The sequence below is a fragment of the Rhinoderma darwinii genome, chromosome 3 (genome assembly GCF_050947455.1).
Source record: "Rhinoderma darwinii isolate aRhiDar2 chromosome 3, aRhiDar2.hap1, whole genome shotgun sequence".
In the NCBI taxonomy this organism is placed as follows: Eukaryota; Metazoa; Chordata; class Amphibia; order Anura; family Rhinodermatidae; genus Rhinoderma; species Rhinoderma darwinii.
The window spans coordinates 260,589,883-260,709,212 of record NC_134689.1 but is presented as its reverse complement, the minus strand read 5'-3'; the positions used below and the strand labels follow the sequence as shown (position 1 = coordinate 260,709,212).

Sequence of the window (119,330 nt, the reverse complement as noted above, 5' to 3'; positions counted from 1 at the left end):
CTTTCAGTACATTATATGGTACATTAAATGCTGCCATTAAAAACAAGAACTTGTCTCGCTAAAAACAAGCCCTTATATGACTATGAGGACGGAAAAATAATAAAGTTATGACTATCGGAATACAAAGAGGCAAAATCAAGATATTATTTTTGTCCTTAAGGTTGAAATTGAACCTCTAAGATGATTTCATGCAACAAACTCTGCATTTCTATAAATCACCGGTTACACCATACATGGAATATTGTGTACAGTTTTGAGCACCTGTGTATGAGAAGGACATTGCTGAACTAGAATGCGTGCAAAGAAGGGAAAGCAAGGTAATTAAAGGACCTCATCACAGACGGGGATTCTTTACTGTAAGAGCAGTTTGACGATTGAACTCTCTGCCACATTGAAAAGTGTTTTTTTGAAAAATATAAAATTTCATCATATTTGTACCAGATTCTGGAGATGGAACTTTGATCCAGGAATTTATTCTAATAGCCATATTTGGAGTAAGGGAGGAATTTTTCCCCTAATGACAACATTGGAATGCACTCCAAGACAGTTTTTGCCTTCCTCTGGATCAACACGGCAGGTTTATAGGTTGAATTTGATGGACCTTTTTTCAATATTATCAACTATTCAACTCTGTAACAAAAGTGAGCTTCCATGGCCCGTACGGGGATCGAACCCGTGACCTTGGCGTTATTAGCACCACGCGCTAACAAACTGAGCTAACCGGCCACTTTTACACCAAAGATTCACGTCACGTCAGTAGAAAATACATGCAAACGTGTATTCATATTGATATCCTATTAACCTGAATAATAAAATAAACTTGCAATTTTTACTACTCAAAAAGCATTGGACAAATTGCTTTTGTGTTTTCCATTCCACCCCACAAAGAGTTTTCTTCAGTACATTATATGGTACATTAAATGCTGCCATTAAAAACAAGAACTTGTCTCGCTAAAAACAAGCCCTTATATGACTATGAGGACGGAAAAATAATAAAGTTATGACTATCGGAATACAAAGAGGCAAAATCAAGATATTATTTTTGTCCTTAAGGTTGAAATTGGACCTCTAAGATGATTTCATGCAACAAACTCTGCATTTCTATAAATCACCGGTTAGACCATACATGGAATATTGTGTACAGTTTCAAGCACCTGGGGCGGAGCTTGACCGCGAGCAGAGAAGGTGGATTGAGACAGAGCTCCGGCGGCAACCCGGCTAACCTAAGCTTTTAGCAAGACAAGACACAGCAGAATGGTGCGGACCGGGAAAGACAAGATCAGGGAACACTCAGGCACCCCAAAACCGGGGAAAAATCAAGCAGACCTGGATAGGTTTTTAAAGAAAACTATGGAGCGCTCTCCGGCGCGAAAATCAAAGATGGCGCCGGATGCAGCATGCAGCCATGAGGCTACAGAAGATTCTGATGTCGGCAGCACAGGAGAGCAATCGGAGGCTGGGGGTGAGTCCTCATATGTCCCTGTGTCGAGGGGATTTATAAAGCGGGTTCTCTTTAAAGCCCTGGGCCCCATAGCACAAGACCTGGCAGAAATAAAAGCCGATCTGAGAAATATTGGAGACAGGGTGGACACGCTAGAAACCGCTCAGGCTGAAGTGACCCGGTTTGGAGCAGCAGTACAAGAGACTTTACATGTTCAGCATGATCACATAAATATGGCTTTATTGCATGCGGAAGACCAGGAGAACCGCAGTCGCCGCAAAAATATCAGGATACGGGGCCTTCCTGAGTCTATTCCACATGAAGCGCTTCCTAAAGTAGCACGGGAGATTTTTGCATCCATTTTGGGAGGAGAGAAAGCAGGGCCTATCCAAATTGAGCGTATTCACAGGGCACTGAGAGCCAAACCACGCGCTCAGGATCCACCTAGAGATGTAATTTGTGGCCTGCTTAGCTATGTGGACACTGCTGCACTATTAAAACAAGCAAGATCTTCAGACGGAGTTAATTATGAGGGAACCCCTGTCCTTCTTTTTCAAGATTTGGCTGCTTCAACACTCACGAAACGCCGGATACTAAAACCGCTACTGGATAAGCTAAGATCTAACAACATCCCCTTTCGCTGGTTATACCCTTTTGGAATAGCGATACACAAACAGGATAAACATATCGTGATACGGAATCCTGAAGATCTACATGCGGCCTGGGACTTGCTTGGATTCCAGCCTATGGATATTCCTTCATGGCTCCCGTTGGCATATCCGCCGAAGATACCGTCCCTGTTGGAAGCAGACCCCTGGACAAAGGTTTCTGGCTTTCGATCAACGCCAGGGAAGAAAAATATCCATACAACCCAAGGACGAGACCCTATCTGAAGTTGCTGGGATGTAACTATGATTATGTATTAGCATAATTCTCTGCACTAACATATGGTGTTATGTTAAGGGTTCCTGAGATATATATTTCAGATTTAAATGGTGACAAAGCTATGTTTGCACAGTTAGCAACTAATCACAACCAGTGAACAGGTCCCCACTTTAATGGAGATTATGCCTTAAAATAAGCACTTGAAGTGTCTTGTCGGTTTTATACCAAAAAATTTGGAAAAAGCTGCTGAGGTAGGCCTGGGTTGGAGGTCATTCTCATTTGTTCTAATATGACCCCCCTAGTTTGTACTTATAGGGAGACCCCTCCTTATACTAAGGTGAAGCTACAGGTTGTTGTAGCTGATAATGTTTCACTCTTACCTCGTGTCAGAAGTTTACTCCAATACAGAGTATGGTTAAAAAAGGCTAAATGGTTTTTATGTTCTTTTGGTTGTATCATGTGGTATGCGCAGAGAAGGGAATGGTCACATGTCACATATGGCAGAAATTAAGATTGTATCTCACAACGTGAGGGGTCTGAATGTCCCACAGAAGCGCAGTCAAGTTATTAGATTGTGGAAAAAACAGGCGGCACAGGTAGTCCTAATACAGGAGACGCACTTTAAAAGGTTAAAAATTCCTAATGTCCCCTCAAGAGATTTTAATTTATGGTTCCATTGCCCATATGAGTCTGCGGCTAGGGGAGTCAGCATAGCTATACATAATAGTATTCCATTTTCATTCCTAATGAAAAAAGAAGATGCAGAGGGCAGATATCTGTTTATAAAAGGGAAAATTGGTAACACTGTATATACCTTTGCTAACCTATACGCACCCAATGCTGGGCAGTCTTCCTGGCTCATTCGGGTCTTGAACGTTCTGAGTAATTTTTCTGAGGGGATTTTGGTAATGGGGGGAGATTTGAATATACCGCTTAATCCGATATTAGACACCACAGGGTCACAACATACCTCATACAAAAGGCTGGCACAACTGAATAAGGTTCTTCATTCCCTACACCTAACAGATATCTGGAGATTATTACACCCTCTAGATAAGGACTACTCATATTTTTCACCTACTCACAATACGTATCACAGGCTGGACTATATTTTCTTGTCACAGAAATACACATCACTGGTCAGAGCAGCGGACATAGGACATATTTTACTATCAGATCATGCGCCAATTTCAGTGACTCTCAGTTTGACGGGAGTCCCTAAGGGGAACTGGTGTTGGAAATTAAACGACACTCTTATTGCAGACAAGAGTAATATTCAGATAGTAGAAAACCATCTATCTCAATACTTTCAACATAACGCATCAGATTCTATCTCTGACCCAATTATATGGGAAGCCCACAAAGCAGTGTTGAGAGGGGAATTAATTTCATTGGGAACACATGTCAAGAAAAAGACAAATGCAATATTAAATGACCTATTCTCCCAGATTGCACTTTTAGAAAGAGTTCATAAGAAAACTGTAGCTATTTCCTCACTAGAAGAATTAACCAGTCTCAGAGAAAAAGTAAAAGATGTACTTAATGTTAAATCTGCGCACCTCCTTCAAATATCAAAATATAAGCAATATGCCCATGGGGACAGGGGAAACAAGATGATGACGGCATTAATCCGTAAACAACAAACAAGAACTTTTATACCAGAGATTAAACAGGAGAAGGGGGGAGTGGCTACAGACACTGCTCAAATAGCAGAGGCCTTTCAGGCCTTTTATCACAACCTATATAATTTACAGCATACATTGGGGACATCAACACCAGAACTTGACAGGACTTCCCTGATAACTAAATTTCTAGACACTATTGACCTTCCCATAATAGAGGGGGAAGACCTAGATATTCTGACAGATCCATTTACGGAAATGGAATTAGAAAAGATATTGATGTCTATCCCGTCGGGAAAAAGCCCAGGCCCAGATGGGTTCACAGTGGGATACTATAAAAAGTTTAAAGCTACATTATTGCCCCACTTCACCAAATTATGCAATTCCTTACTCAGGGGGGAACACTTTCCAAAACAAGCTCTTGAAGCTCACATCACAATCCTACCTAAAGAGGGGAAAGATCCCACATGTTGCGGCAATTATAGACCCATATCCCTCTTGAATACGGACATAAAGTGGTGGGCCAAGGCGTTAGCAGCTAGGTTGGGTGAACTACTACCTAAACTCATAGGACAAGAACAAACTGGCTTTGTTAGAGAACGACAAGGTAAAGACAACACATGTAGAGTATTAAGACTAATTGAATACGCCAAGTCACATGGAGTTCCCCTTGTCCTCATGGGTACAGATGCCGAAAAGGCTTTTGATAGGGTTGACTGGGAGTATTTAGAGGCGACCCTACGGAAATTTGGGATCCCTCAATTGTTTATTCAGGCGATATTTTCCTTATATAAAGAACCTAGTGCTAGAATTAGGGTAAATGGGACTCTTTCCAAGCCTTTTAATATTAATAATGGCACACGTCAGGGTTGCCCATTATCGCCGTCTCTGTTCATTATGGTCATGGAAACCTTGATTCAAAAAATAAGGCAGGACCCACAAATACAAGGCATTCAGGTCGGAACTTACACACATACTACAGCAGCATTTGCTGACGATTTGTTAGTGATGACTTCCAATCCTGAGACTTCGATTCCTCACCTTACGAACCTGTTCACAGAGTTTGGGGAAGTTTCCAATTTTAAAATAAATTTTGGGAAATCTGAAATATTAAATATTTCTATACCAGATCCGGTCATAGATCTAATTAAAATTAATTCTCTATTTAAATGGCCTGACAGTACTCTGACATACCTGGGCATTCAGATCGCGAAAGACCCAACACATCTGTATCAGTATAACTACATACCTATGCTAGAGGCTATACAAAAGCAATTAAAAGAACTCAAAGTACCCTTTCTGTCATGGATGGGACGCAAGAATTTATTAAAAACCTATATTGTACCTAAACTGTTATATTTGATACAAGCATTACCGATATGGCTACCTAGAAAGTTCTTTGATAGGGTTCGGAAGATGTTCTCTTCATTTTTATGGAATAATGCTAGGCCACGCCTTAAATACAGGCTACTGATACAGAAACCGCGATTTGGGGGCTTAGGGGTACCAGACGTATTCATGTACTACAAAGCTAACCAGTTGAATAGATGGCATTCTTTGATGAATACAACACAGTCCAATATATATGTGGAATTAGAGCGAGAGCTACTAGAGTTATCAGACAGACTTTCGCTATGGGGCTTGAGGCCCTTCTCACCAAATTCCACATGCTCTAGCACCTTAGTGAAGGGCACTATAAGGGTGTGGCAGGAGGTAAATGGAAGGGACCCGCTTTTGTCGGAAAACATTCCGCTACTACCTATGAGCCTTCTTCCTTACCTGGTAGATAAGAAGAGAATCCCAGTAAGCTCCTTTTGGAAACATATGGATGATATCACAGTGTCCCAATTCTTTGAGTCGGAGTCTCGAGATTGGACAGCCCTATTACTTAGACATACAGGTCTAATTCTTTCTGATTTCATTAAGAGGCAAGATTTTCAGACAGTATGTGATAAATACACAGCTTGTTTTGTTAATTCTCTACATCTGTCCCCACTTGAAAAAGCATTACAGCAACCTACAATTCAAAAAGGTGCTTTAGCTAGATCGTATGATAGGCTATTGTTGGGAGAAAAAGAGGATAAGCTGGAATTAATCACTAGGTGGGAACAGGACCTCCAGACTAACTTTTCAGTGGAGGAACAACGAATTATACTGAAGCGCTCACAGGGGTTCTCGCAATGCATTAGAATCAGAGAAAATTCTTACAAACTTATCACCAGGTGGTACAAAACCCCAGTATGGTTCCACAAAATAAATCCAGATGTTCCGGAGGCATGTTGGAGGTGCTCACTGAAAAAGGGTTCTTTAGTGCATATATGGTGGGACTGTACCTTGATACAGGGATTTTGGAAAGCGGTTATCTCAGAAATTAACTCGATTTGTTTAACATCAATTCCTGTGTCCCCACAAGTGATACTTCTATGGTTATCGTCTGATTCATTTACGCCCAAGAAACAAGATCTGGCGACTAATTTACTTACTGCAGCTAAATTGTTGATTCCGTTATTGTGGAAATCCACCAAGTCACCCACTATAGAAGATTGGATTAGGAAGGTGCAAGAGATACGTAGGTTCGAAGAACTCCTACACTGGGAAAGGCAAACGAGGGTGGGCTTTCTATATACCTGGTCACCATGGATGACCTATCTGGATAAACCCAGATCCGTCTAGAGAAGGTACTAAAGAGAGTCATACCAAGAGGGACATTGACTTCTCCTGGGGCAGGTAGACTGTGACTGTTACTCGTTTCACGTGATCCATAAGAAGCTCCATGATATACCACATGAATGTTTAAAATTATGGTTAATTTATCTTGTTAAGTTTATGTATTAAAGAATTGATTTCATAGTACATTCCTCATGGTTAAAGTCGATTAACATAAACAGTTGAATGATTGTACTATGTTTTTTATGTAAAACCAAGAATGTGAAAAGCATAATACTTGAATTGTTATATGACTCTGTGACATTCTTAATAAAAACAGTTTGAAAACAAAACAGTTTCAAGCACCTGTGTATGAGAAGGACATTGCTGAACTAGAATGCGTGCAAAGAAGGGAAAGCAAGGTAATTAAAGGACCTCATCACAGACGAGGATTCTTTACTGTAAGAGCAGTTCGACGATTGAACTCTCTGCCACATTGAAAAGTGTTTTTTTGAAAAATATAAAATTTCATCATATTTGTACCAGATTCTGGAGATGGAACTTTGATCCAGGAATTTATTCTAATAGCCATATTTGGAGTAAGGGAGGAATTTTTCCCCTAATGACAACATTGGAATGCACTCCAAGACAGTTTTTGCCTTCCTCTGGATCAACACGGCAGGTTTATAGGTTGAATTTGATGGACTTTTTTTCAATATTATCAACTATTCAACTCTGTAACAAAAGTGAGCTTCCATGGCCCGTACGGGGATCGAACCCGTGACCTTGGCGTTATTAGCACCACGCTCTAACCAACTGAGCTAACCAGCCACTTTTAAAACAAAGATTCACGTCACGTCAGTAGAAAATACATGCAAACGTGTATTCATATTGATATCCTATTAACCTGAATAATAAAATAAACTTGCAATTTTTACTACTCAAAAAGCATTGGACAAATTGCTTTTGTGTTTTCCATTCCACCCCACAAAGAGTTTTCTTCAGTACATTATATGGTACATTAAATGCTGCCATTAAAAACAAGAACTTGTCTCGCTAAAAACAAGCCCTTATATGACTATGAGGACGGAAAAATAATAAAGTTATGACTATCGGAATACAAAGAGGCAAAATCAAGATATTATTTTTCCATTCCACCCCACAAAGAGTTTTCTTTCAGTACATTATATGGTACATTAAATGCTGCCATTAAAAACAAGAACTTGTCTCGCTAAAAACAAGCCCTTATATGACTATGAGGACGGAAAAATAATAAAGTTATGACTATCAGAATACAAAGAGGCAAAATCAAGATATTATTTTTGTCCTTAAGGTTGAAATTGAACCTCTAAGATGATTTCATGCAACAAACTCTGCATTTCTATAAATCACCGGTTAGACCATACATGGAATATTGTGTACAGTTTTAAGCACCTGTGTATGAGAAGGACATTGCTGAACTAGAATGCGTGCAAAGAAGGGAAAGCAAGGTAATTAAAGGACCTCATCACAGACTGGGATTCTTTACTGTAAGAGCAGTTCGACGATTGAACTCTCTGCCACATTGAAAAGTGTTTTTTTGAAAAATATAAAATTTCATCATATTTGTACCAGATTCTGGAGATGGAACTTTGATCCAGGAATTTATTCTAATAGCCATATTTGGAGTAAGGGAGGAATTTTTCCCCTAATGAGAAAATTGGAATGCACTCCAAGACAGTTTTTGCCTTCCTCTGGATCAACACGGCAGGTTTATAGGTTGAATTTGATGGACCTTTTTTCAATATTATCAACTATTCAACTCTGTAACAAGCATGTAACAAAAGTGAACTTCCATGGCCCGTACGGGGATCGAACCCGTGACCTTGGCGTTATTAGCACCACGCTCTAACCAACTGAGCTAACCGGCCACTTTTCCACCAAAGATTCACGTCACGTCAGTAGAAAATACATGCAAACGTGTATTCATATTGATATCCTATTAACCTGAATAATAAAATAAACTTGCAATTTTTACTACTCAAAAAGCATTGGACAAATTGCTTTTGTGTTTTCCATTCCACCCCACAAAGAGTTTTCTTTCAGTACATTATATGGTACATTAAATGCTGCCATTAAAAACAAGAACTTGTCTCGCTAAAAACAAGCCCTTATATGACTATGAGGACGGAAAAATAATAAAGTTATGACTATCGGAATACAAAGAGGCAAAATCAAGATATTATTTTTATCCTTAAGGTTGAAATTGAACCTCTAAGATGATTTCATGCAACAAACTCTGCATTTCTATAAATCACCGGTTAGACCATACATGGAATATTGTGTACAGTTTCAAGCACCTGTGTATGAGAAGGACATTGCTGAACTAGAATGCGTGCAAAGAAGGGAAAGCAAGGTAATTAAAGGACCTCATCACAGACGGGGATTCTTTACTGTAAGAGCAGTTCGACGATTGAACTCTCTGCCACATTGAAAAGTGTTTTTTTGAAAAATATAAAATTTCATCATATTTGTACCAGATTCTGGAGATGGAACTTTGATCCAGGAATTTATTCTAATAGCCATATTTGGAGTAAGGGAGGAATTTTTCCCCTAATGACAACATTGGAATGCACTCCAAGACAGTTTTTGCCTTCCTCTGGATCAACACGGCAGGTTTATAGGTTGAATTTGATGGACCTTTTTTCAATATTATCAACTATTCAACTCTGTAACAAAAACGAGCTTACATTGCCCGTATGGGGATCGAACCCGTGCCCTTGGCGTTATTAGCACCACGCTCTAACCAACTGAGCTAACCGGCCACTTTTACACCAAAGATTCACGTCACGTCAGTAGAAAATACATGCAAACGTGTATTCATATTGATATCCTATTAACCTGAATAATAAAATAAACTTGCAATTTTTACTACTCAAAAAGCATTGGACAAATTGCTTTTGTGTTTTCCATTCCACCCCACAAAGAGTTTTCTTTCAGTACATTATATGGTACATTAAATGCTGCCATTAAAAACAAGAACTTGTCTCGCTAAAAACAAGCCCTTATATGACTATGAGGACGGAAAAATAATAAAGTTATGACTATCGGAATACAAAGAGGCAAAATCAAGATATTATTTTTGTCCTTAAGGTTGAAATTGAACCTCTAAGATGATTTCATGCAACAAACTCTGCATTTCTATAAATCACCGGTTACACCATACATCGAATATTGTGTACAGTTTTGAGCACCTGTGTATGAGAAGGACATTGCTGAACTAGAATGCGTGCAAAGAAGGGAAAGCAAGGTAATTAAAGGACCTCATCACAGACGGGGATTCTTTACTGTAAGAGCAGTTTGACGATTGAACTCTCTGCCACATTGAAAAGTGTTTTTTTGAAAAATATAAAATTTCATCATATTTGTACCAGATTCTGGAGATGGAACTTTGATCCAGGAATTTATTCTAATAGCCATATTTGGAGTAAGGGAGGAATTTTTCCCCTAATGACAACATTGGAATGCACTCCAAGACAGTTTTTGCCTTCCTCTGGATCAACACGGCAGGTTTATAGGTTGAATTTGATGGACCTTTTTTCAATATTATCAACTATTCAACTCTGTAACAAGCATGTAACAAAAGTGAGCTTCCATGGCCCGTACAGGGATCGAACCCGTGACCTTGGCGTTATTAGCACCACGCGCTAACCAACTGAGCTAACCGGCCACTTTTACACCAAAGATTCACATCACGTCAGTAGAAAATACATGCAAACGTGTATTCATATTGATATCCTATTAACCTGAATAATAAAATAAACTTGCAATTTTTACTACTCAAAAAGCATTGGACAAATTGCTTTTGTGTTTTCCATTCCACTCCACAAAGAGTTTTCTTTCAGTACATTATATGGTACATTAAATGCTGCCATTAAAAACAAGAACTTGTCTCGCTAAATACAAGCCCTTATATGACTATGAGGACGGAAAAATAATAAAGTTATGACTATCGGAATACAAAGAGGCAAAATCAAGATATTATTTTTGTCCTTAAGGTTGAAATTGAACCTCTAAGATGATTTCATGCAACAAACTCTGCATTTCTATAAATCACCGGTTACACCATACATCGAATATTGTGTACAGTTTTGAGCACCTGTGTATGAGAAGGACATTGCTGAACTAGAATGCGTGCAAAGAAGGGAAAGCAAGGTAATTAAAGGACCTCATCACAGACGGGGATTCTTTACTGTAAGAGCAGTTCGACGATTGAACTCTCTGCCACATTGAAAAGTGTTTTTTTGAAAAATATAAAATTTCATCATATTTGTACCAGATTCTGGAGATGGAACTTTGATCCAGGAATTTATTCTAATAGCCATATTTGGAGTAAGGGAGGAATTTTTCCCCTAATGACAACATTGGAATGCACTCCAAGACAGTTTTTGCCTTCCTCTGGATCAACACGGCAGGTTTATAGGTTGAATTTGATGGACCTTTTTTCAATATTATCACCTATTCAACTCTGTAACAAGCATGTAACAAGCATGTAACAAAAGTGAGCTTCCATGGCCCGTACGTGGATCGAACCCGTGACCTTGGCGTTATTAGCACCACGCTCTAACCAACTGAGCTAACGGGCCACTTTTACACCAAAGATTCACGTCACGTCAGTAGAAAATACATGCAAACGTGTATTCATATTGATATCCTATTAACCTGAATAATAAAATAAACTTGCAATTTTTACTACTCAAAAAGCATTGGACAAATTGCTTTTGTGTTTTCCATTCCACCCCACAAAGAGTTTTATTTCAGTACATTATATGGTACATTAAATGCTGCCATTAAAAACAAGAACTTGTCTCGCTAAAAACAAGCCCTTATATGACTATGAGGACGGAAAAATAATAAAGTTATGACTATCGGAATACAAAGAGGCAAAATCAAGATATTATTTTTGTCCTTAAGGTTGAAATTGGACCTCTAAGATGATTTCATGCAACAAACTCTGCATTTCTATAAATCACCGGTTAGACCATACATGGAATATTGTGTACAGTTTTGAGCACCTGTGTATGAGAAGGACATTGCTGAACTAGAATGTGTGCAAAGAAGGGAAAGCAAGGTAATTAAAGGACCTCATCACAGACGGGGATTCTTTACTGTAAGAGCAGTTCGACGATTGAACTCTCTGCCACATTGAAAAGTGTTTTTTTGAAAAATATAAAATGTCATCATATTTGTACCAGATTCTGGAGATGGAACTTTGATCCAGGAATTTATTCTAATAGCCATATTTGGAGTAAGGGAGGAATTTTTCCCCTAATGACAACATTGGAATGCACTCCAAGACAGTTTTTGCCTTCCTCTGGATCAACACGGCAGGTTTATAGGTTGAATTTGATGGACCTTTTTTCAATATTATCACCTATTCAACTCTGTAACAAGCATGTAACAAGCATGTAACAAGCATGTAACAAGCATGTAACAAGCATGTAACAAGCATGTAACAAGCATGTAACAAGCATGTAACAAAAGTGAGCTTCCATGGCCCGTACGTGGATCGAACCCGTGACCTTGGCATTATTAGCACCACGCTCTAACCAACTGAGCTAACTGGCCACTTTTACACCAAAGATTCACGTCACGTCACGTCACGTCAGTAGAAAATACATGCAAACGTGTATTCATATTGATATCCTATTAACCTGAATAATAAAATAAACTTGCAATTTTTACTACTCAAAAAGCATTGGACAAATTGCTTTTGTGTTTTCCATTCCACCCCACAAAGAGTTTTATTTCAGTACATTATATGGTACATTAAATGCTGCCATTAAAAACAAGAACTTGTCTCGCTAAAAACAAGCCCTTATATGACTATGAGGACGGAAAAATAATAAAGTTATGACTATCGGAATACAAAGAGGCAAAATCAAGATATTATTTTTGTCCTTAAGGTTGAAATTGGACCTCTAAGATGATTTCATGCAACAAACTCTGCATTTCTATAAATCACCGGTTAGACCATACATGGAATATTGTGTACAGTTTTGAGCACCTGTGTATGAGAAGGACATTGCTGAACTAGAATGCGTGCAAAGAAGGGAAAGCAAGGTAATTAAAGGACCTCATCACAGACGGGGATTCTTTACTGTAAGAGCAGTTCGACGATTGAACTCTCTGCCACATTGAAAAGTGTTTTTTTTAAAAATATAAAATGTCATCATATTTGTACCAGATTCTGGAGATGGAACTTTGATCCAGGAATTTATTCTAATAGCCATATTTGGAGTAAGGGAGGAATTTTTCCCCTAATGACAACATTGGAATGCACTCCAAGACAGTTTTTGCCTTCCTCTGGATCAACACGGCAGGTTTATAGGTTGAATTTGATGGACCTTTTTTCAATATTATCAACTATTCAACTCTGTAACAAGCATGTAACAAAAGTGAGCTTCCATGGCCCGTACGGGGATCGACCCCGTGACCCTGGCGTTATTAGCACCACGCTCTAACCAACTGAGCTAACCGGCCACTTTTACACCAAAGATTCACGTCACGTCAGTAGAAAATACATGCAAACGTGTATTCATATTGATATCCTATTAACCTGAATAATAAAATAAACTTGCAATTTTTACTACTCAAAAAGCATTGGACAAATTGCTTTTGTGTTTTCCATTCCACCCCACAAAGAGTTTTATTTCAGTACATTATATGGTACATTAAATGCTGCCATTAAAAACAAGAACTTGTCTCGCTAAAAACAAGCCCTTATATGAATATGAGGACGGAAAAATAATAAAGTTATGACTATCGGAATACAAAGAGGCAAAATCAAGATATTATTTTTGTCCTTAAGGTTGAAATTGGACCTCTAAGATGATTTCATGCAACAAACTCTGCATTTCTATAAATCACCGGTTAGACCATACATGGAATATTGTGTACAGTTTTGAGCACCTGTGTATGAGAAGGACATTGCTGAACTAGAATGCGTGCAAAGAAGGGAAAGCAAGGTAATTAAAGGACCTCATCACAGACGGGGATTCTTTACTGTAAGAGCAGTTCGACGATTGAACTCTCTGCCACATTGAAAAGTGTTTTTTTGAAAAATATAAAATGTCATCATATTTGTACCAGATTCTGGAGATGGAACTTTGATCCAGGAATTTATTCTAATAGCCATATTTGGAGTAATGGAGGAATTTTTCCCCTAATGACAACATTGGAATGCACTCCAAGACAGTTTTTGCCTTCCTCTGGATCAACACGGCAGGTTTATAGGTTGAATTTGATGGACATTTTTTCAATATTATCAACTATTCAACTCTGTAACAAGCATGTAACAAAAGTGAGCATCCATGGCCCGTACGGGGATCGAACCCGTGACCTTGGCGTTATTAGCACCACGCTCTAACCAACTGAGCTAACCGGCCACTTTTACACCAACGATTCACGTCACGTCAGTAGAAAATACATGCAAACGTGTATTCATATTGATATCCTATTAACCTGAATAATAAAATAAACTTGCAATTTTTACTACTCAAAAAGCATTGGACAAATTGCTTTTGTGTTTTCCATTCCACCCCACAAAGAGTTTTATTTCAGTACATTATATGGTACATTAAATGCTGCCATTAAAAACAAGAACTTGTCTCGCTAAAAACAAGCCCTTATATGACTATGAGGACGGAAAAATAATAAAGATATGACTATCGGAATACAAAGAGGCAAAATCAAGATATTATTTTTGTCCTTAAGGTTGAAATTGGACCTCTAAGATGATTTCATGCAACAAACTCTGCATTTCTATAAATCACCGGTTAGACCATACATGGAATATTGTGTACAGTTTTGAGCACCTGTGTATGAGAAGGACATTGCTGAACTAGAATGCGTGCAAAGAAGGGAAAGCAAGGTAATTAAAGGACCTCATCACAGACGGGGATTCTTTACTGTAAGAGCAGTTCGACGATTGAACTCTCTGCCACATTGAAAAGTGTTTTTTTGAAAAATATAAAATTTCATCATATTTGTACCAGATTCTGGAGATGGAACTTTGATCCAGGAATTTATTCTAATAGCCATATTTGGAGTAAGGGAGGAATTTTTCCCCTAATGACAACATTGGAATGCACTCCAAGACAGTTTTTGCCTTCCTCTGGATCAACACGGCAGGTTTATAGGTTGAATTTGATGGACCTTTTTTCAATATTATCAACTATTCAACTCTGTAACAAAAACGAGCTTACATTGCCCGTATGGGGATCGAACCCGTGCCCTTGGCGTTATTAGCACCACGCTCTAACCAACTGAGCTAACCGGCCACTTTTACACCAAAGATTCACGTCACGTCAGTAGAAAATACATGCAAACGTGTATTCATATTGATATCCTATTAACCTGAATAATAAAATAAACTTGCAATTTTTACTACTCAAAAAGCATTGGACAAATTGCTTTTGTGTTTTCCATTCCACTCCACAAAGAGTTTTCTTTCAGTACATTATATGGTACATTAAATGCTGCCATTAAAAACAAGAACTTGTCTCGCTAAAAACAAGCCCTTATATGACTATGAGGACGGAAAAATAATAAAGTTATGACTATCGGAATACAAAGAGGCAAAATCAAGATATTATTTTTGTCCTTAAGGTTGAAATTGAACCTCTAAGATGATTTCATGCAACAAACTCTGCATTTCTATAAATCACCGGTTACACCATACATCGAATATTGTGTACAGTTTTGAGCACCTGTGTATGAGAAGGACATTGCTGAACTAGAATGCGTGCAAAGAAGGGAAAGCAAGGTAATTAAAGGACCTCATCACAGACGGGGATTCTTTACTGTAAGAGCAGTTCGACGATTGAACTCTCTGCCACATTGAAAAGTGTTTTTTTGAAAAATATAAAATTTCATCATATTTGTACCAGATTCTGGAGATGGAACTTTGATCCAGGAATTTATTCTAATAGCCATATTTGGAGTAAGGGAGGAATTTTTCCCCTAATGACAACATTGGAATGCACTCCAAGACAGTTTTTGCCTTCCTCTGGATCAACACGGCAGGTTTATAGGTTGAATTTGATGGACCTTTTTTCAATATTATCACCTATTCAACTCTGTAACAAGCATGTAACAAGCATGTAACAAGCATGTAACAAAAGTGAGCTTCCATGGCCCGTACGTGGATCGAACCCGTGACCTTGGCGTTATTAGCACCACGCTCTAACCAACTGAGCTAACCGGCCACTTTTACACCAAAGATTCACGTCACGTCAGTAGAAAATACATGCAAACGTGTATTCATATTGATATCCTATTAACCTGAATAATAAAATAAACTTGCAATTTTTACTACTCAAAAAGCATTGGACAAATTGCTTTTGTGTTTTCCATTCCACCCCACAAAGAGTTTTATTTCAGTACATTATATGGTACATTAAATGCTGCCATTAAAAACAAGAACTTGTCTCGCTAAAAACAAGCCCTTATATGACTATGAGGACGGAAAAATAATAAAGTTATGACTATCGGAATACAAAGAGGCAAAATCAAGATATTATTTTTGTCCTTAAGGTTGAAATTGGACCTCTAAGATGATTTCATGCAACAAACTCTGCATTTCTATAAATCACCGGTTAGACCATACATGGAATATTGTGTACAGTTTTGAGCACCTGTGTATGAGAAGGACATTGCTGAACTAGAATGTGTGCAAAGAAGGGAAAGCAAGGTAATTAAAGGACCTCATCACAGACGGGGATTCTTTACTGTAAGAGCAGTTCGACGATTGAACTCTCTGCCACATTGAAAAGTGTTTTTTTGAAAAATATAAAATGTCATCATATTTGTACCAGATTCTGGAGATGGAACTTTGATCCAGGAATTTATTCTAATAGCCATATTTGGAGTAAGGGAGGAATTTTTCCCCTAATGACAACATTGGAATGCACTCCAAGACAGTTTTTGCCTTCCTCTGGATCAACACGGCAGGTTTATAGGTTGAATTTGATGGACCTTTTTTCAATATTATCACCTATTCAACTCTGTAACAAGCATGTAACAAGCATGTAACAAGCATGTAACAAGCGTGAGCTTCCATGGCCCGTACGTGGATCGAACCCATGACCTTGGCGTTATTAGCACCACGCTCTAACCAACTGAGCTAACGGGCCACTTTTACACCAAAGATTCACGTCACGTCAGTAGAAAATACATGCAAACGTGTATTCATATTGATATCCTATTAACCTGAATAATAAAATAAACTTGCAATTTTTACTACTCAAAAAGCATTGGACAAATTGCTTTTGTGTTTTCCATTCCACCCCACAAAGAGTTTTATTTCAGTACATTATATGGTACATTAAATGCTGCCATTAAAAACAAGAACTTGTCTCGCTAAAAACAAGCCCTTATATGACTATGAGGACGGAAAAATAATAAAGTTATGACTATCGGAATACAAAGAGGCAAAATCAAGATATTATTTTTGTCCTTAAGGTTGAAATTGGACCTCTAAGATGATTTCATGCAACAAACTCTGCATTTCTATAAATCACCGGTTAGACCATACATGGAATATTGTGTACAGTTTTGAGCACCTGTGTATGAGAAGGACATTGCTGAACTAGAATGTGTGCAAAGAAGGGAAAGCAAGGTAATTAAAGGACCTCATCACAGACGGGGATTCTTTACTGTAAGAGCAGTTCGACGATTGAACTCTCTGCCACATTGAAAAGTGTTTTTTTGAAAAATATAAAATGTCATCATATTTGTACCAGATTCTGGAGATGGAACTTTGATCCAGGAATTTATTCTAATAGCCATATTTGGAGTAAGGGAGGAATTTTTCCCCTAATGACAACATTGGAATGCACTCCAAGACAGTTTTTGCCTTCCTCTGGATCAACACGGCAGGTTTATAGGTTGAATTTGATGGACCTTTTTTCAATATTATCACCTATTCAACTCTGTAACAAGCATGTAACAAGCATGTAACAAGCATGTAACAAAAGTGAGCTTCCATGGCCCGTACGTGGATCGAACCCGTGACCTTGGCATTATTAGCACCACGCTCTAACCAACTGAGCTAACTGGCCACTTTTACACCAAAGATTCACGTCACGTCACGTCACGTCACGTCACGTCAGTAGAAAATACATGCAAACGTGTATTCATATTGATATCCTATTAACCTGAATAATAAAATAAACTTGCAATTTTTACTACTCAAAAAGCATTGGACAAATTGCTTTTGTGTTTTCCATTCCACCCCACAAAGAGTTTTATTTCAGTACATTATATGGTACATTAAATGCTGCCATTAAAAACAAGAACTTGTCTCGCTAAAAACAAGCCCTTATATGACTATGAGGACGGAAAAATAATAAAGTTATGACTATCGGAATACAAAGAGGCAAAATCAAGATATTATTTTTGTCCTTAAGGTTGAAATTGGACCTCTAAGATGATTTCATGCAACAAACGCTGCATTTCTATAAATCACCGGTTAGACCATACATGGAATATTGTGTACAGTTTTGAGCACCTGTGTATGAGAAGGACATTGCTGAACTAGAATGCGTGCAAAGAAGGGAACGCAAGGTAATTAAAGGACCTCATCACAGACGGGGATTCTTTACTGTAAGAGCAGTTCGACGATTGAACTCTCTGCCACATTGAAAAGTGTTTTTTTAAAAATATAAAATGTCATCATATTTGTACCAGATTCTGGAGATGGAACTTTGATCCAGGAATTTATTCTAATAGCCATATTTGGAGTAAGGGAGGAATTTTTCCCCTAATGACAACATTGGAATGCACTCCAAGACAGTTTTTGCCTTCCTCTGGATCAACACGGCAGGTTTATAGGTTGAATTTGATGGACCTTTTTTCAATATTATCAACTATTCAACTCTGTAACAAGCATGTAACAAAAGTGAGCTTCCATGGCCCGTACGGGGATCGAACCCATGACCCTGGCGTTATTAGCACCACGCTCTAACCAACTGAGCTAACCGGCCACTTTTACACCAAAGATTCACGTCACGTCAGTAGAAAATACATGCAAACGTGTATTCATATTGATATCCTATTAACCTGAATAATAAAATAAACTTGCAATTTTTACTACTCAAAAAGCATTGGACAAATTGCTTTTGTGTTTTCCATTCCACCCCACAAAGAGTTTTATTTCAGTACATTATATGGTACATTAAATGCTGCCATTAAAAACAAGAACTTGTCTCGCTAAAAACAAGCCCTTATATGAATATGAGGATGGAAAAATAATAAAGTTATGACTATCGGAATACAAAGAGGCAAAATCAAGATATTATTTTTGTCCTTAAGGTTGAAATTGGACCTCTAAGATGATTTCATGCAACAAACTCTGCATTTCTATAAATCACCGGTTAGACCATACATGGAATATTGTGTACAGTTTTGAGCACCTGTGTATGAGAAGGACATTGCTGAACTAGAATGCGTGCAAAGAAGGGAAAGCAAGGTAATTAAAGGACCTCATCACAGACGGGGATTCTTTACTGTAAGAGCAGTTCGACGATTGAACTCTCTGCCACATTGAAAAGTGTTTTTTTGAAAAATATAAAATGTCATCATATTTGTACCAGATTCTGGAGATGGAACTTTGATCCAGGAATTTATTCTAATAGCCATATTTGGAGTAATGGAGGAATTTTTCCCCTAATGACAACATTGGAATGCACTCCAAGACAGTTTTTGCCTTCCTCTGGATCAACACGGCAGGTTTATAGGTTGAATTTGATGGACATTTTTTCAATACTATCAACTATTCAACTCTGTAACAAGCATGTAACAAAAGTGAGCATCCATGGCCCGTACGGGGATCGAACCCGTGACCTTGGCGTTATTAGCACCACGCTCTAACCAACTGAGCTAACCGGCCACTTTTACACCAACGATTCACGTCACGTAAGTAGAAAATACATGCAAACGTGTATTCATATTGATATCCTATTAACCTGAATAATAAAATAAACTTGCAATTTTTACTACTCAAAAAGCATTGGACAAATTGCTTTTGTGTTTTCCATTCCACCCCACAAAGAGTTTTATTTCAGTACATTATATGGTACATTAAATGCTGCCATTAAAAACAAGAACTTGTCTCGCTAAAAACAAGCCCTTATATGACTATGAGGACGGAAAAATAATAAAGATATGACTATCGGAATACAAAGAGGCAAAATCAAGATATTATTTTTGTCCTTAAGGTTGAAATTGGACCTCTAAGATGATTTCATGCAACAAACTCTGCATTTCTATAAATCACCGGTTAGACCATACATGGAATATTGTGTACAGTTTTGAGCACCTGTGTATGAGAAGGACATTGCTGAACTAGAATGCGTGCAAAGAAGGGAAAGCAAGGTAATTAAAGGACCTCATCACAGACGGGGATTCTTTACTGTAAGAGCAGTTCGACGATTGAACTCTCTGCCACATTGAAAAGTGTTTTTTTGAAAAATATAAAATGTCATCATATTTGTACCATAAATTTGATCCAGGAATTTATTCTAATAGCCATATTTGGAGTAAGGGAGGAATTTTTCCCCTAATGACAACATTGGAATGCACTCCAAGACAGTTTTTGCCTTACTCTGGATCAACACGTCAGGTTTATAGGTTGAATTTGATGGACCTTTTTTCAATATTATCAACTATTCAACTCTGTAACAAGCATGTAACAAAAGTGAGCTTCCATGGCCCGTACGGGGATCGAACCGGTGACCTTGGCGTTATTAGCACCACGCTCTAACCAACTGAGCTAACCGGCCACTTTTACACCAAAGATTCACGTCTTTGGTCAGTAGAAAATACATGCAAACGTGTATTCATATTGATATCCTATTAACCTGAATAATAAAATAAACTTGCAATTTTTACTACTCAAAAAGCATTGGACAAATTGCTTTTGTGTTTTCCATTCCACCCCACAAAGAGTTTTATTTCAGTACATTATATGGTACATTAAATGCTGCCATTAAAAACAAGAACTTGTCTCGCTAAAAACAAGCCCTTATATGACTATGAGGACGGAAAAATAATAAAGTTATGACTATCGGAATACAAAGAGGCAAAATCAAGATATTATTTTTGTCCTTAAGGTTGAAATTGGACCTCTAAGATGATTTCATGCAACAAACTCTGCATTTCTATAAATCACCGGTTAGACCATACATGGAATATTGTGTACAGTTTTGAGCACCTGTGTATGAGAAGGACATTGCTGAACTAGAATGCGTGCAAAGAAGGGAACGCAAGGTAATTAAAGGACCTCATCACAGACGGGGATTCTTTACTGTAAGAGCAGTTCGACGATTGAACTCTCTGCCACATTGAAAAGTGTTTTTTTGAAAAATATAAAATGTCATCATATTTGTACCAGATTCTGGAGATGGAACTTTGATCCAGGAATTTATTCTAATAGCCATATTTGGAGTAAGGGAGGAATTTTTCCCCTAATGACAACATTGGAATGCACTCCAAGACAGTTTTTGCCTTCCTCTGGATCAACACGGCAGGTTTATAGGTTGAATTTGATGGACCTTTTTTCAATATTATCAACTATTCAACTCTGTAACAAGCATGTAACAAGCATGTAACAAGCATGTAACAAAAGTGAGCTTCCATGGCCCGTACGGGGATCGAACCCGTGACCCTGGCGTTATTAGCACCACGCTCTAACCAACTGAGCTAACCGGCCACTTTTACACCAAAGATTCACGTCACGTCAGTAGAAAATACATGCAAACGTGTATTCATATTGATATCCTATTAACCTGAATAATAAAATAAACTTGCAATTTTTACTACTCAAAAAGCATTGGACAAATTGCTTTTGTGTTTTCCATTCCACCCCACAAAGAGTTTTATTTCAGTACATTATATGGTACATTAAATGCTGCCATTAAAAACAAGAACTTGTCTCGCTAAAAACAAGCCCTTATATGACTATGAGGACGGAAAAATAATAAAGTTATGACTATCGGAATACAAAGAGGCAAAATCAAGATATTATTTTTGTCCTTAAGGTTGAAATTGGACCTCTAAGATGATTTCATGCAACAAACTCTGCATTTCTATAAATCACCGGTTAGACCATACATGGAATATTGTGTACAGTTTTGAGCACCTGTGTATGAGAAGGACATTGCTGAACTAGAATGCGTGCAAAGAAGGGAAAGCAAGGTAATTAAAGGACCTCATCACAGACGGGGATTCTTTACTGTAAGAGCAGTTCGACGATTGAACTCTCTGCCACATTGAAAAGTGTTTTTTTGAAAAATATAAAATGTCATCATATTTGTACCAGATTCTGGAGATGGAACTTTGATCCAGGAATTTATTCTAATAGCCATATTTGGAGTAAGGGAGGAATTTTTCCCCTAATGACAACATTGGAATGCACTCCAAGACAGTTTTTGCCTTCCTCTGGATCAACACGGCAGGTTTATAGGTTGAATTTGATGGACCTTTTTTCAATATTATCAACTATTCAACTCTGTAACAAGCATGTAACAAAAGTGAGCTTCCATGGCCCGTACGGGGATCGAACCCGTGACCTTGGTGTTATTAGCACCACGCTCTAAACAACTGAGCTAACCGGCCACTTTTACACCAAAGATTCACGTCACGTCAGTAGAAAATACATGCAAACGTGTATTCATATTGATATCCTATTAACCTGAATAATAAAATAAACTTGCAATTTTTACTACTCAAAAAGCATTGGACAAATTGCTTTTGTGTTTTCCATTCCACCCCACAAAGAGTTTTATTTCAGTACATTATATGGTACATTAAATGCTGCCATTAAAAACAAGAACTTGTCTCGCTAAAAACAAGCCCTTATATGACTATGAGGACGGAAAAATAATAAAGTTATGACTATCGGAATACAAAGAGGCAAAATCAAGATATTATTTTTGTCCTTAAGGTTGAAATTGGACCTCTAAGATGATTTCATGCAACAAACTCTGCATTTCTATAAATCACCGGTTAGACCATACATGGAATATTGTGTACAGTTTTGAGCACCTGTGTATGAGAAGGACATTGCTGAACTAGAATGCGTGCAAAGAAGGGAAAGCAAGGTAATTAAAGGACCTCATCACAGACGGGGATTCTTTACTGTAAGAGCAGTTCGACGATTGAACTCTCTGCCACATTGAAAAGTGTTTTTTTGAAAAATATAAAATGTCATCATATTTGTACCATAAATTTGATCCAGGAATTTATTCTAATAGCCATATTTGGAGTAAGGGAGGAATTTTTCCCCTAATGACAACATTGGAATGCACTCCAAGACAGTTTTTGCCTTCCTCTAGATCAACACGGCAGGTTTATAGGTTGAATTTGATGGACCTTTTTTCAATATTATCAACTATTCAACTCTGTAACAAGCATGTAACAAAAGTGAGCTAACCGGCCACTTTTACACCAAAGATTCACGTCACGTCAGTAGAAAATACATGCAAACGTGTATTCATATTGATATCCTATTAACCTGAATAATAAAATAAACTTGCAATTTTTACTACTCAAAAAGCATTGGACAAATTGCTTTTGTGTTTTCCATTCCACCCCACAAAGAGTTTTATTTCAGTACATTATATGGTACATTAAATGCTGCCATTAAAAACAAGAACTTGTCTCGCTAAAAACAAGCTCTTATATGACTATGAGGACGGAAAAATAATAAAGTTATGACTATCGGAATACAAAGAGGCAAAATCAAGATATTATTTTTGTCCTTAAGGTTGAAATTGGACCTCTAAGATGATTTTATGCAACAAACTCTGCATTTCTTTAAATCACCGGTTAGACCATACATGGAATATTGTGTACAGTTTTGAGCACCTGTGTATGAGAAGGACATTGCTGAACTAGAATGCGTGCAAAGAAGGGAAAGCAAGGTAATTAAAGGACCTCATCACAGACGGGGATTCTTTACTGTAAGAGCAGTTCGACGATTGAACTCTCTGCCACATTGAAAAGTGTTTTTTTGAAAAATATAAAATTTCATCATATTTGTACCAGATTCTGGAGATGGAACTTTGATCCAGGAATTTATTCTAATAGCCATATTTGGAGTAAGGGAGGAATTTTTCCCCTAATGACAACATTGGAATGCACTCCAAGACAGTTTTTGCCTTCCTCTGGATCAACACGGCAGGTTTATAGGTTGAATTTGATGGACCTTTTTTCAATATTATCAACTATTCAACTCTGTAACAAAAATGAGCTTACATTGCCCGTATGGGGATAGAACCCGTGACCTTGGCGTTATTAGCACCACGCTCTAACCAACTGAGCTAACCGGCCACTTTTACACCAAAGATTCACGTCACGTCAGTAGAAAATACATGCAAACGTGTATTCATATTGATATCCTATTAACCTGAATAATAAAATAAACTTGCAATTTTTACTACTCAAAAAGCATTGGACAAATTGCTTTTGTGTTTTCCATTCCACCCCACAAAGAGTTTTCTTCAGTAAATTATATGGTACATTAAATGCTGCCATTAAAAACAAGAACTTGTCTCGCTAAAAACAAGCCCTTATATGACTATGAGGACGGAAAAATAAAGTTATGACTATCGGAATACAAAGAGGCAAAATCAAGATATTATTTTTGTCCTTAACCCCTTGAGTACCCAGCTCATTTTGGCCTTGAGGACCAGACCCATTTTTTCAAATCTGACATGTATCACTTTATGTGGTAATAACTCCGGAATGCTTTTACCTATCCAATTGATTCTGAGATTGTTTTCTCGTGACACATTGGACTTTAGTTTAGTGCAAAAATTTGGTCGATAAATTCATTCCTTATTTGTGAAAAACACCAACATTTAGCGAAAATATGAAGAAATTATGATTTTTCCCATTTTAAATGTATCTGCTTGTAAAACAGATGGTAATACCACATAAAATAGTTACCAATTAACATATCCCATATGTCTACTTTATGTTTGCATCGTTTTTTGAACATTCTTTTATTTTTCTATGACCTCACAAGGCTTAGAACTTTAGCAGCAATTTCTCATATTTTTAAGAAAATTTCAAAAAGCGATTTTTTCAGGGACGAGTTCAGTTCTGAAGTGGTTTTGAGTGCCCTATATATTAGAAACCCCCATAAAACACCCCATTTTGAAAACTGCACCCCTCAAAGTATCTAAAACAGCATTCAGAAAGTGTTTCAACTCTTTAGGCGTTTTACAGGAATTGAAGGAAAGTAGAGCTGAAATTTTCAAATTTCATTTTTTTTTACAAAATTCATATGTAATACATTTTCTTCTGTACCACAGAAGGTTTTACCTGAGAAACGCAACTCAATATTTATTGCCCAGATTCTGCAGTTTTTAGAAATATCCCACATGTGGCCCTAGTGCGCTAATGGACTGAAACACAGGCCTCAGAAGCAAAGGAGCACCTCTTGGATTTTGGGGCCTCCTTTTTTCAGAATATATTTTAGGCACCATGTCAGGTTTGAAGAGGTCTTGTGGTGCCAAAACAGTGGAAACCCCCGAAAGTGACCCCCATTTTTTAAACTACACACCTCAGGGAATTTATCTAGGGGTATAGTTAGCATTTTGACCCCACAGGTATTTTGCTATATTTTCTGGAGTTAGTCTGTGAAAATGAAAATCTACTTTTTTTCTGGAAAAACGTAAAAATTTCAAATTTTTGCAAGAAATAAAGGAGAGAAAGCACCCCAACATTTGTAAAGCAATTTCTCGCGATTACGGAAATACCCCATATGTGGTAATAAACTGCTGTTTGGACCCACAGCAGGGCTCAGAAGGGAGGGAGCGCCATTTGGATTTTGGAGCTCTGATTTTACTGGAATGGTTTTCAGTGCCGTGTCACGTTTGCAACGCCCTGGAGGGACCTAAACAGTGGAATCCCCCCAAAAGTGACCCCATTTTGGAAACTATACCCCTCAAGGAATTTTTCTAGTGGTATAGTTATCATTTTGACCCCACAGGTTTTTTGCTGAATTTATTGGAATTAGTCTGTGAAGATGAAAAGAGACTTTTTTTTGGAAAAAACACAGAATTTTCTAATTTTTATAAGGAATAAAGGAGAAAAAGCACCTCAACATTTGTAAAGCAATTTCTCCTGATTACGGAAATACCCCATATGTGGTAATAAACTGCTGTTTGGACCCATGGCAGGGCTCAGAAGGGACGGAGCACCATTTGGATTTTGCAGCTCAGATTTTGCTGAATTGGTTTCTGGGGGCCATGTCGCGAGTCCCTGAAGTACCAGTACAGTAGAAATTCCCCAGATGTGATCCCAATTTGGAGACTATACCCCTGAAAGAATTAAATTAGAGGTGTAGTGAGCATTTTGAGCCCTCAGGTGTTTTATAGATTTTATTAGAATTGGTCCGTGAAATATAAACTGTAGCTTTAGCTCAGAATTTTTCATTTCCACAAGGAATACAGGAGAAAAGACACCCCAAAATGTGTTACACAATTTCTCCTGATTACGGAAATACCCCATATGTGGTTGTAAACGGCTATTTGGACATACGGCAAGGGTCTAAACGGAAAAAGTGAAATTTCATTTTTGGAGTGGAGATTTTACAAAATTTGTTTTTGACGCCATGTTGCATTGCGCTGAGGTACCAGTACAGTGAAAACTCCCGAGAAGTGACCCCATTTAGGAAACTACACCCCTCAAGGAATTCATCTAGAAGTGTAGTGAGCATTTTGACCCCCAAAGGTTTTGCAGAAATTAGTGCACAGTGGATGTTGCAGATTGAAAATTGACATTTTCCACATATATGCTATTTCAGTGCCCAATGCGTTGGGCCCAGCTTGTACCACTGGAGACATACGCCCCATAAATTGTTAAACTGTTCTCCAGAGTACGGTAATACCCCATATGTGGTCATAAACCGCTGTTTGGGCACACTGCCAGGCCCAGAAGGAGCGCCATTTGGCTTTTGGAGCGCAGATTTTGCTTGGTAGTAGTTTTGTTTAGTGTTTTACTGGTGTTTCAGTTTATAATGTGGGGGCATATGTAATCTGTGCGGAGTACATACATTTTTTGCGTGACACACTGTCGTTTTTATTGGTACCATGTTTGGCTACGCGCGACTTTTTGATCACTTTTTATTCCATTTTTTTGGAAACAACGTGACCAAAAAAGGAAATTCTGCCATTGTTTTTTATGGTATTTTTTTTACGGTGTTCACCGTGCGGGATAAATAATATGATATTTTTTTAGGTCAGGCCGATACGAACGCGGCGATACCTATTATGTCTAGTTTTTGTCTTTTTTTTCATTTTTTTTCTAATTATAAAGGGCTTGATCAGGGAAACAAGGCGATTATTGTTTTTATTACGTAAAACTTGTATTTATTTATTTATCTAAAACTTTTTTTTTAACTTTTTTTTAACTTTTTATTTTACACATACTAGGGGACTGGAAGATCTGATCTTCTGATCCCCTGCACAATACACTGCACTACTTCTGTATGTACTGATGTAGTGCAGTGTATTGTAACTGTCACTTTACAACTGACAGTTGAGCCTATTACGTCCTGCCTTGGGCAGGACCTAATAGGCTCCCGTACCTGGCAACCAGGAAGCCGTTGCTAGGCTTCCTGGTTGCCATTGCAACCATCAGAACCCCGCGATTTTTCGCGGGGGGGGCAATGGGGTGCAGAGGGAGCCCCCTCCCTCTGTATCAATCACTTAAATGCCGCTGTCGCTATTGACAGCGGCATTTAAGGGGTTAAACTACAGCGATCGGAGAGGACAGTGATCGCTGTAGTTGCAGTGGGATGTCGGCTGTATATTACAGCCGACATCCGATGAAGATGGAGCGAGCACAGCTCCTGTGCCCGCTTCATCCTCAGGGCGTTACTATACGCCCATTTTCGGGAAGGGGTTAATAAAAAGTGTTTTTTTTTTTTTTTACACTGCTTTCTCTGATCTCCTCACGGATCTCACAGAAATGAGGAGATCAGAGAAAGTGACAGGAGCTTTCTCCTGCAGACGACGTCACAGACGGCTGTGATTGGTCAGTCTTCAGAGACTGACCAATCACAGCAATCGCCGGCATTGGGGACTGCTAATTGGTCCCCAGGCCGGTAGCAGAGACGGTTAGCTGTCAATGACAGCTGCCGCCGCTGTTCTGTCACTATGTGATTTCACATAGTGACAGTTTATTCCTGCGCCGTAATAGTACGTCGAAGGTACGCTGGCATAAGTGGCCAGCGACGTACTATTACGTCAAAGGTACGCAAGGGGTTAAGGTTGAAATTGGACCTCTAAGATGATTTCATGCAACAAACTCTGCATTTCTATAAATCACCGGTTAGACCATACATGGAATATTGTGTACAGTTTTGAGCACCTGTGTATGAGAAGGACATTGCTGAACTAGAATGCATGCAAAGAAGGGAAAGCAAGGTAATTAAAGGACCTCATCACAGACGGGGATTCTTTACTGTAAGAGCAGTTCGACGATTGAACTCTCTGCCACATTGAAAAGTGTTTTTATGAAAAATATAAAATTTCATCATATTTGTACCAGATTCTGGAGATGGAACTTTGATCCAGGAATTTATTCTAATAGCCATATTTTGAGTAAGGGAGGAATTTTTCCCCTAATGACAACATTGGAATGCACTCCAAGACAGTTTTTGCCTTCCTCTGGATCAACACGGCAGGTTTATAGGTTGAATTTGATGGACCTTTTTTCAATATTATCAACTATTCAACTCTGTAACAAGCATGTAACAAAAGGGAGCTTCTATGGCCCGTACGGGGATCGAACCCGAGACCTTGGCGTTATTAGCACCACGCTCTAACCAACTGAGCTAACCGGCCACTTTTACACCAAAGATTCACGTCACGTCAGTAGAAAATACATGCAAACGTGTATTCATATTGATATCCTATTAACCTGAATAATAAAATAAACTTGCAATTTTTACTACTCAAAAAGCATTGGACAAATTGCTTTTGTGTTTTCCATTCCACCCCACAAAGAGTTTTCTTTCAGTACATTATATGGTACATTAAATGCTGCCATTAAAAACAAGAACTTGTCTCGCTAAAAACAAGCCCTTATATGACTATGAGGACGGAAAAATAATAAAGTTATGACTATCGGAATACAAAGAGGCAAAATCAAGATATTATTTTTATCCTTAAGGTTGAAATTGAACCTCTAAGATGATTTCATGCAACAAACTCTGCATTTCTATAAATCACCGGTTAGACCATACATGGAATATTGTGTACAGTTTCAAGCACCTGTGTATGAGAAGGACATTGCTGAACTAGAATGCGTGCAAAGAAGGGAAAGCAAGGTAATTAAAGGACCTCATCACAGACGGGGATTCTTTACTGTAAGAGCAGTTCGACGATTGAACTCTCTGCCACATTGAAAAGTGTTTTTTTGAAAAATATAAAATTTCATCATATTTGTACCAGATTCTGGAGATGGAACTTTGATCCAGGAATTTATTCTAATAGCCATATTTGGAGTAAGGGAGGAATTTTTCCCCTAATGACAACATTGGAATGCACTCCAAGACAGTTTTTGCCTTCCTCTGGATCAACACGGCAGGTTTATAGGTTGAATTTGATGGACCTTTTTTCAATATTATCAACTATTCAACTCTGTAACAAAAGTGAGCTTCCATGGCCCATACCGGGATCGAACACGTGACCTTGGCGTTATTAGCACCCCGCTCTAACCAACTGAGCTAACCAGCCACATTTACACCAAAGATTCACGTCACGTCAGTAGAAAATACATGCAAACGTGTATTCATATTGATATCCTATTAACCTGAATAATAAAATAAACTTGCAATTTTTACTACTCAAAAAGCATTGGACAAATTGCTTTTGTGTTTTCCATTCCACCCCACAAAGAGTTTTCTTCAGTACATTATATGGTACATTAAATGCAGCCATTAAAAACAAGAACTTGTCTCGCTAAAAACAAGCCCTTATATGACTATGAGGACGGAAAAATAATAAAGTTATGACTATCGGAATACATAGAGGCAAAATCAAGATATTATTTTTCCATTCCACCCCACAAAGAGTTTTCTTTCAGTACATTATATGGTACATTAAATGCTGCCATTAAAAACAAGAACTTGTCTCGCTAAAAACAAGCCCTTATATGACTATGAGGACGGAAAAATAATAAAGTTATGACTATCAGAATACAAAGAGGCAAAATCAAGATATTATTTTTGTCCTTAAAGGCATGGTGTCGCCCCAAAAACATGTTTTTTTTTTAAAATTTAAACATTTAGTGTGTGGGTGATTAAACATTGTTCAAATTTTTTTTATTTTTTTCGCGAGTCAGGAAATATTATAAATTTTTTCAAATTTTTCAAAATTTATAATACTACCCATTTTTGGTCACTAGATGGAGCTGTTTGGAGCTAGTTCCCAAAATTGCAGCATTGCAACATTGGGTTAAAAGCTATCGCTCTAGTGAGCGCTCAGCATCCCCCCCTCCTTTATCCTGGCTAGTGCCGGGATAAACGAGGGGTTTGAAAGGTTTAACCTGCTACACTGTGTGTCGCCATTTTTTGAGGTAACTCACAGTGTAGTAGGTTTGCATGCAGTAGTAAACACACACAAACACTAACATACATTGAAATCGCTTACCTGCTCCTGCCGCCGCGGCCCGTCCGCTCCCTTTGCTGCCGCTGTCCCATGTGCACTTGTCCGGAAGCCGCGACCGGAAGTAGTAATATCACTGTCCGGCCGCGACTTCCGGTCCACAGGAAAATGGCGCCGGACGGCGCCAATTTCGAATAGGACTGTGTGGGAGCGGCGCATGCGCAGTTCCCACACAGACGCCGTACACGGCAGTCAATGGGACGGGAGCCGTTCGCAGTCCCTATGGGACTGTGGCTTCCGTATTCCATGTCTGTGTGTGTCGTTAATCGACACACACAGAAATGGAACAAAAAATGGCAGCCCCCATAGGGAAGAAAAAGTGTGAAAAAAAGAAACAGTAAAACACAAACACACAAATGAAAATAAACGTTTATATTAAGGCACTAACATCTTTAACATATAAATAAAATATTTGTGATGACACTGTTCCTTTAAGGTTGAAATTGAACCTCTAAGATGATTTCATGCAACAAACTGCATTTCTATAAATCACCGGTTAGACCATACATGGAATATTGTGTACAGTTTTAAGCACCTGTGTATGAGAAGGACATTGCTGAACTAGAATGCGTGCAAAGAAGGGAAAGCAAGGTAATTAAAGGACCTCATCACAGACGGGGATTCTTTACTGTAAGAGCAGTTCGACGATTGAACTCTCTGCCACATTGAAAAGTGTTTTTTTGAAAAATATAAAATTTCATCATATTTGTACCAGATTCTGGAGATGGAACTTTGATCCAGGAATTTATTCTAATAGCCATATTTGGAGTAAGGGAGGAATTTTTCCCCTAATGACAACATTGGAATGCACTCCAAGACAGTTTTTGCCTTCCTCTGGATCAACACGGCAGGTTTATAGGTTGAATTTGATGGACCTTTTTTCAATATTATCAACTATTCAACTCTGTAACAAGCATGTAACAAAAGTGAGCTTCCATGGCCCGTACGGGATCGAACCCGTGACCTTGGCGTTATTAGCACCACGCTCTAACCAACTGAGCTAACCGGCCACTTTTACACCAAAGATTCACGTCACGTCAGTAGAAAATACATGCAAACGTGTATTCATATTGATATCCTATTAACCTGAATAATAAAATAAACTTGCAATTTTTACTACTCAAAAAGCATTGGACAAATTGCTTTTGTGTTTTCCATTCCACCCCACAAAGAGTTTTCTTTCAGTACATTATATGGTACATTAAATGCTGCCATTAAAAACAAGAACTTGTCTCGCTAAAAACAAGCCCTTATATGACTATGAGGACGGAAAAATAATAAAGTTATGACTATCAGAATACAAAGAGGCAAAATCAAGATATTATTTGTGTCCTTAAGGTTGAAATTGAACCTCTAAGATGATTTCATGCAACAAACTCTGCATTTCTATAAATCACCGGTTAGACCATACATGGAATATTGTGTACAGTTTTAAGCACCTGTGTATGAGAAGGACATTGCTGAACTAGAATGCGTGCAAAGACGGGAAAGCAAGGTAATTAAAGGACCTCATCACAGACGGGGATTCTTTACTGTAAGAGCAGTTCGACGATTGAACTCTCTGCCACATTGAAAAGTGTTTTTTTGAAAAATATAAAATTTCATCATATTTGTACCAGATTCTGGAGATGGAACTTTGATCCAGGAATTTATTCTAATAGCCATATTTGGAGTAAGGGAGGAATTTTTCCCCTAATGACAACATTGGAATGCACTCCAAGACAGTTTTTGCCTTCCTCTGGATCAACACGGCAGGTTTATAGGTTGAATTTGATGGACCTTTTTTCAATATTATCAACTATTCAACTCTGTAACAAAAGTGAGCTTCCATGGCCCATACGGGGATCGAACCCGTGACCTTGGCGTTATTAGCACCACGCTCTAACCAACTGAGCTAATCGGCCACTTTTACACCAAAGATTCACGTCACGCAGTAGAAAATACATGCAAACGTGTATTCATATTGATATCCTATTAACCTGAATAATAAAATAAACTTGCAATTTTTACTACTCAAAAAGCATTGGACAAATTGCTTTTGTGTTTTCCATTCCACCCCACAAAGAGTTTTCTTCAGTACATTATATGGTACATTAAATGCTGCCATTAAAAACAAGAACTTGTCTCGCTAAAAACAAGCCCTTATATGACTATGAGGACGGAAAAATAATAAAGTTATGACTATCGGAATACAAAGAGGCAAAATCAAGATATTATTTTTGTCCTTAAGGTTGAAATTGGACCTCTAAGATGATTTCATGCAACAAACTCTGCATTTCTATAAATCACCGGTTAGACCATACATGGAATATTGTGTACAGTTTCAAGCACCTGTGTATGAGAAGGACATTGCTGAACTAGAATGCGTGCAAAGAAGGGAAAGCAAGGTAATTAAAGGACCTCATCACAGACGAGGATTCTTTACTGTAAGAGCAGTTCGACGATTGAACTCTCTGCCACATTGAAAAGTGTTTTTTTGAAAAATATAAAATTTCATCATATTTGTACCAGATTCTGGAGATGGAACTTTGATCCAGGAATTTATTCTAATAGCCATATTTGGAGTAAGGGAGGAATTTTTCCCCTAATGACAACATTGGAATGCACTCCAAGACAGTTTTTGCCTTCCTCTGGATCAACACGGCAGGTTTATAGGTTGAATTTGATGGACCTTTTTTCAATATTATCAACTATTCAACTCTGTAACAAAAGTGAGCTTTCATGGCCCGTACGGGGATCGAACCCGTGACCTTGGCGTTATTAGCACCACGCTCTAACCAACTGAGCTAACCAGCCACTTTTACACCAAAGATTCACGTCACGTCAGTAGAAAATACATGCAAACGTGTATTCATATTGATATCCTATTAACCTGAATAATAAAATAAACTTGCAATTTTTACTACTCAAAAAGCATTGGACAAATTGCTTTTGTGTTTTCCATTCCACCCCACAAAGAGTTTTCTTCAGTACATTATATGGTACATTAAATGCTGCCATTAAAAACAAGAACTTGTCTCGCTAAAAACAAGCCCTTATATGACTATGAGGACGGAAAAATAATAAAGTTATGACTATCGGAATACAAAGAGGCAAAATCAAGATATTATTTTTCCATTCCACCCCACAAAGAGTTTTCTTTCAGTACATTATATGGTACATTAAATGCTGCCATTAAAAACAAGAACTTGTCTCGCTAAAAACAAGCCCTTATATGACTATGAGGACGGAAAAATAATAAAGTTATGACTATCGGAATACAAAGAGGCAAAATCAAGATATTATTTTTGTCCTTAAGGTTGAAATTGGACCTCTAAGATGATTTCATGCAACAAACTCTGCATTTCTATAAATCACCGGTTAGACCATACATGGAATATTGTGTACAGTTTTGAGCACCTGTGTATGAGAAGGACATTGCTGAACTAGAATGCATGCAAAGAAGGGAAAGCAAGGTAATTAAAGGACCTCATCACAGACGGGGATTCTTTACTGTAAGAGCAGTTCGACGATTGAACTCTCTGCCACATTGAAAAATGTTTTTTTGAAAAATATAAAATTTCATCATATTTGTACCAGATTCTGGAGATGGAACTTTGATCCAGGAATTTATTCTAATAGCCATATTTTGAGTAAGGGAGGAATTTTTCCCCTAATGACAACATTGGAATGCACTCCAAGACAGTTTTTGCCTTCCTCTGGATCAACACGGCAGGTTTATAGGTTGAATTTGATGGACCTTTTTTCAATATTATCAACTATTCAACTCTGTAACAAGCATGTAACAAAAGTGAGCTTCCATGGCCCGTACGGGGATCGAACCCGAGACCTTGGCGTTATTAGCACCACGCTCTAACCAACTGAGCTAACCGGCCACTTTTACACCAAAGATTCACGTCACGTCAGTAGAAAATACATGCAAACGTGTATTCATATTGATATCCTATTAACCTGAATAATAAAATAAACTTGCAATTTTTACTACTCAAAAAGCATTGGACAAATTGCTTTTGTGTTTTCCATTCCACCCCACAAAGAGTTTTCTTTCAGTACATTATATGGTACATTAAATGCTGCCATTAAAAACAAGAACTTGTCTCGCTAAAAACAAGCCCTTATATGACTATGAGGACGGAAAAATAATAAAGTTATGACTATCGGAATACAAAGAGGCAAAATCAAGATATTATTTTTATCCTTAAGGTTGAAATTGAACCTCTAAGATGATTTCATGCAACAAACTCTGCATTTCTATAAATCACCGGTTAGACCATACATGGAATATTGTGTACAGTTTCAAGCACCTGTGTATGAGAAGGACATTGCTGAACTAGAATGCGTGCAAAGAAGGGAAAGCAAGGTAATTAAAGGACCTCATCACAGACGGGGATTCTTTACTGTAAGAGCAGTTTGACGATTGAACTCTCTGCCACATTGAAAAGTGTTTTTTTGAAAAATATAAAATTTCATCATATTTGTACCAGATTCTGGAGATGGAACTTTGATCCAGGAATTTATTCTAATAGCCATATTTGGAGTAAGGGAGGAATTTTTCCCCTAATGACAACATTGGAATGCACTCCAAGACAGTTTTTGCCTTCCTCTGGATCAACACGGCAGGTTTATAGGTTGAATTTGATGGACCTTTTTTCAATATTATCAACTATTCAACTCTGTAACAAACGTGAGCTTCCATGGCCCATACGGGGATCGAACCCGTGACCTTGGCGTTATTAGCACCACGCTCTAACCAACTGAGCTAATCGGCCACTTTTACACCAAAGATTCACGTCACGTCAGTAGAAAATACATGCAAACGTGTATTCATATTGATATCCTATTAACCTGAATAATAAAATAAACTTGCAATTTTTACTACTCAAAAAGCATTGGACAAATTGCTTTTGTGTTTTCCATTCCACCCCACAAAGAGTTTTCTTCAGTACATTATATGGTACATTAAATGCTGCCATTAAAAACAAGAACTTGTCTCGCTAAAATCAAGCCCTTATATGACTATGAGGACGGAAAAATAATAAAGTTATGACTATCGGAATACAAAGAGGCAAAATCAAGATATTATTTTTGTCCTTAAGGTTGAAATTGGACCTCTAAGATGATTTCATGCAACAAACTCTGCATTTCTATAAATCACCGGTTAGACCATACATGGAATATTGTGTACAGTTTCAAGCACCTGTGTATGAGAAGGACATTGCTGAACTAGAATGCGTGCAAAGAAGGGAAAGCAAGGTAATTAAAGGACCTCATCACAGACGAGGATTCTTTACTGTAAGAGCAGTTCGACGATTGAACTCTCTGCCACATTGAAAAGTGTTTTTTTGAAAAATATAAAATTTCATCATATTTGTACCAGATTCTGGAGATGGAACTTTGATCCAGGAATTTATTCTAATAGCCATATTTGGAGTAAGGGAGGAATTTTTCCCCTAATGACAACATTGGAATGCACTCCAAGACAGTTTTTGCCTTCCTCTGGATCAACACGGCAGGTTTATAGGTTGAATTTGATGGACCTTTTTTCAATATTATCAACTATTCAACTCTGTAACAAAAGTGAGCTTCCATGGCCCGTACGGGGATCGAACCCGTGACCTTGGCGTTATTAGCACCACGCTCTAACCAACTGAGCTAACCAGCCACTTTTACACCAAAGATTCACGTCACGTCAGTAGAAAATACATGCAAACGTGTATTCATATTGATATCCTATTAACCTGAATAATAAAATAAACTTGCAATTTTTACTACTCAAAAAGCATTGGACAAATTGCTTTTGTGTTTTCCATTCCACCCCACAAAGAGTTTTCTTCAGTACATTATATGGTACATTAAATGCAGCCATTAAAAACAAGAACTTGTCTCGCTAAAAACAAGCCCTTATATGACTATGAGGACGGAAAAATAATAAAGTTATGACTATCGGAATACATAGAGGCAAAATCAAGATATTATTTTTCCATTCCACCCCACAAAGAGTTTTCTTTCAGTACATTATATGGTACATTAAATGCTGCCATTAAAAACAAGAACTTGTCTCGCTAAAAACAAGCCCTTATATGACTATGAGGACGGAAAAATAATAAAGTTATGACTATCAGAATACAAAGAGGCAAAATCAAGATATTATTTGTGTCCTTAAGGTTGAAATTGAACCTCTAAGATGATTTCATGCAACAAACTCTGCATTTCTATAAATCACCGGTTAGACCATACATGGAATATTGTGTACAGTTTTAAGCACCTGTGTATGAGAAGGACATTGCTGAACTAGAATGCGTGCAAAGACGGGAAAGCAAGGTAATTAAAGGACCTCATCACAGACGGGGATTCTTTACTGTAAGAGCAGTTCGACGATTGAACTCTCTGCCACATTGAAAAGTGTTTTTTTGAAAAATATAAAATTTCATCATATTTGTACCAGATTCTGGAGATGGAACTTTGATCCAGGAATTTATTCTAATAGCCATATTTGGAGTAAGGGAGGAATTTTTCCCCTAATGACAACATTGGAATGCACTCCAAGACAGTTTTTGCCTTCCTCTGGATCAACACGGCAGGTTTATAGGTTGAATTTGATGGACCTTTTTTCAATATTATCATCTATTCAACTCTGTAACAAAAGTGAGCTTCCATGGCCCATACGGGGATCGAACCCGTGACCTTGGCGTTATTAGCACCACGCTCTAACCAACTGAGCTAATCGGCCACTTTTACACCAAAGATTCACGTCACGTCAGTAGAAAATACATGCAAACGTGTATTCATAATGATATCCTATTAACCTGAATTATAAAATAAACTTGCAATTTTTACTACTCAAAAAGCATTGGACAAATTGCTTTTGTGTTTTCCATTCCACCCCACAAAGAGTTTTCTTCAGTACATTATATGGTACATTAAATGCTGCCATTAAAAACAAGAACTTGTCTCGCTAAAAACAAGCCCTTATATGACTATGAGGACGGAAAAATAATAAAGTTATGACTATCGGAATACAAAGAGGCAAAATCAAGATATTATTTTTATCCTTAAGGTTGAAATTGAACCTCTAAGATGATTTCATGCAACAAACTCTGCATTTCTATAAATCACCGGTTAGACCATACATGGAATATTGTGTACAGTTTCAAGCACCTGTGTATGAGAAGGACATTGCTGAACTAGAATGTGTGCAAAGAAGGGAAAGCAAGGTAATTAAAGGACCTCATCACAGACGGGGATTCTTTACTGTAAGAGCAGTTCGACGATTGAACTCTCTGCCACATTGAAAAGTGTTTTTTTGAAAAATATAAAATTTCATCATATTTGTACCAGATTCTGGAGATGGAACTTTGATCCAGGAATTTATTCTAATAGCCATATTTGGAGTAAGGGAGGAATTTTTCCCCTAATGACAACATTGGAATGCACTCCAAGACAGTTTTTGCCTTCCTCTGGATCAACACGGCAGGTTTATAGGTTGAATTTGATGGACCTTTTTTCAATATTATCAACTATTCAACTCTGTAACAAAAATGAGCTTACATTGCCCGTATGGGGATCGAACCCGTGACCTTGGCGTTATTAGCACCACGCTCTAACCAACTGAGCTAACCGGCCACTTTTACACCAAAGATTCACGTCACGTCAGTAGAAAATACATGCAAACGTGTATTCATATTGATATCCTATTAACCTGAATAATAAAATAAACTTGCAATTTTTACTACTCAAAAAGCATTGGACAAATTGCTTTTGTGTTTTCCATTCCACCCCACAAAGAGTTTTCTTCAGTAAATTATATGGTACATTAAATGCTGCCATTAAAAACAAGAACTTGTCTCGCTAAAAACAAGCCCTTATATGACTATGAGGACGGAAAAATAATAAAGTTATGACTATCGGAATACAAAGAGGCAAAATCAAGATATTATTTTTGTCCTTAAGGTTGAAATTGGACCTCTAAGATGATTTCATGCAACAAACTCTGCATTTCTATAAATCACCGGTTAGACCATACATGGAATATTGTGTACAGTTTTGAGCACCTGTGTATGAGAAGGACATTGCTGAACTAGAATGCATGCAAAGAAGGGAAAGCAAGGTAATTAAAGGACCTCATCACAGACGGGGATTCTTTACTGTAAGAGCAGTTCGACGATTGAACTCTCTGCCACATTGAAAAGTGTTTTTTTGAAAAATATAAAATTTCATCATATTTGTACCAGATTCTGGAGATGGAACTTTGATCCAGGAATTTATTCTAATAGCCATATTTGGAGTAAGGGAGGAATTTTTCCCCTAATGACAACATTGGAATGCACTCCAAGACAGTTTTTGCCTTCCTCTGGATCAACACGGCAGGTTTATAGGTTGAATTTGATGGACCTTTTTTCAATATTCAACTATTCAACTCTGTAACAAGCATGTAACAAAAGTGAGCTTCCATGGCCCGTACGGGGATCGAACCCGAGACCTTGGCGTTAGTAGCACCACGCTCTAACCAACTGAGCTAACCGGCCACTTTTACACCAAAGATTCACGTCACGTCAGTAGAAAATACATGCAAACGTGTATTCATATTGATATCCTATTAACCTGAATAATAAAATAAACTTGCAATTTTTACTACTCAAAAAGCATTGGACAAATTGCTTTTGTGTTTTCCATTCCACCCCACAAAGAGTTTTCTTTCAGTACATTATATGGTACATTAAATGCTGCCATTAAAAACAAGAACTTGTCTCGCTAAAAACAAGCCCTTATATGACTATGAGGACGGAAAAATAATAAAGTTATGACTATCGGAATACAAAGAGGCAAAATCAAGATATTATTTTTATCCTTAAGGTTGAAATTGAACCTCTAAGATGATTTCATGCAACAAACTCTGCATTTCTATAAATCACCGGTTAGACCATACATGGAATATTGTGTACAGTTTTAAGCACCTGTGTATGAGAAGGACATTGCTGAACTAGAATGCGTGCAAAGACGGGAAAGCAAGGTAATTAAAGGACCTCATCACAGACGGGGATTCTTTACTGTAAGAGCAGTTCGACGATTGAACTCTCTGCCACATTGAAAAGTGTTTTTTTGAAAAATATAAAATTTCATCATATTTGTACCAGATTCTGGAGATGGAACTTTGATCCAGGAATTTATTCTAATAGCCATATTTGGAGTAAGGGAGGAATTTTTCCCCTAATGACAACATTGGAATGCACTCCAAGACAGTTTTTGCCTTCCTCTGGATCAACACGGCAGATTTATAGGTTGAATTTGATGGACCTTTTTTCAATATTATCAACTTTTCAACTCTGTAACAAAAGCGAGCTTACATTGCCCGTATGGGGATCGAACCCGTGACCTTAGCGTTATTAGCACCACACTCTAACCAACTGAGCTAACCGGCCACTTTTACACCAAAGATTCACGTCACGTCAGTAGAAAATACATGCAAACGTGTATTCATATTGATATCCTATTAACCTGAATAATAAAATAAACTTGCAATTTTTACTACTCAAAAAGCATTGGACAAATTGCTTTTGTGTTTTCCATTCCACCCCACAAAGAGTTTTCTTCAGTACATTATATGGTACATTAAATGCTGCCATTAAAAACAAGAACTTGTCTCGCTAAAAACAAGCCCTTATATGACTATGAGGACGGAAAAATAATAAAGTTATGACTATCGGAATACAAAGAGGCAAAATCAAGATATTATTTTTGTCCTTAAGGTTGAAATTGGACCTCTAAGATGATTTCATGCAACAAACTCTGCATTTCTATAAATCACCGGTTAGACCATACATGGAATATTGTGTACAGTTTTGAGCACCTGTGTATGAGAAGGACATTGCTGAACTAGAATGCGTGCAAAGAAGGGAAAGCAAGGTAATTAAAGGACCTCATCACAGACGGGGATTCTTTACTGTAAGAGCAGTTCGACGATTGAACTCTCTGCCACATTGAAAAGTGTTTTTTTGAAAAATATAAAATTTCAACATATTTGTACCAGATTCTGGAGATGGAACTTTGATCCAGGAATTTATTCTAATAGCCATATTTGGAGTAAGGGAGGAATTTTTCCCCTAATGACAACATTGGAATGCACTCCAAGACAGTTTTTGCCTTCCTCTGGATCAACACGGCAGGTTTATAGGTTGAATTTGATGGACCTTTTTTCAATATTATCAACTATTCAACTCTGTAACAAAAGTGAGCTTCCATGGCCCGTACGGGGATCGAACCCATGACCTTGGTGTTATTAGCACCACGCTCTAAACAACTGAGCTAACCAGCCACATTTACACCAAAGATTCACGTCACGTCAGTAGAAAATACATGCAAACGTGTATTCATATTGATATCCTATTAACCTGAATAATAAAATAAACTTGCAATTTTTACTACTCAAAAAGCATTGGACAAATTGCTTTTGTGTTTTCCATTCCACCCCACAAAGAGTTTTCTTCAGTAAATTATATGGTACATTAAATGCTGCCATTAAAAACAAGAACTTGTCTCGCTAAAAACAAGCCCTTATATGACTATGAGGACGGAAAAATAATAAAGTTATGACTATCGGAATACAAAGAGGCAAAATCAAGATATTATTTTTGTCCTTAAGGTTGAAATTGGACCTCTAAGATGATTTCATGCAACAAACTCTGCATTTCTATAAATCACCGGTTAGACCATACATGGAATATTGTGTACAGTTTTGAGCACCTGTGTATGAGAAGGACATTGCTGAACTAGAATGCATGCAAAGAAGGGAAAGCAAGGTAATTAAAGGACCTCATCACAGACGGGGATTCTTTACTGTAAGAGCAGTTCGACGATTGAACTCTCTGCCACATTGAAAAGTGTTTTTTTGAAAAATATAAAATTTCATCATATTTGTACCAGATTCTGGAGATGGAACTTTGATCCAGGAATTTATTCTAATAGCCATATTTTGAGTAAGGGAGGAATTTTTCCCCTAATGACAACATTGGAATGCACTCCAAGACAGTTTTTGCCTTCCTCTGGATCAACACGGCAGGTTTATAAGTTGTTTTTGATGGACCTTTTTTCAATATTATCAACTATTCAACTCTGTAACAAGCATGTAACAAAAGTGAGCTTCCATGGCCCGTACGGGGATCGAACCCGTGACCTTGGCGTTATTAGCACCACGTTCTAACCAACTGAGCTAACCGGCCACTTTTACACCAAAGATTCACGTCACGTCAGTAGAAAATACATGCAAACGTGTATTCATATTGATATCCTATTAACCTGAATAATAAAATAAACTTGCAATTTTTACTACTCAAAAAGCATTGGACAAATTGCTTTTGTGTTTTCCATTCCACCCCACAAAGAGTTTTCTTTCAGTACATTATATGGTACATTAAATGCTGCCATTAAAAACAAGAACTTGTCTCGCTAAAAACAAGCCCTTATATGACTATGAGGACGGAAAAATAATAAAGTTATGACTATCGGAATACAAAGAGGCAAAATCAAGATATTATTTTTATCCTTAAGGTTGAAATTGAACCTCTAAGATGATTTCATGCAACAAACTCTGCATTTCTATAAATCACCGGTTAGACCATACATGGAATATTGTGTACAGTTTCAAGCACCTGTGTATGAGAAGGACATTGCTGAACTAGAATGCGTGCAAAGAAGGGAAAGCAAGGTAATTAAAGGACCTCATCACAGACGGGGATTCTTTACTGTAAGAGCAGTTCGACGATTGAACTCTCTGCCACATTGAAAAGTGTTTTTTTGAAAAATATAAAATTTCATCATATTTGTACCAGATTCTGGAGATGGAACTTTGATCCAGGAATTTATTCTAATAGCCATATTTGGAGTAAGGGAGGAATTTTTCCCCTAATGACAACATTGGAATGCACTCCAAGACAGTTTTTGCCTTTCTCTGGATCAACACGGCAGGTTTATAGGTTGAATTTGATGGACCTTTTTTCAATATTATCAACTATTCAACTCTGTAACAAAAGTGAGCTTCCATGGCCCATACGGGGATCGAACCTGTGACCTTGGCGTTATTAGCACCACGCTCTAACCAACTGAGCTAATCGGCCACTTTTACACCAAAGATTCACGTCACGTCAGTAGAAAATACATGCAAACGTGTATTCATATTGATATCCTATTAACCTGAATAATAAAATAAACTTGCAATTTTTACTACTCAAAAAGCATTGGACAAATTGCTTTTGTGTTTTCCATTCCACCCCACAAAGAGTTTTCTTCAGTACATTATATGGTACATTAAATGCTGCCATTAAAAACAAGAACTTGTCTCGCTAAAAACAAGCCCTTATATGACTATGAGGACGGAAAAATAATAAAGTTATGACTATCGGAATACAAAGAGGCAAAATCAAGATATTATTTTTGTCCTTAAGGTTGAAATTGGACCTCTAAGATGATTTCATGCAACAAACTCTGCATTTCTATAAATCACCGGTTAGACCATACATGGAATATTGTGTACAGTTTCAAGCACCTGTGTATGAGAAGGACATTGCTGAACTAGAATGCGTGCAAAGAAGGGAAAGCAAGGTAATTAAAGGACCTCATCACAGACGAGGATTCTTTACTGTAAGAGCAGTTCGACGATTGAACTCTCTGCCACATTGAAAAGTGTTTTTTTGAAAAATATAAAATTTCATCATATTTGTACCAGATTCTGGAGATGGAACTTTGATCCAGGAATTTATTCTAATAGCCATATTTGGAGTAAGGGAGGAATTTTTCCCCTAATGACAACATTGGAATGCACTCCAAGACAGTTTTTGCCTTCCTCTGGATCAACACGGCAGGTTTATAGGTTGAATTTGATGGACTTTTTTTCAATATTATCAACTATTCAACTCTGTAACAAAAGTGAGCTTCCATGGCCCGTACGGGGATCGAACCCGTGACCTTGGCGTTATTAGCACCACGCTCTAACCAACTGAGCTAACCAGCCACTTTTAAAACAAAGATTCACGTCACGTCAGTAGAAAATACATGCAAACGTGTATTCATATTGATATCCTATTAACCTGAATAATAAAATAAACTTGCAATTTTTACTACTCAAAAAGCATTGGACAAATTGCTTTTGTGTTTTCCATTCCACCCCACAAAGAGTTTTCTTCAGTACATTATATGGTACATTAAATGCTGCCATTAAAAACAAGAACTTGTCTCGCTAAAAACAAGCCCTTATATGACTATGAGGACGGAAAAATAATAAAGTTATGACTATCGGAATACAAAGAGGCAAAATCAAGATATTATTTTTGTCCTTAAGGTTGAAATTGGACCTCTAAGATGATTTCATGCAACAAACTCTGCATTTCTATAAATCACCGGTTAGACCATACATGGAATATTGTGTACAGTTTCAAGCACCTGTGTATGAGAAGGACATTGCTGAACTAGAATGCGTGCAAAGAAGGGAAAGCAAGGTAATTAAAGGACCTCATCACAGACGAGGATTCTTTACTGTAAGAGCAGTTCGACGATTGAACTCTCTGCCACATTGAAAAGTGTTTTTTTGAAAAATATAAAATTTCATCATATTTGTACCAGATTCTGGAGATGGAACTTTGATCCAGGAATTTATTCTAATAGCCATATTTGGAGTAAGGGAGGAATTTTTCCCCTAATGACAACATTGGAATGCACTCCAAGACAGTTTTTGCCTTCCTCTGGATCAACACGGCAGGTTTATAGGTTGAATTTGATGGACTTTTTTTCAATATTATCAACTATTCAACTCTGTAACAAAAGTGAGCTTCCATGGCCCGTACGGGGATCGAACCCGTGACCTTGGCGTTATTAGCACCACGCTCTAACCAACTGAGCTAACCAGCCACTTTTAAAACAAAGATTCACGTCACGTCAGTAGAAAATACATGCAAACGTGTATTCATATTGATATCCTATTAACCTGAATAATAAAATAAACTTGCAATTTTTACTACTCAAAAAGCATTGGACAAATTGCTTTTGTGTTTTCCATTCCACCCCACAAAGAGTTTTCTTCAGTACATTATATGGTACATTAAATGCTGCCATTAAAAACAAGAACTTGTCTCGCTAAAAACAAGCCCTTATATGACTATGAGGACGGAAAAATAATAAAGTTATGACTATCGGAATACAAAGAGGCAAAATCAAGATATTATTTTTCCATTCCACCCCACAAAGAGTTTTCTTTCAGTACATTATATGGTACATTAAATGCTGCCATTAAAAACAAGAACTTGTCTCGCTAAAAACAAGCCCTTATATGACTATGAGGACGGAAAAATAATAAAGTTATGACTATCAGAATACAAAGAGGCAAAATCAAGATATTATTTTTGTCCTTAAGGTTGAAATTGAACCTCTAAGATGATTTCATGCAACAAACTCTGCATTTCTATAAATCACCGGTTAGACCATACATGGAATATTGTGTACAGTTTTAAGCACCTGTGTATGAGAAGGACATTGCTGAACTAGAATGCGTGCAAAGAAGGGAAAGCAAGGTAATTAAAGGACCTCATCACAGACGGGGATTCTTTACTGTAAGAGCAGTTCGACGATTGAACTCTCTGCCACATTGAAAAGTGTTTTTTTGAAAAATATAAAATTTCATCATATTTGTACCAGATTCTGGAGATGGAACTTTGATCCAGGAATTTATTCTAATAGCCATATTTGGAGTAAGGGAGGAATTTTTCCCCTAATGAGAAAATTGGAATGCACTCCAAGACAGTTTTTGCCTTCCTCTGGATCAACACGGCAGGTTTATAGGTTGAATTTGATGGACCTTTTTTCAATATTATCAACTATTCAACTCTGTAACAAGCATGTAACAAAAGTGAGCTTCCATGGCCCGTACGGGGATCGAACCCGTGACCTTGGCGTTATTAGCACCACGCTCTAACCAACTGAGCTAACCGGCCACTTTTACACCAAAGATTCACGTCACGTCAGTAGAAAATACATGCAAACGTGTATTCATATTGATATCCTATTAACCTGAATAATAAAATAAACTTGCAATTTTTACTACTCAAAAAGCATTGGACAAATTGCTTTTGTGTTTTCCATTCCACCCCACAAAGAGTTTTCTTCAGTACATTATATGGTACATTAAATGCTGCCATTAAAAACAAGAACTTGTCTCGCTAAAAACAAGCCCTTATATGACTATGAGGACGGAAAAATAATAAAGTTATGACTATCGGAATACAAAGAGGCAAAATCAAGATATTATTTTTCCATTCCACCCCACAAAGAGTTTTCTTTCAGTACATTATATGGTACATTAAATGCTGCCATTAAAAACAAGAACTTGTCTCGCTAAAAACAAGCCCTTATATGACTATGAGGACGGAAAAATAATAAAGTTATGACTATCAGAATACAAAGAGGCAAAATCAAGATATTATTTTTGTCCTTAAGGTTGAAATTGAACCTCTAAGATGATTTCATGCAACAAACTCTGCATTTCTATAAATCACCGGTTAGACCATACATGGAATATTGTGTACAGTTTTAAGCACCTGTGTATGAGAAGGACATTGCTGAACTAGAATGCGTGCAAAGAAGGGAAAGCAAGGTAATTAAAGGACCTCATCACAGACGGGGATTCTTTACTGTAAGAGCAGTTCGACGATTGAACTCTCTGCCACATTGAAAAGTGTTTTTTTGAAAAATATAAAATTTCATCATATTTGTACCAGATTCTGGAGATGGAACTTTGATCCAGGAATTTATTCTAATAGCCATATTTGGAGTAAGGGAGGAATTTTTCCCCTAATGAGAAAATTGGAATGCACTCCAAGACAGTTTTTGCCTTCCTCTGGATCAACACGGCAGGTTTATAGGTTGAATTTGATGGACCTTTTTTCAATATTATCAACTATTCAACTCTGTAACAAGCATGTAACAAAAGTGAGCTTCCATGGCCCGTACGGGGATCGAACCCGTGACCTTGGCGTTATTAGCACCACGCTCTAACCAACTGAGCTAACCGGCCACTTTTACACCAAAGATTCACGTCACGTCAGTAGAAAATACATGCAAACGTGTATTCATATTGATATCCTATTAACCTGAATAATAAAATAAACTTGCAATTTTTACTACTCAAAAAGCATTGGACAAATTGCTTTTGTGTTTTCCATTCCACCCCACAAAGAGTTTTCTTTCAGTACATTATATGGTACATTAAATGCTGCCATTAAAAACAAGAACTTGTCTCGCTAAAAACAAGCCCTTATATGACTATGAGGACGGAAAAATAATAAAGTTATGACTATCGGAATACAAAGAGGCAAAATCAAGATATTATTTTTATCCTTAAGGTTGAAATTGAACCTCTAAGATGATTTCATGCAACAAACTCTGCATTTCTATAAATCACCGGTTAGACCATACATGGAATATTGTGTACAGTTTCAAGCACCTGTGTATGAGAAGGACATTGCTGAACTAGAATGCGTGCAAAGAAGGGAAAGCAAGGTAATTAAAGGACCTCATCACAGACGGGGATTCTTTACTGTAAGAGCAGTTCGACGATTGAACTCTCTGCCACATTGAAAAGTGTTTTTTTGAAAAATATAAAATTTCATCATATTTGTACCAGATTCTGGAGATGGAACTTTGATCCAGGAATTTATTCTAATAGCCATATTTGGAGTAAGGGAGGAATTTTTCCCCTAATGACAACATTGGAATGCACTCCAAGACAGTTTTTGCCTTCCTCTGGATCAACACGGCAGGTTTATAGGTTGAATTTGATGGACCTTTTTTCAATATTATCAACTATTCAACTCTGTAACAAAAACGAGCTTACATTGCCCGTATGGGGATCGAACCCGTGACCTTGGCGTTATTAGCACCATGCTCTAACCAACTGAGCTAACCGGCCACTTTTACACCAAAGATTCACGTCACGTCAGTAGAAAATACATGCAAACGTGTATTCATATTGATATCCTATTAACCTGAATAATAAAATAAACTTGCAATTTTTACTACTCAAAAAGCATTGGACAAATTGCTTTTGTGTTTTCCATTCCACCCCACAAAGAGTTTTCTTTCAGTACATTATATGGTACATTAAATGCTGCCATTAAAAACAAGAACTTGTCTCGCTAAAAACAAGCCCTTATATGACTATGAGGACGGAAAAATAATAAAGTTATGACTATCAGAATACAAAGAGGCAAAATCAAGATATTATTTGTGTCCTTAAGGTTGAAATTGAACCTCTAAGATGATTTCATGCAACAAACTCTGCATTTCTATAAATCACCGGTTAGACCATACATGGAATATTGTGTACAGTTTTAAGCACCTGTGTATGAGAAGGACATTGCTGAACTAGAATGCGTGCAAAGACGGGAAAGCAAGGTAATTAAAGGACCTCATCACAGACGGGGATTCTTTACTGTAAGAGCAGTTCGACGATTGAACTCTCTGCCACATTGAAAAGTGTTTTTTTGAAAAATATAAAATTTCATCATATTTGTACCAGATTCTGGAGATGGAACTTTGATCCAGGAATTTATTCTAATAGCCATATTTGGAGTAAGGGAGGAATTTTTCCCCTAATGACAACATTGGAATGCACTCCAAGACAGTTTTTGCCTTCCTCTGGATCAACACGGCAGGTTTATAGGTTGAATTTGATGGACCTTTTTTCAATATTATCAACTATTCAGCTCTGTAACAAGCATGTAACAAAAGTGAGCTTCCATGGCCCATACGGGGATCGAACCCGTGACATTGGCGTTATTAGCACCACGCTCTAACCAACTGTGCTAACCGGCCACTTTTACACCAAAGATTCACGTCACGTCAGTAGAAAATACATGCAAACGTGTATTCATATTGATATCCTATTAACCTGAATAATAAAATAAACTTGCAATTTTTACTACTCAAAAAGCATTGGACAAATTGCTTTTGTGTTTTCCATTCCACCCCACAAAGAGTTTTCTTTCAGTACATTATATGGTACATTAAATGCTGCCATTAAAAACAAGAACTTGTCTCGCTAAAAACAAGCCCTTATATGACTATGAGGACGGAAAAATAATAAAGTTATGACTATCGGAATACAAAGAGGCAAAATCAAGATATTATTTTTGCCCTTAAGGTTGAAATTGAACCTCTAAGATGATTTCATGCAACAAACTCTGCATTTCTATAAATCACCGGTTACACCATACATGGAATATTGTGTACAGTTTTGAGCACCTGTGTATGAGAAGGACATTGCTGAACTAGAATGCGTGCAAAGAAGGGAAAGCAAGGTAATTAAAGGACCTCATCACAGACGGGGATTCTTTACTGTAAGAGCAGTTTGACGATTGAACTCTCTGCCACATTGAAAAGTGTTTTTTTGAAAAATATAAAATTTCATCATATTTGTACCAGATTCTGGAGATGGAACTTTGATCCAGGAATTTATTCTAATAGCCATATTTGGAGTAAGGGAGGAATTTTTCCCCTAATGACAACATTGGAATGCACTCCAAGACAGTTTTTGCCTTCCTCTGGATCAACACGGCAGGTTTATAGGTTGAATTTGATGGACCTTTTTTCAATATTATCAACTATTCAACTCTGTAACAAAAGTGAGCTTCCATGGCCCGTACGGGGATCGAACCCGTGACCTTGGCGTTATTAGCACCACACGCTAACAAACTGAGCTAACCGGCCACTTTTACACCAAAGATTCACGTCACGTCAGTAGAAAATACATGCAAACGTGTATTCATATTGATATCCTATTAACCTGAATAATAAAATAAACTTGCAATTTTTACTACTCAAAAAGCATTGGACAAATTGCTTTTGTGTTTTCCATTCCACCCCACAAAGAGTTTTCTTCAGTACATTATATGGTACATTAAATGCTGCCATTAAAAACAAGAACTTGTCTCGCTAAAAACAAGCCCTTATATGACTATGAGGACGGAAAAATAATAAAGTTATGACTATCGGAATACAAAGAGGCAAAATCAAGATATTATTTTTGTCCTTAAGGTTGAAATTGGACCTCTAAGATGATTTCATGCAACAAACTCTGCATTTCTATAAATCACCGGTTAGACCATACATGGAATATTGTGTACAGTTTCAAGCACCTGTGTATGAGAAGGACATTGCTGAACTAGAATGCGTGCAAAGAAGGGAAAGCAAGGTAATTAAAGGACCTCATCACAGACGAGGATTCTTTACTGTAAGAGCAGTTCGACGATTGAACTCTCTGCCACATTGAAAAGTGTTTTTTTGAAAAATATAAAATTTCATCATATTTGTACCAGATTCTGGAGATGGAACTTTGATCCAGGAATTTATTCTAATAGCCATATTTGGAGTAAGGGAGGAATTTTTCCCCTAATGACAACATTGGAATGCACTCCAAGACAGTTTTTGCCTTCCTCTGGATCAACACGGCAGGTTTATAGGTTGAATTTGATGGACTTTTTTTCAATATTATCAACTATTCAACTCTGTAACAAAAGTGAGCTTCCATGGCCCGTACGGGGATCGAACCCGTGACCTTGGCGTTATTAGCACCACGCTCTAACCAACTGAGCTAACCAGCCACTTTTAAAGCAAAGATTCACGTCACGTCAGTAGAAAATACATGCAAACGTGTATTCATATTGATATCCTATTAACCTGAATAATAAAATAAACTTGCAATTTTTACTACTCAAAAAGCATTGGACAAATTGCTTTTGTGTTTTCCATTCCACCCCACAAAGAGTTTTCTTCAGTACATTATATGGTACATTAAATGCTGCCATTAAAAACAAGAACTTGTCTCGCTAAAAACAAGCCCTTATATGACTATGAGGACGGAAAAATAATAAAGTTATGACTATCGGAATACAAAGAGGCAAAATCAAGATATTATTTTTCCATTCCACCCCACAAAGAGTTTTCTTTCAGTACATTATATGGTACATTAAATGCTGCCATTAAAAACAAGAACTTGTCTCGCTAAAAACAAGCCCTTATATGACTATGAGGACGGAAAAATAATAAAGTTATGACTATCAGAATACAAAGAGGCAAAATCAAGATATTATTTTTGTCCTTAAGGTTGAAATTGAACCTCTAAGATGATTTCATGCAACAAACTCTGCATTTCTATAAATCACCGGTTAGACCATACATGGAATATTGTGTACAGTTTTAAGCACCTGTGTATGAGAAGGACATTGCTGAACTAGAATGCGTGCAAAGAAGGGAAAGCAAGGTAATTAAAGGACCTCATCACAGACGGGGATTCTTTACTGTAAGAGCAGTTCGACGATTGAACTCTCTGCCACATTGAAAAGTGTTTTTTTGAAAAATATAAAATTTCATCATATTTGTACCAGATTCTGGAGATGGAACTTTGATCCAGGAATTTATTCTAATAGCCATATTTGGAGTAAGGGAGGAATTTTTCCCCTAATGAGAAAATTGGAATGCACTCCAAGACAGTTTTTGCCTTCCTCTGGATCAACACGGCAGGTTTATAGGTTGAATTTGATGGACCTTTTTTCAATATTATCAACTATTCAACTCTGTAACAAGCATGTAACAAAAGTGAGCTTCCATGGCACGTACGGGGATCGAACCCGTGACCTTGGCGTTATTAGCACCACGCTCTAACCAACTGAGCTAACCGGTCACTTTTACACCAAAGATTCACGTCACGTCAGTAGAAAATACATGCAAACGTGTATTCATATTGATATCCTATTAACCTGAATAATAAAATAAACTTGCAATTTTTACTACTCAAAAAGCATTGGACAAATTGCTTTTGTGTTTTCCATTCCACCCCACAAAGAGTTTTCTTTCAGTACATTATATGGTACATTAAATGCTGCCATTAAAAACAAGAACTTGTCTCGCTAAAAACAAGCCCTTATATGACTATGAGGACGGAAAAATAATAAAGTTATGACTATCAGAATACAAAGAGGCAAAATCAAGATATTATTTGTGTCCTTAAGGTTGAAATTGAACCTCTAAGATGATTTCATGCAACAAACTCTGCATTTCTATAAATCACCGGTTAGACCATACATGGAATATTGTGTACAGTTTTAAGCACCTGTGTATGAGAAGGACATTGCTGAACTAGAATGCGTGCAAAGACGGGAAAGCAAGGTAATTAAAGGACCTCATCACAGACGGGGATTCTTTACTGTAAGAGCAGTTTGACGATTGAACTCTCTGCCACATTGAAAAGTGTTTTTTTGAAAAATATAAAATTTCATCATATTTGTACCAGATTCTGGAGATGGAACTTTGATCCAGGAATTTATTCTAATAGCCATATTTGGAGTAAGGGAGGAATTTTTCCCCTAATGACAACATTGGAATGCACTCCAAGACAGTTTTTGCCTTCCTCTGGATCAACACGGCAGGTTTATAGGTTGAATTTGATGGACCTTTTTTCAATATTATCAACTATTCAACTCTGTAACAAAAGTGAGCTTCCATGGCCCGTACGGGGATCGAACCCGTGACCTTGGCGTTATTAGCACCACGCGCTAACAAACTGAGCTAACCGGCCACTTTTACACCAAAGATTCACGTCACGTCAGTAGAAAATACATGCAAACGTGTATTCATATTGATATCCTATTAACCTGAATAATAAAATAAACTTGCAATTTTTACTACTCAAAAAGCATTGGACAAATTGCTTTTGTGTTTTCCATTCCACCCCACAAAGAGTTTTCTTTCAGTACATTATATGGTACATTAAATGCTGCCATTAAAAACAAGAACTTGTCTCGCTAAAAACAAGCCCTTATATGACTATGAGGACGGAAAAATAATAAAGTTATGACTATCGGAATACAAAGAGGCAAAATCAAGATATTATTTTTGTCCTTAAGGTTGAAATTGGACCTCTAAGATGATTTCATGCAACAAACTCTGCATTTCTATAAATCACCGGTTAGACCATACATGGAATATTGTGTACAGTTTTAAGCACCTGTGTATGAGAAGGACATTGCTGAACTAGAATGCGTGCAAAGACGGGAAAGCAAGGTAATTAAAGGACCTCATCACAGACGGGGATTCTTTACTGTAAGAGCAGTTTGACGATTGAACTCTCTGCCACATTGAAAAGTGTTTTTTTGAAAAATATAAAATTTCATCATATTTGTACCAGATTCTGGAGATGGAACTTTGATCCAGGAATTTATTCTAATAGCCATATTTGGAGTAAGGGAGGAATTTTTCCCCTAATGACAACATTGGAATGCACTCCAAGACAGTTTTTGCCTTCCTCTGGATCAACACGGCAGGTTTATAGGTTGAATTTGATGGACCTTTTTTCAATATTATCAACTATTCAACTCTGTAACAAAAGTGAGCTTCCATGGCCCGTACGGGGATCGAACCCGTGACCTTGGCGTTATTAGCACCACGCGCTAACAAACTGAGCTAACCGGCCACTTTTACACCAAAGATTCACGTCACGTCAGTAGAAAATACATGCAAACGTGTATTCATATTGATATCCTATTAACCTGAATAATAAAATAAACTTGCAATTTTTACTACTCAAAAAGCATTGGACAAATTGCTTTTGTGTTTTCCATTCCACCCCACAAAGAGTTTTCTTCAGTACATTATATGGTACATTAAATGCTGCCATTAAAAACAAGAACTTGTCTCGCTAAAAACAAGCCCTTATATGACTATGAGGACGGAAAAATAATAAAGTTATGACTATCGGAATACAAAGAGGCAAAATCAAGATATTATTTTTCCATTCCACCCCACAAAGAGTTTTCTTTCAGTACATTATATGGTACATTAAATGCTGCCATTAAAAACAAGAACTTGTCTCGCTAAAAACAAGCCCTTATATGACTATGAGGACGGAAAAATAATAAAGTTATGACTATCAGAATACAAAGAGGCAAAATCAAGATATTATTTTTGTCCTTAAGGTTGAAATTGAACCTCTAAGATGATTTCATGCAACAAACTCTGCATTTCTATAAATCACCGGTTAGACCATACATGGAATATTGTGTACAGTTTTAAGCACCTGTGTATGAGAAGGACATTGCTGAACTAGAATGCGTGCAAAGAAGGGAAAGCAAGGTAATTAAAGGACCTCATCACAGACGGGGATTCTTTACTGTAAGAGCAGTTCGACGATTGAACTCTCTGCCACATTGAAAAGTGTTTTTTTGAAAAATATAAAATTTCATCATATTTGTACCAGATTCTGGAGATGGAACTTTGATCCAGGAATTTATTCTAATAGCCATATTTGGAGTAAGGGAGGAATTTTTCCCCTAATGAGAAAATTGGAATGCACTCCAAGACAGTTTTTGCCTTCCTCTGGATCAACACGGCAGGTTTATAGGTTGAATTTGATGGACCTTTTTTCAATATTATCAACTATTCAACTCTGTAACAAGCATGTAACAAAAGTGAGCTTCCATGGCACGTACGGGGATCGAACCCGTGACCTTGGCGTTATTAGCACCACGCTCTAACCAACTGAGCTAACCGGTCACTTTTACACCAAAGATTCACGTCACGTCAGTAGAAAATACATGCAAACGTGTATTCATATTGATATCCTATTAACCTGAATAATAAAATAAACTTGCAATTTTTACTACTCAAAAAGCATTGGACAAATTGCTTTTGTGTTTTCCATTCCACCCCACAAAGAGTTTTCTTTCAGTACATTATATGGTACATTAAATGCTGCCATTAAAAACAAGAACTTGTCTCGCTAAAAACAAGCCCTTATATGACTATGAGGACGGAAAAATAATAAAGTTATGACTATCAGAATACAAAGAGGCAAAATCAAGATATTATTTGTGTCCTTAAGGTTGAAATTGAACCTCTAAGATGATTTCATGCAACAAACTCTGCATTTCTATAAATCACCGGTTAGACCATACATGGAATATTGTGTACAGTTTTAAGCACCTGTGTATGAGAAGGACATTGCTGAACTAGAATGCGTGCAAAGACGGGAAAGCAAGGTAATTAAAGGACCTCATCACAGACGGGGATTCTTTACTGTAAGAGCAGTTTGACGATTGAACTCTCTGCCACATTGAAAAGTGTTTTTTTGAAAAATATAAAATTTCATCATATTTGTACCAGATTCTGGAGATGGAACTTTGATCCAGGAATTTATTCTAATAGCCATATTTGGAGTAAGGGAGGAATTTTTCCCCTAATGACAACATTGGAATGCACTCCAAGACAGTTTTTGCCTTCCTCTGGATCAACACGGCAGGTTTATAGGTTGAATTTGATGGACCTTTTTTCAATATTATCAACTATTCAACTCTGTAACAAAAGTGAGCTTCCATGGCCCGTACGGGGATCGAACCCGTGACCTTGGCGTTATTAGCACCACGCGCTAACAAACTGAGCTAACCGGCCACTTTTACACCAAAGATTCACGTCACGTCAGTAGAAAATACATGCAAACGTGTATTCATATTGATATCCTATTAACCTGAATAATAAAATAAACTTGCAATTTTTACTACTCAAAAAGCATTGGACAAATTGCTTTTGTGTTTTCCATTCCACCCCACAAAGAGTTTTCTTTCAGTACATTATATGGTACATTAAATGCTGCCATTAAAAACAAGAACTTGTCTCGCTAAAAACAAGCCCTTATATGACTATGAGGACGGAAAAATAATAAAGTTATGACTATCGGAATACAAAGAGGCAAAATCAAGATATTATTTTTGTCCTTAAGGTTGAAATTGGACCTCTAAGATGATTTCATGCAACAAACTCTGCATTTCTATAAATCACCGGTTAGACCATACATGGAATATTGTGTACAGTTTTAAGCACCTGTGTATGAGAAGGACATTGCTGAACTAGAATGCGTGCAAAGACGGGAAAGCAAGGTAATTAAAGGACCTCATCACAGACGGGGATTCTTTACTGTAAGAGCAGTTTGACGATTGAACTCTCTGCCACATTGAAAAGTGTTTTTTTGAAAAATATAAAATTTCATCATATTTGTACCAGATTCTGGAGATGGAACTTTGATCCAGGAATTTATTCTAATAGCCATATTTGGAGTAAGGGAGGAATTTTTCCCCTAATGACAACATTGGAATGCACTCCAAGACAGTTTTTGCCTTCCTCTGGATCAACACGGCAGGTTTATAGGTTGAATTTGATGGACCTTTTTTCAATATTATCAACTATTCAACTCTGTAACAAAAGTGAGCTTCCATGGCCCGTACGGGGATCGAACCCGTGACCTTGGCGTTATTAGCACCACGCGCTAACAAACTGAGCTAACCGGCCACTTTTACACCAAAGATTCACGTCACGTCAGTAGAAAATACATGCAAACGTGTATTCATATTGATATCCTATTAACCTGAATAATAAAATAAACTTGCAATTTTTACTACTCAAAAAGCATTGGACAAATTGCTTTTGTGTTTTCCATTCCACCCCACAAAGAGTTTTCTTTCAGTACATTATATGGTACATTAAATGCTGCCATTAAAAACAAGAACTTGTCTCGCTAAAAACAAGCCCTTATATGACTATGAGGACGGAAAAATAATAAAGTTATGACTATCGGAATACAAAGAGGCAAAATCAAGATATTATTTTTGTCCTTAAGGTTGAAATTGAACCTCTAAGATGATTTCATGCAACAAACTCTGCATTTCTATAAATCACCGGTTACACCATACATCGAATATTGTGTACAGTTTTGAGCACCTGTGTATGAGAAGGACATTGCTGAACTAGAATGCGTGCAAAGAAGGGAAAGCAAGGTAATTAAAGGACCTCATCACAGACGGGGATTCTTTACTGTAAGAGCAGTTTGACGATTGAACTCTCTGCCACATTGAAAAGTGTTTTTTTGAAAAATATAAAATTTCATCATATTTGTACCAGATTCTGGAGATGGAACTTTGATCCAGGAATTTATTCTAATAGCCATATTTGGAGTAAGGGAGGAATTTTTCCCCTAATGACAACATTGGAATGCACTCCAAGACAGTTTTTGCCTTCCTCTGGATCAACACGGCAGGTTTATAGGTTGAATTTGATGGACCTTTTTTCAATATTATCAACTATTCAACTCTGTAACAAAAGTGAGCTTCCATGGCCCGTACGGGGATCGAACCCGTGACCTTGGCGTTATTAGCACCACGCGCTAACAAACTGAGCTAACCGGCCACTTTTACACCAAAGATTCACGTCACGTCAGTAGAAAATACATGCAAACGTGTATTCATATTGATATCCTATTAACCTGAATAATAAAATAAACTTGCAATTTTTACTACTCAAAAAGCATTGGACAAATTGCTTTTGTGTTTTCCATTCCACCCCACAAAGAGTTTTCTTTCAGTACATTATATGGTACATTAAATGCTGCCATTAAAAACAAGAACTTGTCTCGCTAAAAACAAGCCCTTATATGACTATGAGGACGGAAAAATAATAAAGTTATGACTATCGGAATACAAAGAGGCAAAATCAAGATATTATTTTTGTCCTTAAGGTTGAAATTGGACCTCTAAGATGATTTCATGCAACAAACTCTGCATTTCTATAAATCACCGGTTAGACCATACATGGAATATTGTGTACAGTTTTAAGCACCTGTGTATGAGAAGGACATTGCTGAACTAGAATGCGTGCAAAGACGGGAAAGCAAGGTAATTAAAGGACCTCATCACAGACGGGGATTCTTTACTGTAAGAGCAGTTTGACGATTGAACTCTCTGCCACATTGAAAAGTGTTTTTTTGAAAAATATAAAATTTCATCATATTTGTACCAGATTCTGGAGATGGAACTTTGATCCAGGAATTTATTCTAATAGCCATATTTGGAGTAAGGGAGGAATTTTTCCCCTAATGACAACATTGGAATGCACTCCAAGACAGTTTTTGCCTTCCTCTGGATCAACACGGCAGGTTTATAGGTTGAATTTGATGGACCTTTTTTCAATATTATCAACTATTCAACTCTGTAACAAAAGTGAGCTTCCATGGCCCGTACGGGGATCGAACCCGTGACCTTGGCGTTATTAGCACCACGCGCTAACAAACTGAGCTAACCGGCCACTTTTACACCAAAGATTCACGTCACGTCAGTAGAAAATACATGCAAACGTGTATTCATATTGATATCCTATTAACCTGAATAATAAAATAAACTTGCAATTTTTACTACTCAAAAAGCATTGGACAAATTGCTTTTGTGTTTTCCATTCCACCCCACAAAGAGTTTTCTTTCAGTACATTATATGGTACATTAAATGCTGCCATTAAAAACAAGAACTTGTCTCGCTAAAAACAAGCCCTTATATGACTATGAGGACGGAAAAATAATAAAGTTATGACTATCGGAATACAAAGAGGCAAAATCAAGATATTATTTTTGTCCTTAAGGTTGAAATTGAACCTCTAAGATGATTTCATGCAACAAACTCTGCATTTCTATAAATCACCGGTTACACCATACATCGAATATTGTGTACAGTTTTGAGCACCTGTGTATGAGAAGGACATTGCTGAACTAGAATGCGTGCAAAGAAGGGAAAGCAAGGTAATTAAAGGACCTCATCACAGACGGGGATTCTTTACTGTAAGAGCAGTTTGACGATTGAACTCTCTGCCACATTGAAAAGTGTTTTTTTGAAAAATATAAAATTTCATCATATTTGTACCAGATTCTGGAGATGGAACTTTGATCCAGGAATTTATTCTAATAGCCATATTTGGAGTAAGGGAGGAATTTTTCCCCTAATGACAACATTGGAATGCACTCCAAGACAGTTTTTGCCTTCCTCTGGATCAACACGGCAGGTTTATAGGTTGAATTTGATGGACCTTTTTTCAATATTATCAACTATTCAACTCTGTAACAAGCATGTAACAAAAGTGAGCTTCCATGGCCCGTACGGGGATCGAACCCGTGACCTTGGCGTTATTAGCACCACGCGCTAACCAACTGAGCTAACCGGCCACTTTTACACCAAAGATTCACATCACGTCAGTAGAAAATACATGCAAACGTGTATTCATATTGATATCCTATTAACCTGAATAATAAAATAAACTTGCAATTTTTACTACTCAAAAAGCATTGGACAAATTGCTTTTGTGTTTTCCATTCCACCCCACAAAGAGTTTTCTTTCAGTACATTATATGGTACATTAAATGCTGCCATTAAAAACAAGAACTTGTCTCGCTAAAAACAAGCCCTTATATGACTATGAGGACGGAAAAATAATAAAGTTATGACTATCGGAATACAAAGAGGCAAAATCAAGATATTATTTTTGTCCTTAAGGTTGAAATTGGACCTCTAAGATGATTTCATGCAACAAACTCTGCATTTCTATAAATCACCGGTTAGACCATACATGGAATATTGTGTACAGTTTTGAGCACCTGTGTATGAGAAGGACATTGCTGAACTAGAATGCGTGCAAAGAAGGGAAAGCAAGGTAATTAAAGGACCTCATCACAGACGGGGATTCTTTACTGTAAGAGCAGTTCGACGATTGAACTCTCTGCCACATTGAAAAGTGTTTTTTTGAAAAATATAAAATTTCATCATATTTGTACCAGATTCTGGAGATGGAACTTTGATCCAGGAATTTATTCTAATAGCCATATTTGGAGTAAGGGAGGAATTTTTCCCCTAATGACAACATTGGAATGCACTCCAAGACAGTTTTTGCCTTCCTCTGGATCAACACGGCAGGTTTATAGGTTGAATTTGATGGACCTTTTTTCAATATTATCAACTATTCAACTCTGTAACAAGCATGTAACAAAAGTGAGCTTCCATGGCCCGTACGGGGATCGAACCCGTGACCTTGGCGTTATTAGCACCACGCTCTAACCAACTGAGCTAACCGGCCACTTTTACACCAAAGATTCACGTCACGTCAGTAGAAAATACATGCAAACGTGTATTCATATTGATATCCTATTAACCTGAATAATAAAATAAACTTGCAATTTTTACTACTCAAAAAGCATTGGACAAATTGCTTTTGTGTTTTCCATTCCACCCCACAAAGAGTTTTATTTCAGTACATTATATGGTACATTAAATGCTGCCATTAAAAACAAGAACTTGTCTCGCTAAAAACAAGCCCTTATATGACTATGAGGACGGAAAAATAATAAAGTTATGACTATCGGAATACAAAGAGGCAAAATCAAGATATTATTTTTGTCCTTAAGGTTGAAATTGGACCTCTAAGATGATTTCATGCAACAAACTCTGCATTTCTATAAATCACCGGTTACACCATACATCGAATATTGTGTACAGTTTTGAGCACCTGTGTATGAGAAGGACATTGCTGAACTAGAATGCGTGCAAAGAAGGGAAAGCAAGGTAATTAAAGGACCTCATCACAGATGGGGATTCTTTACTGTAAGAGCAGTTTGACGATTGAACTCTCTGCCACATTGAAAAGTGTTTTTTTGAAAAATATAAAATTTCATGATATTTGTACCAGATTCTGGAGATGGAACTTTGATCCAGGAATTTATTCTAATAGCCATATTTGGAGTAAGGGAGGAATTTTTCCCCTAATGACAACATTGGAATGCACTCCAAGACAGTTTTTGCCTTCCTCTGGATCAACACAGCAGGTTTATAGGTTGAATTTGATGGACCTTTTTTCAATATTATCAACTATTCAACTCTGTAACAAGCATGTAACAAAAGTGAGCTTCCATGGCCCGTATGGGGATCGAACCCGTGACCTTGGCGTTATTAGCACCACGCTCTAACCAACTGAGCTAACCGGCCACTTTTACACCAAAGATTCACGTCACGTCAGTAGAAAATACATGCAAACGTGTATTCATATTGATATCCTATTAACCTGAATAATAAAATAAACTTGCAATTTTTACTACTCAAAAAGCATTGGACAAATTGCTTTTGTGTTTTCCATTCCACCCCACAAAGAGTTTTCTTTCAGTACATTATATGGTACATTAAATGCTTCCATTAAAAACAAGAACTTGTCTCGCTAAAAACAAGCCCTTATATGACTATGAGGACGGAAAAATAATAAAGTTATGACTATCGGAATACAAAGAGGCAAAATCAAGATATTATTTTTGTCCTTAAGGTTGAAATTGGACCTCTAAGATGATTTCATGCAACAAACTCTGCATTTCTATAAATCACCGGTTAGACCATACATGGAATATTGTGTACAGTTTTGAGCACCTGTGTATGAGAAGGACATTGCTGAACTAGAATGCGTGCAAAGAAGGGAAAGCAAGGTAATTAAAGGACCTCATCACAGACGGGGATTCTTTACTGTAAGAGCAGTTCGACGATTGAACTCTCTGCCACATTGAAAAGTGTTTTTTTGAAAAATATAAAATTTCATCATATTTGTACCAGATTCTGGAGATGGAACTTTGATCCAGGAATTTATTCTAATAGCCATATTTGGAGTAAGGGAGGAATTTTTCCCCTAATGACAACATTGGAATGCACTCCAAGACAGTTTTTGCCTTCCTCTGGATCAACACGGCAGGTTTATAGGTTGAATTTGATGGACCTTTTTTCAATATTATCAACTATTCAACTCTGTAACAAGCATGTAACAAAAGTGAGCTTCCATGGCCCGTACGGGGATCGAACCCTTGACCTTGGCGTTATTAGCACCACGCTCTAACCAACTGAGCTAACCGGCCACTTTTACACCAAAGATTCACGTCACGTCAGTAGAAAATACATGCAAACGTGTATTCATATCCTATTAACCTGAATAATAAAATAAACTTGCAATTTTTACTACTCAAAAAGCATTGGACAAATTGCTTTTGTGTTTTCCATTCCACCCCACAAAGAGTTTTCTTCAGTACATTATATGGTACATTAAATGCTGCCATTAAAAACAAGAACTTGTCTCGCTAAAAACAAGCCCTTATATGACTATGAGGACGGAAAAATAATAAAGTTATGACTATCGGAATACAAAGAGGCAAAATCAAGATATTATTTTTGTCCTTAAGGTTGAAATTGGACCTCTAAGATGATTTCATGCAACAAACTCTGCATTTCTATAAATCACCGGTTAGACCATACATGGAATATTGTGTACAGTTTTGAGCACCTGTGTATGAGAAGGACATTGCTGAACTAGAATGCGTGCAAAGAAGGGAAAGCAAGGTAATTAAAGGACCTCATCACAGACGGGGATTCTTTACTGTAAGAGCAGTTCGACGATTGAACTCTCTGCCACATTGAAAAGTGTTTTTTTGAAAAATATAAAATTTCATCATATTTGTACCAGATTCTGGAGATGGAACTTTGATCCAGGAACTTATTCTAATAGCCATATTTGGAGTAAGGGAGGAATTTTTCCCCTAATGACAACATTGGAATGCACTCCAAGACAGTTTTTGCCTTCCTCTGGATCAACACGGCAGGTTTATAGGTTGAATTTGATGGACCTTTTTTCAATATTATCAACTATTCAACTCTGTAACAAGCATGTAACAAAGGTGAGCTTCCATGGCCCATACGGGGATCGAACCCGTGACCTTGGCGTTATTAGCACCACGCTCTAACCAACTGAGCTAACCGGCCACTTTTACACCAAAGATTCACGTCACGTCAGTAGAAAATACATGCAAACGTGTATTCATATTGATATCCTATTAACCTGAATAATAAAATAAACTTGCAATTTTTACTACTCAAAAAGCATTGGACAAATTGCTTTTGTGTTTTCCATTCCACCCCACAAAGAGTTTTATTTCAGTACATTATATGGTACATTAAATGCTGCCATTAAAAACAAGAACTTGTCTCGCTAAAAACAAGCCCTTATATGACTATGAGGACGGAAAAATAATAAAGTTATGACTATCGGAATACAAAGAGGCAAAATCAAGATATTATTTTTGTCCTTAAGGTTGAAATTGGACCTCTAAGATGATTTCATGCAACAAACTCTGCATTTCTATAAATCACCGGTTACACCATACATCGAATATTGTGTACAGTTTTGAGCACCTGTGTATGAGAAGGACATTGCTGAACTAGAATGCGTGCAAAGAAGGGAAAGCAAGGTAATTAAAGGACCTCATCACAGATGGGGATTCTTTACTGTAAGAGCAGTTTGACGATTGAACTCTCTGCCACATTGAAAAGTGTTTTTTTGAAAAATATAAAATGTCATCATATTTGTACCAGATTCTGGAGATGGAACTTTGATCCAGGAATTTATTCTAATAGCCATATTTGGAGTAAGGGAGGAATTTTTCCCCTAATGACAACATTGGAATGCACTCCAAGACAGTTTTTGCCTTCCTCTGGATCAACACAGCAGGTTTATAGGTTGAATTTGATGGACCTTTTTTCAATATTATCAACTATTCAACTCTGTAACAAGCATGTAACAAAAGTGAGCTTCCATGGCCCGTATGGGGATCGAACCCGTGACCTTGGCGTTATTAGCACCACGCTCTAACCAACTGAGCTAACCGGCCACTTTTACACCAAAGATTCACGTCACGTCAGTAGAAAATACATGCAAACGTGTATTCATATTGATATCCTATTAACCTGAATAATAAAATAAACTTGCAATTTTTACTACTCAAAAAGCATTGGACAAATTGCTTTTGTGTTTTCCATTCCACCCCACAAAGAGTTTTCTTTCAGTACATTATATGGTACATTAAATGCTTCCATTAAAAACAAGAACTTGTCTCGCTAAAAACAAGCCCTTATATGACTATGAGGACGGAAAAATAATAAAGTTATGACTATCGGAATACAAAGAGGCAAAATCAAGATATTATTTTTGTCCTTAAGGTTGAAATTGGACCTCTAAGATGATTTCATGCAACAAACTCTGCATTTCTATAAATCACCGGTTAGACCATACATGGAATATTGTGTACAGTTTTGAGCACCTGTGTATGAGAAGGACATTGCTGAACTAGAATGCGTGCAAAGAAGGGAAAGCAAGGTAATTAAAGGACCTCATCACAGACGGGGATTCTTTACTGTAAGAGCAGTTCGACGATTGAACTCTCTGCCACATTGAAAAGTGTTTTTTTGAAAAATATAAAATTTCATCATATTTGTACCAGATTCTGGAGATGGAACTTTGATCCAGGAATTTATTCTAATAGCCATATTTGGAGTAAGGGAGGAATTTTTCCCCTAATGACAACATTGGAATGCACTCCAAGACAGTTTTTGCCTTCCTCTGGATCAACACGGCAGGTTTATAGGTTGAATTTGATGGACCTTTTTTCAATATTATCAACTATTCAACTCTGTAACAAGCATGTAACAAAAGTGAGCTTCCATGGCCCGTACGGGGATCGAACCTGTGACCTTGGCGTTATTAGCACCACGCTCTAACCAACTGAGCTAACCGGCCACTTTTACACCAAAGATTCACGTCACGTCAGTAGAAAATACATGCAAACGTGTATTCATATTGATATCCTATTAACCTGAATAATAAAATAAACTTGCAATTTTTACTACTCAAAAAGCATTGGACAAATTGCTTTTGTGTTTTCCATTCCACCCCACAAAGAGTTTTATTTCAGTACATTATATGGTACATTAAATGCTGCCATTAAAAACAAGAACTTGTCTCGCTAAAAACAAGCCCTTATATGACTATGAGGACGGAAAAATAATAAAGTTATGACTATCGGAATACAAAGAGGCAAAATCAAGATATTATTTTTGTCCTTAAGGTTGAAATTGGACCTCTAAGATGATTTCATGCAACAAACTCTGCATTTCTATAAATCACCGGTTACACCATACATCGAATATTGTGTACAGTTTTGAGCACCTGTGTATGAGAAGGACATTGCTGAACTAGAATGCGTGCAAAGAAGGGAAAGCAAGGTAATTAAAGGACCTCATCACAGATGGGGATTCTTTACTGTAAGAGCAGTTTGACGATTGAACTCTCTGCCACATTGAAAAGTGTTTTTTTGAAAAATATAAAATTTCATCATATTTGTACCAGATTCTGGAGATGGAACTTTGATCCAGGAATTTATTCTAATAGCCATATTTGGAGTAAGGGAGGAATTTTTCCCCTAATGACAACATTGGAATGCACTCCAAGACAGTTTTTGCCTTCCTCTGGATCAACACAGCAGGTTTATAGGTTGAATTTGATGGACCTTTTTTCAATATTATCAACTATTCAACTCTGTAACAAGCATGTAACAAAAGTGAGCTTCCATGGCCCGTATGGGGATCGAACCCGTGACCTTGGCGTTATTAGCACCACGCTCTAACCAACTGAGCTAACCGGCCACTTTTACACCAAAGATTCACGTCACGTCAGTAGAAAATACATGCAAACGTGTATTCATATTGATATCCTATTAATCTGAATAATAAAATAAACTTGCAATTTTTACTACTCAAAAAGCATTGGACAAATTGCTTTTGTGTTTTCCATTCCACCCCACAAAGAGTTTTATTTCAGTACATTATATGGTACATTAAATGCTGCCATTAAAAACAAGAACTTGTCTCGCTAAAAACAAGCCCTTATATGACTATGAGGACGGAAAAATAATAAAGTTATGACTATCGGAATACAAAGAGGCAAAATCAAGATATTATTTTTGTCCTTAAGGTTGAAATTGGACCTCTAAGATGATTTCATGCAACAAACTCTGCATTTCTATAAATCACCGGTTAGACCATACATGGAATATTGTGTACAGTTTTGAGCACCTGTGTATGAGAAGGACATTGCTGAACTAGAATGCGTGCAAAGAAGGGAAAGCAAGGTAATTAAAGGACCTCATCACAGATGGGGATTCTTTACTGTAAGAGCAGTTTGACGATTGAACTCTCTGCCACATTGAAAAGTGTTTTTTTGAAAAATATAAAATGTCATCATATTTGTACCAGATTCTGGAGATGGAACTTTGATCCAGGAATTTATTCTAATAGCCATATTTGGAGTAAGGGAGGAATTTTTCCCCTAATGACAACATTGGAATGCACTCCAAGACAGTTTTTGCCTTCCTCTGGATCAACACAGCAGGTTTATAGGTTGAATTTGATGGACCTTTTTTCAATATTATCAACTATTCAACTCTGTAACAAGCATGTAACAAAAGTGAGCTTCCATGGCCCGTATGGGGATCGAACCCGTGACCTTGGCATTATTAGCACCACGCTCTAACCAACTGAGCTAACCGGCCACTTTTACACCAAAGATTCACGTCACGTCAGTAGAAAATACATGCAAACGTGTATTCATATTGATATCCTATTAATCTGAATAATAAAATAAACTTGCAATTTTTACTACTCAAAAAGCATTGGACAAATTGCTTTTGTGTTTTCCATTCCACCCCACAAAGAGTTTTATTTCAGTACATTATATGGTACATTAAATGCTGCCATTAAAAACAAGAACTTGTCTCGCTAAAAACAAGCCCTTATATGACTATGAGGACGGAAAAATAATAAAGTTATGACTATCGGAATACAAAGAGGCAAAATCAAGATATTATTTTTGTCCTTAAGGTTGAAATTGGACCTCTAAGATGATTTCATGCAACAAACTCTGCATTTCTATAAATCACCGGTTAGACCATACATGGAATATTGTGTACAGTTTTGAGCACCTGTGTATGAGAAGGACATTGCTGAACTAGAATGCGTGCAAAGAAGGGAAAGCAAGGTAATTAAAGGACCTCAACACAGACGGGGATTCTTTACTGTAAGAGCAGTTCGACGATTGAACTCTCTGCCACATTGAAAAGTGTTTTTTTGAAAAATATAAAATGTCATCATATTTGTACCAGATTCTGGAGATGGAACTTTGATCCAGGAATTTATTCTAATAGCCATATTTGGAGTAAGGGAGGAATTTTTCCCCTAATGACAACATTGGAATGCACTCCAAGACAGTTTTTGCCTTCCTCTGGATCAACACGGCAGGTTTATAGGTTGAATTTGATGGACCTTTTTTCAATATTATCAACTATTCAGCTCTGTAACAAGCATGTAACAAAAGTGAGCTGCCATGGCCCGTACGGGTATCGAACCCGTGACCTTGGCGTTATTAGCACCACACTCTAACCAACTGAGCTAACCGGCCACTTTTACACCAAACATTCACGTCACGTCAGTAGAAAATACATGCAAACGTGTATTCATATTGATATCCTATTAACCTGAATAATAAAATAAACTTGCAATTTTTACTACTCAAAAAGCATTGGACAAATTGCTTTTGTGTTTTCCATTCCACTCCACAAAGAGTTTTCTTTCAGTACATTATATGGTACATTAAATGCTGCCATTAAAAACAAGAACTTGTCTCGCTAAAAACAAGCCCTTATATGACTATGAGGACGGAAAAATAATAAAGTTATGACTATCGGAATACAAAGAGGCAAAATCAAGATATTATTTTTGTCCTTAAGGTTGAAATTGGACCTCTAAGATGATTTCATGCAACAAACTCTGCATTTCTATAAATCACCGGTTAGACCATACATGGAATATTGTGTACAGTTTTGAGCACCTGTGTATGAGAAGGACATTGCTGAACTAGAATGCGTGCAAAGAAGGGAAAGCAAGGTAATTAAAGGACCTCATCACAGACGGGGATTCTTTACTGTAAGAGCAGTTCGACGATTGAACTCTCTGCCACATTGAAAAGTGTTTTTTTGAAAAATATAACATTTCATCATATTTGTACCAGATTCTGGAGATGGAACTTTGATCCAGGAATTTATTCTAATAGCCATATTTGGAGTAAGGGAGGAATTTTTCCCCTAATGACAACATTGGAATGCACTCCAAGACAGTTTTTGCCTTCCTCTGGATCAACACGGCAGGTTTATAGGTTGAATTTGATGGACCTTTTTTCAATATTATCAACTATTCAGCTCTGTAACAAGCATGTAACAAAAGTGAGCTTCCATGGCCCGTACGGGGATCGAACCCGTGACCTTGGCGTTATTAGCACCACGCTCTAACCAACTGAGCTAACCGGCCACTTTTACACCAAAGATTCACGTCACGTCAGTAGAAAATACATGCAAACGTGTATTCATATTGATATCCTATTAACCTGAATAATAAAATAAACTTGCAATTTTTACTACTCAAAAAGAATTGGACAAATTGCTTTTGTGTTTTCCATTCCACCCCACAAAGAGTTTTATTTCAGTACATTATATGGTACATTAAATGCTGCCATTAAAAACAAGAACTTGTCTCGCTAAAAACAAGCCCTTATATGACTATGAGGACGGAAAAATAATAAAGTTATGACTATCGGAATACAAAGAGGCAAAATCAAGATATTATTTTTGTCCTTAAGGTTGAAATTGGACCTCTAAGATGATTTCATGCAACAAACTCTGCATTTCTATAAATCACCGGTTACACCATACATCGAATATTGTGTACAGTTTTGAGCACCTGTGTATGAGAAGGACATTGCTGAACTAGAATGCGTGCAAAGAAGGGAAAGCAAGGTAATTAAAGGACCTCATCACAGATGGGGATTCTTTACTGTAAGAGCAGTTTGACGATTGAACTCTCTGCCACATTGAAAAGTGTTTTTTTGAAAAATATAAAATTTCATCATATTTGTACCAGATTCTGGAGATGGAACTTTGATCCAGGAATTTATTCTAATAGCCATATTTGGAGTAAGGGAGGAATTTTTCCCCTAATGACAACATTGGAATGCACTCCAAGACAGTTTTTGCCTTCCTCTGGATCAACACAGCAGGTTTATAGGTTGAATTTGATGGACCTTTTTTCAATATTATCAACTATTCAACTCTGTAACAAGCATGTAACAAAAGTGAGCTTCCATGGCCCGTATGGGGATCGAACCCGTGACCTTGGCGTTATTAGCACCACGCTCTAACCAACTGAGCTAACCGGCCACTTTTACACCAAAGATTCACGTCACGTCAGTAGAAAATACATGCAAACGTGTATTCATATTGATATCCTATTAACCTGAATAATAAAATAAACTTGCAATTTTTACTACTCAAAAAGCATTGGACAAATTGCTTTTGTGTTTTCCATTCCACCCCACAAAGAGTTTTATTTCAGTACATTATATGGTACATTAAATGCTGCCATTAAAAACAAGAACTTGTCTCGCTAAAAACAAGCCCTTATATGACTATGAGGACGGAAAAATAATAAAGTTATGACTATCGGAATACAAAGAGGCAAAATCAAGATATTATTTTTGTCCTTAAGGTTGAAATTGGACCTCTAAGATGATTTCATGCAACAAACTCTGCATTTCTATAAATCACCGGTTAGACCATACATGGAATATTGTGTACAGTTTTGAGCACCTGTGTATGAGAAGGACATTGCTGAACTAGAATGCGTGCAAAGAAGGGAAAGCAAGGTAATTAAAGGACCTCATCACAGATGGGGATTCTTTACTGTAAGAGCAGTTTGACGATTGAACTCTCTGCCACATTGAAAAGTGTTTTTTTGAAAAATATAAAATGTCATCATATTTGTACCAGATTCTGGAGATGGAACTTTGATCCAGGAATTTATTCTAATAGCCATATTTGGAGTAAGGGAGGAATTTTTCCCCTAATGACAACATTGGAATGCACTCCAAGACAGTTTTTGCCTTCCTCTGGATCAACACAGCAGGTTTATAGGTTGAATTTGATGGACCTTTTTTCAATATTATCAACTATTCAACTCTGTAACAAGCATGTAACAAAAGTGAGCTTCCATGGCCCGTATGGGGATCGAACCCGTGACCTTGGCGTTATTAGCACCACGCTCTAACCAACTGAGCTAACCGGCCACTTTTACACCAAAGATTCACGTCACGTCAGTAGAAAATACATGCAAACGTGTATTCATATTGATATCCTATTAACCTGAATAATAAAATAAACTTGCAATTTTTACTACTCAAAAAGCATTGGACAAATTGCTTTTGTGTTTTCCATTCCACCCCACAAAGAGTTTTCTTTCAGTACATTATATGGTACATTAAATGCTTCCATTAAAAACAAGAACTTGTCTCGCTAAAAACAAGCCCTTATATGACTATGAGGACGGAAAAATAATAAAGTTATGACTATCGGAATACAAAGAGGCAAAATCAAGATATTATTTTTGTCCTTAAGGTTGAAATTGGACCTCTAAGATGATTTCATGCAACAAACTCTGCATTTCTATAAATCACCGGTTAGACCATACATGGAATATTGTGTACAGTTTTGAGCACCTGTGTATGAGAAGGACATTGCTGAACTAGAATGCGTGCAAAGAAGGGAAAGCAAGGTAATTAAAGGACCTCATCACAGACGGGGATTCTTTACTGTAAGAGCAGTTCGACGATTGAACTCTCTGCCACATTGAAAAGTGTTTTTTTGAAAAATATAAAATTTCATCATATTTGTACCAGATTCTGGAGATGGAACTTTGATCCAGGAATTTATTCTAATAGCCATATTTGGAGTAAGGGAGGAATTTTTCCCCTAATGACAACATTGGAATGCACTCCAAGACAGTTTTTGCCTTCCTCTGGATCAACACGGCAGGTTTATAGGTTGAATTTGATGGACCTTTTTTCAATATTATCAACTATTCAACTCTGTAACAAGCATGTAACAAAAGTGAGCTTCCATGGCCCGTACGGGGATCGAACCCGTGACCTTGGCGTTATTAGCACCACGCTCTAACCAACTGAGCTAACCGGCCACTTTTACACCAAAGATTCACGTCACGTCAGTAGAAAATACATGCAAACGTGTATTCATATTGATATCCTATTAATCTGAATAATAAAATAAACTTGCAATTTTTACTACTCAAAAAGCATTGGACAAATTGCTTTTGTGTTTTCCATTCCACCCCACAAAGAGTTTTATTTCAGTACATTATATGGTACATTAAATGCTGCCATTAAAAACAAGAACTTGTCTCGCTAAAAACAAGCCCTTATATGACTATGAGGACGGAAAAATAATAAAGTTATGACTATCGGAATACAAAGAGGCAAAATCAAGATATTATTTTTGTCCTTAAGGTTGAAATTGGACCTCTAAGATGATTTCATGCAACAAACTCTGCATTTCTATAAATCACCGGTTAGACCATACATGGAATATTGTGTACAGTTTTGAGCACCTGTGTATGAGAAGGACATTGCTGAACTAGAATGCGTGCAAAGAAGGGAAAGCAAGGTAATTAAAGGACCTCATCACAGATGGGGATTCTTTACTGTAAGAGCAGTTTGACGATTGAACTCTCTGCCACATTGAAAAGTGTTTTTTTGAAAAATATAAAATGTCATCATATTTGTACCAGATTCTGGAGATGGAACTTTGATCCAGGAATTTATTCTAATAGCCATATTTGGAGTAAGGGAGGAATTTTTCCCCTAATGACAACATTGGAATGCACTCCAAGACAGTTTTTGCCTTCCTCTGGATCAACACAGCAGGTTTATAGGTTGAATTTGATGGACCTTTTTTCAATATTATCAACTATTCAACTCTGTAACAAGCATGTAACAAAAGTGAGCTTCCATGGCCCGTATGGGGATCGAACCCGTGACCTTGGCGTTATTAGCACCACGCTCTAACCAACTGAGCTAACCGGCCACTTTTACACCAAAGATTCACGTCACGTCAGTAGAAAATACATGCAAACGTGTATTCATATTGATATCCTATTAATCTGAATAATAAAATAAACTTGCAATTTTTACTACTCAAAAAGCATTGGACAAATTGCTTTTGTGTTTTCCATTCCACCCCACAAAGAGTTTTATTTCAGTACATTATATGGTACATTAAATGCTGCCATTAAAAACAAGAACTTGTCTCGCTAAAAACAAGCCCTTATATGACTATGAGGACGGAAAAATAATAAAGTTATGACTATCGGAATACAAAGAGGCAAAATCAAGATATTATTTTTGTCCTTAAGGTTGAAATTGGACCTCTAAGATGATTTCATGCAACAAACTCTGCATTTCTATAAATCACCGGTTAGACCATACATGGAATATTGTGTACAGTTTTGAGCACCTGTGTATGAGAAGGACATTGCTGAACTAGAATGCGTGCAAAGAAGGGAAAGCAAGGTAATTAAAGGACCTCAACACAGACGGGGATTCTTTACTGTAAGAGCAGTTCGACGATTGAACTCTCTGCCACATTGAAAAGTGTTTTTTTGAAAAATATAAAATTTCATCATATTTGTACCAGATTCTGGAGATGGAACTTTGATCCAGGAATTTATTCTAATAGCCATATTTGGAGTAAGGGAGGAATTTTTCCCCTAATGACAACATTGGAATGCACTCCAAGACAGTTTTTGCCTTCCTCTGGATCAACACGGCAGGTTTATAGGTTGAATTTGATGGACCTTTTTTCAATATTATCAACTATTCAGCTCTGTAACAAGCATGTAACAAAAGTGAGCTGCCATGGCCCGTACGGGTATCGAACCCGTGACCTTGGCGTTATTAGCACCACACTCTAACCAACTGAGCTAACCGGCCACTTTTACACCAAAGATTCACGTCACGTCAGTAGAAAATACATGCAAACGTGTATTCATATTGATATCCTATTAACCTGAATAATAAAATAAACTTGCAATTTTTACTACTCAAAAAGCATTGGACAAATTGCTTTTGTGTTTTCCATTCCACTCCACAAAGAGTTTTCTTTCAGTACATTATATGGTACATTAAATGCTGCCATTAAAAACAAGAACTTGTCTCGCTAAAAACAAGCCCTTATATGACTATGAGGACGGAAAAATAATAAAGTTATGACTATCGGAATACAAAGAGGCAAAATCAAGATATTATTTTTGTCCTTAAGGTTGAAATTGGACCTCTAAGATGATTTCATGCAACAAACTCTGCATTTCTATAAATCACCGGTTAGACCATACATGGAATATTGTGTACAGTTTTGAGCACCTGTGTATGAGAAGGACATTGCTGAACTAGAATGCGTGCAAAGAAGGGAAAGCAAGGTAATTAAAGGACCTCATCACAGACGGGGATTCTTTACTGTAAGAGCAGTTCGACGATTGAACTCTCTGCCACATTGAAAAGTGTTTTTTTGAAAAATATAACATTTCATCATATTTGTACCAGATTCTGGAGATGGAACTTTGATCCAGGAATTTATTCTAATAGCCATATTTGGAGTAAGGGAGGAATTTTTCCCCTAATGACAACATTGGAATGCACTCCAAGACAGTTTTTGCCTTCCTCTGGATCAACACGGTAGGTTTATAGGTTGAATTTGATGGACCTTTTTTCAATATTATCACCTATTCAACTCTGTAACAAGCATGTAACAAGCATGTAACAAGCATGTAACAAAAGTGAGCTTACATGGCCCGTACGTGGATCAAACCCGTGACCTTGGCGTTATTAGCACCACGCTCTAACCAACTGAGCTAACTGGCCACTTTTACACCAAAGATTCACGTCACGTCACGTCACGTCAGTAGAAAATACATGCAAACGTGTATTCATATTGATATCCTATTAACCTGAATAATAAAATAAACTTGCAATTTTTACTACTCAAAAAGCATTGGACAAATTGCTTTTGTGTTTTCCATTCCACCCCACAAAGAGTTTTATTTCAGTACATTATATGGTACATTAAATGCTGCCATTAAAAACAAGAACTTGTCTCGCTAAAAACAAGCCCTTATATGACTATGAGGACGGAAAAATAATAAAGTTATGACTATCGGAATACAAAGAGGCAAAATCAAGATATTATTTTTGTCCTTAAGGTTGAAATTGGACCTCTAAGATGATTTCATGCAACAAACTCTGCATTTCTATAAATCACCGGTTAGACCATACATGGAATATTGTGTACAGTTTTGAGCACCTGTGTATGAGAAGGACATTGCTGAACTAGAATGCGTGCAAAGAAGGGAAAGCAAGGTAATTAAAGGACCTCATCACAGACGGGGATTCTTTACTGTAAGAGCAGTTCGACGATTGAACTCTCTGCCACATTGAAAAGTGTTTTTTTGAAAAATATAAAATTTCATCATATTTGTACCAGATTCTGGAGATGGAACTTTGATCCAGGAATTTATTCTAATAGCCATATTTGGAGTAAGGGAGGAATTTTTCCCCTAATGACAACATTGGAATGCACTCCAAGACAGTTTTTGCCTTCCTCTGGATCAACACGGCAGGTTTATAGGTTGAATTTGATGGACCTTTTTTCAATATTATCAACTATTCAACTCTGTAACAAGCATGTAACAAAAGTGAGCTTCCATGGCCCGTACGGGGATCGAACCCGTGACCTTGGCGTTATTAGCACCACGCTCTAACCAACTGAGCTAACCGGCCACTTTTACACCAAAGATTCACGTCACGTCAGTAGAAAATACATGCAAACGTGTATTCATATTGATATCCTATTAATCTGAATAATAAAATAGACTTGCAATTTTTACTACTCAAAAAGCATTGGACAAATTGCTTTTGTGTTTTCCATTCCACCCCACAAAGAGTTTTATTTCAGTACATTATATGGTACATTAAATGCTGCCATTAAAAACAAGAACTTGTCTCGCTAAAAACAAGCCCTTATATGACTATGAGGACGGAAAAATAATAAAGTTATGACTATCGGAATACAAAGAGGCAAAATCAAGATATTATTTTTGTCCTTAAGGTTGAAATTGGACCTCTAAGATGATTTCATGCAACAAACTCTGCATTTCTATAAATCACCGGTTAGACCATACATGGAATATTGTGTACAGTTTTGAGCACCTGTGTATGAGAAGGACATTGCTGAACTAGAATGCGTGCAAAGAAGGGAAAGCAAGGTAATTAAAGGACCTCATCACAGATGGGGATTCTTTACTGTAAGAGCAGTTTGACGATTGAACTCTCTGCCACATTGAAAAGTGTTTTTTTGAAAAATATAAAATGTCATCATATTTGTACCAGATTCTGGAGATGGAACTTTGATCCAGGAATTTATTCTAATAGCCATATTTGGAGTAAGGGAGGAATTTTTCCCCTAATGACAACATTGGAATGCACTCCAAGACAGTTTTTGCCTTCCTCTGGATCAACACAGCAGGTTTATAGGTTGAATTTGATGGACCTTTTTTCAATATTATCAACTATTCAACTCTGTAACAAGCATGTAACAAAAGTGAGCTTCCATGGCCCGTATGGGGATCGAACCCGTGACCTTGGCGTTATTAGCACCACGCTCTAACCAACTGAGCTAACCGGCCACTTTTACACCAAAGATTCACGTCACGTCAGTAGAAAATACATGCAAACGTGTATTCATATTGATATCCTATTAATCTGAATAATAAAATAAACTTGCAATTTTTACTACTCAAAAAGCATTGGACAAATTGCTTTTGTGTTTTCCATTCCACCCCACAAAGAGTTTTATTTCAGTACATTATATGGTACATTAAATGCTGCCATTAAAAACAAGAACTTGTCTCGCTAAAAACAAGCCCTTATATGACTATGAGGACGGAAAAATAATAAAGTTATGACTATCGGAATACAAAGAGGCAAAATCAAGATATTATTTTTGTCCTTAAGGTTGAAATTGGACCTCTAAGATGATTTCATGCAACAAACTCTGCATTTCTATAAATCACCGGTTAGACCATACATGGAATATTGTGTACAGTTTTGAGCACCTGTGTATGAGAAGGACATTGCTGAACTAGAATGCGTGCAAAGAAGGGAAAGCAAGGTAATTAAAGGACCTCAACACAGACGGGGATTCTTTACTGTAAGAGCAGTTCGACGATTGAACTCTCTGCCACATTGAAAAGTGTTTTTTTGAAAAATATAAAATTTCATCATATTTGTACCAGATTCTGGAGATGGAACTTTGATCCAGGAATTTATTCTAATAGCCATATTTGGAGTAAGGGAGGAATTTTTCCCCTAATGACAACATTGGAATGCACTCCAAGACAGTTTTTGCCTTCCTCTGGATCAACACGGCAGGTTTATAGGTTGAATTTGATGGACCTTTTTTCAATATTATCAACTATTCAGCTCTGTAACAAGCATGTAACAAAAGTGAGCTTCCATGGCCCGTATGGGGATCGAACCCGTGACCTTGGCGTTATTAGCACCACGCTCTAACCAACTGAGCTAACCGGCCACTTTTACACCAAAGATTCACGTCACGTCAGTAGAAAATACATGCAAACGTGTATTCATATTGATATCCTATTAATCTGAATAATAAAATAAACTTGCAATTTTTACTACTCAAAAAGCATTGGACAAATTGCTTTTGTGTTTTCCATTCCACCCCACAAAGAGTTTTATTTCAGTACATTATATGGTACATTAAATGCTGCCATTAAAAACAAGAACTTGTCTCGCTAAAAACAAGCCCTTATATGACTATGAGGACGGAAAAATAATAAAGTTATGACTATCGGAATACAAAGAGGCAAAATCAAGATATTATTTTTGTCCTTAAGGTTGAAATTGGACCTCTAAGATGATTTCATGCAACAAACTCTGCATTTCTATAAATCACCGGTTAGACCATACATGGAATATTGTGTACAGTTTTGAGCACCTGTGTATGAGAAGGACATTGCTGAACTAGAATGCGTGCAAAGAAGGGAAAGCAAGGTAATTAAAGGACCTCAACACAGACGGGGATTCTTTACTGTAAGAGCAGTTCGACGATTGAACTCTCTGCCACATTGAAAAGTGTTTTTTTGAAAAATATAAAATTTCATCATATTTGTACCAGATTCTGGAGATGGAACTTTGATCCAGGAATTTATTCTAATAGCCATATTTGGAGTAAGGGAGGAATTTTTCCCCTAATGACAACATTGGAATGCACTCCAAGACAGTTTTTGCCTTCCTCTGGATCAACACGGCAGGTTTATAGGTTGAATTTGATGGACCTTTTTTCAATATTATCAACTATTCAGCTCTGTAACAAGCATGTAACAAAAGTGAGCTTCCATGGCCCGTATGGGGATCGAACCCGTGACCTTGGCGTTATTAGCACAACGCTCTAACCAACTGAGCTAACCGGCCACTTTTACACCAAAGATTCACGTCACGTCAGTAGAAAATACATGCAAACGTGTATTCATATTGATATCCTATTAACCTGAATAATAAAATAAACTTGCAATTTTTACTACTCAAAAAGCATTGGACAAATTGCTTTTGTGTTTTCCATTCCACCCCACAAAGAGTTTTATTTCAGTACATTATATGGTACATTAAATGCTGCCATTAAAAACAAGAACTTGTCTCGCTAAAAACAAGCCCTTATATGACTATGAGGACGGAAAAATAATAAAGTTATGACTATCGGAATACAAAGAGGCAAAATCAAGATATTATTTTTGTCCTTAAGGTTGAAATTGGACCTCTAAGATGATTTCATGCAACAAACTCTGCATTTCTATAAATCACCGGTTAGACCATACATGGAATATTGTGTACAGTTTTGAGCACCTGTGTATGAGAAGGACATTGCTGAACTAGAATGCGTGCAAAGAAGGGAACGCAAGGTAATTAAAGGACCTCATCACAGACGGGGATTCTTTACTGTAAGAGCAGTTCGACGATTGAACTCTCTGCCACATTGAAAAGTGTTTTTTTGAAAAATATAAAATGTCATCATATTTGTACCATAAATTTGATCCAGGAATTTATTCTAATAGCCATATTTGGAGTAAGGGAGGAATTTTTCCCCTAATGACAACATTGGAATGCACTCCAAGACAGTTTTTGCCTTACTCTGGATCAACACGTCAGGTTTATAGGTTGAATTTGATGGACCTTTTTTCAATATTATCAACTATTCAACTCTGTAACAAGCATGTAACAAAAGTGAGCTTCCATGGCCCGTACGGGGATCGAACCGGTGACCTTGGCGTTATTAGCACCACGCTCTAACCAACTGAGCTAACCGGCCACTTTTACACCAAAGATTCACGTCTTTGGTCAGTAGAAAATACATGCAAACGTGTATTCATATTGATATCCTATTAACCTGAATAATAAAATAAACTTGCAATTTTTACTACTCAAAAAGCATTGGACAAATTGCTTTTGTGTTTTCCATTCCACCCCACAAAGAGTTTTATTTCAGTACATTATATGGTACATTAAATGCTGCCATTAAAAACAAGAACTTGTCTCGCTAAAAACAAGCCCTTATATGACTATGAGGACGGAAAAATAATAAAGTTATGACTATCGGAATACAAAGAGGCAAAATCAAGATATTATTTTTGTCCTTAAGGTTGAAATTGGACCTCTAAGATGATTTCATGCAACAAACTCTGCATTTCTATAAATCACCGGTTAGACCATACATGGAATATTGTGTACAGTTTTGAGCACCTGTGTATGAGAAGGACATTGCTGAACTAGAATGCGTGCAAAGAAGGGAAAGCAAGGTAATTAAAGGACCTCATCACAGACGGGGATTCTTTACTGTAAGAGCAGTTCGACGATTGAACTCTCTGCCACATTGAAAAGTGTTTTTTTGAAAAATATAAAACGTCATCATATTTGTACCAGATTCTGGAGATGGAACTTTGATCCAGGAATTTATTCTAATAGCCATATTTGGAGTAAGGGAGGAATTTTTCCCCTAATGACAACATTGGAATGCACTCCAAGACAGTTTTTGCCTTCCTCTGGATCAACACGGCAGGTTTATAGGTTGAATTTGATGGACCTTTTTTCAATATTATCAACTATTCAACTCTGCATGTAACAAGCGTGAGCTTCCATGGCCCGTACGAGGATCGAACCCGTGACCTTGGCGTTATTAGCACCACGCTCTAACTAACTGAGCTAACCGGCCACTTTTACGCCAAAGATTCACGTCACGTCAGTAGAAAATACATGCAAACGTGTATTCATATTGATATCCTATTAACCTGAATAATAAAATAAACTTGCAATTTTTACTACTCAAAAAGCATTGGACAAATTGCTTTTGTGTTTTCCATTCCACCCCACAAAGAGTTTTATTTCAGTACATTATATGGTACATTAAATGCTGCCATTAAAAACAAGAACTTGTCTCGCTAAAAACAAGCCCTTATATGACTATGAGGACGGAAAAATAATAAAGTTATGACTATCGGAATACAAAGAGGCAAAATCAAGATATTATTTTTGTCCTTAAGGTTGAAATTGGACCTCTAAGATGATTTCATGCAACAAACTCTGCATTTCTATAAATCACCGGTTAGACCATACATGGAATATTGTGTACAGTTTTGAGCACCTGTGTATGAGAAGGACATTGCTGAACTAGAATGCGTGCAAAGAAGGGAAAGCAAGGTAATTAAAGGACCTCATCACAGACGGGGATTCTTTACTGTAAGAGCAGTTCGACGATTGAACTCTCTGCCACATTGAAAAGTGTTTTTTTGAAAAATATAAAATATAAAATGTCATCATACTGAACTAGAATGCGTGCAAAGAAGGGAAAGCAAGGTAATTAAAGGACCTCATCACAGATGGGGATTCTTTACTGTAAGAGCAGTTCGACGATTGAACTCTCTGCCACATTGAAAAGTGTTTTTTTGAAAAATATAAAACGTCATCATATTTGTACCAGATTCTGGAGATGGAACTTTGATCCAGGAATTTATTCTAATAGCCATATTTGGAGTAAGGGAGGAATTTTTCCCCTAATGACAACATTGGAATGCACTCCAAGACAGTTTTTGCCTTCCTCTGGATCAACACGGCAGGTTTATAGGTTGAATTTGATGGACCTTTTTTCAATATTATCAACTATTCAACTCTGCATGTAACAAGCGTGAGCTTCCATGGCCCGTACGAGGATCGAACCCGTGACCTTGGCGTTATTAGCACCACGCTCTAACTAACTGAGCTAACCGGCCACTTTTACGCCAAAGATTCACGTCACGTCAGTAGAAAATACATGCAAACGTGTATTCATATTGATATCCTATTAACCTGAATAATAAAATAAACTTGCAATTTTTACTACTCAAAAAGCATTGGACAAATTGCTTTTGTGTTTTCCATTCCACCCCACAAAGAGTTTTATTTCAGTACATTATATGGTACATTAAATGCTGCCATTAAAAACAAGAACTTGTCTCGCTAAAAACAAGCCCTTATATGACTATGAGGACGGAAAAATAATAAAGTTATGACTATCGGAATACAAAGAGGCAAAATCAAGATATTATTTTTGTCCTTAAGGTTGAAATTGGACCTCTAAGATGATTTCATGCAACAAACTCTGCATTTCTATAAATCACCGGTTAGACCATACATGGAATATTGTGTACAGTTTTGAGCACCTGTGTATGAGAAGGACATTGCTGAACTAGAATGCGTGCAAAGAAGGGAAAGCAAGGTAATTAAAGGACCTCATCACAGACGGGGATTCTTTACTGTAAGAGCAGTTCGACGATTGAACTCTCTGCCACATTGAAAAGTGTTTTTTTGAAAAATATAAAATATAAAATGTCATCATACTGAACTAGAATGCGTGCAAAGAAGGGAAAGCAAGGTAATTAAAGGACCTCATCACAGATGGGGATTCTTTACTGTAAGAGCAGTTCGACGATTGAACTCTCTGCCACATTGAAAAGTGTTTTTTTGAAAAATATAAAATGTCATCATATTTGTACCAGATTCTGGAGATGGAACTTTGATCCAGGAATTTATTCTAATAGCCATATTTGGAGTAAGGGAGGAATTTTTCCCCTAATGACAACATTGGAATGCACTCCAAGACAGTTTTTGCCTTCCTCTGGATCAACACGGCAGGTTTATAGGTTGAATTTGATGGACCTTTTTTCAATATTATCAACTATTCAACTCTGCATGTAACAAGCGTGAGCTTCCATGGCCCGTACGAGGATCGAACTCGTGACCTTGGCGTTATTAGCACCACGCTCTAACTAACTGAGCTAACCGGCCACTTTTACGCCAAAGATTCACGTCACGTCAGTAGAAAATACATGCAAACGTGTATTCATATTGATATCCTATTAACCTGAATAATAAAATAAACTTGCAATTTTTACTACTCAAAAAGCATTGGACAAATTGCTTTTGTGTTTTCCATTCCACCCCACAAAGAGTTTTATTTCAGTACATTATATGGTACATTAAATGCTGCCATTAAAAACAAGAACTTGTCTCGCTAAAAACAAGCCCTTATATGACTATGAGGACGGAAAAATAATAAAGTTATGACTATCGGAATACAAAGAGGCAAAATCAAGATATTATTTTTGTCCTTAAGGTTGAAATTGGACCTCTAAGATGATTTCATGCAACAAACTCTGCATTTCTATAAATCACCGGTTAGACCATACATGGAATATTGTGTACAGTTTTGAGCACCTGTGTATGAGAAGGACATTGCTGAACTAGAATGCGTGCAAAGAAGGGAAAGCAAGGTAATTAAAGGACCTCATCACAGACGGGGATTCTTTACTGTAAGAGCAGTTCGACGATTGAACTCTCTGCCACATTGAAAAGTGTTTTTTTGAAAAATATAAAATTTCATCATATTTGTACCAGATTCTGGAGATGGAACTTTGATCCAGGAATTTATTCTAATAGCCATATTTGGAGTAAGGGAGGAATTTTTCCCCTAATGACAACATTGGAATGCACTCCAAGACAGTTTTTGCCTTCCTCTGGATCAACACGGCAGGTTTATAGGTTGAATTTGATGGACCTTTTTTCAATATTATCAACTATTCAACTCTGTAACAAGCATGTAACAAAAGTGAGCTTCCATGGCCCGTACGGGGATCGAACCCGTGACCTTGGCGTTATTAGCACCACGCTCTAACCAACTGAGCTAACCGGCCACTTTTACACCAAAGATTCACGTCACGTCAGTAGAAAATACATGCAAACGTGTATTCATATTGATATCCTATTAACCTGAATAATAAAATAAACTTGCAATTTTTACTACTCAAAAAGCATTGGACAAATTGCTTTTGTGTTTTCCATTCCACCCCACAAAGAGTTTTATTTCAGTACATTATATGGTACATTAAATGCTGCCATTAAAAACAAGAACTTGTCTCACTAAAAACAAGCCCTTATATGACTATGAGGACGGAAAAATAATAAAGTTATGACTATCGGAATACAAAGAGGCAAAATCAAGATATTATTTTTGTCCTTAAGGTTGAAATTGGACCTCTAAGATGATTTCATGCAACAAACTCTGCATTTCTATAAATCACCGGTTAGACCATACATGGAATATTGTGTACAGTTTTGAGCACCTGTGTATGAGAAGGACATTGCTGAACTAGAATGCGTGCAAAGAAGGGAAAGCAAGGTAATTAAAGGACCTCATCACAGACGGGGATTCTTTACTGTAAGAGCAGTTCGACGATTGAACTCTCTGCCACATTGAAAAGTGTTTTTTTGAAAAATATAAAATGTCATCATATTTGTACCATAAATTTGATCCAGGAATTTATTCTAATAGCCATATTTGGAGTAAGGGAGGAAATTTTCCCCTAATGACAACATTGGAATGCACTCCAAGACAGTTTTTGCCTTACTCTGGATCAACACGTCAGGTTTATAGGTTGAATTTGATGGACCTTTTTTCAATATTATCAACTATTCAACTCTGTAACAAGCATGTAACAAAAGTGAGCTTCCATGGCCCGTACGGGGATCGAACCGGTGACCTTGGCGTTATTAGCACCACGCTCTAACCAACTGAGCTAACCGGCCACTTTTACACCAAAGATTCACGTCTTTGGTCAGTAGAAAATACATGCAAACGTGTATTCATATTGATATCCTATTAACCTGAATAATAAAATAAACTTGCAATTTTTACTACTCAAAAAGCATTGGACAAATTGCTTTTGTGTTTTCCATTCCACCCCACAAAGAGTTTTATTTCAGTACATTATATGGTACATTAAATGCTGCCATTAAAAACAAGAACTTGTCTCGCTAAAAACAAGCCCTTATATGACTATGAGGACGGAAAAATAATAAAGTTATGACTATCGGAATACAAAGAGGCAAAATCAAGATATTATTTTTGTCCTTAAGGTTGAAATTGGACCTCTAAGATGATTTCATGCAACAAACTCTGCATTTCTATAAATCACCGGTTAGACCATACATGGAATATTGTGTACAGTTTTGAGCACCTGTGTATGAGAAGGACATTGCTGAACTAGAATGCGTGCAAAGAAGGGAAAGCAAGGTAATTAAAGGACCTCATCACAGACGGGGATTCTTTACTGTAAGAGCAGTTCGACGATTGAACTCTCTGCCACATTGAAAAGTGTTTTTTTGAAAAATATAAAATGTCATCATATTTGTACCAGATTCTGGAGATGGAACTTTGATCCAGGAATTTATTCTAATAGCCATATTTGGAGTAAGGGAGGAATTTTTCCCCTAATGACAACATTGGAATGCACTCCAAGACAGTTTTTGCCTTCCTCTGGATCAACACGGCAGGTTTATAGGTTGAATTTGATGGACCTTTTTTCAATATTATCAACTATTCAACTCTGTAACAAGCATGTAACAAGCGTGAGCTTCCATGGCCTGTACGAGGATCGAACCCGTGACCTTGGCGTTATTAGCACCACGCTCTAACTAACTGAGCTAACCGGCCACTTTTACGCCAAAGATTCACGTCACGTCAGTAGAAAATACATGCAAACGTGTATTCATATTGATATCCTATTAACCTGAATAATAAAATAAACTTGCAATTTTTACTACTCAAAAAGCATTGGACAAATTGCTTTTGTGTTTTCCATTCCACCCCACAAAGAGTTTTATTTCAGTACATTATATGGTACATTAAATGCTGCCATTAAAAACAAGAACTTGTCTCGCTAAAAACAAGCCCTTATATGACTATGAGGACGGAAAAATAATAAAGTTATGACTATCGGAATACAAAGAGGCAAAATCAAGATATTATTTTTGTCCTTAAGGTTGAAATTGGACCTCTAAGATGATTTCATGCAACAAACTCTGCATTTCTATAAATCACCGGTTAGACCATACATGGAATATTGTGTACAGTTTTGAGCACCTGTGTATGAGAAGGACATTGCTGAACTAGAATGCGTGCAAAGAAGGGAAAGCAAGGTAATTAAAGGACCTCATCACAGACGGGGATTCTTTACTGTAAGAGCAGTTCGACGATTGAACTCTCTGCCACATTGAAAAGTGTTTTTTTGAAAAATATAAAATGTCATCATATTTGTACCAGATTCTGGAGATGGAACTTTGATCCAGGAATTTATTCTAATAGCCATATTTGGAGTAAGGGAGGAATTTTTCCCCTAATGACAACATTGGAATGCACTCCAAGACAGTTTTTGCCTTCCTCTGGATCAACACGGCAGGTTTATAGGTTGAATTTGATGGACCTTTTTTCAATATTATCAACTATTCAACTCTGTAACAAGCATGTAACAAAAGTGAGCTTCCATGGCCCGTACGGGGATCGAACCCGTGACCTTGGCGTTATTAGCACCACGCTATAACCAACTGAGCTAACCGGCCACTTTTACACCAAAGATTCACGTCACGTCAGTAGAAAATACATGCAAACGTGTATTCATATTGATATCCTATTAACCTGAATAATAAAATAAACTTGCAATTTTTACTACTCAAAAAGCATTGGACAAATTGCTTTTGTGTTTTCCATTCCACCCCACAAAGAGTTTTATTTCAGTACATTATATGGTACATTAAATGCTGCCATTAAAAACAAGAACTTGTCTCGCTAAAAACAAGCCCTTATATGACTATGAGGACGGAAAAATAATAAAGTTATGACTATCGGAATACAAAGAGGCAAAATCAAGATATTATTTTTGTCCTTAAGGTTGAAATTGGACCTCTAAGATGATTTCATGCAACAAACTCTGCATTTCTATAAATCACCGGTTAGACCATACATGGAATATTGTGTACAGTTTTGAGCACCTGTGTATGAGAAGGACATTGCTGAACTAGAATGCGTGCAAAGAAGGGAAAGCAAGGTAATTAAAGGACCTCATCACAGACGGGGATTCTTTACTGTAAGAGCAGTTCGACGATTGAACTCTCTGCCACATTGAAAAGTGTTTTTTTGAAAAATATAAAACGTCATCATATTTGTACCAGATTCTGGAGATGGAACTTTGATCCAGGAATTTATTCTAATAGCCATATTTGGAGTAAGGGAGGAATTTTTCCCCTAATGACAACATTGGAATGCACTCCAAGACAGTTTTTGCCTTCCTCTGGATCAACACGGCAGGTTTATAGGTTGAATTTGATGGACCTTTTTTCAATATTATCAACTATTCAACTCTGCATGTAACAAGCGTGAGCTTCCATGGCCCGTACGAGGATCGAACCCGTGACCTTGGCGTTATTAGCACCACGCTCTAACTAACTGAGCTAACCGGCCACTTTTACGCCAAAGATTCACGTCACGTCAGTAGAAAATACATGCAAACGTGTATTCATATTGATATCCTATTAACCTGAATAATAAAATAAACTTGCAATTTTTACTACTCAAAAAGCATTGGACAAATTGCTTTTGTGTTTTCCATTCCACCCCACAAAGAGTTTTATTTCAGTACATTATATGGTACATTAAATGCTGCCATTAAAAACAAGAACTTGTCTCGCTAAAAACAAGCCCTTATATGACTATGAGGACGGAAAAATAATAAAGTTATGACTATCGGAATACAAAGAGGCAAAATCAAGATATTATTTTTGTCCTTAAGGTTGAAATTGGACCTCTAAGATGATTTCATGCAACAAACTCTGCATTTCTATAAATCACCGGTTAGACCATACATGGAATATTGTGTACAGTTTTGAGCACCTGTGTATGAGAAGGACATTGCTGAACTAGAATGCGTGCAAAGAAGGGAAAGCAAGGTAATTAAAGGACCTCATCACAGACGGGGATTCTTTACTGTAAGAGCAGTTCGACGATTGAACTCTCTGCCACATTGAAAAGTGTTTTTTTGAAAAATATAAAATTTCATCATATTTGTACCAGATTCTGGAGATGGAACTTTGATCCAGGAATTTATTCTAATAGCCATATTTGGAGTAAGGGAGGAATTTTTCCCCTAATGACAACATTGGAATGCACTCCAAGACAGTTTTTGCCTTCCTCTGGATCAACACGGCAGGTTTATAGGTTGAATTTGATGGACCTTTTTTCAATATTATCAACTATTCAACTCTGTAACAAGCATGTAACAAAAGTGAGCTTCCATGGCCCGCACGTGGATCGAACCCGTGACCTTGGCGTTATTAGCACCACGCTACAACCAACTGAGCTAACCGGCCACTTTTACACCAAAGATTCACGTCACGTCAGTAGAAAATACATGCAAACGTGTATTCATATTGATATCCTATTAACCTGAATAATAAAATAAACTTGCAATTTTTACTACTCAAAAAGCATTGGACAAATTGCTTTTGTGTTTTCCATTCCACCCCACAAAGAGTTTTATTTCAGTACATTATATGGTACATTAAATGCTGCCATTAAAAACAAGAACTTGTCTCGCTAAAAACAAGCCCTTATATGACTATGAGGACGGAAAAATAATAAAGTTATGACTATCGGAATACAAAGAGGCAAAATCAAGATATTATTTTTGTCCTTAAGGTTGAAATTGGACCTCTAAGATGATTTCATGCAACAAACTCTGCATTTCTATAAATCACCGGTTAGACCATACATGGAATATTGTGTACAGTTTTGAGCACATGTGTATGAGAAGGACATTGCTGAACTAGAATGCGTGCAAAGAAGGGAAAGCAAGGTAATTAAAGGACCTCATCACAGACGGGGATTCTTTACTGTAAGAGCAGTTCGACGATTGAACTCTCTGCCACATTGAAAAGTGTTTTTTTGAAAAATATAAAATGTCATCATATTTGTACCAGATTCTGGAGATGGAACTTTGATCCAGGAATTTATTCTAATAGCCATATTTGGAGTAAGGGAGGAATTTTTCCCCTAATGACAACATTGGAATGCACTCCAAGACAGTTTTTGCCTTCCTCTGGATCAACACGGCAGGTTTATAGGTTGAATTTGATGGACCTTTTTTCAATATTATCAACTATTCAACTCTGTAACAAGCATGTAACAAGCGTGAGCTTCCATGGCCCGTACGAGGATCGAACCCGTGACCTTGGCGTTATTAGCACCACGCTCTAACTAACTGAGCTAACCGGCCACTTTTACGCCAAAGATTCACGTCACGTCAGTAGAAAATACATGCAAACGTGTATTCATATTGATATCCTATTAACCTGAATAATAAAATAAACTTGCAATTTTTACTACTCAAAAAGCATTGGACAAATTGCTTTTGTGTTTTCCATTCCACCCCACAAAGAGTTTTATTTCAGTACATTATATGGTACATTAAATGCTGCCATTAAAAACAAGAACTTGTCTCGCTAAAAACAAGCCCTTATATGACTATGAGGACGGAAAAATAATAAAGTTATGACTATCGGAATACAAAGAGGCAAAATCAAGATATTATTTTTGTCCTTAAGGTTGAAATTGGACCTCTAAGATGATTTCATGCAACAAACTCTGCATTTCTATAAATCACCGGTTAGACCATACATGGAATATTGTGTACAGTTTTGAGCACCTGTGTATGAGAAGGACATTGCTGAACTAGAATGCGTGCAAAGAAGGGAAAGCAAGGTAATTAAAGGACCTCATCACAGATGGGGATTCTTTACTGTAAGAGCAGTTCGACGATTGAACTCTCTGCCACATTGAAAAGTGTTTTTTTGAAAAATATAAAATGTCATCATATTTGTACCAGATTCTGGAGATGGAACTTTGATCCAGGAATTTATTCTAATAGCCATATTTGGAGTAAGGGAGGAATTTTTCCCCTAATGACAACATTGGAATGCACTCCAAGACAGTTTTTGCCTTCCTCTGGATCAACACGGCAGGTTTATAGGTTGAATTTGATGGACCTTTTTTCAATATTATCAACTATTCAACTCTGTAACAAGCATGTAACAAAAGTGAGCTTCCATGGTCCGTACGGGGATCGAACCCGTGACCTTGGCGTTATTAGCACCACGCTATAACCAACTGAGCTAACCGGCCACTTTTACACCAAAGATTCACGTCACGTCAGTAGAAAATACATGCAAACGTGTATTCATATTGATATCCTATTAACCTGAATAATAAAATAAACTTGCAATTTTTACTACTCAAAAAGCATTGGACAAATTGCTTTTGTGTTTTCCATTCCACCCCACAAAGAGTTTTATTTCAGTACATTATATGGTACATTAAATGCTGCCATTAAAAACAAGAACTTGTCTCGCTAAAAACAAGCCCTTATATGACTATGAGGACGGAAAAATAATAAAGTTATGACTATCGGAATACAAAGAGGCAAAATCAAGATATTATTTTTGTCCTTAAGGTTGAAATTGGACCTCTAAGATGATTTCATGCAACAAACTCTGCATTTCTATAAATCACCGGTTAGACCATACATGGAATATTGTGTACAGTTTTGAGCACATGTGTATGAGAAGGACATTGCTGAACTAGAATGCGTGCAAAGAAGGGAAAGCAAGGTAATTAAAGGACCTCATCACAGACGGGGATTCTTTACTGTAAGAGCAGTTCGACGATTGAACTCTCTGCCACATTGAAAAGTGGTTTTTTGAAAAATATAAAAAGTCATCATATTTGTACCAGATTCTGGAGATGGAACTTTGATCCAGGAATTTATTCTAATAGCCATATTTGGAGTAAGGGAGGAATTTTTCCCCTAATGACAACATTGGAATGCACTCCAAGACAGTTTTTGCCTTCCTCTGGATCAACACGGCAGGTTTATAGGTTGAATTTGATGGACCTTTTTTCAATATTATCAACTATTCGACTCTGTAACAAGCATGTAACAAGCGTGAGCTTCCATGGCCCGTACGAGGATCGAACCCGTGACCTTGGCGTTATTAGCACCACGCTCTAACTAACTGAGCTAACCGGCCACTTTTACGCCAAAGATTCACGTCACGTCAGTAGAAAATACATGCAAACGTGTATTCATATTGATATCCTATTAACCTGAATAATAAAATAAACTTGCAATTTTTACTACTCAAAAAGCATTGGACAAATTGCTTTTGTGTTTTCCATTCCACCCCACAAAGAGTTTTATTTCAGTACATTATATGGTACATTAAATGCTGCCATTAAAAACAAGAACTTGTCTCGCTAAAAACAAGCCCTTATATGACTATGAGGACGGAAAAATAATAAAGTTATGACTATCGGAATACAAAGAGGCAAAATCAAGATATTATTTTTGTCCTTAAGGTTGAAATTGGACCTCTAAGATGATTTCATGCAACAAACTCTGCATTTCTATAAATCACCGGTTAGACCATACATGGAATATTGTGTACAGTTTTGAGCACCTGTGTATGAGAAGGACATTGCTGAACTAGAATGCGTGCAAAGAAGGGAAAGCAAGGTAATTAAAGGACCTCATCACAGACGGGGATTCTTTACTGTAAGAGCAGTTCGACGATTGAACTCTCTGCCACATTGAAAAGTGTTTTTTTGAAAAATATAAAATGTCATCATATTTGTACCAGATTCTGGAGATGGAACTTTGATCCAGGAATTTATTCTAATAGCCATATTTGGAGTAAGGGAGGAATTTTTCCCCTAATGACAACATTGGAATGCACTCCAAGACAGTTTTTGCCTTCCTTTGGATCAACACGGCAGGTTTATAGGTTGAATTTGATGGACCTTTTTTCAATATTATCAACTATTCAACTCTGTAACAAGCATGTAACAAAAGTGAGCTTCCATGGCCCGTACGGGGATCGAACCCGTGACCTTGGCGTTATTAGCACCACGCTATAACCAACTGAGCTAACCGGCCACTTTTACACCAAAGATTCACGTCACGTCAGTAGAAAATACATGCAAACGTGTATTCATATTGATATCCTATTAACCTGAATAATAAAATAAACTTGCAATTTTTACTACTCAAAAAGCATTGGACAAATTGCTTTTGTGTTTTCCATTCCACCCCACAAAGAGTTTTATTTCAGTACATTATATGGTACATTAAATGCTGCCATTAAAAACAAGAACTTGTCTCGCTAAAAACAAGCCCTTATATGACTATGAGGACGGAAAAATAATAAAGTTATGACTATCGGAATACAAAGAGGCAAAATCAAGATATTATTTTTGTCCTTAAGGTTGAAATTGGACCTCTAAGATGATTTCATGCAACAAACTCTGCATTTCTATAAATCACCGGTTAGACCATACATGGAATATTGTGTACAGTTTTGAGCACCTGTGTATGAGAAGGACATTGCTGAACTAGAATGCGTGCAAAGAAGGGAAAGCAAGGTAATTAAAGGACCTCATCACAGACGGGGATTCTTTACTGTAAGAGCAGTTCGACGATTGAACTCTCTGCCACATTGAAAAGTGTTTTTTTGAAAAATATAAAATGTCATCATATTTGTACCAGATTCTGGAGATGGAACTTTGATCCAGGAATTTATTCTAATAGCCATATTTGGAGTAAGGGAGGAATTTTTCCCCTAATGACAACATTGGAATGCACTCCAAGACAGTTTTTGCCTTCCTCTAGATCAACACGGCAGGTTTATAGGTTGAATTTGATGGACCTTTTTTCAATATTATCAACTATTCAACTCTGTAACAAGCATGTAACAAAAGTGAGCTAACCGGCCACTTTTACACCAAAGATTCACGTCACGTCAGTAGAAAATACATGCAAACGTGTATTCATATTGATATCCTATTAACCTGAATAATAAAATAAACTTGCAATTTTTACTACTCAAAAAGCATTGGACAAATTGCTTTTGTGTTTTCCATTCCACCCCACAAAGAGTTTTATTTCAGTACATTATATGGTACATTAAATGCTGCCATTAAAAACAAGAACTTGTCTCGCTAAAAACAAGCTCTTATATGACTATGAGGACGGAAAAATAATAAAGTTATGACTATCGGAATACAAAGAGGCAAAATCAAGATATTATTTTTGTCCTTAAGGTTGAAATTGGACCTCTAAGATGATTTTATGCAACAAACTCTGCATTTCTTTAAATCACCGGTTAGACCATACATGGAATATTGTGTACAGTTTTGAGCACCTGTGTATGAGAAGGACATTGCTGAACTAGAATGCGTGCAAAGAAGGGAAAGCAAGGTAATTAAAGGACCTCATCACAGACGGGGATTCTTTACTGTAAGAGCAGTTCGACGATTGAACTCTCTGCCACATTGAAAAGTGTTTTTTTGAAAAATATAAAATTTCATCATATTTGTACCAGATTCTGGAGATGGAACTTTGATCCAGGAATTTATTCTAATAGCCATATTTGGAGTAAGGGAGTAATTTTTCCCCTAATGACAACATTGGAATGCACTCCAAGACAGTTTTTGCCTTCCTCTGGATCAACACGGCAGGTTTATAGGTTGAATTTGATGGACCTTTTTTCAATATTATCAACTATTCAACTCTGTAACAAGCATGTAACAAGCATGTAACAAAAGTGCGCTTCCATAGCCCGTACGGGGATCGAACCTGTGACCTTGGCGTTATTAGCACCACGCTCTAACCAACTGAGCTAACCGGCCACTTTTACACCAAAGATTCACGTCTTTGGTCAGTAGAAAATACATGCAAACGTGTATTCATATTGATATCCTATTAACCTGAATAATAAAATAAACTTGCAATTTTTACTACTCAAAAAGCATTGGACAAATTGCTTTTGTGTTTTCCATTCCACCCCACAAAGAGTTTTCTTTCTGTACATTATATGGTACATTAAATGCTGCCATTAAAAACAAGAACTTGTCTCGCTAAAAACAAGCTCTTATATGACTATGAGGACGGAAAAATAATAAAGTTATGACTATCGGAATACAAAGAGGCAAAATCAAGATATTATTTTTGTCCTTAAGGTTGAAATTGGACCTCTAAGATGATTTCATGCAACAAACTCTGCATTTCTATAAATCACCGGTTAGACCATACATGGAATATTGTGTACAGTTTTGAGCACCTGTGTATGAGAAGGACATTGCTGAACTAGAATGCGTGCAAAGAAGGGAAAGCAAGGTAATTAAAGGACCTCATCACAGACGGGGATTCTTTACTGTAAGAGCAGTTCGACGATTGAACTCTCTGCCACATTGAAAAGTGTTTTTTTGAAAAATATAAAATTTCATCATATTTGTACCAGATTCTGGAGATGGAACTTTGATCCAGGAATTTATTCTAATAGCCATATTTGGAGTAAGGGAGTAATTTTTCCCCTAATGACAACATTGGAATGCACTCCAAGACAGTTTTTGCCTTCCTCTGGATCAACACGGCAGGTTTATAGGTTGAATTTGATGGACCTTTTTTCAATATTATCAACTATTCAACTCTGTAACAAGCATGTACCTTGTGTGCTAACAAAAGTGAGCTTCCATGTCCCATACGGGGATCAAACCAGTGACCTTGGCGTTATTAGCACCACACTCTAACCAACTGAGCTAACCGGCCACTTTTATACCAAAGATTCACGTCACGTCAGTAGAAAATACATGCAAACGTGTATTCATATTGATATCCTATTAACCTGAATAATAAAATAAACTTGCAAATTTTACTACTCAAAAAGCATTGGACAAATTGCTTTTGTGTTTTCCATTCCACCCCACAAAGAGTTTTCTTTCAGTACATTATATGGTACATTAAATGCTGCCATTAAAAACACGAACTTGTCTCGCTAAAAACAAGCCCTTATATGACTATGAGGACGGAAAAATAATAAAGTTATGACTATCGGAATACAAAGAGGCAAAATCAAGATATTATTTTTGTCCTTAAGGTTGAAATTGGACCTCTAAGATGATTTCATGCAACAAACTCTGCATTTCTATAAATCACCGGTTAGACCATACATGGAATATTGTGTACAGTTTTAAGCACCTGTGTATGAGAAGGACATTGCTTAACTAGAATGCGTGCAAAGAAGGGAAAGCAAGGTAATTAAAGGACCTCATCACAGACGGGGATTATTTACTGTAAGAGCAGTTCGACGATTGAACTCTCTGCCACATTGAAAAGTGTTTTTTTGAAAAATATAAAATTTCATCATATTTGTACCAGATTCTGGAGATGGAACTTTGATCCAGGAATTTATTCTAATAGCCATATTTGGAGTAAGGGAGGAATTTTTCCCCTAATGAGAAAATTGGAATGCACTCCAAGACAGTTTTTGCCTTCCTCTGGATCAACACGGCAGGTTTATAGGTTGAATTTGATGGACCTTTTTTCAATATTATCAACTATTCAACTCTGTAACAAGCATGTAACAAAAGTGAGCTTCCATGGCCCGTACGGGGATCGAACGCGTGACCTTGGCGTTATTAGCACCACGCTCTAACCAACTGAGCTAACCGGCCACTTTTACACCAAAGATTCACGTCACGTCAGTAGAAAATACATGCAAACGTGTATTCATATTGATATCCTATTAACCTGAATAATAAAATAAACTTGAAATTTTTACTACTCAAAAAGCATTGGACAAATTGCTTTTGTGTTTTCCATTCCACCCCACAAAGAGTTTTCTTTCTGTACATTATATGGTACATTAAATGCTGCCATTAAAAACAAGAACTTGTCTCGCTAAAAACAAGCTCTTATATGACTATGAGGACGGAAAAATAATAAAGTTATGACTATCGGAATACAAAGAGGCAAAATCAAGATATTATTTTTGTCCTTAAGGTTGAAATTGGACCTCTAAGATGATTTCATGCAACAAACTCTGCATTTCTATAAATCACCGGTTAGACCATACATGGAATATTGTGTACAGTTTTGAGCACCTGTGTATGAGAAGGACATTGCTGAACTAGAATGCGTGCAAAGAAGGGAAAGCAAGGTAATTAAAGGACCTCATCACAGACGGGGATTCTTTACTGTAAGAGCAGTTCGACGATTGAACTCTCTGCCACAATGAAAAGTGTTTTTTTGAAAAATATAAAATGTCATCATATTTGTACCAGATTCTGGAGATGGAACTTTGATCCAGGAATTTATTCTAATAGCCATATTTGGAGTAAGGGAGGAATTTTTCCCCTAATGACAACATTGGAATGCACTCCAAGACAGTTTTTGCCTTCCTCTGGATCAACACGGCAGGTTTATAGGTTGAATTTGATGGACCTTTTTTCAATATTATCAACTATTCAACTCTGTAACAAGCATGTAACAAAAGTGAGCTTCCATGGCCCGTACGGGGATCGAACCCGTGACCTTGGCGTTATTAGCACCACGCTCTAACCAACTGAGCTAACCGGCCACTTTTACACCAAAGATTCACGTCTTTGGTCAGTAGAAAATACATGCAAACGTGTATTCATATTGATATCCTATTAACCTGAATAATAAAATAAACTTGCAATTTTTACTACTCAAAAAGCATTGGACAAATTGCTTTTGTGTTTTCCATTCCACCCCACAAAGAGTTTTCTTTCAGTACATTATATGGTGCATTAAATGCTGCCATTAAAAACAAGAACTTGTCTCGCTAAAAACAAGCCCTTATATGACTATGAGGACGGAAAAATAATAAAGTTATGACTATCGGAATACAAAGAGGCAAAATCAAGATATTATTTTTGTCCTTAAGGTTGAAATTGGACCTCTTAGATGATTTCATGCAACAAACTCTGCATTTCTATAAATCACCGGTTAGACCATACATGGAATATTGTGTACAGTTTTGAGCACCTGTGTATGAGAAGGACATTGCTGAACTAGAATGCGTGCAAAGAAGGGAAAGCAAGGTAATTAAAGGACCTCATCACAGACGGGGATTCTTTACTGTAAGAGCAGTTCGACGATTGAACTCTCTGCCACATTGAAAAGTGTTTTTTTGAAAAATATAAAATGTCATCATATTTGTACCAGATTCTGGAGATGGAACTTTGATCCAGGAATTTATTCTAATAGCCATATTTGGAGTAAGGGAGGAATTTCTCCCCTAATGACAACATTGGAATGCACTCCAAGACAGTTTTTGCCTTCCTCTGGATCAACACGGCAGGTTTATAGGTTGAATTTGATGGACCTTTTTTCAATATTATCAACTATTCAACTCTGTAACAAGCATGTAACAAAAGTGAGCTTCCATGGCCCGTACGGGGATCGAACCCGTGACCTTGGCGTTATTAGCACCACGCTCTAACCAACTGAGCTAACCGGCCACTTTTACACCAAAGATTCACTTCACGTCACGTCAGTAGAAAATACATGCAAACGTGTATTCATATTGGTATCCTATTAACCTGAATAATAAAATAAACTTGCAATTTTTACTACTCAAAAAGCATTGGACAAATTGCTTTTGTGTTTTCCATTCCACCCCACAAAGAGTTTTCTTTCAGTACATTATATGGTACATTAAATGCTGCCATTAAAAACAAGAACTTGTCTCGCTAAAAACAAGCCCTTATATGACTATGAGGACGGAAAAATAATAAAGTTATGACTATCGGAATACAAAGAGGCAAAATCAAGATATTATTTTTGTCCTTAAGGTTGAAATTGGACCTCTAAGATGATTTCATGCAACAAACTCTGCATTTCTATAAATCACCGGTTAGACCATACATGGAATATTGTGTACAGTTTTGAGCACCTGTGTATGAGAAGGACATTGCTGAACTAGAATGCGTGCAAAGAAGGGAAAGAAAGGTAATTAAAGGACCTCATCACAGACGGGGATTCTTTACTGTAAGAGCAGTTCGACGATTGAACTCTCTGCCACATTGAAAGTGTTTTTTTGAAAAATATAAAATTTCATCATATTTGTACCAGATTCTGGAGATGGAACTTTGATCCAGGAATTTATTCTAATAGCCATATTTGGAGTAAGGGAGGAATTTTTCCCCTAATGAGAAAATTGGAATGCACTCCAAGACAGTTTTTACCTTCCTCTGGATCAACACGGCAGGTTTATAGGTTGAATTTGATGGACCTTTTTTCAATATTATCAACTATTCAACTCTGTAACAAGCATGTACCTTGTGTGCTAACAAAAGTGAGCTTCCATGTCCCATACGGGGATCAAACCAGTGACCTTGGCGTTATTAGCACCACACTCTAACCAACTGAGCTAACCGGCCACTTTTATACCAAAGATTCACGTCACGTCAGTAGAAAATACATGCAAACGTGTATTCATATTGATATCCTATTAACCTGAATAATAAAATAAACTTGCAATTTTTACTACTCAAAAAGCATTGGACAAATTGCTTTTGTGTTTTCCATTCCACCCCACAAAGAGTTTTCTTTCTGTACATTATATGGTACATTAAATGCTGCCACTAAAAACAAGAACTTGTCTCGCTAAAAACAAGCTCTTATATGACTATGAGGACGGAAAAATAATAAAGTTATGACTATCGGAATACAAAGAGGCAAAATCAAGATATTATTTTTGTCCTTAAGGTTGAAATTGGACCTCTAAGATGATTTCATGCAACAAACTCTGCATTTCTATAAATCACCGGTTAGACCATACATGGAATATTGTGTACAGTTTTGAGCACCTGTGTATGAGAAGGACATTGCTGAACTAGAATGCGTGCAAAGAAGGGAAAGCAAGGTAATTAAAGGACCTCATCACAGACGGGGATTCTTTACTGTAAGAGCAGTTCGACGATTGAACTCTCTGCCACATTGAAAAGTGTTTTTTTGAAAAATATAAAATGTCATCATATTTGTACCAGATTCTGGAGATGGAACTTTGATCCAGGAATTTATTCTAATAGCCATATTTGGAGTAAGGGAGGAATTTTTCCCCTAATGACAACATTGGAATGCACTCCAAGACAGTTTTTGCCTTCCTCTGGATCAACACGGCAGGTTTATAGGTTGAATTTGATGGACCTTTTTTCAATATTATCAACTATTCAACTCTGTAACAAGCATGTACCTTGTGTGCTAACAAAAGTGAGCTTCCATGTCCCATACGGGGATCAAACCAGTGACCTTGGCGTTATTAGCACCACACTCTAACCAACTGAGCTAACCGGCCACTTTTATACCAAAGATTCACGTCACGTCAGTAGAAAATACATGCAAACGTGTATTCATATTGATATCCTATTAACCTGAATAATAAAATAAACTTGCAAATTTTACTACTCAAAAAGCATTGGACAAATTGCTTTTGTGTTTTCCATTCCACCCCACAAAGAGTTTTCTTTCAGTACATTATATGGTACATTAAATGCTGCCATTAAAAACACGAACTTGTCTCGCTAAAAACAAGCCCTTATATGACTATGAGGACGGAAAAATAATAAAGTTATGACTATCGGAATACAAAGAGGCAAAATCAAGATATTATTTTTGTCCTTAAGGTTGAAATTGGACCTCTAAGATGATTTCATGCAACAAACTCTGCATTTCTATAAATCACCGGTTAGACCATACATGGAATATTGTGTACAGTTTTAAGCACCTGTGTATGAGAAGGACATTGCTTAACTAGAATGCGTGCAAAGAAGGGAAAGCAAGGTAATTAAAGGACCTCATCACAGACGGGGATTATTTACTGTAAGAGCAGTTCGACGATTGAACTCTCTGCCACATTGAAAAGTGTTTTTTTGAAAAATATAAAATTTCATCATATTTGTACCAGATTCTGGAGATGGAACTTTGATCCAGGAATTTATTCTAATAGCCATATTTGGAGTAAGGGAGGAATTTTTCCCCTAATGAGAAAATTGGAATGCACTGCAAGACAGTTTTTGCCTTCCTCTGGATCAACACGGCAGGTTTATAGGTTGAATTTGATGGACCTTTTTTCAATATTATCAACTATTCAACTCTGTAACAAGCATGTAACAAAAGTGAGCTTCCATGGCCCGTACGGGGATCGAACCCGTGACCTTGGCGTTATTAGCACCACGCTCTAACCAACTGAGCTAACCGGCCACTTTTACACCAAAGATTCACGTCACGTCAGTAGAAAATACATGCAAACGTGTATTCATATTGATATCCTATTAACCTGAATAATAAAATAAACTTGAAATTTTTACTACTCAAAAAGCATTGGACAAATTGCTTTTGTGTTTTCCATTCCACCCCACAAAGAGTTTTCTTTCTGTACATTATATGGTACATTAAATGCTGCCATTAAAAACAAGAACTTGTCTCGCTAAAAACAAGCTCTTATATGACTATGAGGACGGAAAAATAATAAAGTTATGACTATCGGAATACAAAGAGGCAAAATCAAGATATTATTTTTGTCCTTAAGGTTGAAATTGGACCTCTAAGATGATTTCATGCAACAAACTCTGCATTTCTATAAATCACCGGTTAGACCATACATGGAATATTGTGTACAGTTTTGAGCACCTGTGTATGAGAAGGACATTGCTGAACTAGAATGCGTGCAAAGAAGGGAAAGCAAGGTAATTAAAGGACCTCATCACAGACGGGGATTCTTTACTGTAAGAGCAGTTCGACGATTGAACTCTCTGCCACAATGAAAAGTGTTTTTTTGAAAAATATAAAATGTCATCATATTTGTACCAGATTCTGGAGATGGAACTTTGATCCAGGAATTTATTCTAATAGCCATATTTGGAGTAAGGGAGGAATTTTTCCCCTAATGACAACATTGGAATGCACTCCAAGACAGTTTTTGCCTTCCTCTGGATCAACACGGCAGGTTTATAGGTTGAATTTGATGGACCTTTTTTCAATATTATCAACTATTCAACTCTGTAACAAGCATGTAACAAAAGTGAGCTTCCATGGCCCGTACGGGGATCGAACCCGTGACCTTGGCGTTATTAGCACCACGCTCTAACCAACTGAGCTAACCGGCCACTTTTACACCAAAGATTCACGTCACGTCAGTAGAAAATACATGCAAACGTGTATTCATATTGATATCCTATTAACCTGAATAATAAAATAAACTTGCAATTTTTACTACTCAAAAAGCATTGGACAAATTGCTTTTGTGTTTTCCATTCCACCCCACAAAGAGTTTTCTTTCTGTACATTATATGGTACATTAAATGCTGCCATTAAAAACAAGAACTTGTCTCGCTAAAAACAAGCTCTTATATGACTATGAGGACGGAAAAATAATAAAGTTATGACTATCGGAATACAAAGAGGCAAAATCAAGATATTATTTTTGTCCTTAAGGTTGAAATTGGACCTCTAAGATGATTTCATGCAACAAACTCTGCATTTCTATAAATCACCGGTTAGACCATACATGGAATATTGTGTACAGTTTTGAGCACCTGTGTATGAGAAGGACATTGCTGAACTAGAATGCGTGCAAAGAAGGGAAAGCAAGGTAATTAAAGGACCTCATCACAGACGGGGATTCTTTACTGTAAGAGCAGTTCGACGATTGAACTCTCTGCCACAATGAAAAGTGTTTTTTTGAAAAATATAAAATGTCATCATATTTGTACCAGATTCTGGAGATGGAACTTTGATCCAGGAATTTATTCTAATAGCCATATTTGGAGTAAGGGAGGAATTTTTCCCCTAATGACAGCATTGGAATGCACTCCAAGACAGTTTTTGCCTTCCTCTGGATCAACACGGCAGGTTTATAGGTTGAATTTGATGGACCTTTTTTCAATATTATCAACTATTCAACTCTGTAACAAGCATGTAACAAAAGTGCGCTTCCATGGCCCGTACGGGGATCGAACCAGTGACCTTGGCGTTATTAGCACCACGCTCTAACCAACTGATCTAACCAGCCACTTTTACACCAAAGATTCACGTCTTTGGTCAGTAGAAAATACATGCAAACGTGTATTCATATTGATATCCTATTAACCTGAATAATAAAATAAACTTGCAATTTTTACTACTCAAAAAGCATTGGACAAATTGCTTTTGTGTTTTCCATTCCACCCCACAAAGAGTTTTCTTTCAGTACATTATATGGTGCATTAAATGCTGCCATTAAAAACAAGAACTTGTCTCGCTAAAAACAAGCCCTTATATGACTATGAGGACGGAAAAATAATAAAGTTATGACTATCGGAATACAAAGAGGCAAAATCAAGATATTATTTTTGTCCTTAAGGTTGAAATTGGACCTCTTAGATGATTTCATGCAACAAACTCTGCATTTCTATAAATCACCGGTTAGACCATACATGGAATATTGTGTACAGTTTTGAGCACCTGTGTATGAGAAGGACATTGCTGAACTAGAATGCGTGCAAAGAAGGGAAAGCAAGGTAATTAAAGGACCTCATCACAGACGGGGATTCTTTACTGTAAGAGCAGTTCGACGATTGAACTCTCTGCCACATTGAAAAGTGTTTTTTTGAAAAATATAAAATGTCATCATATTTGTACCAGATTCTGGAGATGGAACTTTGATCCAGGAATTTATTCTAATAGCCATATTTGGAGTAAGGGAGGAATTTCTCCCCTAATGACAACATTGGAATGCACTCCAAGACAGTTTTTGCCTTCCTCTGGATCAACACGGCAGGTTTATAGGTTGAATTTGATGGACCTTTTTTCAATATTATCAACTATTCAACTCTGTAACAAGCATGTAACAAAAGTGAGCTTCCATGGCCCGTACGGGGATCGAACCCGTGACCTTGGCGTTATTAGCACCACGCTCTAACCAACTGAGCTAACCGGCCACTTTTACACCAAAGATTCACGTCACGTCAGTAGAAAATACATGCAAACGTGTATTCATATTGATATCCTATTAACCTGAATAATAAAATAAACTTGCAATTTTTACTACTCAAAAAGCATTGGACAAATTGCTTTTGTGTTTTCCATTCCACCCCACAAAGAGTTTTCTTTCTGTACATTATATGGTACATTAAATGCTGCCATTAAAAACAAGAACTTGTCTCGCTAAAAACAAGCTCTTATATGACTATGAGGACGGAAAAATAATAAAGTTATGACTATCGGAATACAAAGAGGCAAAATCAAGATATTATTTTTGTCCTTAAGGTTGAAATTGGACCTCTAAGATGATTTCATGCAACAAACTCTGCATTTCTATAAATCACCGGTTAGACCATACATGGAATATTGTGTACAGTTTTGAGCACCTGTGTATGAGAAGGACATTGCTGAACTAGAATGCGTGCAAAGAAGGGAAAGCAAGGTAATTAAAGGACCTCATCACAGACGGGGATTCTTTACTGTAAGAGCAGTTCGACGATTGAACTCTCTGCCACAATGAAAAGTGTTTTTTTGAAAAATATAAAATGTCATCATATTTGTACCAGATTCTGGAGATGGAACTTTGATCCAGGAATTTATTCTAATAGCCATATTTGGAGTAAGGGAGGAATTTTTCCCCTAATGACAGCATTGGAATGCACTCCAAGACAGTTTTTGCCTTCCTCTGGATCAACACGGCAGGTTTATAGGTTGAATTTGATGGACCTTTTTTCAATATTATCAACTATTCAACTCTGTAACAAGCATGTAACAAAAGTGCGCTTCCATGGCCCGTACGGGGATCGAACCAGTGACCTTGGCGTTATTAGCACAACGCTCTAACCAACTGAGCTAACCGGCCACTTTTACACCAAAGATTCACGTCACGTCAGTAGAAAATACATGCAAACGTGTATTCATATTGATATCCTATTAACCTGAATAATAAAATAAACTTGCAATTTTTACTACTCAAAAAGCATTGGACAAATTGCTTTTGTGTTTTCCATTCCACCCCACAAAGAGTTTTCTTTCTGTACATTATATGGTACATTAAATGCTGCCATTAAAAACAAGAACTTGTCTCGCTAAAAACAAGCTCTTATATGACTATGAGGACGGAAAAATAATAAAGTTATGACTATCGGAATACAAAGAGGCAAAATCAAGATATTATTTTTGTCCTTAAGGTTGAAATTGGACCTCTAAGATGATTTCATGCAACAAACTCTGCATTTCTATAAATCACCGGTTAGACCATACATGGAATATTGTGTACAGTTTTGAGCACCTGTGTATGAGAAGGACATTGCTGAACTAGAATGCGTGCAAAGAAGGGAAAGCAAGGTAATTAAAGGACCTCATCACAGACGGGGATTCTTTACTGTAAGAGCAGTTCGACGATTGAACTCTCTGCCACATTGAAAAGTGTTTTTTTGAAAAATATAAAATGTCATCATATTTGTACCAGATTCTGGAGATGGAACTTTGATCCAGGAATTTATTCTAATAGCCATATTTGGAGTAAGGGAGGAATTTTTCCCCTAATGACAACATTGGAATGCACTCCAAGACAGTTTTTGCCTTCCTCTGGATCAACACGGCAGGTTTATAGGTTGAATTTGATGGACCTTTTTTCAATATTATCAACTATTCAACTCTGTAACAAGCATGTACCTTGTGTGCTAACAAAAGTGAGCTTCCATGTCCCATACGGGGATCAAACCAGTGACCTTGGCATTATTAGCACCACACTCTAACCAACTGAGCTAACCGGCCACTTTTATACCAAAGATTCACGTCACGTCAGTAGAAAATACATGCAAACGTGTATTCATATTGATATCCTATTAACCTGAATAATAAAATAAACTTGCAAATTTTACTACTCAAAAAGCATTGGACAAATTGCTTTTGTGTTTTCCATTCCACCCCACAAAGAGTTTTCTTTCAGTACATTATATGGTACATTAAATGCTGCCATTAAAAACACGAACTTGTCTCGCTAAAAACAAGCCCTTATATGACTATGAGGACGGAAAAATAATAAAGTTATGACTATCGGAATACAAAGAGGCAAAATCAAGATATTATTTTTGTCCTTAAGGTTGAAATTGGACCTCTAAGATGATTTCATGCAACAAACTCTGCATTTCTATAAATCACCGGTTAGACCATACATGGAATATTGTGTACAGTTTTAAGCACCTGTGTATGAGAAGGACATTGCTTAACTAGAATGCGTGCAAAGAAGGGAAAGCAAGGTAATTAAAGGACCTCATCACAGACGGGGATTATTTACTGTAAGAGCAGTTCGACGATTGAACTCTCTGCCACATTGAAAAGTGTTTTTTTGAAAAATATAAAATTTCATCATATTTGTACCAGATTCTGGAGATGGAACTTTGATCCAGGAATTTATTCTAATAGCCATATTTGGAGTAAGGGAGGAATTTTTCCCCTAATGAGAAAATTGGAATGCACTCCAAGACAGTTTTTGCCTTCCTCTGGATCAACACGGCAGGTTTATAGGTTGAATTTGATGGACCTTTTTTCAATATTATCAACTATTCAACTCTGTAACAAGCATGTAACAAAAGTGAGCTTCCATGGCCCGTACGGGGATCGAACCCGTGACCTTGGCGTTATTAGCACCACGCTCTAACCAACTGAGCTAACCGGCCACTTTTACACCAAAGATTCACTTCACGTCACGTCAGTAGAAAATACATGCAAACGTGTATTCATATTGATATCCTATTAACCTGAATAATAAAATAAACTTGCAATTTTTACTACTCAAAAAGCATTGGACAAATTGCTTTTGTGTTTTCCATTCCACCCCACAAAGAGTTTTCTTTCTGTACATTATATGGTACATTAAATGCTGCCATTAAAAACAAGAACTTGTCTCGCTAAAAACAAGCTCTTATATGACTATGAGGACGGAAAAATAATAAAGTTATGACTATCGGAATACAAAGAGGCAAAATCAAGATATTATTTTTGTCCTTAAGGTTGAAATTGGACCTCTAAGATGATTTCATGCAACAAACTCTGCATTTCTATAAATCACCGGTTAGACCATACATGGAATATTGTGTACAGTTTTGAGCACCTGTGTATGAGAAGGACATTGCTGAACTAGAATGCGTGCAAAGAAGGGAAAGCAAGGTAATTAAAGGACCTCATCACAGACGGGGATTCTTTACTGTAAGAGCAGTTCGACGATTGAACTCTCTGCCACAATGAAAAGTGTTTTTTTGAAAAATATAAAATGTCATCATATTTGTACCAGATTCTGGAGATGGAACTTTGATCCAGGAATTTATTCTAATAGCCATATTTGGAGTAAGGGAGGAATTTTTCCCCTAATGAGAAAATTGGAATGCACTCCAAGACAGTTTTTACCTTCCTCTGGATCAACACGGCAGGTTTATAGGTTGAATTTGATGGACCTTTTTTCAATATTATCAACTATTCAACTCTGTAACAAGCATGTACCTTGTGTGCTAACAAAAGTGAGCTTCCATGGCCCGTACGGCGATCAAACCCGCGACCTTGGCGTTATTAGCACCACGCTCTAACAAACTGAGCTAACCGGCCACTTTTATACCAAAGATTCACGTCACGTCAGTAGAAAATACATGCAAACGTGTATTCATATTGATATCCTATTAACCTGAATAATAAAATAAACTTGCAATTTTTACTACTCAAAAAGCATTGGACAAATTGCTTTTGTGTTTTCCATTCCACCCCACAAAGAGTTTTCTTTCAGTACATTATATGGTACATTAAATGCTGCCATTAAAAACACGAACTTGTCTCGCTAAAAACAAGCCCTTATATGACTATGAGGACGGAAAAATAATAAAGTTATGACTATCGGAATACAAAGAGGCAAAATCAAGATATTATTTTTGTCCTTAAGGTTGAAATTGGACCTCTAAGATGATTTCATGCAACAAACTCTGCATTTCTATAAATCACCGGTTAGACCATACATGGAATATTGTGTACAGTTTTAAGCACCTGTGTATGAGAAGGACATTGCTTAACTAGAATGCGTGCAAAGAAGGGAAAGCAAGGTAATTAAAGGACCTCATCACAGACGGGGATTATTTACTGTAAGAGCAGTTCGACGATTGAACTCTCTGCCACATTGAAAAGTGTTTTTTTGAAAAATATAAAATTTCATCATATTTGTACCAGATTCTGGAGATGGAACTTTGATCCAGGAATTTATTCTAATAGCCATATTTGGAGTAAGGGAGGAATTTTTCCCCTAATGAGAAAATTGGAATGCACTCCAAGACAGTTTTTGCCTTCCTCTGGATCAACACGGCAGGTTTATAGGTTGAATTTGATGGACCTTTTTTCAATATTATCAACTATTCAACTCTGTAACAAGCATGTAACAAAAGTGAGCTTCCATGGCCCGTACGGGGATCGAACCCGTGACCTTGGCGTTATTAGCACCACGCTCTAACCAACTGAGCTAACCGGCCACTTTTACACCAAAGATTCACGTCACGTCAGTAGAAAATACATGCAAACGTGTATTCATATTGATATCCTATTAACCTGAATAATAAAATAAACTTGCAATTTTTACTACTCAAAAAGCATTGGACAAATTGCTTTTGTGTTTTCCATTCCACCCCACAAAGAGTTTTCTTTCTGTACATTATATGGTACATTAAATGCTGCCATTAAAAACAAGAACTTGTCTCGCTAAAAACAAGCTCTTATATGACTATGAGGACGGAAAAATAATAAAGTTATGACTATCGGAATACAAAGAGGCAAAATCAAGATATTATTTTTGTCCTTAAGGTTGAAATTGGACCTCTAAGATGATTTCATGCAACAAACTCTGCATTTCTATAAATCACCGGTTAGACCATACATGGAATATTGTGTACAGTTTTGAGCACCTGTGTATGAGAAGGACATTGCTGAACTAGAATGCGTGCAAAGAAGGGAAAGCAAGGTAATTAAAGGACCTCATCACAGACGGGGATTCTTTACTGTAAGAGCAGTTCGACGATTGAACTCTCTGCCACAATGAAAAGTGTTTTTTTGAAAAATATAAAATGTCATCATATTTGTACCAGATTCTGGAGATGGAACTTTGATCCAGGAATTTATTCTAATAGCCATATTTGGAGTAAGGGAGGAATTTTTCCCCTAATGAGAAAATTGGAATGCACTCCAAGACAGTTTTTACCTTCCTCTGGATCAACACGGCAGGTTTATAGGTTGAATTTGATGGACCTTTTTTCAATATTATCAACTATTCAACTCTGTAACAAGCATGTACCTTGTGTGCTAACAAAAGTGAGCTTCCATGGCCCATACGGGGATCAAACCCGTGACCTTGGCGTTATTAGCACCACACTCTAACCAACTGAGCTAACCGGCCACTTTTATACCAAAGATTCACGTCACATCAGTAGAAAATACATGCAAACGTGTATTCATATTGATATCCTATTAACCTGAATAATAAAATAAACTTGCAATTTTTACTACTCAAAAAGCATTGGACAAATTGCTTTTGTGTTTTCCATTCCACCCCACAAAGAGTTTTCTTTCAGTACATTATATGGTACATTAAATGCTGCCATTAAAAACACGAACTTGTCTCGCTAAAAACAAGCCCTTATATGACTATGAGGACGGAAAAATAATAAAGTTATGACTATCGGAATACAAAGAGGCAAAATCAAGATATTATTTTTGTCCTTAAGGTTGAAATTGGACCTCTAAGATGATTTCATGCAACAAACTCTGCATTTCTATAAATCACCGGTTAGACCATACATGGAATATTGTGTACAGTTTTGAGCACCTGTGTATGAGAAGGACATTGCTGAACTAGAATGCGTGCAAAGAAGGGAAAGCAAGGTAATTAAAGGACCTCATCACAGACGGGGATTCTTTACTGTAAGAGCAGTTCGACGATTGAACTCTCTGCCACATTGAAAAGTGTTTTTTTGAAAAATATAAAATTTCATCATATTTGTACCAGATTCTGGAGATGGAACTTTGATCCAGGAATTTATTCTAATAGCCATATTTGGAGTAAGGGAGGAATTTTTCCCCTAATGACAGCATTGGAATGCACTCCAAGACAGTTTTTGCCTTCCTCTGGATCAACACGGCAGGTTTATAGGTTGAATTTGATGGACCTTTTTTCAATATTATCAACTATTCAACTCTGTAACAAGCATGTAACAAAAGTGAGCTTCCATGGCCCATACGGGGATCGAACCTGTGACCTTGGCATTATTAGCACCATGCTCTAACCAACTGAGCTAACCGACCACTTTTATACTAAAGATTCACTTCACGTCACGTCAGTAGAAAATACATGCAAACGTGTATTCATATTGGTATCCTATTAACCTGAATAATAAAATAAACTTGCAATTTTTACTACTCAAAAAGCATTGGACAAATTGCTTTTGTGTTTTCCATTCCACCCCACAAAGAGTTTTCTTTCAGTACATTATATGGTACATTAAATGCTGCCATTAAAAACAAGAACTTGTCTCGCTAAAAACAAGCCCTTATATGACTATGAGGACGGAAAAATAATAAAGTTATGACTATCGGAATACAAAGAGGCAAAATCAAGATATTATTTTTGTCCTTAAGGTTGAAATTGGACCTCTAAGATGATTTCATGCAACAAACTCTGCATTTCTATAAATCACCGGTTAGACCATACATGGAATATTGTGTACAGTTTTGAGCACCTGTGTATGAGAAGGACATTGCTGAACTAGAATGCGTGCAAAGAAGGGAAAGAAAGGTAATTAAAGGACCTCATCACAGACGGGGATTCTTTACTGTAAGAGCAGTTCGACGATTGAACTCTCTGCCACATTGAAAGTGTTTTTTTGAAAAATATAAAATTTCATCATATTTGTACCAGATTCTGGAGATGGAACTTTGATCCAGGAATTTATTCTAATAGCCATATTTGGAGTAAGGGAGGAATTTTTCCCCTAATGAGAAAATTGGAATGCACTCCAAGACAGTTTTTACCTTCCTCTGGATCAACACGGCAGGTTTATAGGTTGAATTTGATGGACCTTTTTTCAATATTATCAACTATTCAACTCTGTAACAAGCATGTACCTTGTGTGCTAACAAAAGTGAGCTTCCATGTCCCATACGGGGATCAAACCAGTGACCTTGGCGTTATTAGCACCACACTCTAACCAACTGAGCTAACCGGCCACTTTTATACCAAAGATTCACGTCACGTCAGTAGAAAATACATGCAAACGTGTATTCATATTGATATCCTATTAACCTGAATAATAAAATAAACTTGCAATTTTTACTACTCAAAAAGCATTGGACAAATTGCTTTTGTGTTTTCCATTCCACCCCACAAAGAGTTTTCTTTCAGTACATTATATGGTACATTAAATGCTGCCATTAAAAACACGAACTTGTCTCGCTAAAAACAAGCCCTTATATGACTATGAGGACGGAAAAATAATAAAGTTATGACTATCGGAATACAAAGAGGCAAAATCAAGATATTATTTTTGTCCTTAAGGTTGAAATTGGACCTCTAAGATGATTTCATGCAACAAACTCTGCATTTCTATAAATCACCGGTTAGACCATACATGGAATATTGTGTACAGTTTTAAGCACCTGTGTATGAGAAGGACATTGCTTAACTAGAATGCGTGCAAAGAAGGGAAAGCAAGGTAATTAAAGGACCTCATCACAGACGGGGATTATTTACTGTAAGAGCAGTTCGACGATTGAACTCTCTGCCACATTGAAAAGTGTTTTTTTGAAAAATATAAAATTTCATCATATTTGTACCAGATTCTGGAGATGGAACTTTGATCCAGGAATTTATTCTAATAGCCATATTTGGAGTGAGGGAGGAATTTTTCCCCTAATGAGAAAATTGGAATGCACTCCAAGACAGTTTTTGCCTTCCTCTGGATCAACACGGCAGGTTTATAGGTTGAATTTGATGGACCTTTTTTCAATATTATGTACTATTCAACTCTGTGACAAGCATGTAACAAAAGTGAGCTTCCATGGCCCATACGGGGATCGAACCCGTGACCTTGGCGTTATTAGCAACACGCTCTAACCAACTGAGCTAACAGGCCACTTTTACAGCAAAGGTTCACGTCACGTCAGTAGAAAATACATGCAAACGTGTATTCATATTGATATCCTATTAACCTGAATAATAAAATAAACTTGCAATTTTTACTACTCAAAAAGCATTGGACAAATTGCTTTTGTGTTTTCCATTCCACCCCACAAAGAGTTCTCTTTCAGTACATTATATGGTACATTAAATGCTGCCATTAAAAACAAGAACTTGTCTCGCTAAAAACAAGCCCTTATATGACTATGAGGACGGAAAAATAATAAAGTTATGACTATCGGAATACAAAGAGGCAAAATCAAGATATTATTTTTGTCCTTAAGGTTGAAATTGGACCTCTAAGATGATTTCATGCAACAAACTCTGCATTTCTATAAATCACCGGTTAGACCATACATGGAATATTTTGTACAGTTTTGAGCACCTGTGTATGAGAAGGACATTGCTGAACTAGAATGCGTGCAAAGAAGGGAAAGAAAGGTAATTAAAGGACCTCATCACAGACGGGGATTCTTTACTGTAAGAGCAGTTCGACGATTGAACTCTCTGCCACATTGAAAGTGTTTTTTTGAAAAATATAAAATTTCATCATATTTGTACCAGATTCTGGAGATGGAACTTTGATCCAGGAATTTATTCTAATAGCCATATTTGGAGTAAGGGAGGAATTTTTCCCCTAATGAGAAAATTGGAATGCACTCCAAGACAGTTTTTACCTTCCTCTGGATCAACACGGCAGGTTTATAGGTTGAATTTGATGGACCTTTTTTCAATATTATCAACTATTCAACTCTGTAACAAGCATGTACCTTGTGTGCTAACAAAAGTGAGCTTCCATGTCCCGTACGGGGATCAAACCTGTGACCTTGGCGTTATTAGCACCACACTCTAACCAACTGAGCTAACCGGCCACTTTTATACAAAAGCTTCACGTCACGTCAGTAGAAAATACATGCAAACGTGTATTCATATTGATATCCTATTAACCTGAATAATAAAATAAACTTGCAATTTTTACTACTCAAAAAGCATTGGACAAATTGCTTTTGTGTTTTCCATTCCACCCCACAAAGAGTTTTCTTTCAGTACATTATATGGTACATTAAATGCTGCCATTAAAAACAAGAACTTGTCTCGCTAAAAACAAGCCCTTATATGACTATGAGGACGGAAAAAAAATAAAGTTATGACTATCGGAATACAAAGAGGCAAAATCAAGATATTATTTTTGTCCTTAAGGTTGAAATTGGACCTCTAAGATGATTTCATGCAACAAACTCGGCATTTCTATAAATCACCGGTTAGACCATACATGGAATATTGTGTACGGTTTTAAACAACTGTGTGTAAGAAGTATATTGCTGAACTAGAATGCGTGCAAAGAAGGGAAAGCAAGGTAATTAAAGGACCTCATCACAGATGGGGATTCTTTACTGTAAGAGCAGTTCGACGATTGAACTCTCTGCCACATTGAAAAGTGTTTTTTTGAAAAATATAAAATTTCATCATATTTGTACCAGATTCTGGAGATGGAACTTTGATCCAGGAATTTATTCTGATAGCCATATTTGGAGTAAGGGAGGAATTTTTCCCCTAATGAGAAAATTGGCATGCACTCCTAGGCAGTTTTTGCCTTCCTCTGGATCAACACGGCAGGTTTATAAGTTGAATTTGATGGACCTTTTTTCAATATTATCAACTATTCAACTCTGTAACAAGCATGTACCTTGTATGCTAACAAAAGTGAGCTTCCATGGCCCGTACGGCGATCAAACCCGCGACCTTGGCGTTATTAGCACCACGCTCTAACAAACTGAGCTAACCGGCCACTTTTATACCAAAGATTCACGTCACGTCAGTAGAAAATACATGCAAACGTGTATTCATATTGATATCCTATTAACCTGAATAATAAAATAAACTTGCAATTTTTACTACTCAAAAAGCATTGGACAAATTGCTTTTGTGTTTTCCATTCCACCCCACAAAGAGTTTTCTTTCAGTACATTATATGGTACATTAAATGCTGCCATTAAAAACAAGAACTCGTCTCGCTTAAAACAAGCCCTTATATGACTATGAGGACGGAAAAATAATAAAGTTATGACTATCGGAATACAAAGAGGCAAAATCAAGATATTATTTTTGTCCTTAAGGTTGAAATTGGACCTGTAAGATGATTTCATGCAACAAACTCGGCATTTCAATAAATAACCGGTTAGACCATACATGGAATATTGTGTACAGTTTTGAGCACCTGTGTATAAGAAGGATATTGCTGAATTAGAATGCGTGCAAAGAAGGGAAAGCAAGGTAATTAACCCCTTCCCGCTCCTTGACGTACTATTACGTCATGGCAGCTGTATCGTTCGCGCTCCATGACGTAATAGTACGTCACGGGAGTAACGGCCGTTTCGGCCGTCCTCCCGACACATACAGGAGCTGTGACGCTGCTGTCTTGTTCAGCAGCTGTCACAGCTCCTACAGCGGGGACCGATCGCTGTGTCCCCGCTGATTAACCCCTTAAAAGCCGCGTTCTATAGAGATCGCGGCTTTTTAGGGGTTAAGCTGCCATCGCCGGCCTGCTACGCGATAGCGGCCGGCGATGGTGACTATGGCAACCGGACACCAAACAATGGCGTCCGGCGATGCCATAGACGGAAGCCTAGTGGGTCCTGACAACGTCAGGACCCACTATGCTTGCTGTCAGTGAGTAGCTGACAGTTCTAATACACTGCACTACGCATGTAGTGCAGTGTATTAGAATAGCGATCAGGGCCTCCTGCCCTCATGTCCCCTAGTGGGACAAAGTAATAAAGTAAAAAAAAAGTTAAAAAAAGTTGTGTAAAAATAAGAAAATAAAAGATTTAAAAGTATTAAAAGTAAAAATCCCCCTTTTTCCCTTATCAGTCCTTTATTATTAATAAAAATATATAAACAAACAAATAAACTATACATAATTGGTATCGCCGCGTCCGTAACGGCCTGAACTACAAAATTATTTCATTATTTATCCTGCACGGTGAACGCCGTAAAAAAAATAAATAATAAACCGAACCACAATCACAATTCTTTGGTCACTTCACCTCCCAAAAAATGGAATAAAAAGAGATCAAAAAGTCGCATGTACCTAAAAATGGTACTGATCGAAACTACAGTTCGTTACGCAAAAAATAAGTCCTCGCACGGCTTTATTGATTGAAAAATAAAAACGTTATGGCTCTTAGAATAAGGTAATACAAAAAGTGAATGATTGTTTACAAAACGTATTTTATTGTGCAAACGCCATAAGACATAAAAAACTATAAACATCTGGTATCGCCGTAATCGTATCGCCCCGCAGAATAAAGTGAATATGTCATTTATAGCGCACGGTGAACGCTGTAAAAAAAAACGAAAAAAAAAACAATCGTACAATTGCTGTTTTTTAGTCACCACGCCACCTAAAAATAGAATAAAAACTGATCAAAAAGCCGCATGCACCCCAAGAAAACTACAATGGATTCCTCAAGGGGTCTAGTTTCCAAATTGGGGTCACTTTTGGGGGGTTCCCAATGTTTTGGCACCACAAGACCTCTTCAAACCGGACATGGTGCCTAATAAAAAAGATGCTTCAAAATCCACTAGGTGCTCCTTTGCTTCGGAGGCCGATGCTTCAGCCCATTACCGCACGAGGGCCACATGTGGGATATTTCTCAAAACTGCAGAATCTGGGCAATAAGTATTAAGTTGCGTTTCTCTGATAAATCCTTTTGTGTTATAAAAAAAATGGTATAAAGAGGATTTTCTTACCAAAAAAAAAATGTAAATTTCACCTCTACTTTGCTCTAAATTCCTGTGAAACACCTAAAGGGTTCATAAACTTTCTAAATGCTGTTGTGGATACTTTGAGGGGTCTAGTTTCTAAAATGGGGTGTTTGATAGGGGTTTCTAATATATGGGCCCCTCAAAGCAACTTCAGAACTGAACTGGAACCTAAAAAAATAAATAAATGAGGCAATACTTCGCTTCTTACATTATACTGATAATGAGCCGTGCCCACCCCGAGATGACCCCAGTTTTGACCGTTTGTATAAACGGAGACCCCTATTAGACCGTTCCAGTGCCCGGTTTTCCCAAGCATACACCCCTGAGAAGTGTATTTCTATTGATGAGTCCCTGGTACATTTTAAAGGGAGGGTTCAATTCCGCGAGTACCTGCCGGGTAAGAGGGCAAGGTATGGCGTGAAGATGTATAAGCTGTGAGAGTGCATCAGGGTATACCTACAGGTTTAGGATATATGAAGGAAAGGCCACCCCCAAACCAGACTGCATCCTGGACTACAATAGGTACATGGGAGGGATGGACTTGTAAGATCAAGCCCTGAAGCCCTACAGCGCCATGCGGTGTGGTATAAGAAGCTGGCCGGGCACATCATACAGATGGCATTGTACAATGCGTACATGCTACGTCGATGTGCAGGCCAGACGGGAACTTTCCTGGAATTTCAAGAGGTGATTATCAAGAACCTAATCTTTAGGGACCAAGAAGGGGGGGGGCACCCAGTACTTCTGGAAGCGAGCCCACACGCATCGTACCAGGGCAACACTTTCCAGGAGAAGTTCCCCAAACTGGCAAGAAGGGAAAAAGTCAAAAGAGGTGCAAAGTCTGCTATAAGAGGGGGATAAGGGATGACACAATATATCAATGTGACACGTGTCCCGAATAACCAGAGCTCTGTATGAAAGTGTTTTAAAATTTATCATACATCCCTTGGTTTATAATTTACCCCAATTTTACTTACCCTGATGCACTCCACACAGCTTATCCCCCCTCGTCTTTCCCCTCTGATCCCTGCTGTGTGTCCAGGCAGCTGATAACAGCCACATGTAGGGTATTGCCATACCCGGGAGAACCCACATTACAGTTTATGGGGTGTAGGTCTCCGGTCAAAATGCTCACTACACATGTAGATGAATGCCTTAAGGGTGTAGTTTTTAAAACGGGGTCACTTCTTGGGGGTTTCAACTGTTCTGGTACCTCAGGGGCTTCTGCATACATGACTTCGCACTAGAAAATCCCCAGTAGGCCAAATGGTGGTCCTTTCCTTCTGAGCCCTCCCATGGGCCCAAATGGCAGTTTATCACAACAAATGGGGTATTGCGGCCCTCAGAACAAATTGCGCAACAGAATGGGGTATTTTGTTTCTTGTGAAAATAAGAAATTTTCAGCCAAAACTACATATTATTTGAAAAAAATAATTTTGTTTTCATTCCCAGCCCAATTCAAATAAGTTCTGTGAAAAAACTATGGGGTCAAAATGGTCACAACACCCATAAATGAAGTCCTTGAGGGGTGTAGTTTCCAAAATGGGGTCATTTGTGGTTGGTTTCTATTGCTTTGATACCTCTGGGGCTCTGCAAATGCGACATGGCACCCGAAAACCAATCCAGCAAAATCTGGACTCCAAAGAACACACAGCGCTCCTTTCCTTCTGAGCCCTCCCATGGGCCCAAACGGCAGTTTATCACCACAAATGGGGTATTGCCGCACTCAGGACAAATTGGGCAACAGAATGGAGTATTTTATTTCTTGTGAAAATAAGAATTTTTGAGCTAAAATGACATATTATTGGAAAAAATATATATTTTTTTAATTCCCAGCCCAATTCAAATTAGTTCTGTGAAGAAACTATGGAGTCTAAATGGTCACATTACCCATAAATGAATTCCTTGAGGGGTGTAGTTTCCAAAATGGGGTCACTTCTGGTGGGTTTCCATTGCTTTGATACCTCTGGGGCTCTGCAAATGCGACATGGCACCCGAAAACCAAACCAGCAAAATCTGTACTCCAAAGAACACACAGCGCTCCTTCCCTTCTGAGGCCTCCCATGGGCCCAAACGGCAGTTTATTGCCACAAATGGGGTATTGATGCACTCAGGAGAAATTGGGCAACAAAATTGAGTATTTTGTTCCCTGTGAAAATAAGAAATTTTGGTAAAAAATTACATCTTATTGGAAAAAATGTCATTTTTTTAATGTCACAGCCCAATTGAAATAGATGCTGTGAAAAAACTGTGTGGTCAAAATGCTAACAACAACCATAAATGAATTCCTTGAGGGGTGTAGTTTCCAAAATGGGGTCACTTTTGGTGGGTTTCCATTGCTTTGATACCTCTGAGGCTCTGCAAATGCGACATGGCACCCGAAAACCAATCCAACAAAATCTGGACTCCAACAAACATATAGCGCTCCTTTCCTTCTGAGCCCTCCCATGGGCCCAAACGGCAGTTTATCACCACAAATGGGGTATTGCCACACTAAGGACAAATTGGGCAACAAAATGGGGTATTTTGTTCCTTGTGAAAATAAGAAATTTTGATCACAAATGACATTTTATTGGAAAAAATGACATTTTTTTCATTTCAGAGCCCAATTCAAATACGTGCTGTGAAAAAACTGTGCGGTCAAAATGGTAACAACAACCCTAAATGAATTCCTTGAGGGGTGTAGTTTCCAAAATGGGGTCACTATTGGGGGATTCCTACTGTTTTGGCACCTCAACACCTCTTTAAACCTGGCATGCTGCCTAAAATATATTCTAATAAAAAAGGGGCCTCAAAATGCACTAGGTGCTTCTTTGCTTCTAGGGCTTGTGTTTTAGTCCACGAGCGCAGTAGGGCCACATGTGGGACATTTCTAAAAACTGCAGAATCTGGAGAATACATATTTAGTAGTGTTTCTCTGGTAAAACCTTCTGTGTTACAGAAAAAAAAAATGAATAAAATTGAAATTCAGCAAGAAAAATGAAATTTGCAAATTTCACCTCCACTTTGCTTTAATTCCTGTGAAATGCCTGAAGGGTTAAAAAACTTTCTAACTGCTGTTTTGAATACTTTGAGGGGTCTAGTTTTTAAAATGGGGTGTTTTATCAGGGTTTCTAATACATAGGCCCCACAAAGCCACTTCAGAACTCAAGAGGTACCTTAAAAAAAAGGCTTTTGAAATTTTCTTAAAAATATGAGAAATTGCTGTTTATGTTCTAAGCCTTGTAACGTCCAAGAAAAATAAAAAAATGTTCAAAAAACGATGCCAATCTAAAGTAGACATATGGGAAATGTGAACTAGTAACTATTTTGGGTGGTATAACCGTCTGTTTTACAAGCAGATGCATTTAAATTCAGAAAAATGCAATTTTTTCAAAATTTTCTCTACATTTTGCAATTTTTCACCAATAAACACTGAATATATCGACCAAATTTTACCACGAACATGAAGCCCAATGTGTCACGAGAAAACAATCTCAGAATCGCTTGGGTAGGTTTAAGCATTCCGACGTTATTACCACATAAAGTGAAATATGTCAGATTTGAAAAATGGGCTCTGAGCCTTAAGGCCAAAACTAGGCTGCGTCCTTAAGGGGTTAAAGGACCTCATCACAGACGGGGATTCTTTACTGTAAGAGCAGTTCGACGATTGAACTCTCTGCCACATTGAAAAGTGTTTTTTTGAAAAATATAAAATTTCATCATATTTGTACCAGATTCTGGAGATGGAACTTTGATCCAGGAATTTATTCTGATAGCCATATTTGGAGTAAGGGAGGAATTTTTCCCCTAATGAGAAAATTGGCATGCACTCCTAGGCAGTTTTTGCCTTCCTCTGAATCAACACGGCAGGTTTATAAGTTGAATTTGATGGACCTTTTTTCAATATTATCAACTATTCAACTCTGTAACAAGCATGTACCTTGTGTGCTAACAAAAGTGAGCTTCCATGGCCCGTACGGCGATCAAACCCGCGACCTTGGCATTATTAGCACCACGCTCTAACAAACTGAACTAACCAGCCACTTGTATACCAAAGATTCACGTCACGTCAGTAGAAAATACATGCAAACGTGTATTCATATTGATATCCTATTAACCTGAATAATAAAATAAACTTGCAATTTTTACTACTCAAAAAGCATTGGACAAATTGCTTTTGTGTTTTCCATTCCACCCCACAAAGAGTTTTCTTTCAGTACATTATATGGTACATTAAATGCTGCCATTAAAAACAAGAACTCGTCTCGCTAAAAACAAACACTTATATGACTATGAGGACGGAAAAATAATAAAGTTATGACTATCGGAATACAAAGAGGCAAAATCAAGATATTATTTTTGTCCTTAAGGTTGAAATTGGACCTCTAAGATGATTTCATGCAACAAACTCGGCATTTCTATAAATCACCGGTTAGACCATACATGGAATATTGTTTACAGTTTTGAGCACCTGTGTATGAGAAGGACATTGCTGAACTAGAATGCGTGCAAAGAAGGGAAAGCAAGGTAATTAAAGTACCTCATCACAGACAGGGATTCTTTATTGTAAGAGCAGTTCGACGATTGAACTCTCTGCCACATTGAAAAGTGTTTTTTTGAAAATTATAAAATTTGATCATATTTGTACAAGATTCTGGAGATGGAACTTTGATCCAGGAATTTATTCTGATAGCCATATTTGGAGTAAGGGAGGAATTTTTCCACTAATGAGAAAATTGGCATGCACTACTAGGCAGTTTTTGCCTTCCTCTGGATCAACACGGCAGGTTTATAGGTTGAATTTGAAGACCTTTTTTCAATATTATCAACTATTCAACTATTCAACTCAGTAACAAGCATGTACCTTTTGTGCTAACAAAAGGGAGTTTCCATGGCCCACACGGGGATCGAACCCGCGCCTTTGGCGTTATTAGCACCACGCTCCAACCAACTGAGCTAACCGGCCTCTTTGATTCCTAAAATTCACGTCACGTCAGTAGAAAATACATGCAAACGTGTATTCATATTGATATCCTATTAACCTGAATAATAAAATAAACTTGCAATTTTTACTACTCAAAAAGCATTGGACAAATTGCTTTTGTGTTTTCCATTCCACCCCACAAAGAGTTTTCTTTCAGTACATTATATGGTACATTAAATGCTGCCATTAAAAACACGAACTTGTCTCGCTAAAAACAAGCCCTTATATGACTATGAGGACGGAAAAATAATAAAGTTATGACTATCGGAATACAAAGAGGCAAAATCAAGATATTATTTTTGTCCTTAAGGTTGAAATTGGACCTCTAAGATGATTTCATGCAACAAACTCTGCATTTCTATAAATCACCGGTTAGACCATACATGGAATATTGTGTACAGTTTTAAGCACCTGTGTATGAGAAGGACATTGCTTAACTAGAATGCGTGCAAAGAAGGGAAAGCAAGGTAATTAAAGGACCTCATCACAGACGGGGATTATTTACTGTAAGAGCAGTTCGACGATTGAACTCTCTGCCACATTGAAAAGTGTTTTTTTGAAAAATATAAAATTTCATCATATTTGTACCAGATTCTGGAGATGGAACTTTGATCCAGGAATTTATTCTAATAGCCATATTTGGAGTGAGGGAGGAATTTTTCCCCTAATGAGAAAATTGGAATGCACTCCAAGACAGTTTTTGCCTTCCTCTGGATCAACACGGCAGGTTTATAGGTTGAATTTGATGGACCTTTTTTCAATATTATGTACTATTCAACTCTGTAACAAGCATGTAACAAAAGTGAGCTTCCATGGCCCATACGGGGATCGAACCCGTGACCTTGGCGTTATTAGCAACACGCTCTAACCAACTGAGCTAACTGGCCACTTTTACACCAAAGGTTCACGTCACGTCAGTAGAAAATACATGCAAACGTGTATTCATATTGATATCCTATTAACCTGAATAATAAAATAAACTTGCAATTTTTACTACTCAAAAAGCATTGGACAAATTGCTTTTGTGTTTTCCATTCCACCCCACAAAGAGTTCTCTTTCAGTACATTATATGGTACATTAAATGCTGCCATTAAAAACAAGAACTTGTCTCGCTAAAAACAAGCCCTTATATGACTATGAGGACGGAAAAATAATAAAGTTATGACTATCGGAATACAAAGAGGCAAAATCAAGATATTATTTTTGTCCTTAAGGTTGAAATTGGACCTCTAAGATGATTTCATGCAACAAACTCTGCATTTCTATAAATCACCGGTTAGACCATACATGGAATATTTTGTACAGTTTTGAGCACCTGTGTATGAGAAGGACATTGCTGAACTAGAATGCGTGCAAAGAAGGGAAAGAAAGGTAATTAAAGGACCTCATCACAGACGGGGATTCTTTACTGTAAGAGCAGTTCGACGATTGAACTCTCTGCCACATTGAAAAGTGTTTTTTTGAAAAATATAAAATTTCATCATATTTGTACCAGATTCTGGAGATGGAACTTTGATCCAGGAATTTATTCTAATAGCCATATTTGGAGTGAGGGAGGAATTTTTCCCCTAATGAGAAAATTGGAATGCACTCCAAGACAGTTTTTGCCTTCCTCTGGATCAACACGGCAGGTTTATAGGTTGAATTTGATGGACCTTTTTTCAATATTATGTACTATTCAACTCTGTAACAAGCATGTAACAAAAGTGAGCTTCCATGGCCCATACGGGGATCGAACCCGTGACCTTGGCGTTATTAGCAACACGCTCTAACCAACTGAGCTAACTGGCCACTTTTACACCAAAGGTTCACGTCACGTCAGTAGAAAATACATGCAAACGTGTATTCATATTGATATCCTATTAACCTGAATAATAAAATAAACTTGCAATTTTTACTACTCAAAAAGCATTGGACAAATTGCTTTTGTGTTTTCCATTCCACCCCACAAAGAGTTCTCTTTCAGTACATTATATGGTACATTAAATGCTGCCATTAAAAACAAGAACTTGTCTCGCTAAAAACAAGCCCTTATATGACTATGAGGACGGAAAAATAATA

At 37.3% G+C, this 119,330-nt stretch overlaps 33 non-coding genes across 33 annotated transcripts; all 33 read right to left on the bottom strand.

Moving 5' to 3' along the window:
• Positions 1-7,351: 7,351 nt before the first annotated feature.
• On the bottom strand, positions 7,352-7,425 carry TRNAI-AAU (transfer RNA isoleucine (anticodon AAU)). Its single transcript has one exon. It is a non-coding gene; the product is annotated as a tRNA-Ile (tRNA).
• A 1,005-nt stretch (positions 7,426-8,430) lies between these two features.
• On the bottom strand, positions 8,431-8,504 carry TRNAI-AAU (transfer RNA isoleucine (anticodon AAU)). Its single transcript has one exon. It is a non-coding gene; the product is annotated as a tRNA-Ile (tRNA).
• Positions 8,505-11,145: 2,641 nt separating this feature from the next.
• On the bottom strand, positions 11,146-11,219 carry TRNAI-AAU (transfer RNA isoleucine (anticodon AAU)). Its single transcript has one exon. It is a non-coding gene; the product is annotated as a tRNA-Ile (tRNA).
• A 2,728-nt stretch (positions 11,220-13,947) lies between these two features.
• TRNAI-AAU (transfer RNA isoleucine (anticodon AAU)) lies at positions 13,948-14,021 on the bottom strand. The gene has a single exon. It is a non-coding gene; the product is annotated as a tRNA-Ile (tRNA).
• Positions 14,022-16,695: 2,674 nt separating this feature from the next.
• Positions 16,696-16,769, bottom strand: TRNAI-AAU (transfer RNA isoleucine (anticodon AAU)). The gene has a single exon. It is a non-coding gene; the product is annotated as a tRNA-Ile (tRNA).
• A 1,777-nt stretch (positions 16,770-18,546) lies between these two features.
• TRNAI-AAU (transfer RNA isoleucine (anticodon AAU)) lies at positions 18,547-18,620 on the bottom strand. The gene has a single exon. It is a non-coding gene; the product is annotated as a tRNA-Ile (tRNA).
• Positions 18,621-19,451: 831 nt separating this feature from the next.
• On the bottom strand, positions 19,452-19,525 carry TRNAI-AAU (transfer RNA isoleucine (anticodon AAU)). Its single transcript has one exon. It is a non-coding gene; the product is annotated as a tRNA-Ile (tRNA).
• A 1,747-nt stretch (positions 19,526-21,272) lies between these two features.
• On the bottom strand, positions 21,273-21,346 carry TRNAI-AAU (transfer RNA isoleucine (anticodon AAU)). Its single transcript has one exon. It is a non-coding gene; the product is annotated as a tRNA-Ile (tRNA).
• A 10,801-nt stretch (positions 21,347-32,147) lies between these two features.
• Positions 32,148-32,221, bottom strand: TRNAI-AAU (transfer RNA isoleucine (anticodon AAU)). Its single transcript has one exon. It is a non-coding gene; the product is annotated as a tRNA-Ile (tRNA).
• Positions 32,222-33,039: 818 nt separating this feature from the next.
• TRNAI-AAU (transfer RNA isoleucine (anticodon AAU)) lies at positions 33,040-33,113 on the bottom strand. Its single transcript has one exon. It is a non-coding gene; the product is annotated as a tRNA-Ile (tRNA).
• Positions 33,114-35,012: 1,899 nt separating this feature from the next.
• TRNAI-AAU (transfer RNA isoleucine (anticodon AAU)) lies at positions 35,013-35,086 on the bottom strand. The gene has a single exon. It is a non-coding gene; the product is annotated as a tRNA-Ile (tRNA).
• An 819-nt stretch (positions 35,087-35,905) lies between these two features.
• Positions 35,906-35,979, bottom strand: TRNAI-AAU (transfer RNA isoleucine (anticodon AAU)). Its single transcript has one exon. It is a non-coding gene; the product is annotated as a tRNA-Ile (tRNA).
• A 994-nt stretch (positions 35,980-36,973) lies between these two features.
• TRNAI-AAU (transfer RNA isoleucine (anticodon AAU)) lies at positions 36,974-37,047 on the bottom strand. The gene has a single exon. It is a non-coding gene; the product is annotated as a tRNA-Ile (tRNA).
• Positions 37,048-38,768: 1,721 nt separating this feature from the next.
• TRNAS-ACU (transfer RNA serine (anticodon ACU)) lies at positions 38,769-38,842 on the bottom strand. Its single transcript has one exon. It is a non-coding gene; the product is annotated as a tRNA-Ser (tRNA).
• Positions 38,843-43,246: 4,404 nt separating this feature from the next.
• Positions 43,247-43,320, bottom strand: TRNAI-AAU (transfer RNA isoleucine (anticodon AAU)). The gene has a single exon. It is a non-coding gene; the product is annotated as a tRNA-Ile (tRNA).
• Positions 43,321-44,139: 819 nt separating this feature from the next.
• Positions 44,140-44,213, bottom strand: TRNAI-AAU (transfer RNA isoleucine (anticodon AAU)). The gene has a single exon. It is a non-coding gene; the product is annotated as a tRNA-Ile (tRNA).
• A 1,005-nt stretch (positions 44,214-45,218) lies between these two features.
• Positions 45,219-45,292, bottom strand: TRNAI-AAU (transfer RNA isoleucine (anticodon AAU)). Its single transcript has one exon. It is a non-coding gene; the product is annotated as a tRNA-Ile (tRNA).
• A 1,005-nt stretch (positions 45,293-46,297) lies between these two features.
• On the bottom strand, positions 46,298-46,371 carry TRNAI-AAU (transfer RNA isoleucine (anticodon AAU)). The gene has a single exon. It is a non-coding gene; the product is annotated as a tRNA-Ile (tRNA).
• A 3,512-nt stretch (positions 46,372-49,883) lies between these two features.
• On the bottom strand, positions 49,884-49,957 carry TRNAI-AAU (transfer RNA isoleucine (anticodon AAU)). The gene has a single exon. It is a non-coding gene; the product is annotated as a tRNA-Ile (tRNA).
• Positions 49,958-59,215: 9,258 nt separating this feature from the next.
• On the bottom strand, positions 59,216-59,289 carry TRNAI-AAU (transfer RNA isoleucine (anticodon AAU)). The gene has a single exon. It is a non-coding gene; the product is annotated as a tRNA-Ile (tRNA).
• Positions 59,290-61,025: 1,736 nt separating this feature from the next.
• Positions 61,026-61,099, bottom strand: TRNAI-AAU (transfer RNA isoleucine (anticodon AAU)). The gene has a single exon. It is a non-coding gene; the product is annotated as a tRNA-Ile (tRNA).
• An 824-nt stretch (positions 61,100-61,923) lies between these two features.
• TRNAI-AAU (transfer RNA isoleucine (anticodon AAU)) lies at positions 61,924-61,997 on the bottom strand. Its single transcript has one exon. It is a non-coding gene; the product is annotated as a tRNA-Ile (tRNA).
• Positions 61,998-67,353: 5,356 nt separating this feature from the next.
• On the bottom strand, positions 67,354-67,427 carry TRNAI-AAU (transfer RNA isoleucine (anticodon AAU)). Its single transcript has one exon. It is a non-coding gene; the product is annotated as a tRNA-Ile (tRNA).
• Positions 67,428-70,068: 2,641 nt separating this feature from the next.
• TRNAI-AAU (transfer RNA isoleucine (anticodon AAU)) lies at positions 70,069-70,142 on the bottom strand. Its single transcript has one exon. It is a non-coding gene; the product is annotated as a tRNA-Ile (tRNA).
• Positions 70,143-73,720: 3,578 nt separating this feature from the next.
• Positions 73,721-73,794, bottom strand: TRNAI-AAU (transfer RNA isoleucine (anticodon AAU)). Its single transcript has one exon. It is a non-coding gene; the product is annotated as a tRNA-Ile (tRNA).
• Positions 73,795-81,240: 7,446 nt separating this feature from the next.
• On the bottom strand, positions 81,241-81,314 carry TRNAI-AAU (transfer RNA isoleucine (anticodon AAU)). Its single transcript has one exon. It is a non-coding gene; the product is annotated as a tRNA-Ile (tRNA).
• Positions 81,315-93,847: 12,533 nt separating this feature from the next.
• On the bottom strand, positions 93,848-93,921 carry TRNAI-AAU (transfer RNA isoleucine (anticodon AAU)). Its single transcript has one exon. It is a non-coding gene; the product is annotated as a tRNA-Ile (tRNA).
• An 833-nt stretch (positions 93,922-94,754) lies between these two features.
• TRNAI-AAU (transfer RNA isoleucine (anticodon AAU)) lies at positions 94,755-94,828 on the bottom strand. The gene has a single exon. It is a non-coding gene; the product is annotated as a tRNA-Ile (tRNA).
• A 2,669-nt stretch (positions 94,829-97,497) lies between these two features.
• On the bottom strand, positions 97,498-97,571 carry TRNAI-AAU (transfer RNA isoleucine (anticodon AAU)). The gene has a single exon. It is a non-coding gene; the product is annotated as a tRNA-Ile (tRNA).
• Positions 97,572-98,402: 831 nt separating this feature from the next.
• TRNAI-AAU (transfer RNA isoleucine (anticodon AAU)) lies at positions 98,403-98,476 on the bottom strand. Its single transcript has one exon. It is a non-coding gene; the product is annotated as a tRNA-Ile (tRNA).
• A 1,738-nt stretch (positions 98,477-100,214) lies between these two features.
• On the bottom strand, positions 100,215-100,288 carry TRNAI-AAU (transfer RNA isoleucine (anticodon AAU)). Its single transcript has one exon. It is a non-coding gene; the product is annotated as a tRNA-Ile (tRNA).
• Positions 100,289-102,941: 2,653 nt separating this feature from the next.
• On the bottom strand, positions 102,942-103,015 carry TRNAI-AAU (transfer RNA isoleucine (anticodon AAU)). The gene has a single exon. It is a non-coding gene; the product is annotated as a tRNA-Ile (tRNA).
• Positions 103,016-104,768: 1,753 nt separating this feature from the next.
• Positions 104,769-104,842, bottom strand: TRNAI-AAU (transfer RNA isoleucine (anticodon AAU)). The gene has a single exon. It is a non-coding gene; the product is annotated as a tRNA-Ile (tRNA).
• Positions 104,843-119,330: the final 14,488 nt, after the last annotated feature.